Raw genomic sequence first — 144,179 nt, forward strand, 5'->3', positions numbered from 1 at the left:
AGTTAATGGTGTAACTGTAACTGGCCTGTTCGTGGCGTAGTAGCTGTTACGCTTACTGCGGGAAAACCAGCTTAATTCAATGGCATACTTCGTTACATGATTTTGAAAAATTACCAGAATTCTTACTGGTTGCCTTCAAAGCCTGAGGCGGTACATATGCAGGCTGTTCGCGCTGCTCTTTTAATGTTTAATGAAACAGAAGTCATTTGAAACATTGAGTAATGTGCGTTATCGATCTCAATGCTTCGCAATTTCGAGGAGCCTCACATTTACATTTCTCGCTTACACAAGGAAATCATGGGATCACCTCACAAAAAGTGCTTGATGACCTGACGTTGCAGATAAACCCGTCAACTTGTCACACAAGCCAGTGCTGCCGAAATCAGATTGATGTGGTTGAAGCGGTGTGGCAGCAAGTTTCATTTTATTTTTTGCCGCTCGTCTTCTTCAGCTGACGTTTAACGCTCCGTAAAAACAATACGCAACCTCCGCGAGATGAATTTCTTTGCTATTTAGTTTTACGAATGCGGTCTTCTCGTTCCCTTTCTAATTAAGAAAAATCTGACGATCACGGCGGAGCTTCAGGTCGGGAGTGCAAGTGTCATTGGAGTTCGCTACCTATCGCATGTGTCATTTGATAAACCCTACCTCTCTCTTCTCTGTTTCGTGATAGACGATTAAGTTACGTGTATTCAGATATGAAAAAACTCAAGCATGAGTCTTACTTTACAGCAGAGCAATCGTGAGTATTGAACAACGTGCGATTATCTACTGCCGAAAATATGTGAAAATCGTGGAAAATTTTTTTCTTGTTCTGAAATTTCATAACATGGTTGAAAGAGACAGTTTCTGCCGATTCAGCTATAATGCATGTTCGTCTTAAGTGTCAGAAAAAATTGTTGGACTAAAATTTAAAGTAAGCTACATTCATAAATGAGAAGCTACTCCAACATGGCAGCTGCTTTAAGAGGAAGCTTCTGATCGAGGGGCTACTCTTTAGTTACATGGTAAAGGAGCAACGCTTCTTGTCGGCACCCACTGCACCAAATTTGGTGAGGCTTGTTCTATATAAAAAAAGAGCTAAAACCAAGCGACTTTTACAAGCGGATTCTTGATTTAAGCCGTGGATTTATTTTTACAAAAATTGACAAAGAACTCAAATATCTGCAAAAGAAAACCATGAAATCTTCAACTCCGTGCCTCAGAAATAAATAACGATATAACAATTCTGTAGACAGCATCTAACAGTACATCTAAAGCGGACAACAAAATTTCTGTGTTGCACGCCATTCCGCAGTATACTGTTCGTACATGAGTAAGACTTCCGCAAAATCCTTGTAGACATTTAACAATGTAGATATCTAACAAATTCACGTATGCTGTAAGTTTATATATCAAATTTATGCGCTTTAGATGGTCTCAAGGGTGCAGTTTACAGAATCCCGATATCTTTTTGTGATGCAGAAGAACAAATCTGTTAGTTTCGGGCTTCCATGTCTTTAAACTGATTTTCTTTTTTAAAAAAATGAACCTTCCAAAAATGTTGATGAGCTTAATCAGGATTTCGCTTCCGACAGGCACTAACATTTAACATGCTCTCTAAATTGTAAAAAAATTTCATTAGTGTCGGCCAAGGGGTTATCTCAGAAACGCATCTCTCCTTTTTACATGTACTTGAAAGAGGAGCGGCATCGAAGTTGGGCCTTAGGTAAAGCTCCAGGTTCACGGGAAAGCAAACAAGGAAAGTTGGAACAAAATAATATATTTATTGAGCTTTGCGAAGTCTATTTTTGTTGTTATTATCTGCTGCCAGTCCAGCTTCCACCTATGGACAGGTGGAGGCGTAGAAAGTGGAGCCGTAGGCGTAACTGTATAGTAAACTCTGCAAATGGCCTTCGCAGCAACCATTGAGGACGTCGGTGCGTTGCGCCCGTGCTCTTCTTTACAGTAACTTCCCTGCATCTCACTTTTCTTGCTGTTCTGGTGGATGGGTTTGATGTGTAGGCAGGCCGAAGCTGTAAGAGCGCGACTGGTTGTGCACGAGATAGCATGTTGCGCTGCATGCTTAGGGTCATCACCAACGGCGGCACGCAAGGAATACGCACATAACTCTCACCTGACGAGAAATGTCCCTGACTTCAGTAGCCTTTTCTTCAGATTAAGTAACTAAGCGGCCAATAGTCTGTAAGTACTCAGTGGGCTATATGCGACCGAAGCACTTTCGTCATGCTACCTACTGTCAACAGCAAAGCCAAGAGGAAAGTGTGTTACACAACACCACTGTAACCCGAAACCTGGCACAATGCTTAGCGCGACAACTCCTCCCATGCTGTGAGTGCGACAAGCTGTTTCAACGGTGTCAGAATGCCGTTGCATCTGTGACATTGTCGCAAGGTAGACACAATGCCGGACTGATACGGCCAAATACAGAATCCACCTTGGGCTCTGCGGGAGAAGGTGCGAAGTTTCGCAGCGTGATGAAGCGGGCTAGACTGTGTACGTTGATTGTGAGTGCGTTAAGACTACAGCACACAAGAGCGGAGACACGAAAAATACCGACACGTCCCTCTTAGTCGGTGTGGTGAGGAGGACGAATGTGTCAGTTTGTGTTTTCTTTTCCTGGTAGGTGTTCGTTCAGTCCTAGTTAGTGCGTGTAGTGCATAGCGCAAGAGCAGTGAATGCGCGAAATTTCGCTCAAATGTAGTTGACGGTAGCTGATCAGGTGCAGAACGGATGAGCACAATCCGTAAGAACACAATACGTTCTTCCAAAGACGATTTGATGTGAGCTAAAGCAATGTTCTATACGTCTATTCACGAAAACCACAAATAATGTATGCGTCATTTTAAAGCCCAGTCAGTAATGTGGAGGGTTATTTTAAATAATGATGCGGACCACACGTGATGCTACTCGGGAAATAAGCGGCGTTTTTATCATGCTGAGTCATTCTCTCCTGCGCTCACAGAATGTTACCGCGTCAAAATGGAGTGGTATGTTGAAACTCGTTTGTCGTCGGGTGCCGCAAAATCAGTAAAACGAAGAGTTGGCTTTGTGAGCTCAGTAAACCTTGCATTAGCGACAGAAATTCCAACACCATCTTCTTTGACCCTCCTTTAGTTAGCCCACTTTGTATGCAAGAAAGACCCTAATAACCTTTCAAAAGAGGTCATAATGGTGATATTTTTACAGCAGCGTAGTTATTGCCTTGTAAACCTTGCTACGTAACTTTACTGCGTATTAGGCTCCCTGGTCAGGCTTATGATATAGTTGGGTTTACGATGCGAAACTTCACCGCTGTAAACTTAATTGAGTGACATGCGTGGAACGTACTCGAAGACGGAGCCTAAAAAGAACTGACCTCGCAAGATTATTGAGTTCATCATGACTGCACATGTAATGCGAACAGCAGTTATGAGCTAGGGAACGACGCGATACTGTTAGTTCGTTAGCGTGCTCGTTTGTTCGTCCCACTAGGTTCAGACACGGCCATGATAAGGCACGGCCATCTAGCAACGCAAGAGTCCACACGAGAATTATACAACTACGGGCTATGACTACGACTTAACGCAGTCGTTCATGCGTTTTGTCATCTACAACAAGGGTGGCGTGAAGATGAGGTTAAGGCCATGATGATGCCAACAATAGCGGCAGGACTGTGACTCAGTTCAATGGTCTTTGTAACAGAGATCGCCCATCATAACCTGAAGTTTGTTAGGACTGTGAATAGGGCGAACTCTTACCAATCTATCTTTTGCAGGACCACATTTAGACACGGACGGGCGAAATAACACTGGACATGTCGCCTTCCTTCACCTATTTGTGTCAGGGAGTGGTGTGTAAAAGATGAATATTCTCAAGGTTAGGAAGGGTTCCCCACGCTGTTGTTCGCAGTCATCTCGTTAAAAGACTGAGTTGCTGCGTCGTGGGGATTGTCCGTCAACCCATCATTCTTAGCTAGTACTCGTCACGGGAGTGACTTCTTGTATTTTCACGGCACCTAAAGCTCTCCTGCTGAGGCACGACTCCGCGGATAACAGAAAGCAATTCAAGGCGTTCCACAGTAAGAGGCCCGCAGACTAGCGCATGCTCAAAGTTAACTTCCAGAAGCTAGCGTACTGCGATAGAGGACAAAAACCTACTGTCGAGCTCACAATATGCGTGCTCTATGAGCGAATATGACAGACGTAGTTCCCGAAGTAAACCCTTCTGCAGTGCAGATGTACACGCTCTCCGTAGGTGCTTAGAAGGGCGAGATATTTTGTTAGCTCCTAAGGATATCTGCATATAGTATGGCATACGTGTCTGCGAAGATTAGTTAAGGTTATTCTGCAAGCCTATAGGTAAATCTATCTCGCTCTAGACTAAGAATGATTTCCAAATGTTGGAGGGTGTAACCCTCATGTAGCCACCGAGGTTACTGCTCATGTTTTAAAACCAGACCTATGAAGAGTAAGGGTCATTTTTCTGGAAGTTCTTTGGCAACCATAAAGACACTGAAGGAAGCAAAAAAAAAACGCGCTAAAGATGTCACATACTGTTGCAGGGGTGGTATAATGTGACGACAGAAAAATAAAAATGTACTCATCATCACCATCGACCCATTTTAGGTCCACTGCAGGTCGAAGGCCTCTTCCTCCGATCTCCAATTACCCCTGTGCTGTGCCAACCGATTTCATCTTGCGCCTGTAAATTTCTTAATTTCATCACACCACCTAGTTTTTCGCCGTCATCGACTGCGTTTCCCTTCTCTTCGCATCCATTCTTTAACCCTAACGGTCCCCCAGTTATCTAACCTACGCATTACATGACCTGTCCAGCCCCGTTTCTTTCCCTCATTGTCGATTAGAACATCAGCTATGCCCGTTTGCTCTCTGATCCGCACCGCTCTCTTCCTGTCTCTTAACGTTACGCTTATGATTCTTCATTCCATCTTTCTTTTTGCGATCATTGACTTGTTTTCGAGCTTCTTTATCAGTCTCCAAGTTTCTGCCCCATATGTTAGCACCGTTAGAAGTCAGCGGGCCGCTAGCTTTGATAGCGTCTGCCACGGGATGATCCACCTCGAAGAGTGAGACCAAAGAAAAGGGAAAAGCAGGGAGGTGAACCAGAAAGGAAAATTTGGTTAGCTACCAAACACTAAAACTCGGCGGAGGTGAAAGGTAAGAAAGTAGCGAGACAAGGAGCACAAACACTAGGGAACACCGAAGACAAAATGATAGTTTGCCAGAAGCACCTTGTTGAGAACAAAAGCCAAGGAAGAACTACTGCATACGCCTTTCTCGTGAAGAAATTAGCTTCCATTGGGGCGGTTACCAGTGCTGTTCAGGTAGCATTAGGTCCAGGAATCCATATCATAGATTTTCTAGCAGAAGGACCAGCTCCACATTCTAGACCAGGTTCTGAAACTTGAAACCCATCACTTGTGCTGGATGTACTAATCTCTGTTGCAAACTCACTTGCACTTTTTATGAAACATTCGAACCTTGTGATACGAACTATCGGGCGTGCTGCTTCAAAGAAAGCCCTTCTTCGCCTTGCCGCCATCAAGCAGTGCCCATCTTCAAAGCTCTGGTGGAGTTGCTTATGGCCGCCATTTTTCCTGACCACTTCGTGAGCAGCATTGCGGAGACATCCTGCAGTGTTCGTACCAAGGATTTGCCAATCGTGAATAGAAAATTGAAAGAGAAAGCTTTTAGTACTATTGATTATTCATGGTCTTTCCCAAAAACTAATGAATGATGCAGACCGTGCCTGAGTCGTAGTAGTTCTCGTAGCCAAGCGCACACTTTGATTGCTATGAAGGATTGTCAACAATGCTAGTTCACCCTGACAGTCCTGTGACAAGAGGCACTCAGAGTTACTCATTCCTTGCTAGACGCGCACGGCGTACGAAGCACCCCTGTCATGTGGCCGGCCATAAATCGGGCAAAGAGGACGTTTTGCCTACGACCATATATTGGAGCAAGCCATGCGTTGTGAGACAAAACAGTCAGTAATATGACTGTCCACTGTGCCAAGCGCGGGTTTTAAAGAAAGTTTTAATGCCCGCACGCACAAGGACTTATCTTAAGCAACGGGCACGTAAAATGTTCTACGCTTTTGCTATGCATTGCAGTGTGACATTTGCAGTGTCTCGTCTGTGGGGCTAGGCGATAGATAAATCGCGTATCTTTACGCTGTTTTTACGATGTTGCTTTTCTTGATGTTGTTCTTACTTTTCTTTCTTGTCACCCATCATAAACCACCTTTCACAAAATAAATATTTTAGTAGTTAGCGCACTGTCATATCTTCCTGCACTGTGCCTTTTTAGTGTTGTTTGCTTCCAAAGCCCATTCTTGGTTAATCCCCCAGAATGGGCGTCAAACTCTAACACAAAGGGTGCGAAGCCTTAAATGTGCTTAGATATGTGTCGCACTTCGTTATGCATATACCTCTGTCAAGGTTCTTCGCCAGACAAGCATCATACTTGGCTCTCGTACTGTCCATGAAGAGAGAAAACAGCTATAAACAAGGCATGCGCTTGTGTCATCCGCTAAACTCGCTAACTCAAACACGTATTCAATCACTTTTAACGCAACATTTCGTCGGATGAGTGTATTTTTATCAATGAAGCGAAGCGGTTACAAGTCGCGCATCCAAAAATTTCTGAGCAAAATTTGTGTAACGTCGATGTCATGTACTGCCGTTTTACTCCTCTTGCGTTGCCAGTCACACCAACTGCCTCCTGATTCGCTTTCATCTGTACCAAAAGCCAGGCTAGACAGTTCTCTTTCCACTTTTAACCACTCAGGTAAAGAGCCGATGCATGATTTGCCCTGAAATTGGGATGCCGGTCGCTTCACAGAGCTATATAAGCCAAAACGTTGGCGATTGGGCCAAGCCAGTGCCGTAGCGATCCCTAATAGTTACTTTGTATCGGTGGCTGCTGTGTGGCTGAATTATTACTGAGAACACAACGTTTGCAGCAAGAGGAACCTCTTCCTACCGACACCATGGTCGAACTCATGTCTTCGCATAAGCGACGATCTGTTTCTGTCTACCCTTTTATAACTCTTCTCAATGATATTACAGTTCCAGCCCAATGGGCAATACTGCCCACGTACGCACCCTTCTGAGCAGTTGAAATATGAATGCAATAGAGCAACAAAGAATAGAAACACGCGGAAGTCTTCGTGGCACGATGTCTAAGGTATCGAAATGAACAGAAATCAATGAAGAGATGAGTGAAGCGCGTCAGTTATTGCACTCAGGAATAATTGTGAATGTGCAGCAGTAGCGGTCAAAAAAGAAAAATAAACGAAAGCATATTTTAACGGTCTTCTCTATAGAAGCTGTTTTCCTTAATCCTATTCATAGATTAGGCTTTTCTGATGCGGCTAATGTGTAAGCGTCAAGTAAACTCTTCGGTGGTGCGAAAGGCAAAGGCAAAACTGTGCCGAATACTATTTCAATAAAAATGATATACATCCGCAATTCTTCAATATTCATTGTTATAAATTCTATTTCAGAAGAGACATTAACCCTCGCAGCAGAGCGAGCGGCCGGGAAATAAGTTGTGCTATGACTATTGAACATAGAAAACGTGTAAAAGAAACGAGAGAACTGCTTACCCGAAACTGAAATGGCATTCATGAGAATACGAGTTTGCTTAATTTGCACAAACTAACTTAGTTATTTACCTTCTACGTGTTTTTAAGATATTTACTGAAGTCTTCTTGAAAAATATACAAATTTCGCCCCCTTCACGAACGCGAAAGCCGTTATTTCTTATAGACATTTTTTCGTACATACTCAAAGTTAAGAAAATGACTAACCGACGCTCACCGTCGTTTTGTCTCAAGCAACGTGATTGCTACATTTCCTGCTTGAGGCCCAAAATATGCTTACTCAGTTTCCTGATTTTTCAGGCGCCTCTAAGTGTTTAAGAAGAAGGAAACATTGTTCGACGCTTATTCCTACCTTGAGGGTGTGAGGCCACGTCGAAAAAAAAGAACGAACAAAAGCTAGCACCATTCCGGAAAGCTTGCCCGTCAATGGAAAACGCGGCAATCCTTTCCCCTTTACCGCTCTCACAAAATGCATCTGCGGTTTCGCATACCACTTGGGGCAAACGTTGTTGGCGGTATCAGGTTCTGGTGCATGCTTCCCGGCGCACAATCCTTTGTGCGAGGCCTAATCATTGACCACGTGCAGTGCGAAATGTACAACATGGAACGTATTATTCATGATGGGCTTGAACGCAAAGTTTCATTTACCGTAATTTGCCTGGAAACTAAGTGAGCAGAATTCACTGCCCCTCGTGGCTTTCCGGCAACTACACAAAGACTTTTAGATCTAGTATCGTTCCAAGAGGACCCACAACATTTTTCAGAACACAAAAAGTCGCAATGTTCTTCGGCCTATCTTGTATTTCTGAAAACAATAAATACGGAATGCACCTTTAGCGTGCCAGTTTACTTCCCCACAAAGCTTAAATGGTGGGAACAACAACAGTTTCTGCAACCGCCAATTAAGCGTCTTTCATATCGGTCTAGGGGAATGCTTGCTGAAGTCACATGTAACAAAACTGTGTTATAATGTTCTCGCTTCTATCGTTGCAACCGTACTACCCACGCGGCCTACTTCGATATCATTGTGTAGAAGAAGGGAGTTATTATTCGATCATGAATATGTCGCGGGCGCCTATGGAAACGTAGTCGCGCGACGCCCGACGCAATCGGACTTAAATTTGTCCTCTGGTGGGACGTTCAGAGGGGCACACCTGGGCAGTACGCTTGCCGATCCCAGTAGGAGTGATCACGTTTAACAGCTCCCTGAAACACAGTACGTATCACCCACAAAACTCCAACCTCTGCTCATAAGCGATTATGACGTCTTATAGCCTGGATTTTTTTTTTTTTTTTTTTTTTTGCAGAAATTGCGTGCTTGCTCGGTTATGGTACGCCTGCGCTCGAGGCGTAGCGTCTTGAAATGGCATGAGGAACCTCGGGCCTCAAAACACAGGGATGCCAACTTGGGCCCACCGCCTTCGCCACGCGGCAAGCCCGCTAGGAAGAGAAAGTGAGTACGACTGCAATATCAGACTGTAGGACTCCCACTAGCTGTAACATATTTTAGGCGTATAAGCTACCATATTGCGCGAATAAATGTCATCTCCTCACTTTGGCACCGTTTTGCAGAGAAAGTGAGTCATTACGCGATCATTCATGCGTCGCGCGCACACTGGCACCATTATAGCACTACGCGTGACTCCATCGGAGGTGCATTTAGCCTCGCGCGCTGAGTTGAGAGAGCCGCACACGTTTGTCGATCCGAGCAGGTTGTGTTTGAGAGCAGCAACCTTGCCATACTCGATATAAGTCACCGTAGTGAAACCGACGCCCACCAGAAGTTAACAGCAGGTCTGCATGTGTGCAAACTGTTGCAAAACGTTTACGCTTGCTCAGCTGCGGCGTCCCTCGCTTTGACACGTAGGGTTCAGCAGTGGCGTGAAGAGACTCGGCCAGCAAGACAGAGGGATACCTAACAATTTGACCACGAGCGGATCATGTCTGTTTCCATAGGTAGCGCTAGCGCACAAGATTGATAGAAGCGCAGCAGCCCCAACTATTTACGAATACGTTGGGCTCGAGCGATGCAGGGCAGTTTCGGGAGTCGCCAGTAGGGGCCGGGTCCCTTCTAAGCCCTAGTGCCTGAACACTCTCTGCGAAACAAACAGGCGCGGTACGAATAGGGAGCGACCACGATCGCAAAACTGGCGCGTAAGACCTCCAACAGTCATAGCTTAACCCCGTATATTATATACGCTTTCTAACCCGTGAATGAATGTCAATTGGGCATTTGGTTGCGCCATTTCTGTACCTTATGGTGCCCATAAAGCTTCTGCCGCACGCACAAGACGTCTCGCAAATCCCACTTCGATTACATCCCTTATACAGCCGACCAAAATTTTTGTATAATGCGGGTCTTCACGAGGTGCAAATACTCAATAGCATTGAAATAACAAAATTAGCTCGTGCAAACAATGACCTCTTATAATAAATTAAGCTGATCGACTAACAATGTATAATATAAAGAACGGTGGATATTTATTTTTGAAATGAACCTCTTTCATCAACGGGGATGCGGTTTGGTGCAAATGATTAGGCAAACCCGCAACTTTAATTACTGATGTCCACTTTACAAAAGGTGATGTTTAAAACGACCACCGAACGACATGTCGCGCGTAAAGCGAACCTAAAGTGGCATGGCTGTGGGCAAGCTAGTCGTGCCAATGACACCATGGTCGTGCTGGATGAGAATAGCAGTTTCATGATCCGATGGAAAATTGTCTTTTGTATGGGCTTTTCTTCTCCGAAAAAGTATAGCAATACCGTCATAATGACTATTTCAGCTAGTTGGGGATAGGTGTCGAGCTTTGTTTGTTCTTGGCCTTTGCCATATTTGTTTAACTTGCACGTTTCTACCAAGCTATGCAGAACTTCTCCAAACCCTTGATCACACCGATTTAGTGTGTAGGATTGGTATGCAATAACAACTAGCACGTAATTTACTTCATAACTGGTTCAGGCAATATCATCTTAACAATGGCTAACGGTCATTCACTAGCAAACAAGCCACCAAAGAAAAACAAATTGTGCCAGAAGTTATCGAAGAGGATCGACAATGTCAGTGATAGCTTTGTGATGTAACCTGCTTTATATCATACCATCCACAAATCACGGAAGCTTATGAGCACATCAGCAGACACATGAAGTAGCAAGCTCACTGTCAACCACAACTCACAGTAATACCATGGCATAGTATATTCTGTAATGACAGCACCTCAGTTGAAACTCCCTAGTCAACCACCCCGCTGTTCTTGGAATCAAAACAAAGTGTTGCGTAGAAAAAAAAAAAAACGTTTCTGTTTTTGCCTCGGTGATAGATGTTGGTCTCGTTGCAGCTAGCCCTTACGATAGTTTGAACGATATGAGATTTCACTAGAGCAGTGCATAGAGATTACATTCTAGGCGGCCGAGGTTGAGAAGTAGGGCACACCTTGCAATTCGTCGAACACATAAACGTGGCTAAGATAAAGGGCGCCAAAGCAAGAAAGAAAACAAGCAAAATGGGTTTGATTTACGCAAGAATATTGCAAGTGAAGAACGCTCTCGATCATGGTTTTCTTCAGCAAAACATAATTAGACTGATAACGGTGTTTAAATAATGATCCTCCTATGTCAGACTTTTTCCGTACTTTACTCTGGGCAAGTTATTATGTTCACATACTACAGCTGTTGCGTCTTTCTCCCAACACTACCTAATTATTGGGCCTATACGTTCTTTGAGGTACTGAGCTAAATGTGCAATATACCATAATAAAGCAAAAAAAAAAAACAAAGAAAGGGCAGCAACTTCACGAATATTGCACTGCCGGTAACGACACATGCCGCTAAATCTCTTCCGTTATCTATAGGCCAAACTTCTGGGTCAGTTAGGGCGTGCACGCAGATTTATTGGTACAAAAGGCATGAAATATTTCTTAGCTTGCCTTATTTGTCCCTTCAGAAAGGACTGCGTTCTCGAAATTTGCTTGCGCTATATTATATCTAAACGGAATAAGCGCTGCCTGTACTTCGCAGCCATTTTTCAAATCATTCGTGTCTTACCAAGGCAGACAACCTACCAAAGGTTGTGTGCCAGATTTAGTGCTGCTTGCGTGCTCGGCACAATGTACTTTATTTAGCTGCTCCCTCATATAAAACTCCCCGCACCTTCGGTACAAACGTTAATGGCGAAACAGTGCAGTCATTACAGGTGTTTCGCTAATCGCCTATAACATCAAGGGTACACGAGTGCACGAAAGTACTTGGAACCTCCGCGTGCAGACGCAAATGAAGGGGCGACGCTTAACCTTCACACTTTAATCGATAGGCCTTCTACCGAACGACAGTCTTCGCGACGAGAGTGCTAAAATAAGTTCTGCGGACAGTCCCAACCGTCCCCTTAAGAGTCGGGAATTAAGCCGCTACGACCACGTATTGAGCGGCGGCGGTTGCCGCACTCTCTCCCTATAGATTCGCGCCGGCAAAACTGAAGGCCCCCTCCGCGGCGCCCGCGACGTCGCGCGACGGAAAGTCCTCCACGAGGGGGCATCTGAGCCCAACCGGCGGGCTGTGACGTCACGCGCCGCTCCTCGGCAGACCGCGTGTCCCCACGCGGACTCTCAAAAAGGAGCTGCGATCGACTCGCGAGCGCGAGTGAACGCCGCGCTGCGGTCGAAGATGCGTCGCTCAGCTTAGCGCTTGCTCCTGAACGGCAATTCGTCCGCTGCGACGATGAGACGACTGAGGGAACGGTCGTGCGCGGACGCTGCGATAGGGAAGTGGCTCCGCTGGCGCTGGGCTCTGGCGGCGTCGACATCGCCGCGAGTCTCATGAGCGGATTTTAGCTCGTGCTTAAAGAAACAAAAAAAAGTGCTTCGGTATACATCTGACAATCGCGCACGATTTGCGGCGGATACGTCACATGGCAGACGCGAGGTGGCACGTGAGGGGCTTCGGGACTTGGCAGCTGCCTTGACCCCATTTTCTCCAGCCGGGAGATACAGACGCAGCGCCTGCAAACCTTGCCGGGCGATGAAGTGCCATCCGTGTGCTCTCTTCCTGTTCATGCTGCTATCGCTGCCAGGTGAGTCGCCCATTCCCGATGCTTGTAATTTCTCGTGTCAACTACTGACCACATCCTTCAAAACTTGCATACGCTCACAGCCACTCTCGCTGTCATGCGGGCATGTGTGTCGCTCTACATGTGTACCGAAATATCGGCCCTCTATAAGCTGGTCTTATGTCTATTCAGTAATGCTCTGCACCCAGGCATCGCTACTGCGTTGCGAAGCCTGCAGCGCTGAAAAAGCGTAATAGTACTCGTGACCCTCACTTTGTAGTGCGTACACAAACATCGCTTGCGGAGCGCAAGCGACATTTTAGCGACAACCACAGACAATGTGTCTCGGAAGATGCGTGGCTTCAGGTGCATAAATTTTAATTTAGGACAGGGTTCGCGCTTTGTGGTAGCGCTTGCGACACTGCGTCCATTTGAAATTTGGCTTCTATGTGAGTGAACTCTCACTGCGACGTAGTGATGAATTCCTTCGCATTTTTTATGCTTTCGTAAGGACTGTATAGTATGTAGTGCTATTAGAAATCTCCCTAGCACCAAAGCAGTCCTCGTGAGAAAAATGTGCTCCAGGCTAATGTTGGGATTCGAGGCGCACTGAAGAGCACTTGCAAATTGACAAAAACTGTAACATGACACAGCATTATACTGAGACAATAATACAGGCGGCTCTTTCGAGATGGGCCGGAACGGAGAAAAAAGTGCTTGCCGTGCACGATAATTTTCGGACGTGCGCACAATTTCCATAAGAGCCCGCGAAAGACACAAGAACCGTTTGTGCACCCTTTTTTCGTGGCACGACCTCAAGTTACTGCATCTTAGGTATTTGAGTTTAACGACAGCGGTGTCTTGCTCGTATTGGGTCTTGAAGCGCAAGCGTAGCGGTGGTGATGTTCCAACCGCCAACTTCCCGCAACCGAGCCGTACCCTCTACCAATTGGGTGATGACTAAGAACTGTACCACGGCGTTGCATCTGTGGTTTTTGTTTGTCAGGACGCTATTTCACAGATGCACACAATAATTGCGGTATAAAATAGTAGGCTTCGGATTTATCATTTTAGTCCGCGTGCTCCGTTTGGAACAGAGCTTCTGTCGAAGTTTGGGCCTATTCAATGCGCTACACACCTCACTGGAATTTGCCGCATGCACCTACTTCATGAAGGCTGACTGTAATCATTCATTAAGCGATAATATGTGAATAGGAAACTGCGCCGTACAAAAAAATAAGGAAAAGCGATATCCCTAGAACAGCTGTAATCATGGCCTCAAGCTGAAAGCTGTACGCTTTCCGTTCCAGCAGCAAGCGCTCTACTAACGCCGAAGCGCTCTTTACAGACACTGACGCAGGGAGTGCATGACAAGAAAATATCGCCTCGGGAATACGCGACGATGTTGCCGTCAGTTTCGCTTTGTGGAAGCGATGCTGTTTTAAATGGCTATCCAATGAATACGGCATGTCGTGTGTGCGAAACTAGCTGCCGCCATAACAAAAATGAATAACATTTCAACAAAAGTGAAATATTCCACCATTTGGTCTGTGTGCTTTTTCTTCTTTAGCCATACAGGGTTTGAGGAAAGGCCTCACGCCCGCTATCTGTCGTCGCACTCCGCAGGTATATTACGTAGCGTAAGAGAAAGCTATTCCAGCTGTGATAAACGAAATTACCACGCGATTTTCTGAAAACCGAAGCAGCCATGCGTGAGAAACAGTTCAAAGTGTTTCCTGCGGAAGAAAGGCATCGATAGGCCGGGCAGCTATGAAAGAACATGCGGTAAATTCAAGCGCTTGCTCTACTTGAAGAAAGTGTGGGCATCACGGTCCATGCGGAAGTCACTGAACATGAAGCAAAGGCCAAAGGCTTGGCTTTGGCTAATGAAAAAGTAACTGAACGTAGGGTCATGTGTAAGTCAGCCTGATCACTGCCTTCTGGGCAGTACAAGCGACCGGCACTGGGATGCACGGTAATTTTGGAAAGAACATCGTGACCAGCTATTGAAGCTACCTGCAATAAAGGCAAATCTTCAGATGAATGCTAGAACGCATTCATTTTATTTGTTGCACACTTCGAGAATCACGGTGCATCCTTTCCGCATCGCAATTTTGGTGGTATCCTTGACATCCTGCTACATGGCTTACATTCATTGAAGAAATATTCCGAATACACCTATAAGTGCTTGCATTTATAGTGAGAACAACAAAAATTAGTTTCTCACCATTTGCTCTCCTACGGTGCTATTTGTGGGATAGCTGCCAAAAAATCTGGATGCGGTGCCTAGCATGAAATAATAAATTTACATCTGCAGGTTCTTTCACGATCGTTCATCGTTATTTGATTTGGAAATAGAAAAAGCAGCCATGGGTTTATACGAAATAGTAAATGATTCCATGCCAAATATATTACTGATATTTTGACATTGTCAAAATATTGACAATGACATTGACATATTGACATTGACACTGACATTGTATTGAAGAGAATTCTCCAGCCACGCAAGCTTGCTGAAGAATGCTCAGTCTATGCAAATTATTGCTTCTTTAAGTTAGAAATTGTCAAGTTGCCGACATTCTTTTTTTCCTTTTTTGGCAACACATACCACCGAAAGACCGCCTTTTGTACGCTGGAACATCTCGTTCCAGCGTTACCAAGCGTCAATGTCTCACTCATGCATTCTATGTCACACAGTGTACAGTCACAATTTGTAACAAAGTCAGGTGTCTTTTAAATGACATAGCAGTGCTCTCATATCGGCTCGCGCTGATGTTCGTGTCGGCCGGTTTCGATAATGATATGCGATGCCTTCGCAGGGTGCGTGAGAGCGCCCACAGAAACAGTTCTGTATTGTATGTTTGTGTGTGTATCGTGTGTTTTGTTTTCGTATTATTTTGCTCTCATCCATCTCATACCTTTCCCTCTCACGGTACAGGGTAGCCAACCGGAAATAATGGTTAATTCCCCTGTCTTTGCCTTTCTCTCGATCTCTCATTTCGGCACAGAATCTTGGTATCGCTGTATCGCTAAATCGCGGCGTTTGTATATCAAAGGTCAAGTTTAACATTTCTTGATTTGTTAGTGCAGCGTTTCTCGGGTTGATTGCTCCGACAGGTATGCCACATCTTATTAGCAACAGTTAGTGTGTTTTTGCTGACTTGCTTACACATAGGAAGAAATATCACAGAATTACATCTCTTGACACCGTTTTGTTTACTTCGGGAGTGGGTGTTTCTATGTAGGTTTCCTAATACATGTTACTTAAATTACGCATGTGATAGGGTTTACTCAAGATGCAGAGTGGTCTGAAAACACTGTCCGTGTCTGCCATATTGGGAACAGCTTAGGCCGCCAGGGGGCATCATGTTGAGTGGTTCGGCTATCTTTGCCGTACCTCTATTCAGGTCTGTAAAGTGCAATAATCGCCCTGATCGTCCAACGGATTAAGAAAGCCTAATCTCTCTGTTCTGATATAAATCAATAAAGCCACGCCAGCAGTTATTTGCACCATTGGGGCGCCATAACGTAAAGCTATTCCAAACTTTTCTATTCCAAATCTGCAATCAGCCCTCTGGCATTGGTCAAAAACTTTTTCGAACCACCCCCACTTCGCCTGTCTGTCACACGACGTCACGAAAACCGCGATAGCGCCTGTTGGAATCGCACCGCTGGCACGAGTTGTTGGGGTCTCGGTGCTGACGCCCGTTATTGCCAATGGGTCGCAAGCCCCAAGGGTAGCGTTGGCCTGGCGGCCTGGGGCACTGGAAGCATCCGAAGGTCCCGGCAAAGCAAGAGAAGACTGGTAACAGAAAAACTTGTTTATTCTAACATAGCAAAAGAGCGGCCGGTCAGGTCGACCGAAGTGGAGAGACGGGAGAGCACGTAACTCAACAGTACAAATCGGAGCCTCTCTCCTGGCGTCCGGGGGCAGCTGCTCTTATACCCTCGGCGTCGCGGTCCAAAAGAGAAGGTCACGGGATGAAGGTCACGGGATGAAGGTCACGGGACGGCGGAGCATGACCCCACGACGGCGCGAACTGTCGAACCGAGAGACCTCCTGAACCGAGTGTAGTGACGCATCGCCAACCTTCACTTGGGGGAGCTCCGCTCCCCGGCTGCCGCGCTTTGACAAGCGTGGGCACACACACACACACGCACACACGTAGACACGTGGCACTGAAACACGCCTGGACACGCTTGGCGGGCAGGCGTTGCGGCGGCGTTGAACGGGCCAAAATGTCCGCCGCTTTGAACAAAGCCCCGGCGTCCGTTGCATCCGCGCCGGCATTACCGCGCGTTGTAGGCGAAACGTAACAGACCGCCCCGCCGGGGGAAGGAGATCCCGATGGTCAGGGGACTGCATCCGCTGTCCGGAGGGATGTCGCTCGATGAAGCTCATAACCGAAGTCGGGCGTCCTTTGGCGTTTCTTGAGCGCAGCGCACAGAGAAGGCCTCGTTCTCACGTTCAGGTGCACACAGGACACTGCAAAGTGACTTCGGGAGAGTTGACATTTTTGTTCTCGTTTCCGGCAAGCGTTAGAACCACGCCTGAAAGTCAACCGCTCAGTCAGCAAGCACGGCACAAACCTCACTAAGCCCTGCCAGGCTCTTTCCCCTTTTATACTGCTGCCTAGTTCCTTACAGTAGTTTAGCAGCACTCAGAACGCGTCCACAAATCGGAAAAATTGCACTAAAAAGCACATCATCACTTTGAAACACTACACAAAAGCAATAGGTTAAAAATCCTGCCTCAGGAAGAAAACATCAGTAACAAGCAATTTTGAGGCTGATTCTCACGTTAGGGGCTTCGACTTAAGCCATCGGCGTTACCGTTGAGACTCCCCTTTTTGTAACGCACCTCAAAGGAATATTGTTGCAAAGCGAGGCTCCAGCGCAGGAGGCGGCCATTTTTGGGAGAGATGGTCTGCAGCCATTGGAGAGGGCAGTGATCCGTTTCAATGATAAACCTCGAGCCGGCTAGGTAACATGACAATTTCTGAACGGCCCACACGATACACGCACACTCTTTCTCGGTGGCGCTATACGCCTGCTCACGACTGGTCAGCTTACGACTAGCATACAGGACGGGGTGTTCTACTTCTCCATTTTCCCGTTGGCACAGTACAACGCCCATGCCTCGCTCACTAGCATCACACTGAACAACGAACCCTTTTGTGTAGTCGGGCGATCGTAGCACAGGCTGGCTTGTTAGGGCGCTCTTTAGGGCGCTAAAAGCTCTTTCCTTCGTCTCATCCCAGACGACTGTTTGCGGCTCTGTCTTTCTTAGAGCATCCGTCAAGGGAGCCGCGATATCAGAGTACCTGGGGATGTACCTCTGATAGTAGCCGGCGACACCCAAGAACGACCGAATATCGGTCTTCGTACGCGGTTGGGGAAGTCTCGCACAGCGGCCACCTTTATTTCAGAGGGGCGGCGACAACCCCGACCAATCACGTGTCCGAGGTAGACAACCTCGGCCTGTGCTAACTGGCACTTGGGAGCCTTGACTGTCAAGCCCGCATCGCGCAAGCGGGTTAGCACTGCCCGCAAGTGCGCCATATGCTCAGGCCAGGATGCGGAGAATATCGCTACGTCGTCTAGATACGGTAAAGCGAATTCTTGCTGTCCCCGCAACACTTTATCCATGAGGCTTGAAAAGCAGTATGGCGCGTTCTTCAAACCAAAACTCAAAACTTTAGGACGGAATGTCCCCATTGGTGAAATGAACGCCGCATACCTACTAGCCTCTTCTGTAAGTGGAACCTGCCAATAACCCCTGACAAGATCTAGGGTGGAAATAAACTGAGCGCTACTCACTCTCTCAAGGCGCTCCTCGATGTTAGGGATCGGATAAATTTGATCCTTAGTGATGGAAATAAGCCTGCGGTAGTCGACGCAAGGACGAGGTTCCTTGCCCGGTACCTCAACTAAAATCAAAGGGGAGGTATAATCACTCTCACCCGCTTCAATAACACCGAGCTGTAGCATTTTCTTTACCTCAGCCTCCATAATATCGCTCTGGCGGGGTGACACCCGGTACGCCTTGGATCGTACTGGCTCTGGGGAGGTAAGTTCTATGTCATGAGTAAGGACAGAAGTCCTACCAGGCCTCTCAGAGAACAGACCTTGAAACTCTTGTAAGAGCTGGTGTAGTTCGGTTTTCTGCTCAGGCGACAGCGATGCTTTACTTATTAAGTCACTAATGACTTGATCGGTGTCTTTCCTGTTTGTCACTGAGCCTAGTCCCGGAAGCTCGACCGGAAGCTCTTCTAACTTTCCCGCATCGGAAATTTCCTCTCCAGTATCTGGTGCCTTTAACGCTACAGGCTCAATTTTATCCCGTTCGGGCGTGCTCTGAATACCAGCTTGCTGCGCCTCTGACCCTTTCTCATCGTTCAACAACGTCGGCCCCGCATCTACCGCCTTTGCAGCGAGCTCCCGAACCTTCGATCTGGTTAAGGCCTGAACGCTAGCCTCACCAAACAAAAGCCCCTTCTCGCGCAGGAGGTGATCGGACCTGTTTGAAAATAAGTACGGGTACTGGGGGGGCAGCATAGATGACACTGCGGCCTCCGTCTCAAGTGCTCCGAAAGGTCCTTCAATAAGCACTTTTGCTACCGGCAGACACACGCTATGAGCTTCCACTGCTTGCTTGATCCATGCGCACTCGCCCGTGAACATATCGGGTTCTACGTAAGAGGGGTGAACTACATCCATTGTAGCTGCGGAATCGCGAAGCACTCGGCACTCTTTCCCGTTCACGAGGAGGTCTCGCATGTAAGGCTCGAGAAGCTTCATGTTCTCGTCAGTGCTGCATATAGACAAAAACACGACTTGTGTTTTTGTTTCTGGGCACTGCGCCGAAAAGTGACCCGGCTTCTGGCACGTATAACACAGGCGCGCTTGCCTCGCCTCGAACCGCTTTCTGCGTTCGGCTTCGGCTGCCGCCGTCTCCTTACGTTCGGTCGGACACTGCGCCGAAAAGTGACCCGGCTTCTGGCACGTATAACAAACGCGCGCTTGCCTCATCTCGAACCGCTTTCTGCGTTCGGCTTCGGTTGCCGCCGTCTCCTTACGTTCGGTCGGACTGCTTTCACTCGCATCCGAACTACGTGTGTCCCCCTTTGCTCTCATGGGCGTGAACTTTGGCCTCTCATACTTGGAGCCAAATTCACCCTTTTGACCGTCCTTAGCTCCACGAGCCCGACGCGTCACAAACTCCTCGGCTAACTCAGCGGCTCTAGCCACCGTACTAACGTCTGGCCTATCCAAGACCCAGTACCGCACGTTCTCAGGTAACCGACTATAAAACTGTTCTAGCCCGAAACACTGCAGAACTTTCTCGTGGTCACCAAACGCTTTCTCTTCTTTGAGCCACTCCTGCATGTTTGACATAAGCCTGTACGCAAACTCTGTATATGACTCACTTCTGCCTTTCTCATTTTCCCGAAACTTCCGACGGAACGCCTCCGCTGACAGCCGGTACTTTTTTAGCAGACTCGATTTCACTTTGTCGAAATCCTCTGCCTCCTCTCTCTCCAAGCGAGCGACTACGTCGGCCGCCTCGCCGGGTAGCAAAGTGAGCAAGCGCTGTGGCCACGTTTCCCGAGAGAACCCCTGCTTCTCGCACGTTCGCTCAAAGTTAACCAGGAACAAACCAATGTCCTCTCCAAGCTTAAACGGCCGCATCAGGTCAGTCATTTTGAACAATACTCGTTCTCCTGCACCGTGTGCCTGACTTCCATTACGAGCGCGTTCCATCTCTAACTCGAGACGCTTCATTTCCAACGCGTGTTGACGGTCGCGCTCTTCTTTTTCTTTCTCTTTTTGTTCTTTAAGTTCGCGCTCCTGTCTTTTTGCCCGCTCCTCAATGGTCTCAAGGCAATCCGACAGCTCGTCATCCTCAGCTTCTAACTCAAGAATAGCCCTTAGCAGTTCTGGTTTTCTGAGTTTGTCTGAGACATCCAGACCCAACTCTCTTGCAAGCTCCAGCAATTTCGGTTTGCGCAACGACTTCAAATCCATGGCTGCTCTGAATGCTGCTTTCTCTACTGCCTACTATTGTCTTGCCGCAAACTAACCCGGCAGCAACGACAACCACAATTACCAGCTCTGTTTCTAACACTAACAAAAGCCTGGCAAAACTCAGAAGAAGAAAGTCCCGCACTCACCAAACCTCGCAGCCAAGACTTCAGCGCAGTCGTTCCGCTGCAGGCAACCAGTCATCACACAGGGCTCGTTGCACTGCTCCCGGATGGTCGTTGTGCTGCTCAGCATACAGTCAACCGCATCTCTTCGCTGCTGGCCTCCGTTGTCGCGATCCCACCGCTGCCACCAGATGTTGGAATCGCACCGCTGGCACGAGTTGTTGGGGTCTCGGTGCTGACGCCCGTTATTGCCAATGGGTCGCAAGCCCCAAGGGTAGCGTTGGCCTGGCGGCCTGGGGCACTGGAAGCATCCGAAGGTCCCGGCAAAGCAAGAGAAGACTGGTAACAGAAAAACTTGTTTATTCTAACATAGCAAAAGAGCGGCCGGTCAGGTCGACCGAAGTGGAGAGACGGGAGAGCACGTAACTCAACAGTACAAATCGGAGCCTCTCTCCTGGCGTCCGGGGGCAGCTGCTCTTATACCCTCGGCGTCGCGGTCCAAAAGAGAAGGTCACGGGATGAAGGTCACGGGATGAAGGTCACGGGACGGCGGAGCATGACCCCACGACGGCGCGAACTGTCGAACCGAGAGACCTGCTGAACCGAGTGTAGTGACGCATCGCCAACCTTCACTTGGGGGAGCTCCGCTCCCCGGCTGCCGCGCTTTGACAAGCGTGGGCACACACACACACACGCACACACGTAGACACGTGGCACTGAAACACGCCTGGACACGCTTGGCGGGCAGGCGTTGCGGCGGCGTTGAACGGGCCAAAATGTCCGCCGCTTTGAACAAAGCCCCGGCGTCCGTTGCATCCGCGCCGGCATTACCGCGCGTTGTAGGCGAAACGTAACACGCCCCATCTGATATGACGCCAACACACTGATTATGCATGATTGGAAAGAAAAAAAAATGCTTGTTTATCATTCGACGCCTTTTCGCCATTAGCGATCCGCTATTGGTCAAAAGTTTTCGGGCGACACACACTTCACCTGCCTGCCACGCGACGTTACAAAACCGCGAGAACTCACACGTCATAGTGACGGGCACGCGTCAAAGATGCATTAATATGCCGAACAAAACTGAGTTTTCTTCAGGATCGGCACAGGCTGCCCAGTTCCGAAAGGGAGAAAAGATGGCTGCCGCCGATGGCTCAGGCACTGGCTACTCGCACCTACCGGCGAGCATTGGTTTATTTACATGCAATAAAGCTTTCTGTGCGGCTGTGTGACGTTTTCGAGCAATTTCGGCATATTTACGATCTCGTTTGCCAACTATTCCTTGCTGAGGATCGGTTTTAGCGGCATTCTTAACCTTCCGCTGCATGCCGCCGCGATTTTCAACCAGCCACCGCAATATAAGTAAGGGAAAGCGGACCAATAGCAGACGCCGCCACCACCCTCTTCATCCGGTTATCAATTTTCATTACACTGGCTCAACCCCATCGAATCTTTCTCCAGTTGAGCGTGCTCCTCGCCTCTTGTCAGCCAATTAGATAAGACAAGCCGCTAAGTGTAGGCAATGTTATTCGTTTTTAAAGCAAACAAAAGTGACCTCCTATAAACGAGGAGAGCGTTTTATTGGACTACTGAGACAACCCTGCTGGTCACCGCCCGATGCTTGCGTGTGCGGCTACGCAAATTTGACGTCAGGAGATTGGAATAAAAACATGTTGGAATAGGTTTACGCTATAGGGCCCTTGGATATCCTTTCGGACGGCATTGGGAAGAAGGTTACTGCTTTGAAAACAAAACCTGCGCCGAGCCTCTCTTGCAGCGACATGCGCTAGAAACTTGAAGAAATTACTGGATAATTCTCCAATTTGCCGCATCAAACCTCCAGAACCACTTTGCATCGCAAATAAATGTCCCGGTTTCGTTTCCGCTGCATGTGAAAAACCAATGATTCGTTACCAAGCGCTGTTCATCGAAGCTGATTAATAAGGCTCCTTGCACGCAACTAATGAGAACTGCGGGCCGCTCTGTTCACGTTGTCGGCGCGCGTCGGGTGTGCGAGCTTAAACTGCGCAAGTTAAGTCACACAAGCGTGGCCCGTGAAAACGAGGGACAAACGTGTTCCGCAAGCTGAACGTCAGGACTTGGTTCCGTGCGTCGCTTTCATTGCTTCGCCGCAGCCCGTGGTAAGTTCCCGCACGATAGGGCATTGCGCGTGTTTTTCTCTCACTCGAGCTCTGTGTGCATATAAATTCTCGCACTGCTTTTGTGCCTGTAGTTTGAGGACTTTACTGTTCACACACTTTTTGGCTGGAAGCATAGCGCAATAAAATAATAACGGGCAACCTTGCGAGCGCACTGCCTCTCAATGCAAAGACCTAGAGCGCAAAAAATGAAAAACACACACACAAGGTGGTTTAATGTTAAATGAAACAACGGCAAACAAACGTCCATACAATGCAATAGCATCCTGCTTGGTAAAGCAGCGAAAGCTTGGAAATTTAGGGCTAACTGAAATACAACTTTTGCGTCCATCACGCTGTGGTCAGGGAAGTTGTTCATTTTCACTCAGTCGGGTAAAAATCTAATGGAAACTGTATACCGCAACCTTCCGCGCATTCTTTCTTACTCGAATAGCGTAACGTATGTAGCTGCTAAATTGTACAAATTTTCAAAGTGCGTTGTTATAAAAGAGCATTGCTTGTTCGCTTCCGCGCATACACATACACGCTCCTTTAAGAAAGTTGCGTGAACGTTAGCGTTGCTTTTGGGTGCAAACTTCAACAAAGCTTGAGGTGCTGAAAAGTATTACACAAATAATTTTTTTCTAGATCTCTCGGAAGGGGTTGCGCGAGGTATACTTGCAGCAACGACTCAATAAACGGAGATAATATTAATTGCTAGTCTTACCAGCTAACAGCAGCACTGTGTCGCAACGGTGACTGCGGCGGCTTACCACTAGTGAGCTCGCAGATTACATTTTACTGGCTGATTTTGTTTTGCCCACAACTACAAACAAATAACCCTAGATTTCTTTCGGCATTGCCGCTGATAGTGCGCTTCGCTTTTAACAGCCAACAGTGGTGGTTCACAGAACACGGATGAAGTGGACGCTGTGCGTGCAGCTATTCTGTCAAGCCAGCAGTTTCATTTTGCTGTGCCGTCTCCAAAAGGGCGGATGGCGCTTAGCGGCAAGGCTTGACATTTTGAATGTCATCATCACCATCATCATCATCATCAAGATCAGCCTGGTTAAGCCCACTGTAGGGCAAAGGCCTCTCCCATACTTCTCCAACTACCCCGGTCATGTACTAATTGTGGCCATGTTGTCCCTGCAAACTTCTTAATCTCATCCGCCCATCTAACTTTCTGCCGCCCCCTGCTACGCTTCCCTTCCCTTGGAATCCAGTCCGTTACCCTTAACGACCATCGGTTATCTTCCCTCCTCATTACATGTCCTGCCCATGCCCATTTCTTTTTCTTGATTTCAACTAAGATGTCATTAACTCGCGTTTGTTCCCTCACCCAATCTGCTTTTTTCTTATCCCTTAATGTTACACCTATTATTCTTCTTTCCATAGCCCATTGCGTTGTCCTCAATTTAAGTAGAACCCTTTTCGTAAGCCTCCAGGTTTCTACCCCGTACGTGAGTACTGGTAAGACACAGCTGTTAATATAGGTTGGTAATATAGCTAATATAGGTTAATGTAGGTATAGGTTAATAGGTAAGACACAGTGTTTGAATATCGCCCATGCACAAATGGAAGCGTTCTCCACACCCTTCTTCATCAATATGACCTTGTAAGTGCCACGCCGAGCCACGAATGAGTCATCATGGGCATTACGCGTCCTCTAAATTAACAACTTCGCTGCTCATTCCTTATTGGTATGGCTCACACCCCCACGTGCAGCCCATGCAAATGTAACGAGACAGGATTCGCAAAATGGGGGAAGTTGGGAAGAGCATTTTTATCTCTAATGTTCCCGAGAAACATCCCAATATATCGAACGACCATCACATTTAAAAACTACTCGCAAGCATTCCATCTGCCATTGTTCAACACTAGTAGACTACGAGTGTAGCCGACGCGCTCCCAGGAAAGGATTACCTCGCGAAATATGACTCGCTGAGTCAACTACCTATTTGTGAGCATGAATAAAACAAAGCAAAGTGACTGCTTAGCACTCAATTATCCGAAAGCATCGGATCGCGTTCCTTGTCGTCGCCTAATTGCTATGCTGTCATCGCCAAACCTCGACACTGAGACCTGGCGGCTGCGCCTTATGGGCGAACTGCGAAGTGCCGGCGAACAGCTCTGCCCCGCCAACCCTTAATGACCGTAGTCGTGTGGAGCGATTAATTATGCAAAAAAAAAAAAAGATTCGTTGGAACAAAAACTCAAGTACCGCTGTCAGAGACGATTAATCATCCACCTTTGGGAGCACTCAATCGATGTACCTAATGACAGTGTTCGGGACCCCTTCATAGCTGAAAAAATGATCTGCATTCTAACAACGTGTACCATAAAATTTTGCTGGATGATTTCATTTTCCATCATAAATACACCGACTTGCTGCCTGAGATACTGTTGAGTTAAGCCCTATGTATGTGCGTAAGAGCTGTTATCGGAACACGAATCGGGTTGTTATTGACAGGTTCTCACATTTATTAGTGTGGAATGAAAGCTACTGACTTATGCGTCAATTGATTCGGCTCCATGTATACATACTCGCTTAACAGCCCTGTTATCAAAGAAATACTACAACGTACTCAACCTATACTAAAACAACCTTTTGAAAAAAAATCCGGCCACTGCTTCATGACGTAATCGCTACATAATAAGTAATTTTCATGCGTTATCTCTTCTGCAAATAAGTTAGCACGCGAAAGCGTTGTTCGCGTTGAACTCTTGTTTGCGCCATTCATGCGAGAAGGTAGTTGAATAGATAGTGCTTATAATCTAACCACTCATGCCATGCCGCGAAGTTACTCGCTTCACTGCTAACAATTATTGCGGCAATTCTGCTATAAACTGTATAAAACAATTTTGTCACTCTCACCGCTGAAATATCTAAGAGTCGACCTCAAAACAGATCTTTGACACTTTTAAACCCATTTCGTACTTTGCTTGTATGACACAATCATTGTCGACTTTCGCACATCTTCGCCCATTCAGATGCATTCCATTAGTCAGCTGTAGCGGCTTTACCAATTATCTTCCCGAAAATGTTAAGGATAATTCGTGACCCAGAAAGCATTTGGGACTGAATTCACAATTTTTTTTCGTTAGTGAGTGTTCTTGCTCGTTGGCCGGCCACCACCGCTCACCACCGCTCATCAGCATCAGGATTGGCTGGAATTTCCTCTTACTTATGATTGCAACGAGATGGATTTTTTTCTGAATAGAAGTTTATTCGACGTGTCACCTTCTTATGTATGAATCATGCAAAATGTGTTTCCTTTTAATAGCTCATAGAAAAGCATTAATCTTCCTATGTTTTCTTCCTACCTGTACTATTTCGTAAAGCCGTTTAAGCGTAAATACCACGCACGCACGCACACACGCACACAAGCACGCACACACACACGCACACACGCACGCACGCACACACGCACACAAGCACGCACACACACACACACACACACACACACACACACACACACCCGCGGACGACTGGGTATCACGAGCGCAGTACTAACAACATAGGCAGTTCCGCTGATTGACACACCCATGTTATCTTAACAACATCGGTAGTCATCTTCTAACTGCTTAAAAAACAATGCTTACATTTTAGCATTACCACGTTAAAAGAAATTCACCATTTTCTCCACTGTAATCTTGCAAAGCCGACAGAATTCCGTCGGCAAAATTCACAAAACTGTTCGTGAACCAGTGCTCTTTGTCCCTGGCTAGTCCTTTTTGGTGAGGATATATCCGGCATAAGGATGGGCTGACGACTGTTCTCAAGAAAAGTTCAACAGAAAAGATAATTTTTCGAATGCGGTCTAAGCCTGGGCCGCCATAAAAGCTACTTCGTACTTCATATCAGGAAAATACGTCTGTCTGTGGAAGCGAGATTCGTTTATTTCGCTTTTTATTTTCTGTTAAACCTGCATGCGTGCTCATTATTTTGAACCATTCTTTTTTATCTGGCCGGCTAAGGGGACTGCAGTAAATCAGTTGGCAGTGTTGCGGCCGTGGTGTCTTGCCATTTGTTCTTTGTGTCTGCTTTACTTGCGGTACAATGGCGTGCCCAAGTATCAGCCTGCTTGTTTCTCAGGCACCTTATCCCTATTTATAACATTTGTACCATTGCCAAGCACAAGGGATATCGAGCTTTATGTTATTGTGCTCACCTATTTTATCATGAATTTGAAACAGCGTTTTCATTATTATGTTAAATATCTCTTGCTAAGCAGAGAGAGAGAGAGAGAGAAAGGAGGAGGAGGAGGAATAAAATTATTTGTAGAAATCAGCTGACGGTGGAATCGTAGGAGGTGGGCGAAGTCCCTAGTAAGAGAGAAAAACTTTTTGATGGTGCACGGAGAGGGGTGGATGCCCTTGGTGGGTGGAGTTATCAGTCCGGGGAACCAGCGGCGGTGGCAAAACTTTCGGCTAGGACGATCAGCTTGCGCTGATCCTCCACTGCTGAGCTGGTCACCAGAGCTGAAGTGACGGCACGGTGGCAACTCTAGACCAACACCTATTCTCACCTCACTCTCCTTCGCGTGTTGTAACCCACCCTTTATCAACCCCTTTGTCATTTATGCACAGACCGACCTACCCTATAACGTACCACATGGGCCTGCTAAAACATTCTAATAACTCCCCCTCCCAATGGAAACGCAACGGACCACCCATGAGAGATAGTGTGTTGCTAAGTAGAGATTGAGGTAAAGTGTACCGCGGCTACTGCACTTCTCCATGTTAGACAGCCAAAAAATAAAGGAGTAAATTGTGATACCAACCAAAATATATTAATAAGCTATAACAACAAAATGAAGATAATAAAGTATAAAGATAATAACGACTTTTTCCTGTTTATTCAGCTAACTCCATAACTCCATAACTCCGTATTAAGCATATACGGGATAAACACGGTCCTTAGCCCTCATCTATCGGTGCACAACAACCCTCAGCGTAGCAGACGTTTTGTAGGTGTAAACGGACACCCCTGGTGAAGTTGCGTCCGCAGTGTGAAGCATAAGCGCGCCACTTAATAAATAACTGCACAGGACTAATTATACATAAAAGCTGATCAAGCCATGAGTCCACCAAAGTCTGTCAGAAATATCTTCGCTTCTTACTGACTTACTGAACACGGTTCAGTTATTTTTTTTTATTGTAGCAGCGTGATTCTCCAAACTTCATAATCTTTTTCGTTAGCATTCTTCTATGCACAGCATATTGTTAGCACTCAAGATGAACGTGGCAGATGTCCTCAATTTCTTGGCTATAGCAGTGCTCAGGAGAAGTGGAACACCTTATCCTGTAGCAAAAAACAACAATTTTCATATGCCATTTTACAACCAACGCCAGTGAATTAATAATTCCCCGTGTCGTGGGGAATCTGCTGCAATGTAAATTTCATTAATGCCAATGATTTATTTTCCTTATCACCATAGGTCGAAATCCTTGTGCTGTGTCTCTAAGTTGGACACCGGGAATAATAAAGGTCTCTACCCGCGGTTCTGCGGAGAAGTGGCTCGAGATTTATACGAGTATTTGTCATGATTAAATATTCTGTTTTTGAAGCCGTGTTTCAACTACACGTATAAAACCACTATGACCATCCTCAACTTTAGCAATACTTCTACTGGAGCTTCCAAGGTGGCAGAGATATCCAAATAAATCAACAACGATAAAAAACAAGCTGTCAGCTCGGTTCTGTGACATATGCAGCGTTTACAAAGATACTGACTTAAATATAGGGCCGACAATTCAATGTTAGTCAAATATTCCTACTTTATGAGAGCTTCTCAATTATTCCAAACAAATAAAATGGCCCATAAACAGCAGCTTTATCTGATCCCGTTGGTATGTGACTGACGCAGCGTACAGCGTATGTTTCGAAACACTTTTAGTGATATATGTGCTACTGCTATATGTATGTTTTACTGCTACATGTCACAATGCCTAAGTGAAGCTCCGCGCATAAGCGCACACTTTGGGCTTAGGAATAAAACTGCACTTGAACTTGTTTTTAAATGCATGACAATGCGTTGTACGGTACCTGCCTGCGGAACGTAACTGCAGTGAGCCTAATATGTCTGAATGCACGATGCGATACGCAGGCACCTTGAAATAAATAGCAGACAGAAGAGTCATGCAATGTTGATCGCTAGCGTTCGGCCTCATGGTGCTTTAATCTCCAACTTGGGTGCCGTTACGTTTTGACCAGGTCTCAAGTTTGCATAAACTGCGTGACAGAAAGGCATGTGGACAGAAAAGTTCAAAAAATGTTGCATACAGTGAGAATAAAATTTAAACTCTTGAGAAGCAGCGCTGCTGTATGATATATACAAAATAAAAAAGCATCGGACTCTAACCCATGGCGCTTTGCCACTTCAGAAGTCGCATTCGTCGTTCGCACTACGCTTCCATGTAAGTGGGTATTCGATCTTTTTTTAGTATCGGCGCCCTAAGTCGTTGCTCGAATAATTGTGATTGTATATCGAAGGTGTAGACTCGATAATTGGCAATCACGCTCAATTCGAATTCCTGTAACCGGATCTCGTGAATAATGTAAAGAATTCTTTCTGTTCCATTTGGCCACGGAGTAGCGCTGCCAAGGTTTCCAAGCAAAAAGGCCATGTTGAAGCAATGAGACATTAGTTAACCTTTAGGATTCCGCATTTGTAGAAAGTTGCTAACCTAAGAGCGCTTTTTCATTAGTTGGCATCAGGCCTTACGCTACTTATCGTATTGAAAGGATGGCAAGGGCAATTAACGATTGCGGATGGTACTCACGAAGGCTTTTCTTTTCAACTTCGGGCTTATTAGCAAAACCGCTTAGTGAAAAACACAGCTGATCTTTAAAAACAGTAAGTCGAATGTGGTAGAACCACAGAGAGGCAGAGATAGGAGGGTTAATAGAAGGGCAAGAGGGTTAACCAGGCTCAGCCCAGTTGGCTACCCTGCACTGAGAAATGCGAACAATCTCGCCGTGCCCCATATAGAAGACCTTTGCAATGCAGAAGGCATTTGGCTGTCTATGCACAAGCATAAGTGCCATTGCTGTAAACGCTACGTCGCCTTCCCGCATGCCACCTTGCCCAAGAGTCACTGTTTGGGGCATTTGTTAAATTTCCGATTTTCAGAAACTGCGAAAACACTTAAGTAGACGCAGCACTGAAAACCTACTTGCATTTAGGTGCATATAGAATAAACAAGCCTACTTTGGTGAACAGCTGATCCAAGAGCTGCAGTATAATTTTTGGCGCTCATGATCAAGAATGCCGCTATCAGCCATCTGTCCTGCGACTGCCATAGCCTTCACTCTCTTAGTTTCTTATGTCCCACTCTCCTTCCCCAGAGTGCTGAGTGCTGCTCCCCAATGGGAGGCATCAAAGCTTTCTTTTTTTTCCTTTTTACAATCCCCCGCTCTCATTCACATTTGTTGTTGGAATGGTGCGCGAAACGCTATGACCATGCCTGTGACGAAAGTTCTTCATACAACAGTTGGACCAGGCTAAAGAGGAGGCCTGCTCAAAAACAAAAAAGAAAGTTTGATCTGTACCTCTTCCAAAAAAAAAAAAAAAAGCTATAAGTGAGCTACGCTGAGTATGTAAGCTTGATATAGTGTTAAAATCTCATTTGTACTACATAGTGCGCAAACGTCTTTTTGAAGGAGCTTACTTTGCGAATGTTTTTGTTTTTCTTCCAAAAATGACGGCCCTTCGCAACAACTCAAACACGCATTTTTCTTTGCTTTTTTACCGGTCGCTGCCGTTGTTTGCTTCACACTGTCTGCAGCTGTGTGCGCTGCGCTAATATCGAATTGGAGGCAGCGTCGTCGTGACACAGAGGTGTAAACAGAAGGAACCGCTGGGAAATCTTGGTTTGTTTCCACATGGCGTGTCGGGTTGTTTGAACAGCCTAAGTTTTGTTTCGGGATAGACAGCCCCATCTTATTCGCAAGAACACGGGTGAAGTAAATAGCGTGCCGGATGCCTGCGTACTGAGTTATTTATTTGCTCCCGTTTGCTAGCTATATTCCACCTAGATACGAGAAGCTATATTTCACCAGTCGAAGAACAAAATAAGAAAAATGGAAAAAAAGATGACTCTGAAGCGCAAGCATGAAGGTACATAGCTGACTAGGCTACCAGACTACTACGTTGTCCGTTCATCGTGCGGGAACGCTGCTTCTGAGAACATATATACGCTTGGATACATAATAAAGTAATATGAGATGTACAAATTAACGTACACAAAATTAACAAAATACTGATATTCTTAGGTTGATAGACGCTACTTGCACTTTATCATAGATCATGATAAATACTCTTTTGAGGCTGCAGATTCGGTTATATCTTTAGAGCTCGAGCTGTTGTTATTTCATTATGAGGAAAAATGTAACTGCCTTTCTGTAATGAACTTTGAAAGTCCATTATCAACGTCATCTTCTTTATCCTTACTCTAACTTTATGTCCACTGCACGAAATAGGCGTCTCCAAGCGATCTTTACGTGCCCCTGTCTTTCGCCCGCTTACACTATCCTATGCCTTGTACACAATCAAAAGGGCAGTATAATGTTAGGGCGGCTCGGATCAGTTACAAGACTATTATAACACTTTTTATATGTCACAACCCAACGCCTTATTTACTACCCTTATCAAGATTTTGAGAAAATTAGAAGTAAAGTGAATTGTCAGGTGAGTGACTACTCATACCAGTACGATTCGCCGCTGCAGTTTTAAACGCAAGATCATTCTTGTTCGGTGATTACCGAAATTATGTGACACTTTCGGGAACGCCACCGCTTTCGGTTAATAAATTATTGTGATTAGTTTTTTTTTTTTTTTTTTGCTGTCATGCTTCTGTTTGAGAAAGACAGTAAGGTTGTAGGAATGCTCCAACTGTTGCTGTGATTATCCAAACCATTGCTCTGACACAAATTGTCACCTGCTGAATCTGTGAGTCTCGCATATGTAAAGAAAGCGGCACTTTATCAAGAAGAAGAATACGTGCGACCTCATCGATTGTGAGCGCTCATAATAAGACGAGAACAGGTAAGTGAGGAGGTTTACTAGATTCATGTTGTCAATGACACAATGTGAAAAGCGGATACGGACGTGCCTTTGATGCGCATGCTGTTTGAATAGTTGCCTTTAGGGTAGCTAACTCGATGCCAAGTGGTCAACCCTTCTTTTTAACTTCTGCATCTATTGATTTTTACTTTTTTTATTTCGCTGGCAATTGCGACACTTCCGCATCACGCGACAGACTTCCACCCAAATGTGTGCGCCCGCTGCTATGTCTTCTGCTAAGTGTCCTATCTTCAAAAGGTACCTCAAGGTATTGATGCTCAAGGATTATATGCCCGGTTACGCGAAAATCCGGCGTTGTCGGCGGCGGCGTGACCGAAATATGGTACCACAAATGGCCGACAGCGCAACGAATAAAAACACATGAAGAATGCTCGGATTGACGTCAAATTTGTCAGGCAGGTTTTACAGTCTGTAAAAAAAGTTCATAAATGGAACGAAAAGAAAATGAGTTAAGTTTCGGTCTGGGTGGGAATGGAAAGCGGGCCTTCGAGCGCGAGACGAGCACGCCTCTCCGACGTCGCAGTGGCTCCAAGGTTGTGGTTGACTATAGTTGCGCCTAGTGCATACGTCATTGCACAAGCCGCGTCTTTGCCTCTGGCACTGCTCCCACGTGTCACTTGCGCTTCGGATTTCATCGGCGCTGTGTCCACTGCGATGCACACTCGACGCGAAATCATGAATGTATAAAATAAGGCGCGCCTATTGCGCGCGTCATTGCTCACGTGACATCGCTGCCTCACGCGCTTGCTCTTCGGATTTCATCGCTGCTGTATCTACTGGGATGCACTTTGAAGTGTCTACCTCAGCGGCACCTGTGAAACGTGGTCGCCCACGGAAGCACGCCGCACAAGACGAAGCAAGGGAACACAAAAAGGAATGCCGTGCAAGTTTACAATGTGCACGACGACATACGGATGAATATATCCTAAGCGAAAACATTTTCCCAAGGTGACTACAATGCTTTCGCATTCCCACAGGTAAGCAGTCTTAAGTGTCTCTCCCGAACTTTAGCATTTGTTCGCTTGAGTCATTTCGTTTTTTCTCAGTGTCGTTCGGCGATACAGGGTCAAATAGGCAAGAAATACTGTATGCCAGTTATACAAGGGAACGCCAGTGCTTGAGCAACGTTGAACATGCAAGGGTCAGCAATAGAGACATTGGATGCCGGAAAGTGGTCCCTGACGTCGCTTCTTCTTGGCCCTAAAGTAGTGGAATAGCAATTGGTTGCGCAAAGAAGCACGGAGACCTTAAATAAGTAATCGATGAGAAGCTAGACGAAACTTCAAGGACTGAAAATAAGGTGTCGACGCCATCATTCCTGTGGTATACCTTGAGAAATGTGCACAAGCGTTGAACACGTTGCCAAAATTTACAATCAGCATGGTCCAATGATTTCTTTTCCTTAGAAGCACTAGCAAGGCGACAGTATAGCTAGACGGGGTGAAGCGTGCGAATGGTTCTGGATGGACTCAAGGCTCAGCGCAACGGAGTTAATATGAGGGTACAAAACAGTGCGTTGAATGCACAGGAAACTTGTATAGTGATAATTTCAGTCGGTCGGCGTAAACAGACAAGTTACAATGAAGCAAGCCGATTGTATTGTAGGGGTAGCGATTTTAGTTATCGACATGTATGTTTCAGGAAAGATTATTAGTAATCCTTACTCATGGGCATATACAGGGTGTCCAAACTATCGTCCACCAAGATTTAACAATATGGAAATGCCACCTAGCTGGACAGAAACAAAGTAATGTTCATTGCGGCCGCTTGGCGATACTCTCGGATAATTTTTTGCATTCCGCCTAATTACATGATATGTATTCATTACTCATTCAACTTCTCAAATGTTATAATGAGATTAAAAGTATCAATGAAAAAAAACTGCAGAGCAACATGAAAGACTCCCGATACAGCTTTCTGTTGCTGAATAAGTGCTGCATAAAAGCGTTTTTCTGAGCGTGAAGGAAGCCCGCGAATACACGCAATATTGCAGCGTGACTGGCTGATCGAGGCATTTTGCGTGTAATCGCGTGTAATCGGGTAAACCCTCGACATTTGGTGTTAATTAGAGTGCCGTTAATTAAGTCACAGTTAAGGTAGAGATAATTAAGTCACGCAAACCCACGACCTAATGTAGAAGGAAGCAAATAATAGGAAGTAATAGTGCACTTGAATGGGAATGTCAAGTAATTTAATGAATGTCGCTTGAGAGCGCAGACTTTCGCTTTCATTCTCTTTAGCGTATGCTAAAGTGACTGCCAACTTTATTCCAATCTCCTGACGTCAAATTGACGCAACCACTGAGGCAAGCATCGGGCTGTAATCAGCAGCTTCGTTTGAAGAGCCCAATCAAACGTCCTCCGCGTTTATAGGAGTTCACTAATGTTTGCTTTCAAATCGAATGGCATTGCCTACATTGAGCGGTTTTTCTTATCTAAGTGGCTTAAACGATGCCAAAAGCAGACTCAAATGGATAGGGATTTGTAGGGGCCTAGCGAGCGCAGTGAAAGTAGGTAAATGGATGCTGAAGGTGCCGGCATCTCCGACTGGACCACTCTCCATTAGTTAGCTTGCGGTGGCTGGTCAAAAATTGTGGCGGCATGCGACGGAAAGTTAACAGTGCCGCTAAAATGGATCCTCAGCAAGAAAAAGTACGCATAGCAATGTCGTATACGTGCCAAAAGGTCTCCATAACGTTATACTGCCGCGCAAAAACAAAACTGAAAATAAATATACGCAAATACATCCATGCTTTTCGGCAGCTCCGAATAGCCAGTTCCAGAGAGATCAGCGGGCCGCCATCTCCTATTCCTTTCAAAACGGGGCAGATTCTGGCTTTCCGAAAAAAAGAAAGACAAATTTTTACAGCATAATTACGCATCCTTAAAGCGTACACGTCCCTATCACGTGGCGAGTTATCGAGGTCCTGCGACGTCGTGTGGCAGGCAGGCGAGGTGGGCGCTGCCCGAAATCTTTTGAGAAATAACAGAGGGCTAATGGCAAAAAAAAAAAAGAAGAACGCGTCGAATCAGAAGCAATTATTTTTCTTTTGCTCGGTCTACTCACGCATAATCAGTGTGTACACTTTATATCAGATGGGACGGAGTTCTCGCCGTTTTCCTGACGTCGCGTGACAGACAGGCGAAGTGGGGGGTGGCCCTAACGTTGTTCGAGCCATCGGGGAAAGCTGGTCGCAGACTTTCAACGGAAACAGTTTGGAATACCTTTACGTTACAGTGCCCCGGATGCCGTGCTTTTCTTTTGTCACTTCATTGAAGCCGACAAAACGTAGCGTCTTTCCAGACGCAATGAAAAACACCAGATAATTAACTGACTTCTACCATTTTATTTCTACACAAAACAAAGCAGCAGGCTATAACTAGACTCTCTTCCTCTAGTTGTGGCGACCAAAAGCCTTGCTATAATTCACCATAAATTTCGTCCTTTTTCGACTCAGGCGGGAGCCATTCGAAATTCTTTTTCTCGCGGTATTGATTCTTGCTTCGCTGCTCCCTCCTGTGTCGAGATATCCCTTGCGTATTGTCGGCATTTTACACCGTTCATCGTGTTTCGATAATGTCTGTGCTCCGAAAAGAGACTGGGTCGTTTTTCTTCCCCGGCTCGCATAAATAAATCGTCCCTAAATGGCCTGCGATCCTGGTTTTTGTTGTCGCTGTTTGATTTGTGTTCGTCCTTCTAGAGCCTCGATCGCGATCCTGCATGCAAGAATTACGATAGTTCCTTTGTCACAACAATAAACAAAGAACACACTTCCGCAGCCTGGCGGCGATTCTCACATGCTTTCACTTCGTCGATATTTTGTTTTGAAGGCAAGAACGCCGGACGTGCTTTCAAATTGAGAATATTTACGCGAAGAGCGCTTTATCGTGCCTGTTCATATGTGTCGAAACAAAAGCTCAGGAGATTGCAGTACTTGCAGCGTTCATTGCAATCCCCTGGATAGGCTATGGAGCTGGAAAGAACGAAATGAATCCTACGAAAGAAGAGATTTTTCATTCTTATGATACAAGAAAACCTGCGAGACAATGTATCAGGTAAGCTACAAGTAATGTGTCAGCGTGTTCGTCATGAAAATGCACACCTAAATAGTAAGGCATGAACGCGGGAATTGCAGAAATAGAGCTCTCTTTATATTTATTAACCCGATAGTGCCACATGTGTTAAGCATGATAGGATGGGACTGATGACTCACAGTTGGGAGTGAAGCAGGAAAAGGTGAGCGCATAGCCTATAATAGCGCTTCTGATACATTGGAGCTGGTTTTGAGTTGGGATTGTTCAGCAAACCATTTATTAATTAATTAGTATGCTCAGTAGGTTCGTGTTACCCCAATATTTCGTTCTCTTCTTGTTTGTGCGAATCTACTCTCCATGGCCTCGAATAACGGGGAACAAGTTGTTTTATCTTCTTTGATATGGACTGCGCATCACCATCACAGAGTTAATGTTTTATCTCAACCTGAATTTCTACCATTGCGCTCTTCTCGTCCGTTGTCATTTTTAATTATTAACATGTCATTATGGGAAAGGATAGCGCATTCATGTTGCGCAGGCTACACGCCGTGGCAGGACAAAAAAGTGGAAACAACAAAAAAGCACTGACGCGCATGTGAATGCAGTAGGTTAATTGACCAAACTAGTGTGCGATGTGCTTATTGGCACTAAATTACAAATTTCTGCGCCTGTTTAGCGCTGAACACACGCGTTCTCACAAGATATCTGAAGGCACTTCATTCCTTCGAACACATTTTCATTTGCCGTCCGCTCTAATTGTTATAAAATGAAGTCATTGTCACCAAAAAAAATATTGCGTTAATGTTTCATCTAAGGTTGTCCAACATGCACCAGCTCATCGGGAACACACAGGACATTGCACGGCATTCGAAACCCCAATATCTACACAATCATAACGATGTGTAATGTACGGACGTTCAAATAAATATCATCTGAAGCAATCTAAAGTGAAGAAGCTAACTTGTAGCTTGAAAATGGACACTTGGACAAGTGTCTCGTCATACACTTTCCTTGTGAAGGGCTCCCAGAAGTCTTCTCATTCCACAGCCATGCTCTGAGGCCCAATGTTGATTTATCGAAACCTGCTGGGTAGGGATGTGTTATGCAAAACTTATGCTGCGGCTTTGCTCAAAGTAGAATTATACATCACTTGTCGCATTAGCAGTTAGAGTAGTCTATCACGGAGTACGACGCGCACTTTTGGAATTATCCAAAAGAAAATTCGTTTTGCGTAAACAGAACTGTCAACACCGGAACAACCAATATTTGTGTACGCAGCGAGTAAGTAGCTAGAAGGAAAATGGGGTCAGGCTTACCAAATTAGCAATCGTAAATTCAATTCCTGCGCCTTTTTCCTGAAAAATTGCGTATATCTTGTAGTTATTCGTGTTATTTCTCATAGAAATATATTCATCTGTAGCCTGTCAACACGAATTGTGACCACGAAAGAATAGTTTACAGTAGAGCACAATAAACATAGTGTGCTACAACTCAATTTTGTCCATTAATTTCACTGCGCAATGAAATAAATAAATGGAACGACCACAGTATTTTTTAACACACAGCAGGGATATTTAGCATAATTATGCGCTATTATCTAATAGATCAAATACTCCATTTATTTCGTGCTGCTTTTACGTTGCTCTGCCAAACAGTCTTTTGTTTTTTTCTTGCCTATACGGTATACCATGTCCTGGTTTCTACAAGCCATTCGTTATATCTTGCAGCGTTTGAGAGAGATTGCTTTTCGAGATTTCTCTAATAGCCGCTTGAAGCTCGCAATCATTCTCTTCATATTAGTATTAAAAGCACCTTTTTTCTTATTCTTGTTTGCCTTTATCTAATATAAAGGCAGGATTAATAGAGCATACGTAACTTCCTCGTTTAGTTTAATGGAGGCAATACGCGATGAGACGCCCGGTACAACGTGACTTTATTTCCACTTAAGTGCACAGCACCTAAGCCCAAATCACCCAAATATGGTTTGGTTGTGAACGAACTTAATGTCGTAAAGACTCCTCTCTTCGTTGTCAGCATTTAGTCGCAGGCACTTCCTATGTTCTAAAAATGAAGTAAACATTCTACGAATGCTCTGCAGCCGCGTACGGTCTCGTTCACCGCTTGGAAATATTAGTGGTAAGATTGTTCTGGTAACAGACGCTGTTCTACGATGTACCGAGGTAAGGATGTGTTGGGCCTTTAGGTGAGCCCATTTACCGTGCTGGCGAAAAATATTCAACAAAAAGAACGACAATAGAAGCTCAAGAATCAGCGTGGAGCACTGAGAAAAGCGCTGCACGTTGTCGAAAAAAAAAATATCATGCGCTTTTTAAGCCGATGTCTGGGTCATGCGAATGGCGGCCTAAACGAACAACTCTGGCAGCAAAACTTGTTGCCGTATGTGCAGACGTGGCCAGTACTAATAACGAGGGCGACGCATACAAGGCTGAGATGCTGAAAAGAAAGCACCACAGCACGCACATTTAGTGCTCGAAAGGCTATCTCTCTTTTCGGAGGCAAAGTTATAAGAACGCTCCATTCCTTATCAAGCCACAGCCTAGTGCAGCAAAGCGAGGCCAACTATAGGTCCACTTGAATTTTTCACTGTGGTGCTTCAGGTTGAGCGCGCCTCGAATGTTTACCGAACGAGAAATACGTACCGCTAGAAAACTAGGTGCTTACTGAAGGAACTTTTGGGCATTGTATTTGGTCGTTGTAGATATGTGCGCGTAAGCATCGAATATAGTGCGCTTGAATCGGCTGATTTGGCACCCTGCTCATGAAATGGCGCAAGATCTTTGCCCAGTTCCTGCAAGAATATCAGAAACCTAAGTACTGCTTTGTCTTCCCCATTTCTAAATGAAAGTTTTGAGAACCACAATGAAACCGTGCTGCCAACAATGGGCAGAGGCGATTCTGTTTTTATATTCCATGCATATGACGAATTTGGAATGTACCGCTTTGCGCTGTCGCATGTAATAGTATGCATGTGACAAGCACTATGTCCCTTCCTTTAGGCTGCAAACGAATGGAAAAATCTTTAAAGGAGAAAAGACAGCTGTCGGCACCAGCGCCTCTTAAACATATAATATTCTCAATGCCAGTGCTACCACATTTCTGATCTTTTCAGTGACAGCCGAAAAGTCCGCCGAGTTGTCTTTTTTAGTGGTACTAAGCCTAGACACATTCGGCGCCGGCTTCACTTCGTTCGCCATTTAAAAAGCAGGCACTGGCGTTTTATTTCCCGACAGACCGTAGGTCTCGTGGCCTTGCATTAAAACCTCCCCTCCCTACCCCTGCTTTTTCTTTCTGCTTTTTTGTTTTTAGATAGCGGCTTTTTTTTTGTTATTGTGAATCGCGAATGGCTGAAAGTCTGTGCTCTTCTAGTGCCGGTCGGTTTCCTGAGCCGATAACCATGACGCCTGTCGCAAATGTTCGCCATTATGATGGAGACTCCTTTACCAAGCTGGCGGCGCCTCCGAGACGACCCAGACGACCCTCACCCCCCTAAAGCGAATAACTTTCGTTAGCTTATTCAGCCATTTTCATGGTTTGTCAGTTGTAGGTGGGTCGGTGGTGGTAGGTCGATGGACGTTGGTCGGAGTCGGCAAGGAGAACGTTCTTTCGTTCGCTCTCTCTGGCTCTCCTCTTCGCTCACTCTCAAGCTCACTCTCTCTCTTTTCCTCGCACTTTCGATCGCTTGGTCGTTAGACCTACTCGCATACATTAACAATAATGATCGATAGTTTTCGATGTTTTTCATTATTAAACAGTGTCCCTTGCCAAAGTTATTTGGAAGGGATTTGAAAAAGGTACGGAAATGTTTCACAGGTACAGTGCGCGTGTGAGAAAAAGCTAATCGTTCTACTGAATGGTTTTTGCGATAAGGCAAATGAGTATTTATTTCAATTGCGATTGCCGTCTTACGCTGATGATATGTGCAAATAGGTTATAACGGTGGCGGTATTACGCAGTAAACTTTGCCAGCAAGAAAGAACTTAGTTACGTTTGAGCGGCAGCAAAGGCGTTCTAGCCACAGATGTGCAAGCCCTTGATGAACTGTGATGAGCACGTGATGAGCTGCTCAACTACTACACTGAGTCTTCGCAGAACGGCGCCGTTCCTAAACAATGGAAATCGAGCCGCTTGATCCCCATTCTGAAACCTGGAAAGTCGCCGCTTCAGATCTCATCATATCGTCCGATTGCGCTTTCGAGCTGCGTCGGCAAAGTGATGGAAAGAATGATTCTTGCTCGCTTGGAATGGTACCTGGAACGATTCAATATCTATCCGGACGCCATGACAGGCTTTCGTCGAGGTCGCACGTCCATCGACAACGTCATCGACATCGTAACATGGGTCCAAAATCAAAAAAGCCTCAAGCGCCTATCTGCGGCACTTTTTCTGGATATAAAAGGAGCATACGACAACGTCGCCCATGAGGCCACACTGAACTCACTTGAGGCTGTTGGAGTTGGTGGCCGGATATATAAATGGATTCGGGACTATTTGACTGAGAGGTGCTTTTTCTTGCAGACCGAAGGCGGCCCAACTTCAGACCATTACATCTGCCGTGGTGTGCCGCAGGGTGGAGTGTTGAGCCCTATTTTGTTCAACCTCGTCCCGGTAGGACTAGCGGATTACCTACCGCAGACAGTACATGTCTCAATATACGCCGACGACATTTGCATCTGGGCCTCTGCGGTGACTCGCCCTCAGCTAAGAGCCAGGCTTCAACGGGCGGCAATCATGACGGCGCCTTATCTCCGAGAACAAGGCCTCAGTGTGTCTACTGAAAGGTGCGCATTACTTGGTTTTGCGCGCAAACAAATGTCATCGTATCCTGTTACCATCAATGGTCAAGCTATATCCTATGTTAAGACACATCGCTTTCTGGACGTCATCATCGACCGCAACCTCTCGTGGAGCCCTCACTCCGTCTATCTGAAGAAGAAGTTAGTTGCCATTGCTCAGGTCTTCAAATTCTTATGCGGGAAAAACTGGGGCACACCAGTGCATCCTATGTTGCAGCTGTACAGGGTTTTGTTTCTCGGACCCCTACGTTACAGCCTACCAGTGTTGTCAAATGCATGCAAGACGAACTTTCGCGCCTTGGAGAGCATACAAGGTCAAGCCCTACGCACGTGTTTAGGGCTGCCTCGGTGCACCTCAACAGAAGCAACAATCGCCATCGCAGGAGACCATATAATCGAAACACATGTAGCTGTCGACTCTCTCAGAGCGCACATTCGCCATCTGCTAAGGATCCCCGACCGTCATTTGGCCTCCCTACCAGCCGAGAGACCTCAAGCGACCTTTTTACGAGTGATTAGCGCTCATCAAGAGTGCATACCGGCATCTTTTACACCGGCGGCGAAGCCTTCCTCTCCCCTGTGGTGCCTGCGACAGCCTCAAGTGAATTTTTATATTCCTGGAATTACGAAAAAGTCCAATCATCCATCGCCGGCTCTGAAGCAACTTACGCTCCTATTACTATACCAGACGTATCATGACCGCATGCATATATATACCGATGGTTCGACCTCACCTACCAGCTCAACTGCCGCATTCGTCGTTCCAGCCAAGAACGTTACAGTTAAATTCAAATTGTCGCACACGACTACATCTACATCGGCGGAACTCGCAGCTCTCCATGCCGTTATGATGTACATCACCGAAGAGCCAACAGAGAAATGGGTCGTAATTTGTGACTCTAAGGCAGCCCTTCACAGCATCAAGTCCGCATCACGTCACAGAACATACGAGCAGATGACATCTGACGTCAGAGAACTACACCACCATGCTCTGGAAAGAGGACACCACATTATATTTCAATGAATTCCTGCTCACTGTGGCATCGTCGGCAACAACCTAGCTCATAAGGCTGCCCGGTGTGCCCACGAAGATACCAAGACGCGTCCAACACCTTTGGCGAGGTCGGACGCTGCCAGAGAACTTCGCCTACTTGCGCGCAAGAAGTCACAAGAACACTGGATTTCAAGTGCCTTCAATTGCAGATTACGTAAACTGGACCCCACGCTACGGCTGCAACTGCCATCTAGCCTTTCCCGCGGCGAAACAACCTTGTTGTGTCGCTTGTGGCTGGGAGTGGCGTTCACGAACGCATACTCCTACCGTATGGGAATGGCCGAGAGCCCAATGTGCGACTCCTGTGGGTGCGAGGAGACCATCCAGCACCTATTGTGTACCTGCCCTCGCTACGATGTCCAACGCCTCTCTCCGCGGGCAACTTTACGCCGACTGGACTCGAGACCGTTCACCGAGTCAAAGGTACTCGGACCGTGGCCACACCCGTCACTGGCTCGAAAAGCGATTCGTGCACTAGTGCAGTACTTGAAGCGCACGGGCTTAAGAGACCGTTTATAGTGTCCTTGTGTATGGTGTCCCTCCCACATGTACTCAGTGCTTACTCTCTCCCTTCCTTCCTCTTTCTATTCCCCTTTCCCCCACCCCCAGTGTAGGGTAGAAAACCGGACGCTGTTCTGGTTGACCTCCCTGCCTTTCCTACCCTTGTTTTCTCTCTCTCTCTCTCTCTCAAGCCCTTCGCGAGTCAACATTGGACAAAATATTGATTACACTTAGTGACGCTGTTTGGCTGAAATCTGAGAATTTTCGAATATATTTTCCTATAACGTTCACTGCAAGCAACAGAAACCACGCGAAAATAAATCCCACAGATATTTCTATAAAAGCACGTCGAGACGAAAAATAAGGACTTATGGGGCCCTATAGCATAAACCTATTCCAATATGTTTTTATTCCAATCTCCTGACGTCAAATTTGCGTAACCGCCGACGCAAGCGTCGGGTGGTCACCCGCAGGGTTGTCTGAACAGACCAATCAAACGCTCTCCTCGTTCATAGGAGGTCATTTTTGCTTGCTTGGAAAACGAATAACATTGCCTACATTGAGCGGCTTGTCTTATCTAATTGGCTGACAAGAGGCGAGGAGCACGCTCAAGTGGAGAGGGATTCGATGGGGCCGAGTAACTGCACTGAAAATCGATAACCGGTTGAAGAGGGTGGTGCCGGCGTCTGCGATTGGTGCGCTTTCCCTTACTTAGCTTGGCATGGCTCGTCGACAATCGCGGTGGCATGCAACGAAAGCTTAAGAATGACGCTAAAACTTATCCTCATCGAGGAAGAGTTGGCAGAACGAGATCGTAAACCTGCCGAAAGTGCTTGAAAACGTTACACGGCCACGCAAAAAAGTTTTATTACACCCAAATAAAGCCATGCTCTCCGGCAGGTGCGAGTAGCCAGTGCCTGAGCGATCGGCGGCAGCCATCTTTTATTCCTTTCGGAACGGGGCAGCCTGCGGCTATTCAGAAGAAAATTCAGTTTTGTTCGGCATATTAGTGCGTCTTTAAGAGGAAGCTTTAGCTCGGGTGCTCCTATCTAAATACATGTAAAAGGAGAATTCGTTTTTCTCGGCAACCACTGCACCAAATTTGACGGGGTTTGCTGCATTTAAAAGAAAAGCTTAAAATCTAGTGACTGTTGGTTTCGAATTTTCGATTTAGGTCGTCAAATTTGTATAAAAATTTGGCAAAATCGCAAATTTCCAGAAAACGAAACTATCAAGTTTACAACTCCGTAACTCAGCAAGAAAAAATGATATCGCAATTCTGTGAATTGTACCTGATAGCACATCTAAAGCGGACAAAATTGATATGTTACACATGAACCTCAAAAAATGGAGTAATGTGTAATTACAACTTTTGCAGAACCTTTGTAAACAACGTAACAAATTCACTTAAGATGTAAACTGACATATCAAATTTGTCCGCTTTGAATGGTCTAATGGATGCTGTTTACAGAATCGCGATATCTGTTTTTTATGCAGAGCTATTAGTTTGTAAACATCGTGCTTCTATATTTTTCAAACTTCTGAATTTTTGAAAATCTTTTTAACAAAATTCAAGCCCTAAATCAAAATTCTGCTTCCAACAGTCACTAGAATTTAACTTTCTCTCTCAAATGCAACAAATTTCATTATAATCGGTCCAGGGGTTATCTCAGAAAAACGTTTTTGCGTTTTTACATGTATTTGAATAGGCCGCGTCGGAGTTGGGCCCGAGCTAAAGCTTCCTCTTAACGCGTACATGTCATTTTGACGCGGTGAGTTATTGTGGTTTTGTGACGTCGCGTGAGAGGCAGGCGAAGTAGGTGCAGCTCGAAAACTTTTGACCAGTAGCTAAAAGTTAATGATGAAAAGGCGTCGAATCAGAAATACCCATTTTTCTTTTGTTCGGTCAAATCAAGCATAATCCGTGTGTACACGTCATATCAGATGGGGAACTATCGTGGTTTTCGTGACGTCGCGTGGCACACAGGTAAAGTGGGGGTGGTGCAAAAAAGTTTTTGACCAATCGCAGAAGACTGATTGCAAAATTGGAATAGGAAAGTTTGGAATAATTTTACGTTATAGCGCCCTTGGAATGAGGTATGCATTATTCTACCCTATATGATGCAGAGAAAAGGCAGCGTAATCGTAAAGACGCTGTTGTGTTTCAAAAATGCCGTAACACGCAACCTAAGTAGTTTGTATCGTGAAGCATATCCTACGTGCGAATTGACGCACGCGTGTTCATTTCGGGAACCTGGGCCGCGTGGAGTACGTCGTAGCCGACGACGTCATGTCGTCTTCAGAATATCGGATTTTCTTATGTCCCTTGTACACAGCGGTTGCGCCGTTCGAAGAATTTACAAAAAATTTTCACGCACCCCCTCATGACGTGCAAATTATTACTGGTTTTGCTTTCTACACGTAACTCAAATCGATAAAGAAGCGCCCGAGATGTGCGACTCACATCGACTAAACGTCTGTGGTTACCTGCGCGATAAAACAGAGTGACAGTCTTTTCAATGAATGTTCGTTTCTGCTTTCTTAAATAAGTATCCGACGCACGAGTTTGTTCGAGCTTTTGAGGACCTTTCTCTTTTATTTTTGCTTGCTCGTTTAAGTTACTCTCACTTCAATAAACGCTGGTCTCGATTGTGTGCGTGTAACCTTCCTCGTTTTCACTACGGTAGAACTTTCGACGCTTCAACTTCCTCAGCTCCCCCTAGCCACTTTGACGCAGTAAACAGGACAGGCTTCAGTCCTTTTGAAACCAACTTTCGCGACCTCATTTCGGCGGCAGTCACTACTACATAACATACCGTTTGAAGACTCAGCGGAAAGAAAGAATGTACTGCAGGGGCACAATCCTCTCAAAAAGAAAAAAAAGAAATGGAAAGGCAGATGCCGACATTTCCCATCTAAATTCCTAATGAAATGTCTCTAACGTCGGGGACCCATTTTCTTAAGTCCATTTGCAGCTATCTCTTGGAAGCAGCGCGCCTGTGCGTGGCATTACTCCTGCTAAAAAAGCTCTTAATGCCCGCATTAAAAAAAAAAAAGAAAGCAACGCATCTAAAAGAGCGTCCCGATGAGCTGGAGGCCTTGCGGCACTTCATCTTACTGAGCAAAGGGCAACAAGACGAAGACACATAAGAAGCCGCTCGTTCAAATGGGTCTCTTATTGAATATCTGGAACCTGCAGGAACTTTTTGCGTGTCGGCCTACTTTTTTCGTGAGCTTGACGATGGTGGTGCATAATGCGGAGTCCTTTAAAAAATCTTTGCTTCTCTCGCAGTAGAGGGAACAGTACGAAAGCGACAATTATTGCTCTTTGTAGATTGCTGCGGGCACTTTTAGATCTATGTTCTTTGCGCAGGAACAGTATCAAAAATACAGAAATGTGCCTCTCGCCTAAGAACGTTATCCATTATTTTGTCTGTTGGATATGTTTAGAAATTATAATTTATTTTGATTTTTCCAAGGGAATCGCCCCCGGGGGGGAAATCAGAAGCAGTCTTGGTATTTACTGGGTCAAACTGTGGGAATATTCTCCACATTCGGGTGCTCCTTTTTTTTTTTTTCGTAGCACAAAACGACATCGTATGTTATAGAAAATCTCTCGCGCCATCTCTACACACGCACGGTTCATTTCAAAATATAACTTACAACTATCCAGATGACCGAGAAAAAAAAAAAAAAACTCTTACCAATCGTGCGCACACAAGACACACATAGTATAGCCATAAATTGTTCTTCAATGACCATACGGAAAGTCCTGGACGAAAACACATATTCCTGCTTCTGTTTACCCAGCTAACATTTTCAGCCAGAAGGTTCCACTGGCCGGTACGGTGCCGCCGCGAGTCGTGTATAATTTGTCGCCAATGACAAATGCAGAGGCTTCGACGAGTTAATACTGTATGGTGAGGAGTAAGTAGTGCAAAAAATTACAAAAGATATGCAGACAAGAATACCTGTAGCCATCGGCCACGCACAAAAAAGAAAACACTATGTATCAAAGATAATTTTTAATACGCATGAACTTTGCAGCACTATATCAGGGTCGCCAGCGGCTGACTAGCGCATTGAAATACCAGGCTTTCAGGAATAGCGTACATCTGAGAATTCTGAGTGCTCTGTGCTGAAACGCGTTGAGTATGTGCTAGTGACCCTGCATAATGGTGCGACGTTCACGGAAATAAGCAAACAAAAACAGCCGACCGAACGAATGCTTTGTAATCACCGTTGAGCGAAGCTTCCTTGAAAGCTTTAAATTGGGTGCCAACAAAGGGGCACTGGGTGCATGCAATTTCATTTTATGTCTAAAGGTGCACTTTGGCTCTACATTCTTCGGCACGAAATTATTCGTCAGACAGCTTCTGCCGTGATTTTTATATCCTCAGCCTTAGTGTTGCCCACGTTCTCGTTACCCACGCGCACGCTCTGCTTGAAAGCTGTCCTTTACAGCAAGTTGAAAGCTAGTGCTCTATTCTTAACTATCTTTTGTCGGAGTTTTTCGGGTGCCACCTAGACCAAATAGCCGTTTGATTAAACCAATAAAGTGGGGTTGCGTCCATGTAAAGGCTAGCGGGTAGGGCTGAGCAAACGTCGAAGCGAGTTCTGTTAACCTACCGGCATGGTGTGGGTTGACTGGCATTACGTGCGTGGCAAGATGCATGTAAACCAGGGCTTGTTGTACTGGTCAACTCTGAGCTGGCACCTCCCACTGGCCGTCAAGTTCCTAAAAACAAAGCTGAAATCATTCACGTTTTGCTTCGATTTCTGGATTCCTTATTCAGAAGTTCCCGCGGTTGCTAGTCTTGGGGTACAGTCTAAAAATAGTTTATATCTATAGTACGCGCCTTTCCTTTCGTAAATATTGTGGGCCTCGCACTTACAAGTCACCAATCACATGCGAGTTATCAGCTTGGCATAGAGTTTTTGACAGCAGTGTCGAGAGTGCCGACTTTTCAAGAAAGGAAATGTAAGTAATACAAATGACACTTATCGTCGTTCGACAAGGACATGGTACATAGAGTGTACAATATATTAAAGGTGTTGTCCTTAAATGAATCGCTGTTAGCTTTCTTCCTTTCCTTCTGCTAAGCGTCCTCTCAGCCACAGGCTTCATACACACCTGTAGCGATGTTTGCAATCAGCAATCTTTAGTTTGGTTCCTCGCATCGGTCATCGTGAAATCGGCCTTCAGCACTGTTGGTTTCCACAGTGCACACCAAGTACTTCACTTAAATAACGAAGGCAAGCGTCTAGATTGTCAATACAACATCTTTTCCGAGCTTCTACGTGAAGAACTATCCGTCGTAAACGCAGCCTCAGTGACGACTTTCCTTCACAGGCTAATTACAAGCCCCACCGTTAACCAATAACAAAAACAGAACAAGGAAATTGGGATGGCATCTGCAGAGTCACCAGGTTCAGCTTGAGGTGGAAAATATATATTTGAAATTTGATCGTCTGTGCTTAGTCTTTAGTGAGAGATATATTTTTAAAGACAATAAAAACATGTTGCATAAGTACCTAACATTCGTCTATCTCTGCTTCAGTGTACTGATACTCTTCTGCGTGCCTCCTTTACACAGCGTGGTACTGAAAATAGGCGCGAAAATATAGCGCTCCTCCTTATGTAACATTGTCGATGTCAGCTGTTATCCCCTTCCAAGGGCTTTCCTCGTTGGGTCACATGTTCGTTCAGCATTAAAGATTAATTTTATAATGCATAACACGCACGCAGGAGGGCAAACGACGAAAAGCTGTCCTGATTAAATAATGTGGGGCTTAGATAGAAAGCCCTTCGCCTCGTTTGGATCGATGACTTCGCTTCACTTAGATTCGAGCGCGGCGAAGAACACGAACGATCAAGCTATGGAGAGATGAATATGTTGTTTCTTTTGTCCCTTGCAAGGAGAGCTCAAGTGTCCCTCTCGCCTCGTCTTTCTGCATGTCCGCGCCGAAGAGAGCGCCAAAACAGCATTTTCTTGGAAGTAAGCCCTATTTAGCGTTTTTCGCCGTGAGCTGGAATCAAGGCTGTCTATACTACGTTTCGTACACCAGGTGTGCAACGCTGCGGAAGCTACGCAAGAAGCACGTTCGCCAAAATTGATCTCTCCGGGCGCTCCCTCCATGCTTCGCTGCGAGCCAGCGGCATTTCCTCGCGCAAACGTGCACGTGAGGTTGCCGCGACGGGCTGCGAATAAAGAAAAAAAAACAAGGAAAAGCAAATTGGTCTAGAACAAAGTGTTAGTGCAGTCTGAGTACATGGTTTGGTTGTGTCTAAGGGTAAATTATTTTTTTTTATTCAGAATTAAGCTGATATTAAAAACATTTTCACAAAAGTTAATCCCGAAACACCGAACTATTTCTCAATGCGAACGCGGCCACTGCAAAAAGCATCTCTAGCCATCACGGCGTTGCACCTGGTGTATGTAACGGAGTATTGTGTTGGTTCAACTTTAGTGTGACAGTCTTCATCTCAAGGTAAAACAAAGTAAACGCTTTGTTGTTACGCTCGAACATTATCTTACCAAAATGTAGTAAATGCTGTGAAAGGGGGCGCGATATTATGCTGGAATATAATATGCGAGATGTCTCTTGCCTGCATTAATACACAAAAAAGGTTCTTTTTTTGCAGTTGTTGTTTACAGCTGTACTTGAATATTTTTCATAATGAATGGATGTGCACTTCTTTTTTATGGGGTTTTACGTGCGACAACCACGATCCGTATATGAGGCACGCCGTAGTTAGGGACTCCTGACTAATTTTGACCACCTGGGGTTCTTTAACTAGCACCTAAATCTAAGTACACGTGTGCTTTTTTTCATTTCGCACTCATGGAAATGCCACCGCCGTGGTCGGGACTTGATCCCGCGTCCTCGGGCTTAGGATGCATAGTACGTGGGGCCGAAAATACACATGTTACTCGTATACACATATTTTATTCAAGATATCACAGGTAAATAAAGACAAAATTATAAAAGACGCAGCAGCCAACGTTTGCGGTTTTACTATTAATTGGCCGGCACGCACCGCAGCACTTTCGGCAATGAATGGTTTTCTGTTATTTTGTCACTTGTACGCAAGGTTGCTGGAATGCTTTGCAGTCTTGCTTGGGCTAGTTATCGCGGAGCTGTGAATTTTTCGAGTAGGCCTACTGTCAGCACCGGCTCCTTAGGCTGGCACTGGCTCCTTAGTTTAAGGTAAACATTCAGCGGCCTATTAAGAAAGTACTAATCTTATTTCTGCTTTCACACCGTATGTTACAAAATAAAGAAAATTCTATCGCTTCAGAACATTTAAATATTCCCGTACATTAAATAACCAGCTCTATAAATAAACAAAAAAAATATTAGGGCAAGACGAAAGCATCAAAGTTAGCTTATTCGAGGAAAAACGTGTTCGTTTTAGGCGTTGAGGGTGACGGGAAGAAATGGAAGGTCGCATGAACTGTGGTAATCAAAATTATGCGAGGTATTTTAATACACAATCTGCGGTCGGCTTAATTTAGTTCGATATCGACGCTCTTGTGAAAATTTTTGTTAGCACTGATTGCGTGTGTACGCAGCCACTCGTCGACGCCCCGAGTCTGGCAGGCTGTTTCTGCCGACACTCTCTCTCTCTCTACGTTTTGTCGTTGTTCAATAAAGGATAGACAGTGGTTAAATAGGCTGCCTAAGAGCCGCCGCCGATCCGAATCATCAAAGGTACCTCCAGCCATCAAGGAGTGCGCCACTACGTAATTTATTGTTATGCATCGTGTCACTGATTGCCCGCGACATGACCTGTAGCAAGATATATTTTGCAGTCGTCTCAACACTTTTGATGGACGCTTTTGTGCTTATGCACTAGTCAAGTCGCCTCCCCCCCCCCCTTTCCCCATGAAAGAGGACGAAAACCGAAACAGACATTAGTATACTGCTGTGCAAGATTTTCTCGCGGAAAGTGGCTTGATCAATTCGGATTTAACGGTCACCTGCGCGATTTCAACTCCGCGAAGTTCAGTGTATCATTTTAGAGCGCAGCTCTAAGGTGCCCGTTCCTGCGTTTCGCTTCGCCGTGTTCCCTCGGCGTAACCGAGCGAACGAGCACAGCGCAGGATGAAAGAACGAACGCGCAGCGCAGCGGGCGATGAAAAACGGCGATAGCGAAGCGAGCGCAAGGACGGAAGCGGAGGAGGAGAGTGCAGTAGAAACATGAAGCGCAAGGAGGAGGAGGACGGGACGACCAAATCGAGAAAAGAAAAGCGTAGTGTCGCGCAAGACGGCCTTTGTGGCGACGATAGCTACGAGATGGAGCCAGGGTAGCGCTCCATCGTCTGTTCACTGATGTCATGCGTGTACGCGTCGTGCCGATACCATATATGGAAACAAAGCGCTGCATGAGCGGAGGTCTGTCTGCGGTGGCTGCTGTGAATCGAGCTCACGCGCAATCCACGCGCTGCTTCTTACAATCTCCCAATTAGCGTGGTTCTCGCGCAAGACTTAGCTCAGTTTACAATGTGCCGCACGGGATGGATTGTCAACGCCAGCCAATATATCGTGAAATGAAAGCACCTACACGGCTGTGCTCAAATTTCGCATTAGAGAGTACCATAATATTCGGAGAATTTCTTTTGGCTGCGTGGTTTAACACTTCAAAATTCTGGTTCCAGCTACGGAAACATTGCGCAATGCCCCAAGTAGCATTCTTTAGCGCTGGAGTAACGCTTCACTTCTGTGTAATTGATCAATTTAATTATTAATTACATAATTATTTCAAGCATATTTAATGTTCCTCTATAGTAACATTCATTGGTTTTTCTTTTCTGCAAATGTACTTCCTGTTGCCCAAAATCAACGTGAGAATATTGAAGTTAGTGCTTTATGTCGACAGGTTGTAGGCGCAAGATCGTTTTCTTGGGCGAGTAGATGCTTGCTGAACTACGGCATATTGAAGCGCAAGAATACTGGAAAGGAAAGATTGGCAGCGACAGGAAGAACTGAGGTTTGTTGGGCGCTGCGGGATCAACTTACCCTATGTTTCCGCAGAATTTTCGGGCTTGAGTTGTTTTGTTTTCGCGAAACCTTTATGTTTCTCGCTCTATTTCTGTGTTGTTCTCATTGATTCGCGCTCTTGTTTCTACGGCTTTTTCTTACTTGATTATAAACTTGCTTCGACAGCGTTTCTTTTTTATTTTCGGTTCGCGTTTTTTTTTTCTCGTGGTCTCTCGTTGCTGAGGTTTTGGAATAGCCGTCCTTCACAGCGTCCAAACTCATCGTATATGGCAGCTAATAAACAACGGTGAATAGCAAGAAGAAGACCTCGCCCACGATAGACGTGACACGTACGACCTGATGCCAAGCGCTTCGGTCGATATTCCGAGCTGCACTTCGGCTCTCGCCTGAAGTTTTTTTATATTTCGTCCTGTGGCCTCCACATCCGGAGAGGAGCCCCGCGAGGGTCGAAACTCTGTCCTTCCACGGAACGAACTCTCAATTTTGCATGACGCAAAGAAAAAAAGAAAACAAAATAAATGCACAACAGGGAAATCGGGTCGCAGGAGGCGACCGCCGTACAAGTCAAACGTGCCCGCCATCAGGAAGGAGGCCGGAAGCCAGAAACCTTTCTGCGGTGTTTCTTCTTTTCATACACGCGGTTTGCTTCGCTCTTGCCTACGGGCCGGTATTTGTTCTAGCCCGTGGCGTTTTACGTGACTGGCGCTGTCGGACCTAAGTGATTATTCCCGCTGCGTCGCAGTGCGTCGCGTGCACGTGTCCGCTTCAGGGCGTGCCCCAATTCTTGGTTTGGAAGTAATATCTTATTTGTTGTTTATAAGGCAGGAAATAGTTGTAACCCTTATTTGTCGAATTAAACATTGTTTCTTTTTAAACAAACAATAAATAAAGCAGAGAGAAAACACACTACGTGAAACTCAGCGGGCTTGAATCGGGCATTATGGCCGATGACAAACTGTAGGGGGAGTCCTTGACGAAGAGTGTACGTGTCAAGGTGTTTATTCAACGTCATATTTCAACGCATAGCATCAAGTTCTGCAAGACGGTTTGTTTTGTGAGGCGAAGTCTGGATTCGCATTTGTTATAGGTGAAAATTACCTCGTATTATTTTTTTAAAGACTGTCATTGCAATGGGGACAACAATGCATATTGAAATATTCTTCTCCAGAGAGAGAAATAGAGAAATGTAACAGAGGAAAGGCAGGGAGGTTAATCAGATGCACGTCCGGCTTACTACCCTGCACTTGGGAGAAGAGATACAGACACGAATAGAGAGAGAGATAGAGAGAGATTGTTAGGTAAAGAAAGACGCTGTGCTCAGACCAGCGAATATGCCTGACACTAATCAGCGCGCAGGAAAAGCAGAACGTAAATGAACAATGTAAAATTGTGCTGCGTAGTGGCGTTCACTACTAACGACCACAAAGACACCGAATGTTTCAATGTGAGAAAAAGGAAACGCCATTGCAAACAGGCATAGCACAACTCGTTTAGAGCACACGCACGCACTTGTAATAGTGTCAAGCTATGCTCGGTCACGGAGCTTGAATATATAGCGAACATAAAAGCGAAGCCTCTTTACTGGTATGGTGTAGCTGAAGAGTGCGTGCCGAGGCAGTTTGTGACATTTCACAGTGGTTTTTGAATACTCTTCCCTTTTTTACTTCACAATTATCTCTGTCGATTTCGTTTTTTCTTCAGGAAGTTTTCGCCCGTCGACTCCCTCACAAATTTTGCGGAACACATTGGACACGTGCTGAGTACCCCACATGCGCGATGCTTTATATTACAATGCGATACTTCAACCACAGTAATACGCAGCTTTTCATTCTTTTTTGGTTTTTTTCTCTTTTTGGTTTTTTTCTCTATGCTACCCCCATCGCAGGTTGTAGCATAATTTCGAAGACCTGGGACTCGTTGACAGGTCGACTAAGTCTATGCCACCTCATTTTTTTCCTTTACATAACACTCTTGGTTTTACATTTCGCATCCATTGAAGTATGCCGGTAAAGCCACGACTTCATGCTCAGAAGCACACTACTGTATTTAGCCATGTTTTGCCTCGAGGTCCCTGTAGTTGCAAAAGGTTTCACAGCGACAGAAGAGCGCTTGTGTCCGTCCACATGCTCCATCCGGGTCCTCTCACAAAAACCTTACCAAGAAGGGCAGAGTTGTGCCTTTACCTCCAGTTCTGTATTTACTTGATTGCAAATGACACTGCTGCCCGTGAAGGGATCCTGAGGCTTCAAGTCACGAAAAAAGGAACGCTCAAAGGTAACGTGATTGATAAACTAGAAGCCGCTGACTTCACGCCCGCACAGAGGTCGCGCTAGCGGTTGCGCAAACATTCGAATAAGCAGACTCTCAAACCTGTCCAGCCGAAATATCTTTCGAAACCATGAAGTAGGGGAACTACAGCTAGGCGTGTGTGTACTGAGAGCGCCTGAGTGCTGCAGATATTACCGCGGCGGTGGTGGAGGCAGCGGACACTGAAATATTAGTTAAAGGACGACCGCGGGCTATTTTCCTAATTCCGGAGGAGACTGGCAGGCCGCGACATTTTATTGATGGTGTACTGCGAAACACTATCACCGTGCAGCAGCCCCTAGGCATGAGCATTCCCCAGGCGCCCGCCATTGCTAGGTGCGGCGCATAGAAGCAAAGGACACGAAGAGCGCGAACGGATTGTGACATTCGCTTCTCGTTATTTGCGTTTACAAGGACAGACCACAATGGTAAGGACGCGAGTAGAGTTGTCATCCTATGGTCAAGTCACGGTGAAGTGGTTCTCTCCAAGTGCACCTCCTCCTCCCCCCCACCCCCCCTGCGGCATTCGCGCGCCTTCTCGCTCGAGAAATGCGTGACGCTTCGCAACATGGGAGCGGGCGAAGCTAACGGGTGGAAGCGATGGCTGACCTGCGGAGCGCTGACGGTCGCTTTGCGCGCAGCAAGCCCAACGAACGAGCCCGGCAGAGCGGATATTGAATGGCCTCCGGTGTGTCGAGGAACGCGACCGTGTCGTGTCGAGCGGTTTGTCTTTGTCGACGCTGTCGTGGCTTTTTCTTTTTTTGCCGAAAGAGCGTCAAATATTGGGTCACGCTAGAGCAAGAGCAAAAAGAAAGGGAATTTATGGTGGTTCGGCTTATGCGCGCGCGCCGTAGGGTGACTCCGGCATGTCGCCGGTCGCAATCCCTCGTATAGCATCCCAAAACTGTCGCACACTGCGAGGCTATGTGAAAAGTATAAAAAGAAAATATTTCACGCAGGAATAGAAAAAAAAAAAAGACTCGAAGCTTACATGGCCGCGCAATTGCAGTGATTACATTCACTGTACAGAGCAAACAAAAACAGACAAGGGTAGCTTACATTTAATAATTTTTCAGTCCAAAGTAGCAGCGACCCTGGTGCTTGTGATGTCTATTTTTGTCGAGTGCATGCAAACGGTAAAGAAATTTGAGCAACATACATAATGTACTTTGAACTAGCACGAAGAGAGAACAAAGCCGGACCAGTACTAGCATAAGTTGAATTAAAGTGGTTCATATATCCGGAGTGGCGTTCTTTCCTCTTTTCTGCCGTAAACTTACAATATGGCGTAATGTCACGCGCACGTTTATGAGAACGCCAGATGTGCCGTTGTTTCAGGCATGAAAGAAAGTGTATGTGGTTAATTACGCAGCCTGGGACACTGGTGTAATATCTCATTGTGTACTCAAAGCACGCAATACGTTAGCGCTCGTTATATCTTGCCTTAGTATTCACAAATTGGAATTTATGGTTCCATGAAGCCGACTATGCGATTTCACCAGTATAATAATTATGTAGTCGACTAGTCTTCTCTTTGTCTGATCACTAAAACTTCAACTCTTCTTTTATTACGCCGTAAAAAGGAATATCCGTCGTCATTATAAGGTGAATACACCTCTCTATATTTATTTGAATTAGAACATAGTTACGAAAAACAAATGCTTAATGGCGCAATTTGATAAAATTTTGAGGAGCTGAGTATTACATAATATTTCTCTTTAAATCAAGCACAATAAATTGAGAAGTGAAGTTTAACTGGCTGGTTATATCAGCTAATGTTCGCTGGATATGTTGTCTATATCTGTGATAATGGAATTTCGGACTGTAACGGGTGTTTTAGAAATGTTCCACAGCTGTGCTGAAGTCGTCTTGGTTTGTTTTTTTTTCTTTTGTTCCTTTATGCGCTCTCTAGAACCAGAAAAAGGAGAAAGTGCGTTTCCCACTGCGAGTTCTATGTTTCAGAACCTACGCTGGTCATTCGGCAATTGTCAGGCACCGTAGCATAGCTTGCTTATCAAGGCACAGTGACTAAAGTATTAGACTCATGAGCTTGGCTAAATTCGTGGTGGCTTTGATTCAATGTTTTCTTTTACTTTTGTTTGTGTTTTACGCGGCGCAGAAGCCGTTTACAGCCAGTGAACTCACCCGCCGTGGTTGCTCAGTGGCTATGGTGTTGGGCTGCTGAGCACGAGGTCGCGGGATCGAATCCCGGCCACGGCGGCCGCATTTCGATGGGGGCGAAATGCGAAAACACCCATGTACTTAGATTTAGGTGCACGTTAAAGAACCCCAGGTGGTCAAAATTTCCGGAGTCCTCCACTACGGCGTGCCTCATAATCAGAAAGTGGTTTTGGCACGTAAAACCCCATAATCCAATCTAATCTAGCCAGTGAACTCCAAAAAAACGGCATAACGCGCGTAACAGCACAAAAGACTCGTTACTGTAGCTCCCGATCCGCTGTTTGCATCTGTTGAATCTTTTATCAACATATTCGTCATTGCCCTTTTCATATTTCTACATTATCTGCGTCGTTCCCCGGAACGGCTTCTCCAGTAGCTGTATAGAGTCACATCACTTGGCACGCGATTTCCGTTTCCTCTTATTAACATTCCTCTATCTCTACTGAACACCAAAAGCATACAGTACGCGTCGCTGCAACGTCGTCACCCCGGGTAAACCGATGTTCCTCGCTATCGAAGCATTGTGCTTTGAACATCGGGGCGAACCTGCCTTGTACAGCAGTTTAAGTCTCTCAGAACTTGCAAGTTGTGACGAACCACTTACTCTGGGAAAACGCAGTCTGCGCTCGAGTAAACTTCAGGAATTGCGTCTTTGCAGCGCTTCAAGTTCAGCGGACTAATGACGCAAGTGTGGCCTCAACCTTTACTCTACACGACGAACTACACTGATTCATCAAAGCAAAACTTAGCGCAGTTCCGCTAGAAGATTATAGATGTTCTATTGAACGTTCTGCTTAATAAAAAAAATAAAGCCATGCAAATGTGATGTGCCTCTGATGGGCAAGCAGAATATATTTTTTGCAGTCACTGTCCATGAAAAGGTAGTGGTTCAGTGCCTCTAGCCAGCTTGTGGCTTCGACAAAACAAATCGCGATGTGAAGAATTCTTACAGCTGTTCGCGTGCTGACGTAATTTCTAATCACAAATCGTGTGTAGCAACGGCAAACGTTATATTTTTTTCTGGGCCGTTCCGTTGTGCGTATGAGCTGCACTTTCAGTGGCCCGTATCCTAATAATGCGCTGAGTTGAAGTGTATTGCGTGGCTCAACTAATTTGCGTCTACTACAATCACTAGGCGGCGTAATTTACTTACAATTTTTTTGACAATGTGGCGTACGTCTGTGGGGTCATGGTTGAGCTTGCCTGGAGTCTTCACTACCATAACACAACTCACAAGCGCGCCATGTTTGCTCTGCCTAACCGTGCGCAGGTTTCTGCCGTGCGGTGACCATACGACGCCTCATCGTACCGCGTTGGGTGCGCAACGGAACCGACACGCCTGCCGTGCTAGACTGTGAATACGTCTACAACGAGAACGACCTGAAGCTGGTGGTGAAGTGGTTTTTCAACGACGGACCCGAGCCGGTGTACCAGTGGATACCCGAGATGCGTGTCCGCGAGGCGTTCGGCGTTCTACAGGGACGCCTGGACGACACGTTTTCCGTCAGCTCGCGCGACGTGTACTCACAATACCGTGCCATCCGCATCCTGAGGCCCACCTGGGAGCTGAGTGGCAAGTACACCTGCGTGGTGACTTCGCTTGCTGGCCAGGACGCCAGGCACCAGGATATGACCGTGTTCGGTGAGCACGCTCTCTCTCTCTCGTGTCTGTAACGCAACTGAAGACGCATCTTCTGAACCGATACTGAGAGCAGCCTGAATGCTCACCATCGTTCATCCGATACCTTCAAGAATCCAGCTAGCACGAGAGGACAGCTAAGGAAGTGAAAGCGTAATTATTGGATGCATACTTTTTTTCAACTTGCTAATCGTGAACATGCACACCTTAATATATACCACAAATTGATAAAACTTTTTGCGTCATTACAATATAAAAAGAAGTCGTACTTAATTAAAAATAGATGCGGTGGACATTATAGCGTTTAGATCTGAGCAGCTTAACTTTTTTTATAAAATTGGGTCCCCGCTTCCTTATATAAAAAATATCGATTATTTATGGAAAAAAAGGAAAGCTCTATGGTGACGTAGAACGAAAATTCATGCAGCAGCGGGGATTTCAACCAGAAATTTGCACTCGCAAAGCATCCGTCGTAACCACTCCAGCATGACCGTGCCATTTTAGTGGAAGAATTGTTAGGTATTGTTTGCTCCGCTAGATTTTTAACACCTGGTGCAGTTTTATACTGTGCGGAAGTGGTTAAGCAAGACACTATATTCTGAGTATGTTGGAGCAGGAAGTTGCCATTGAACACTTCTGACCTAATTATGAGACCAAGTCGACAAGTAAACCTATGAGGAAGCCATCGAGTGCATGGTCGAAAGGCAAAAAAAAAAAAAGAGACGGAACGCGAAAATTGCACGGTTGGCATAAGCAAGCGAAAACGCTTGGTACTGACAACCTGGTAATCAGAGTTTGGATCACTGAAATGGCGGAGACACGAGTTTGAGACTTGAATACTGTGAAGGCGTTATTTCTGTTCAGCGCTATATTCAACATGATTGGCACGTGCTCTCTCTTGGCTCTTCTTATTTACTCACCAAACACTGACTTTAATATGCTAACATAGGGGACTGCCTTACGCAGCTCTCCGATCTATGTACATTGAGCCAAAATCACCGCGAGGAAGTACGTTGCCGTCTTTCGCATCCGTTTTCATTATGGTCAAACTGAGAGTCGCACCAGCATCGGAAAAAAAAATAAAGATTGGCATAATTTAACACCGTGCATATTTTGAGGGCTGACTGGCATACGAAAGGGAGATCTGAAGATTGTGATATACGTTCGATCGCTGGATCCCTGTTGTAGTTTGAGGCCTAAGACGCACTGAACCGCAGACAAGTGGAGCTGGACTGAAAAAAAGGACGTTTCGTCTGGTCATGTCAGCAAGTTCCGAGGACGTCGATCGCCATGTCTCCAGCCTGAAACATATGAAGACTTCATGTCTGTATACCTTGAAAATGGGGATGCTCTAGCGCACAAGTGATGATAATGGTGGTGCTGCTACAGCAAATTCGTAACTTGAGAATTCTTCCATGCCGCTGAGCAAGGAAAGACCCAGAAACTCTCGGCATCTTCTTACAGGCAGCTTGCACCGTCCGAAGGGTGCCTACGACGTTTTCGTTTATCACTCTAATGTCGCCAACGGCGGCTGCTAGGGAGGGGAATAAAATAAGACCAATTCAAGCGATGGCAACTTATGCGTCGGTGGTAATCTGAGTGTTACTCACCACGCTCTGCACCGAACTCAAACTCATTAGTCTTCGCGCTTCGGTTCACAGTCACGAACATACGCAAATCATTCGCACAGTATGCGCACTTCGACGTTTCCACATCACGGATACAGTTTCCTCATGATTAGCGACAGAAAATTTCACGGCAAATATTTATCACGATCGTCCCGTTTTGCTTCCACCAGTAACCATAGCTGTGTTCTGGGGTAACGCTCAGCTCTGGACAGCTTTAGACGAAGGTTGGCCTATTCCTGCATAACAGTGCGGGGTATCGCAATTTCACTGCTGCGCTTACCGGTCACTTCTGCTAATGATTTACCAATGCCAATGTAAGACTCTGTTCTTCTGCGGAACGTGATAAAGGGAAGCAAAGATTGGCATGATGCTGTGATGCCCATCAGGCCCTTTTTTTTTTTTTTGCTTGCGGCTCTCAGAGAAGAGTAGTTAGAGAGTTACGCCCACTTGCATGACTTTCCCGGTGGTCCACTATCCCTACGCACGCAGCAGCTCTCTGGCCGTATCAAAGTTGCGTGCTTCGCCATAATTTAGCGAGATCGGTACGAAGAGGGGCAGGTACGTCGCGCTTGTAGATCGCGTCTCATTGCCGAAACTACGCCTGAGTTTCTTTTCGCCTGTTCCTAGGAGCCACAATGTTGCCTCATTTAGGTACGACACTTATTTCAGAGGCTTTGAAAGATTCGCTCGGCCTCAGCGCAAAAAGGCAACGTCACGCAACACCCCTGCTGCTCACGTAAAAAAAAAAATGCCAGCGTAGAAAACAGTGCATTCGGCTTCACTTTCCTTGTTTTTCACAGTTAATTCGATTATGCTGATTATAACAGACGCGAAACAAAGATAGATCAAGAAATGGCGTTCGTATAACTTCTACGTTTGTATAACTTGTGCAAAACGAAACAGAAAACCGATGACCCTGCGTCCCTTGGAGCAAACCAAATATCAATCTATTTCTTACTTCTCATGTCATATGCAGTAGCACATAAAGGGGCATCGAATAGGTGTATATATATATATATATATTGTGCATAATTTGTCTGTCTGTGTGTGTGTGTGTGTGTGTGTGTGTGTGTGTGTGTGTGTGTGTGTGTGTGTGTGTGTGTGTGTGTGTGTGTGTGTGTGTGTGTGTGTGTGTGTGTGTGTGTGTGTGTGTGTGTGTGTGTGCGTACGGCAAAAACTGTGAACAGCATTAAGAAGCCAAGCAGGTTGTTACGCTATCAATAAATATTTTCTGAGGATATCCGATTTCAGGAGGGTTCTGGTGAAGAATTCATGCTTTCTACTACATTCGCCATAATTTAATTTCTGCTCGCGTTACTTCGCTGGTGCGATCTCCGAAAGCTGGGATTTCTGGAATATTGGGACCTAATTATCGCGCTATTGGCACGCAGGTGTTCGCCGGAGTACGGTTTCGCAAATCGCAATTAGAGAACCAAATCACGTTTCAAACGTCCAGCGCTTGTTTCTTTCACGGTGACTCAAAGCAAAACTGCTTTTCTCAATATGTGTTATGGTGCAGCCACTCATGAGGATCGTTTTAGTCCACCTCCCTTTAGAAATTTAACATTTAGAAACAGTCCCACTTCAGGCTAATCTCCACATGGAAAGTTCGTTCGTTGTTTGTGTAGCTTCATAATATATCTAGGCACGTTTTCGACAGGTTGAAAAAGAAGCGGCCCCCCTCTTCAAGCAGTTACTTTTTTAAAAATTTGTATGGTAGGATACACCTACCACAGTGAAGGTGAACGTGAACTTAAAATTGCTGAAGTGCAGATTCCTTAACCTATGTAGAGCGTGCGAACAACCGCCCAGTATATCTTTGAGACGCAAACTTTCGTCATTTGAGTGAACAATAGATGGCGTGTCGCCACATTTCTTGAATGATACTCGAATGATCGCTGACAGTCATCGTGAGATTGGTATTGCCGGGATAGTTTTGTTGTACCTTTTTTATAATATAAATAATGACGTGATAACTGGTCCGCTACGTTAAAACAGCAGATGCAGAAAGAAGTTTATATCTGCGAAATATTCAGCAAAACCCTATATATATATATATATATATATATATATATATATATATATAGCAAGTGCTATAGTAGGCCATATCGCCCTTCAAGCGTTTAGCTGGCGTTTCAGTAAATGCACTCGCGTGAGGAATGCTGCATCGGAGGTTATTGCGGTTCTATCCAAAATTAAATCAGGTGGAGCTGTTTTACTATCAAAAAAGCTGGCGTGAAGAGACATATGGGGCGTTGTACTTAGAAAGCATATAGCCACCCGCTCTAACGAGAGTCTGAAACGCGCACGCCTTCTCTCCTTACCGCTTCGCAGTTCCAGTCTTGGCCTCTTATCAACAGTGGTACGGTACTTACAGTGCAAAAAAAAAAAGATAAAGTGCAAGTAGCCTTGCTAACGTGAACAGGAAGCACAAATTATGTGACCTTGTGACGCTTTGTCTAACCATGATGCCTTGGACACGACTTCGCGTTTCATTGGCTTATTGTCGAAAAAGCTACCAAAATAGATAACGTGATGAAGACTGCCGGCAATTTACATCAGTAGCAAAGTAAAATACTACTGTATACTGCAATAATACCTATGTGTTTGTCTCGTTCAACTCTGCGGCACCTGGCGTGACCATCAACCCGACCACTCGCCTGAATAAATCAAGCAGGCTAGGTGACTGTTTCACACTGCCCCGCTTTAACGGCTATGCCACTAGATCACCATAATCATCACGTTTTGGCTACCAGCAATCTGGCGATTCGCAAACGGTAAGGAAGTTTGCGACAAAGTGAAACACTCTATCATGGAAACTAGTTCTTGAAGCTTAGGTTCCGCCGCCCCCGTGTACCTATCGCAATCAACTTTAGTGCTAGATTATTCCAAAACTGTATACAAGTTGCACCTGTACAGGGTGTCGCAGCGAGCTTTAGCCAGGCTTTAAATATATGCGAATGCCGCCACGTAGCTGGACAGAACAAAGGTAATCTTGTTTACCGTCGCTTGGAGATACTCAAATTATTCTTTTCATTCCGCCTAATTAGATAATCAATCTTAATTAATTAATCAACTTCCTTAAATGGTATTATTTGACGAAAAAGTGTCGATGAGAAAATTGTAGAGTGACGTGCAAAACTCCCTATACAGCTTTCTGCTGCTCAATACGTGGTACATAAAACGGCTTTCGAGCGTGAAAGAAGCCCGCTAATACACGCAAACTCCCGCGATCGGCCAGTTACGCTCCAATTTATCGTGAATTCGCGGGCTTCTGTCACGCTTAGAGAAACACATTTATCTTGCCCGAATTCAGCAACAGAAATCCGTGTTCGGATTTTTTCATTTCATTCTACACTTTTCTCATTGACAGTTTTCATCTAATTATAATATTCGATAAGTGGCATAATTATTCAGACTAATTATCTACGTAGGGGGAAAGAAACAAATAATTTGAGTATGTCCAAGCGACGGCAAACAAGATAACCTTGTTTCTGCTCACCTACGTGGCATTCGCATATTTTTAATTTCGCGGTAAATTTGGCAGGGACACCTAGTATAAGCACAAACTGCGTGCTCTAGAGGTTGACCAAAACTGGTCGTGTTCAGCTTGTAGAGCTTCGCCTACGGTATGAGGAAAAGGCAATATTAGCCAAACTGAAAGTCTCTGTCAATTCTGTAGTTCTGATTACCAGTTTTCTTCACGGAAGTGAGAAAAATGCAATCCGATAACACATTGCTAAGGGGACAGTAAGATTAGCGCACTATTTTTAGAGATTCAGTAACTTATCGTACCTTTAAATGTACACACAAATGCAATTGCTTCCAATTAGCGCCCCAGTGTATTACAGAACAGTAGGTTTTGAGGCCACGCGTATCGTTTGCTGACAACTGGATGTTTTACGTTTATTTTTAATTGCGACGAATCATAATTTTCAACAGACTCCAGATAAATCTGTCATAGGCAGTGTCAAAGTAAGAATAGCTAATACAATTCTCAGAGCAACACTATTTCTCTAAAATGAAAATGCTCTTGAGACGCTAAGAAAAGAGCGATACCTAAAGAATTCATGCAAGCAAGGTATTCATCGGATTAATCAACACAAGTACATTATTCTTTAGCAGAACTGGGTAGATGTGTTTAGACTACATATATTGCTTTTTTTCTGAGAGCAGAATTCCGGGAAAGTTGATAATCCATTACTCAAGTAATATTGCGCAACAAAAAAATATAGGGTGATAAGTGTGTTAGTGTCCCGTCACTGGCTCTCACAGAAAAAGAACAAAGTTTCTTGTAGGCGGCATCACATGACTCTTAACTACGTTGCACAAATGTGCAATTCGTTTTCATGTAAGCGCATGCGCAGTCTACACTGCTACGCATGTATAAAACCGATTCAGTGGTACGATAAACTTAGTTGAAAGCTTCCGCTTGGTGCGTTTTCTTCTCTTACGTCCGTGTCGTTTTTTGTTGCGCAACATTACTTGAGTAGTGCTTTTTTCTGGCATTAGAATGTGCAGCAAGCAAACAGCGAAACCTCGACGAAATTGGGTTTTCAAATGCAGCATCATTCTACAGATTGCGTTGACTCATAACTAACAGTAATAAAGCTTACTCTCAAGGTTATTGCCAGTGAATCTTATGGCGAGTTTTGTTTATGGTCTTTGAGACGGCCAAGTACCTTCGCGCACTTACATTACTAACATGTCACGTATCTGCTGGTTGTGTAAATTCTTCGCTTAGTGATGAAGCTAATTGGTCAAATACTCATTTCAATTTTTCTTTATTGGTGCCCACACACTTGCATGCTGCCTGCAGATTGTGGAGTATTCACCTATTGACTTCCATTCACTTAGTTTTGACGATTACTGTAATGCAACCTGCGTGGAAAAAGTATTTTTCATGGTTCATTTATCTTTCACCTTCACCTGCTGGGCCAAACTTTGCAGTGCCTGCCAAGTCATTCACCTTCAACTACAGCAGCTCGACGGCAGCCTTAGACGAACAGTTCCGATCACGCTCGGCGGAAAGTGCCGTGAGACTGCTGTGCATGGCTCGGGGCACGTACCCAAGGCCAGAACTCAAGCTTTTCCTGATCAAGGGAGGAGCTAGGAGAGCAGCAGGTGACGCGGGTCTCCGAACTTACGCTACGGCTACAATAGAGGACGGGCTCTTCAACGTAGCTCTTCACGCCGACATGAACGAAGGCCAGCTATCCACGTTGGCCGATCTCTTCGAGTGCGTGTTGGAAATCCCGTACAGCAGTTATGTGACGACGCGAAGGATGAGCCTCGCGCACGGTGAGCTGGCATTCGACGTATTCTTGATTCATTTATTGGTTAGGGTCAACGACCCAGCGTTGCATGGTGATTATGAGAGATGCTGTTATAGTGTAATAGCAGTCTCCGCATTCAGTAACAGCCAGCGCGATTGCACGCTCACGTAACTCCGCACTGTGCATTGAATTCACATTGTCATTACCTTAAATGTGACAAAGTTGTCGGATCCGCAGTGTTTAAATGACCAGGAGTTACTTTAAATTAACAATATGCCAGCGCAAGTCCATCATTTCCATCATCAATCCATCAAATCCAAGTCCATAATATCCATCATCATCCGCCGAGGTGCCATCGACCCTAAATGTTAAGTTGCGCACAAGCACGTTTATTGAGTTATCGTGTTCACTTCCAACTACGCAGCAACAGTTCCAGGAAGCAATTATTTTGAATAAAGTGAATTCGCTTTACGGGCATGTGTTTCCGTTTAGAAAATCATGTTGGATGCTTTTGGCACCTAACATACCACACATGTTTACGCTCTATTTTGGCGAATCTTAACGTTGTCGAATTTCACGTAGATTCCGTGTTGTGCCGTGTGGTATATTTTGTTCTTTTGCAAGCTGAAATTACTCGCAACATGCAGAGACCTTACTGCAGTGTACGTTTTGTTTCTTACAGAACTCACCTGGGGAGCTTATGGTAAGTTACTACTTCTTGGTAATGGTACAGCTGCGCATTCTCGCCGTACTGAGACCGCCTAGGCAAAGCTGGTCATACAATGTGTTTTTCATTATCATTGTCAACGCTCAGACGTGTATGCTATTGATGCACAGTCTCAATATTCAGATCCTTATTTTAATTCGCTCGTTGCTATACCTTCCAAAGCCGTTCTCAGCATGGCAATGCCTCAGCAACGTGAACCGAAAACCTGGTACTATATGTGGCCAAAATCAAGAGTGACATTTGAAAAGATATTGAATGTGTTATTGAACACAATGCAACCTAGGCTGATGAAAGCCGCGGTTAATTCTTCTCTCAGATTCTTCTCATCACTACTTCTCCTACTGCTGTGTTTTCTTTTGCTTTGCGGATTTCTGGGTCCATGCTGTTCTTAAGATATAAATTAAAGGTAGGTTCCTCACAAGATCTTAGCATTATTACACCTGGCGACTGGCGATGACGCCCAACTATGAGAACAGGCGTTATTGAAAACACCAAAAATCAAATGCGCAATGGCTGACTGGCTTTTGTCAGACGTTTGGCAGAGGCACCTGGAATTGAAAGCATTTCGCGAACTCGTGTCTTGCCGGCCGAAGTGCGCAGCACGCGTACATATCACGACGGGTTTTGTTTTTGACGGGCGGTCGCCGAACCTATCCGTCTTTGCTGTCCTTGCTGCAGAATTTCTAACAAAAAGTGTGCTCTACTTAGTTCCAGCGAAAATCTGCCCGATGCATGTACGTCACGCATACTCACCAACACACTAAAACATCTATATACATCCACTGAATACTAATTATTCATGATTATAGCATCGACGTTACCTTTCGTGCAACCCACACAGACAGACAAGACCTTTGAGTGGCTTTTAGCCAATAATTTGGAATACATTAAGACGAAAGTCTAAGTAGCCCGTTGCAATGGCTCATACCCAAAAAAAAGCTGCGTCTAGTCCAGTGACGCAAAAAATCAGTGATGTGAAAAATATCATCATCAAGAATGGCTCATACCCACGTAAGCAAGCAAAGATGCAATGGCTCAACAGGAATGAAGAAGCGAAAGAAAGAATAACAGAAAGAAATAAAGAAAGACGGAAAGAAAGAGAGAACGAAAGACAGAAAGAAAGAGGTAGTGCATTACGTGCTCGCATGTGTAGTTGAGGAGGTCGACCCACAGTTTACTTCACACTGCGGCTCGTTATGTCTTCTAAGAAGACTGAACCCTGCGATCGTGTAACTCAGTAGATTACCACGTGTGAAGCCGGCTTTCGCCTAGTCGTGTTACAGGAGCGTACCATGCTGCCAAACTTTTTTTTTTCTCATGTCATGTTCTACCGGCTATACATTGGCGGGCAGCTATGGGTTTATACAGCCGCGACAATGGAAGCTAATGTTGTCATCCAGCAAAGGCGCCAGCGCAGAAACTCCGAAGCGGCCGCATGAACAATATGTCGATCAGAACGCGAATGCGGTGTCAGCGAGGAATGTTCTCCAAAAACAGCCACTATTAAGACGCAATTTGGCCACATACGAACTTACCCTTACGTCGCATATGTCTATGACGCCATGCAGCTTCGCAGTGTTGCGTACGCAGTGCAGCAGCTACGGCCCGCGTGGATACTATCGCTGTCATTGTTTCACCCTTCGAGTCAACCTGCAATTAATAAAGAACTGCACATTTATGGACTTGTATTTGTGAATGTGCGACAAAGCTACTGCTGCTGCTGCTGCTGCTTCTTAGAATACACATTTCCCTTGCATCTTATCCCCAATTGCTCTGAAACAGGAACCGAACAGTTTTTTTTAGATACTCTTAGTGCTCCTGTTTCCAAACAGAGAAACGCCACTTTTTTCCCTAGTCTCCTCTTATGGTGTTGGAAGAGAAAGCATCTACAGGACAGTAAACTGCCAGAACGTAAGGACTATCACGTATCGTAATGAAATAGTTTCTGGCGCACTATACCTTTGATTGTTATGTAATAAATGTGTTGCTGTCTTTGCAGGCTCTTCCGCCGCCTCCTCCGTGCCGATCCTGTCATTTTATTCCATTGCACTGAGCTTAAGCATCTATATTGTTACTACGTTACAGAGCAATGGTGAGTCATGTCATACCCAAATGAATTGACCGTAATGTCCGAAAGTGACATGACGGTCAATTTCGGACGCTCAGGTTAGCTGTAATTTCTACACATCATAATATAGCTCCCCTTGAGGCTACATTGTGGCTCTGTTCTTTCTATACATACAAGTTAGCGTTAATTTCTCGTAGTCTGAATACAGACACGTCTAGTTATTTATCCTTTTCTGGAAGATTGCATTTCAGCCACGAACAACTTGAAGTTATCATTCAGCACAAGACGCGCCCACACCATTACAACTTACTCGAATGTTATCGATAGTTCTATTCGTTGTCTCTTGTCACCTACTCTCGTGTAATATGATTGTATACACGATGCGAATGGCGTAGAGCTTTCCTGGAGATACGCGGACACCAGCAATTACTATGAAACCTTCGATCGATGACTGATGTATAAAAGCTGACGCGCTTGACCAGATCAAATTTTCACGATCGCCGATTGTGTTCGCCACTTTCGTTGTGCTTTGAGTGTAGCCTGTTTTTGTGGGCAGAGGTTGACCCACTAAAACTTACTTTTGTCATTCACAGTTTTGCTACTGTATGTTCTTTGCCGTCATTACTACGTGACAACATGATTGAACTATCCGGATTTAATCTGTACTACAGGTGACACATACATGTGAAATACGTCATATTTATGTATATAGCCTGTTTTTCGGCGTTCCTTACGTTAACGCCAAAGAAGAAAATATTAACCTGGAGTATTCGACTTCTTCAGCGAGTGGCACTATCGAAAGCCCGCATCGACGTAAGATTGTTTTAGAAGGTCTGATTGCAAAAAAATTTGTTCGGACAAATTACTGCACGTGTCAGGACATCTAGGAGGGACATCGATACTTTAAAAAGGAAATGGTGCTGTATCTATGCCATCCATTTTACTTTTGGCAAACACACGCATGACGCTGTGTTTTTCCTATGCTGCCGAACGAAAGTGATGCTTTCGCTCTTACGCATTCTTTTCCCACCGCTTGTAGATAAAGAAATGCAAACACACTTAAAATAAAAGGAAGTTTTCCTGGCAAGTGCAGTTGAAAAGCACATCTTCGACTTTAAAGCATACCAAGGGGCGGTTTATTTCCCTAATAAAGCATAAATACACCAATGAGGGGCATAATCTGGCACTGTACACTTCTCTCAACCTAACAATCAATCTTACGCCGTAATTAAAAAAAAATTCTGCTCATAACAAAAGTGAAAGAGGCAAACAAAAGCGCTTTTTTATAGATTCTAATGAGGCAACCCAGTCCCAAGGAATGCTTCAGCTGTGCAATTTTACCGTATTCACGTTAATATATGTGCCAATGTGGCCTGGAGAGCAAAATGACACCCCAATTGTGGGGCTTTACGTTGCGAATCTTCAGGGATAAATTGATTGTCGGTGGTATATTGATTGATTCTCATTTCGTGCGTTTGTGCAGGTGGCGATGATGGAAGGCGCAACATATTCAAAAGCTTCCCGAAGAAACAAGAGGACACGTAGCGCTGCTACGAAAGGACGGTCCGTGGTTTTGTGGCTGTTTTAGTGAACTGCGCGATTCGTGAACGTGGTGCCAGTTTCATCAGAACCAAATCATTTCCAGAGTGGTGTGACAATGCGTGGAGGCGTCTAACTGTGTAAACAACGCACGTGAACACCGCTGTACGCCTGGGATGCCGCAACTACAGCGCGTCGGCGCTTTCAGTGGATGAAGGAGCACCTCACCCAACAAACTTTCAACATCGTCCAAGGTCATTTGCGCACTTATGGTGGAACGTCTGCGACACAGATGGAGCCAAGTGCCAGAAATTGGTTTTACGTTCTTGTGTGGAAGGTTATTGTTGGCTTTTAAAATGTAGCAGTTGATTCGCTGCGTTTCTTACATTCGCGCATTTGCTCTAACCTTTACACGTGGCCTCGAATTGGTTTCGAGGCTCACAGAACGCGCACTGTGGCACTCCCAGGAGTTCTCACAGAAATATGTCAGGTTGTTCAAAGGCAACCTTTATTGGACAATTTGGGCTCCGCGCCTTGCAAATAAAAGAATGCTGCTGTACAGACCAGTTTCATTGGCAGATTGTTAGTGAAGTATGTTTTTGCTTTGCTTTAACCTAGTGAAGTGTATGAGTAATGGCTTTCAAGTCCATGCAACGCTACACGCCGTTGAGAGAATGATTCCTGCACTGACAGTGAACGGTTTACTGAAGTTTCCAAAAGGTGAGTTTCGTTTTCGTTGCGCTAAGGTTTAACAGATACCTGCCTACAGAAACTGCTTTGAAATGAGTAGACATCTTTAAATTCAAGCATCAAGCTTAAAGCTTCATGCAGTAAATGAAGGAGAAAATAGAGTTGCACGTGATTTGTTTCCCATCTTCTTTTTTTCTTGTACGCTCGGCCTCTGAATCCAATTGACATCATTTATATGAAACAAATATATTACGGCAAAAGAAAGCAGTGCAGTTTAGCGATCACTCGCGCTCTGAACTCCTTTATAACACCAAGAGAATCACAGAATGGGAACCGCCATCTTCTCAAGAAGATCATTGTCGCACGCGCAACGATAGCGTTGTCCGACGCAGCATCGCTGTCTTGGTCTCCGAAACGCACGCACAAACTCTTCCACCCTCGCAGTCTGTGCAACACACAAAACTACAAATAAGTAACAATGACGCACTGATTATCACATATATGCAGCGTCCAAATTAATGGCGTTAGTGTAACCCTCAGTGTTGATGGCGAACAAAAATTTTTGTTTCCTTCGCGCTTGGGCGAGGGTAAAGTGGCGAAGAGTTGAGAGAGGAGGTAGCCTTACGATGATTTGGAGGTGGCTAGTCCTGGTCGGCCTAACCAACAGCAAAGCCGATTCCAAACTGGATTTGCGGTGCCAGTACTTTGCTGTGCCAGTATACCTGTATATATAAGAGACTGAAAATTAGTTCATCTTTTCCGACTCTTTCCTCGCGCCAGCCAATGACGTGACTAATATTGCCAACACGGATTTGTACCATAAACGGACGCGACACACCTCCGACGGTGCATAATCGAACCCGACAAAGTGCTCCTGCAAATGCGTCGCAGAACGAACAATTTGATAATAACTCAACTACAGCAGCGATGGCGGACTATAGCGTGGTGTGCTAAGTCTGGGAAGACGTGAGGCAGAAATAAAATCGAGGCTTTTATCATGACATTTTGTAGTTTCCATCACAAACGTATGCGGCACACAAGTTCACACGTCATGTTCCATGCACGTTCACTTCTTTTGAAAAATTATGTGTCAAGCTGTAATTGTGGGTACAAAGAGGAGGGGTGTTTCGTACGCGCACATCATGTGGCTATGTGTTTAATACCGCTGCTGGCATCATTACATAGGCCACTGACTGAGTGTGTATGCACGGGACTTGCTGCACACGTGCTTATTTGTTTCAGCTGTTAGATTGGCCTCGATTGAAACGCCACCCGAGACGCAACATAGCAAGGCAAAAGAAAAAAAAAGATAGAAGACCACGCAACAGCGAAAACATAGGCTTGTCGATCAAGAAAGAACTGAGATCTGGGCGAGCTCAAGAACAAGAGTCGGATTGTTATAATATTTATTTATTTATTTATTTATTGAAATAACTGACAGGCTCCTTCACATGGGAGCATTGTGTGAGTGGGATAATATACATGATAATTGCAAAAATCATAGGAGCACATACATCGACTGAAGTAAAACGTTGTGCATTTGTTAGCGACAAACACCAGACATTATATTTTTAAAATCAAAGGAAGCAGTTTTACAAATTTTAGGTTTTAGAAATGTAGCTATATAAAAACGGAACAGAACTTGGAACAGAACTAAAGAAGAGCGCAGTTTCATACATGTAATACAACATTAGAAAATATTTAGTTTTGGTTGAATTTTTTTCGACACTTCGTGCTGTGAGATTTTGTACAAACGTTCACTGCTGTTTGGTTTCTGAGTTAGACAGGCAACAACATAAGCTAAGACTGCCAATCACTGCAGAAAGAATGAAAGTCATCGCCCGAGAAATGCGCAATTAGCCCTCGGTTGTTCAATAGTAAGTCTACGCTGCCAGCGCAACTCATCGAATTTATTTTTATTTTCGAGTCACATACTCCTGACACTTCATCTGGTGGTAATACCGAACTCAGTCCGCTGAATTCAGTGCCGTTGATGCGACGATTTCTTACGAAGGACCATGGAGCGATGTCGTGAAACACGGCTTAACCAGAGAAAAGACGGGGAATGCGGGAGATGGAAATTCAAGACGATGAGCAAAACGTGTTCCTCACCTTGTTCACCTTGTTCACCTCATTCACCTTGTTCACGTTACGGCTTAACCAGGTGACTTCCTAGGGCTTCGATATAGGAAATGGAAACAAAACCTGTAAGGTTTCTCCAGCTTCCACGTGATCAGGACCCATCGTCAAGGGAGTCGAGGTTCAGGGTTCGAGAAGGATGTACAGGAGTATTCCGACGTGTCCTTGCGTTAACTAATGAGCATGACTGAGCGTTTTATTCGTGCCGAGACGCAAGCTTCCGCGAGCCTTGTTTGCCAGATTTCTCACGCACACAATGCATCGGCTTCTTTAGGCGTTTTCCAATAATTTTTGCGACTTGCGTTTGTTAGTAGATACCTGTAGTGTGTACAATGGCGCGTCAATATTTTACATCGTGGCGTGTAGTATAGCTCAGCATTTTGATGTCTTTGTGCATTTCTGTTTGTTATTGAGTGTTTGAACCGTTTCAAGATACAAGGTACCACGAACGAAGAGGAGCGTACCTCGCATGAAGCCACGCCAATCCGAGCCAGTGACACTGGACGCCGATTATTTGTTACTATGATCTAGGCGTTCAGGCCTGTACATTGAGAAAAAATTTCCAGAAGATCGTCGAGAAAACCCCTGTAGTTTTCCTGCCGCCATCCAATGAAGGGTAGCGTAAGTCAATAATATCGTTGACTTCCCGTGAAGGGAGCAATTTAGTAAGAAATGACCAGCGGCTGGGCTTGAAGCGGGCAGCTTTACGTCGCCATTTTGGCCGATGAAATGGCTTTCGTGATAGCTTAAAGAGAACCGTGATATTTGGCCTACTAAATGGTATTTATGTTTTGTGCTGGAAAAGCGAAACGGAAGGCATGAACTAACATTCATCTTGACACATTTTTAACTTATTTGATATGGACAAGTTGAACAAGGGAATGCTCACTTCTATCAAACAACACGCTTGCACCCGTCCCACTTTATTCACTATTTCTAATGAAACTGCTGACCTTTGCATTGCGTTAAAGTTTGCATAATGATGCTTTCGACGCTGCTTTGTTTTCAAAACCGTCTTTTGAAAACAAAGCAAAGGTTTTCAAAACCGACTTTAGTTACAGTGACGTTTTTCAGTGGGAAGGATGAGGAGGAAAGAAAAAGAGAACGCAGGTATGTTAATCAGAAATGCGTCTGTTTGGTTACCCTGCAAAGGGGGACCGGAAAGGGGGAATGTCAAAATGAGATACAGAGAAGGGGACTAAGGAAATGCGTGGTGAGTTCGCGCACGTACGCGGACGTCTTTGAAAATTTGTGAAATTCTTTCGACGTAGCACTGTACCTGATCAATGCCACTTATGCGACGTGCCCGGTCATATGTTGGTGGGAGGAGGAATAAGAGAAAGAATCACAGGGAGGTTAGCCAGTGTAAGTATCAAGCTGCCTGCCCTGTGCTGGGGAAAGGAATTAGCGGGTCCAGCAGTAAAGTCCGTTGCAAAACTGATATTTTATGAAAGATAGGCCGCATGGATTCACACCTAGTGGTTTTCACTGAAGCACCTTGCATGTCTCAAATAATTTAGCTGGCGTCCTGCATGTCGAAGTGACTCGTTACCACCGTGTACGCGCCTTTCTGCACGCGAGGACAGAGCAGTGCAGAAAGCAGGGCTCTCCTTCCAACGTGGCTTCTTTCTATGCTCTTCCGATGCTCTAAAAAATAAAAGCATAATCTTTAGCGTTTTTATCCGCCAGTGGAGCTGTAGTTATAGGCGGACCACTTCTTGCAAAGACATCCCGGAAGCTAACCCCCTTCCCCGGCTTAGAAATGTCTCAAATAGTATTCTTCAAAACTTCCGCCTTGCTCGATTTATTCCTAAAGCGGTCTTGGACCCAAGCATTGCATGACATCAAAGGACGAGACGCCCAACTGAAAGAGAGTTTAGAAGAGGCGCATTCAGCTTGAATAGCACCGAAAAGGAAAGCATTTATATGCACGCTACATGCCCAGATTATCTTATTCCTCTGCGAATACAGCGCCAAGTAGGTTTGTATAAAAGACTGTATGCCGTACTTGTTATTGCTTATTTCTCGCTTGGCGTGGCTGTACCCTAGTTTATTCTTTTACTTTATTTGGTTTGCTGACTAGTTCATTTGAAGACACCGTGTCCATCCTTCGACAGGAGCCCTTTGCTTTCTTTGTTGATAGGATGCTTTTTTTTTTACTGCGAATGTACACTTTGTAGTTCGTCGATCTATTAGGCTGCTTTATTTAGATGTCGTCGTACTTAAGTTAGCAGGGCAACTGAATGTGTCGCCTATATACGATATCGCTAGCAACGCCTTTAGACATCTCTTCTTTTATTATTTTCGCTGAGTCTCAGAGCTTTCCCAAACACCCTATTGCATCTTCTGTAATAATATGACAAAATAATGAACTCCGTTTCCTGTCACGTGACCAGAAAACTAGATACTGTGACATCAGTAATGCATTAATAAGACAAACGAAAAAAAAAACCACACGCGGAAACTCTCCTGGGAGTTGTCTAATTATGCGCAAGCATTGCGATCCTTGCTTTATCCATGCCGTCCGATATAATTATCAATGTTTGTGTGTTTGTATCGGTACGTTTCGTGCCGTGCTGTTAAAAACGTCATTTTCTGGAAGAGTCACTTATAGCAATATGCTACCCTTGATTCAAGCGCTATACTATTCCTTTTGTCGCTTACACTGAGTGGTCTGTCGTGTTAAGATTACAGTCACTAAGATCGGCAACTGAGTCGTGGCTGACCACACAGGAAATGAGAAGCAAGGAGCAGGATGTCAAACAAAAAATACATAGTTGTTTTCGAAACCGGTTTCCCCACAGGCAAGGTACTCTAAGGCTAATGGTACTCTAACCATTAACCCAGAGACGCTTCTTCTTTATTGCCTGCCATTCAAGTCACACAATACCGAAAACATCCATGCAAATTAAAGACATGCTTCAATCATTTGCAATTGTAAGAATGCCACCCGATATGGCTGGCAAATATTTAGTAATATTTATGCATGCGCAACAGCCCTTCCACTGTTGGTATCCAGGCTATTGCGTATAACTGCAATTTGTGCACTTGTAGGAACCGTGACAAGGATTCCACAAAGTATTCCCGCGCAGACCATGCTTCAGTATCAGCATGTATAACAGCCATGAGAGAGCGCCAGATGCAGGCCCAGCAACATTGTGGCGGCCGATGTCACCCCATGCTCATTTTCTTCTGAGAGGTACCGAATATGGTGAGACTTGGAAGAAAGTTTTGCCACCAAGCGCACCGTAAGACATCCCAGAAAATTATAACACCAGCGCATCCCCCAATTCCAAGAACTTAGAGCAACATCCTTGATTATTCTCTATTTTCTGCAGAAAAATCACTGTGAGGCGCACTGAAGCAACAGACCTTCCAACTATGTTTTAATTGTCAGTCCGCCAATATGCAAAATTAAGAAAGAGCTTTTCACGCCTGCTGGTACAATTACTTTTTACAAGCTTTAAAATGCTTTGGCCTGAGCCTGCACAGCAATATCGTGTCAACGATACCATGGTTCAGTTCTTTTACGTGACACACTACGTATATACTGCACTGTAAACAGGCGCAATATGAAAAAGAAAAGATGGGACAATTTTCTAAGAGCGACCGGGAACGGCTCCATGACTGGTTACAGAATAACGAACAAGCTCGACCATAACCATGCCAAACCTCACTTCAAGGATATTTCTATAAAAAGCGTTGTTGGCATCACCGAGATACAAGAATGGATCGAAAACAAGTGTTCCGAGGAAATGAGCTAGTCCAAGCCCATCGTGTACAGGTCTCGAAAGATTGGTCGACTCCTGATTTCCCAGGGGGAAGAGCCTGAAGTGAAAATTCCCATTATTCTAGGCAATTCTGCATATTTGTACAGCTCCAATGTATAACTTGTAGTTTGGTCGACAATCTGCTTAAAAAGAAAACAGAAACAAGTAATAGTGCGTACGTTGTAGCATGAGCAGACATGTCTGCAACTTTCCGTCCTTCAGCTTTCTCACGCAAAGGTATCATTTCTGTCTAGCTGTGTTACTCACTATCGCTGAAATATTCAGGGTGATGCCCCCGCATTTCACTGGAGTAATTGGGCATTGCATATTCATAAACGCCTTCGGCGTACCATCGCACTCTATATGCCAAGAACCCAGACATTTGCTCCAAGTGACTATATTGCCACTTGCTTGCCAAAAATCTTTAACCATATCAACTGCTTGCCGCACACACTGACACTCAGTACTGACGCTGACATTAACACGCAGAAAAAAAAACTGTGGCAGAACCCACCTCACGATGACTGTCGCCGGCAATCACTGTAGTGACACAACGTACTGCCACCGTCGCAATGAGTTACGCATTAGGCGCGTGCTCCAGCGGGACCCCTCTTTCGCGTTTTGCTAAGAACGATGGGCCCGATCTAGCAGCGCGCCACGTAGCCAGGGGTGGCATGAGAAATGCATGGCGTACCAGTGCGTACGAACGCTGAGGAACGCGTCATGCTACAACGGGGCCCCTATCTCGCGCTTATTTCTGACGCGCTGCGCTACCTATAGTGACACTACTGAGAAGTCCGAGACGACGAGTGTGGCGCGCCGATGCCTGTGGATGCTGGGAATTCTTGCCTCGCTTGCCGCGCACTCAGCGGCGCGTACTCAGTGAGCCAAGTTGGCGACAGGTTAATGGAAGAGCGGCACACACACAATGCCTTCGCGTCTTTTTCGTGATTGTAGAGCTTCCCGTTCCCGGTGGCGCATACCTAAGTTACCAAAGCTGACGCCACAGACGTTAATTCAAGAGCGGCGCAAATTCGTGATCTATGATTTTAAGGCAACAGCAACAGCCTACTCGCACGTTCACGCTGACAGAAGCTGGCATGAAGGAGGTTCATTCAAAAGCAGCACAGACCGATTGACAGATACGTGGAGCCGCAAGTCGGCATCGGGGACTTCCTTGCAAAAGTGTTGACTATGCAGTACCGTGTGTACGGTGACCCACGTCGGCGTGAAAGAATCTAGTTGAAGAGAGGCACTTATCTATATATTGGCATCTGCACAGTGCCCCAAGTTGATTCCGCACTTCATCTTGAACTCTGTTACGTCAATACAGCGTCGCGATCCGAACATTGGCTACCCAGTGAGCCAGGTACGCGGGAAAACGGCTATATAAAGACATATATACATAGAACAGACACATATATACATACAAACGCATAAAGATAGCCCCCGGAAAGTGCGTGAAGTACTCTAAGAGTTCTAACCCCTAAATAGGGGACGGAAGCTGAGAAAGGAAGGGCGCGATCGGAGAGAAGCGACTGCAGAGGATCAAGCTTAATAGAGGTAAAGTTTATTGGCCCCTTACTCCAACTTTGCTGGTGGTAACTGCTGGCGGCTGTCTTGCATGATTGGCCACTACAGTGCAAATCGGCACCGGATATAATGCAAACCCGGGGGCGACACGCGATCGATGCAAGCTCCGATTTGATTTATAACACTCTACGCCATTGTCATCACGCCATCGTCGACATTTCATCATCTTCCTTCCATTGTGATCCTGCTTTCGTTGTCCCGCCATGGCTGTCGTTACGCTCCTTTCACTCTTTGTAGAAGTCACTGCTTTGTCACTTCATCATCGTCAGGTCACCATCGCCATGCCGTCATCAATGAACAGACACCCTTCCTCCGTGGAGTATTCTGTCGTCACCATTGTGTTGCTTTCATGCCGTCGTAATTATGTAGTCGTAATCAGGACGACGTCATTCCGCCGTCATCATACGGTTATCTACATATCCTCGCCATTTTTTCATCAGCGTCATGTTGTACTCATCATGCAACCCTCGTCATACAGTGGTCATCATCGCATTTTCCTACTGCTGTAGTCGTCATACGGTTAGAATCATTCCAGCATCGCCATTCTATTGTCGTCATGATTTGATGTTCGTTCTCTAATAAAATATGAATAGGGGATAAAATAGAACACCGAAGTGCCAGCTATGCCAATGATAAAAATAAACTACAACCAAGGACTAGCCTATGCAATAAACAAAACAAATAAAGAAGTAAAAAACTAACAAAAGTAAGCAAAGAAAAATGGCGAAATAATGGTTTATCGTTCAATCAGCGAAGACTTCAACGTAATATACCGTATGCCGCATTTAAAGCTAGCCAAGCGTTTCCGAAAAAAATAAATTTTAAAGCATCGTATAGCATGATACGATTGCATTACCTATGGTGCTCGGTCGTCACAGATGTGATGACATAACACCGTAGGTCTTAAAATTAGATCTTGCACTGTGTTTTTAAAACATATTTTTTACCTCAACGGCTTGGCCAACGTTACATGGGAAAGCCTATAGAGCGTGCTGACGCGGCAACGCACAAGCGTCCAATCACAATAAGTGTCACAACAAGGAGATAATCAGCCGCAATTGTCGCGGGCACCGCTGTCCGCATGATCCTGCGTGCTCCAGCCCCATAATTAGGTAGATAATAGTGAAATCTCCGTCTACTATGTCATTTTAAAAGCTGCGATGTCTCTCCTCTTAGGTAAAAAAAAATAAGGAGTAAAGAACTGGTGCGGAATACCATGCTCCTTGAAATTTCGAAAACAGGAAACCTACCTCCACTAGTCACCTAAAGGGAAGCTGAAAGGTTTTCCAGAAAAAATGAGTGACCATCTGTACATAATGGTTTTCAACCCTCCGAATTCGAATATCGTATCGAAATTGAGCGAAAGAAAGCGCAAATATATTTTATTTCGATGAAAAGTGCAGCAGCGGACACGCCCAGCTCGCGCGTCTCGTTTCCGCCTGTGATTGGTCGGGCGCCTCGTGACGTCAACACTAGTAACCGACCGCTGCCGCTACACATGAAGCGCGGTGCCAGGTAGTTTGGTGCTGTTTTTCTGAGGCGGTAATGGAAAATTTTGAGAGACTGCGTTTTTCTGAGGAGTTCGGCGTTACTCCCTACATGTACGAGCCGATTGCGAAGAGCCGGCCTCTCGAAGAAGCAAACGATGCTGGTGCGAGCAGTCCTTTCGACGCGAATGAAAGCAAAGTCTTGGGATCTCCTCGTGTTGGAAATGTTCTTTGGTGAGTATGTTTTTCGCAAAGCGATCTAGTGATCTCGCCGATCTTTCGCCGATCTAGTGAGCTCGTTTCAGGTCAAACAACTGTCGTGTTGTGTTCCTGCATGCCTCCTCGTGGAACGTAAGCGGGGATGCGATCGTCGGCATTTGTGCGCTGTCCAAAGCTGTCGGCAATCTACAAAGACGGTTTAAACGCGTGAAAAGCTTCCCGGTTCATGCAGTACGTGTAGTGACCTTCATCCGTTGACTACCACGTTGACTACCACTCACGTTGATTACCACTCACGTTGACTACCACGCACGTTGACTACCACTCTACATACACGCAGACGCACCAACAAAGGAATGCAGGGTCGATCGAAGCAGATTACGATGGCACGCACGCAGAAACAAGCGCGGTCAGGCACGGTCGCGGGCGCTGCGAAGGAACGAAACACTAGAGTTGACGTCACAACACCGCGGTTTCCGGTCTCCGCTCGCATCGTCAGCGTCAGCAGCAGCGCGCGGGATTCGACGGGGGGCGGAGCTAAAGCGCAATTTTAACCGACGATTACGTCGCTCCTAATTGAAAAAAAAAATTTTACCTACATGGTTTATAAGGTTCCCGCATCCGTATATGAGCGTCTTATTGAATTCGACAGACTCTTCAGCTTCCCTTTAATGTACGGCAGTACCTCTGGGAAGCGCAAAGTGCTAGAGATCTAGAGAAGACCGGTTAGCCGACCGCCCCTACTAATGAATCCAGTCATGCGCACATGCCGCTTGGTTACTATAAGCGCCCGTGTCTAAACGTACCATCAAAGAAAGTTGTAATTAAACATTTCTTTTCATGAGTAAAAGGCTAAGCAACTTTTTTTTACTATTTCAATGGGCTGACACAACGCTGAAGCAATTAAGGAAGACATATTATATACATTGTTACATAATTTAACGAAAGGTAAAGATCATTGTTAGACGGCGCGCTTAGCATACTACTCCAAATGAAGCGAGTGATATATCAAATGATGCATTCTTGTATAATCCACAAGCACAAATTGCGCATAGGGGCGCACAGTAACCACTAAAACGATTGGCTAAAAGGGAAGTTTAACTGAACAGCTTCTATCTAAATGTATGCTAAATTAGGAAACGTTTTCCTCGGTAGCGACAGCGCGAATTTTGATTATATTTGTCGCATTAAAAATGAAGTTAAAATGTAGGTACCTTTTCAAGCAAATATTTTATTTGGGCCGTCAAATGTTTTATAAAATTGTTAGAAATGAGAGAAATATTCTGTAAACAAAACTATTATGTTTACAAGTCCGAAACTCAACAATGCGAGATGATATCACCATTATGTCAACTGCATTTAGTACTACATGTAAAGCGCACGAAATTGGTGTGTTATACGTGGCTACTTATACGCCGCTAATAAATGAGTAAAATTTCTGGAATGCTCTCGTATGGCATTGTAACAAATTTCCGTCAGATATAACATTTTATATCAAATTTGTCCGCTTTGCATAGCCTAACGCATGTAGTTTACAGAACTCTAATATTTGTTATCGGGGAGGAGATACCAGTTTGTGAACCACGTGCTTCTTCTTTCTTTCTTTTTTCTTTTTGAGGCTCACAGATTTTTATCATTCTTTGCATAAAATTAAGCCCCTAAATCAAAATTCCCATTCCAGCGATCCCCTTAACATGACTTTCTCTCTCAAATGCAAGAAGAATAATTAAATTGGGCAGGGGGCTTATCTCAGAAAAAGCCTTCCTGCGTTTTACGTGTGTTTTAATAGGCGGCCTAGGAGTTGGTTCCGAGCTGAAGCTTCCTCTTAAGGCCGCTGTTTCCATAAATGGCTACGAGCGCCTTCGTTGCACTGGACACAGTGTTGGTACTGCTCTAACATCCATGTGTAAAAAGAGAATAATAATCTTGGTGTTCTGTCAGAATAATTATGTTATTACGAGGCACGTCGTACTACGACCTGCCTCACAATTCGGAAGAGTTCCAGAATAATTTTCACCACCGGGTATTTCTATAACGTGAACCTAAAAGTGGCGTACACGGGCGTTCTTGCTTTGTCATTCCGCCCCCATAGGAATCTGGTCGCCGTGGTGGGAACGAACCCGCGACCGCTAGCTCAGCAGCATAATGCTGCATCCACTGGGTTACCAAGCTCGTCTGCCCAAGTGTCCTCTGGTAGTGATCGGTGATTTTCTGTTTTTCAACGATAGCATAGTTGGCTTACCCCTGCATTTACGTGTATGCTCTATCTTAATTGCGTATCATGACCAAATTGTCCTTCGGGTGTCGTCGCAATAGCGAAATTCTTAAATCAAATTCAATACGAGTAGTAGATAAAAAAAATCACCGCGAATTTCCATTCGGTTACCCACCGTATTGGTACTATTATTTTTTTAATGGCTATAATGCGAGTCACATCTGAATGTTCTGTCAACTGGAGAGCCTGTAAGTATTGAGCAACTGGTGTCGGTTAGCGCCTTTACCGTGACAACGACAGCAATAAAAAAAAAAAAAAAAACACGTCTACGAGAGGCACGTATAGCCCTCGGTTTGCCACAGCACCGCACGCATTTTTTTTTTTTTCAATGGGACGGGAAAATTTTGAGACTCACGAAACAAATAATGCGCTGGTACCGAATCTGCAAAGCTTTTTGTTCCCTAAGGATTATTTGCCATTGGTCAGGTGCCTCCGCTTATATGCGCAGAATTATAATAGGCTAGAATTTTCTCTTGCGAGCAATGTTGTCGCAACAACTTTTTGCGTGAATACGAACCCTGGTGCTTATCTGCAGAAACCGCGGCTCTACAGCAGGATAATCATTTAGTTTTCCCCACTTCCCTTGGTCTGTCTCCCCCGAGACTTTCATGAAAGGGCCTTACATTCAAGGCAACACGAATATTCGACAATCTGAAATATAAGCTTTCCAATCTAATACGAGTCCAATGCAAAGAACTACTCGATGCGTTTTCGATAATACTCAGAGAATACTGATTTGCACACGTCCGTTTCGCAAGTACAGCTACTCAGCCTCGTAAAATCAGGCGATTGTGCATCACAGCTCCAGCGGCACCCTGAGAATGCCGCTATGGGCAAAAGTATTTAAAAGCGCCATATTATGTAACTAACCAACTTGTTCGTGAAGTGAAAGCGAATGACCATTACAATCGCGCTCGGTCGGTCTACGATAACAATGCCACGAGAAAAAATATAAAGAAAAGGGTCACATAACGCGGGGACGGTGAGATTATCAGCTGGATTGCAAAGCTTATTCATAAATGTCCGACGTGCCAGCCGCTAGGCCAATGTTTTCGGAGTCAGACTAGAAACGTCATTGTTGTCTTACGGCCCAGAGACCCAATTCATGCGCGTCAGGCCAGTCGCTTACCGTGGGGGCACGTTTGAGATCAAAGGCCACGTAATGTATGCACGGAACTGCACTCCTATGCAGACGACAGCCACAGTATTAGCGTAAGCGGCCCGATAAAAGCAACGTACTTGCGCATTGAGCTTGCTGGTTAAGTGAGGGCACGCTCGCCGCGAATGCAGGTTTAACTGTGTGTAGTCTTGCACTGTGACAGTGGACGATCATGTTTTCTTCTTTTTTTTTTTTTCAGAGAAGGGGAATTTAGTGAGAACCGAAAGAACAAGGAAGTGGGGATTGTTCAGACTCGGGCCTCACCATTCACGTGGGTGTACTGCTTGTTAGCCATGTCGAAACTGTAATGCGCCTATGGATTCGCTAGCTCTAACAAACGAACGACGAGAGGCTTAAGCTTAAGCGTAGTCACAGGCACCCTGTTGAAAAGTGTCGTCAACCAGGCGTTCCCGCTCAAATTAACGAGTTTTCGCCGGAACGTTTCCAGGCGCTATGCAGCTGCCTGTAATTTTATAATTACCATAAGTCCAAAGAGAATCTAGCGCGGTGCTTGTGTGCTCGACAGAGCGCACACCAACTTACGCGCTCTTGCCGACGCCCTAAAGTTAAAATAATAGTAAAAGAATGCTAAATTGGAAATCAATATAGACGCATTCGCGTAACTGGAACACGCACGTTTGTGTGCGTGCGTGCGTGTGTGCGTCTGTGTGCGTGTGTGCCTGTGTGTCTGTGTGTGTGCGCGTGTGTGCGTGCGTGTTTTTGTGTGTGTGTTTGTGTGTGTGTGTGTGTGCGTGTGTGCGTGTGTGCGTGCGTGTGTGTGTGCGTGTGTGTGTGTGCGTGTGTGCGTGCGTGCGTGTGTGTGTGTGTGCGTGTGTATGCGTGCGTGCGTGCGTGCGTGTGTGTGTGTGTGTGTGTGCGCGCGCGTGTGTGTGTGTGTGTGTGTGTGTGTGTGTGTGCGCGTGCGTGTGTGTGTGTGCGTGTGTGCGTGCGTGCGTGTGTGTGTGTGTGTGTGTGTGTGTGTGTGTGTGTGTGTGTGTGTGTGTGTGTGTGTGTGTGTGTGTGTGTGTGTGTGTGTGTGTGTGTGTGTGTGTGTGTGTGTGTGTGTGTGTGTGTGTGTTTGTGTGTGCGCGCGCGTGTGGGCGCGCACGTGTGTGCGCATGCATACATGTGTGTGTGAGCATGTCTTAATTTTGCAATGAAGGAAACATATGACAAATTGAACACTCAATATTTGCGCAAGAATTACGCGACATAATACTTTGGTGGTCTGTAGATAAATCTAAAAACTTACTCCACATTGGGAGCGCGCTATTGCAACAGAAGAGAGAAATACAGTCTTTCATGACACGCTGGAGATCTTAGTCCGGCTGCTCATGGGCTGTTGCAATAAGAGCCATTTTAATGTTTAGCTTTTCTTGCCTCTTGTCTACGGCTTGGCGCGGGTGGTTGGTTTCTCGCCGGATATGTTTGTGGACACAAGTACGCAGCCTATATGTGCTCTCAGTGCAAAACGGGAAACACGGGCGAATATATAAACCCGTTAGCTGACAGCCAAAATAGTGCGAGCAAGTAAACCTCTTTTGCGCGTGCGTTCAAATAAAGTCGGAACAACCGCTCCTAAGGTACAATTCGGCTATGTACGTCATGTTATTTATACTCTTAATTTATATGAATATGCAACGAGATTATAATGCGATTCTCTTCTATATGGTTCTTATTTATGCACACTTTGTTCTTTAATTATGCTATTAAGAAGAAGCTTTAGCTCCTATGCTCCTATCTGAATACATGTAAAAGGAGAATTCGCTTTTCTCGGCAACCACTGCACAAAGTTTGGCGATATTTATTGCATTTAAAAGAAGTACTTACAATCTAGTGACTGTTGGTTTTGAATTCTTTATTTACGTAGTCAAGTTTTATTAAAAATTCGTAAACATCGAAAGTTTTCAGAAGACGAAATTATCAAGTTTACAACTCTGTAACTCAGCAATGATAAATGATACCACAATTATGTGAATTGTACCTAATAGTACATCTAAAGCAGACAATATTGATATGTTACACATGAATCTCGAAAAATTGAGTAATATGAAGATACAGCTTTGCAGAACCCTTGTACACAACGTAACGAATGCATGTAAGATATAAAATGGCCTATCAAATTTGTACGCTATCAATGATCTAATGGATGCCGTTTACAGAACCGAGGTATCTGTATTTGATGCAGAGCTACTCATTTGTAAACTTCGTGCCTATATTCTTCTTTTTTTCAAACTTTCGAATTTTTCAAAATTCTTGTAACAACATTCATGCCCTAAATCGAAATTCCGCTTCCAACAGATATTAGAATTTAACTTTCTTTCTCAAATGCAACAAGTTTCGTAAAAATAAGTGCGGGGGTTATCTCAGAAACACGTTTCAGCGTTTTACATGTATTTCAATGTGCCGCGTCGGAGTTGGGCCCGAGCTAAAGCTCGCTCTTAAAAGCGAAACTTTTCTCCGAGAATCTCTCCCGGTTTCGCGACCGCCGGTGCCACGGCCTGGCAGCTTTTTCTTTTTTTGCCAAATAGGCCACCCAAATAGGCAGTGGCTGCGCCAGCCGTGCGGGAGAAAAAACAATAAAAAGAACCAGAAAGCTCCCCTTCGTGCATCTGCCGGCAGCGGCGGCGGCGTTACATACATTAGCCTCTCAACAATGCCTGAACAAAGCCTTCCGGGTCACTTTGTGCGGACATTCAATAAACACAAACTCGTATTTCGAAGCTCTATGCGCTCACACGAAGTTTCGATGTATACGGATTCCAACTGGCTAGATCCGGGGCATTTCTTTATACTAAAAACCTGTAATTGTTCCTTTGTCACGATTTCTTTCAACTGCTGTAATCTATGCTTTATTGTGTTTAGTTTGGACAGTAGGTGCCATTGCAGTCTTTGACTGCGGTTCCTCCTTCGGTATATTAACATCCTGTAACCTTTCTAATCATCACAATAAAACCGATTCAGGGGCCCTCTAGCGTAAAACAATTCCAGTCTCCTTTCATTCCCATCTCCTGGCGTCAAATTTGCAGAACTTCCGACGCAAGCGTCGGGCGGTGACTCGCAGCGTTATTTGAGCAGGCCAATGAAACGCTCTCCTCATTTATAGTAGATCACTTTCGTTTACTTCCAAAACGAATAGCTGACTGTTTGCATTAAAAGCTCATTAATTGGCTGACCTTAGACTAGAAGCATGCAGAAGTGGAGAGGGTTTCAGTGGGGCCCGGGCTAGCGCAGTGGAAGCAGATAAACTGATGTGGAGGGTTGCGATTGGCCCGCTTCTTCTTGCTCAGGTTTAGGTGTCTGGTGGATAATCGCGGCGGCGCGCAATGGGAGGGTAAAAATGTAGCTTAAACAGGTCCTCAGCGAAGGGAATTTGGCGAAGCGATGTCGTCTACGTGCTGAAAGGGCTCTACGCTGCCAGACTGCCGCGCAAACGTTTTTACTATACGCGAATAAATTCATTCGCCCCGGCAGCTCCGAGGAGCTAGGGCCATAGCAAATGGTGGGCAACCATCATGTATTCGTTTCGGAGCGGGCAGCCTGCGGCTGTTCTGAAAGGGAATTCATTTTCGTTCGGCACATTCATGCATCCTTAATGCGTACGCGTCACTTTGTCGCGATGAGTTTTGGTCGATTCGGGACTTCGCGTGACAGACAGGCGAAATGTGCGCAGCCCCAAAAGCTTTTGACCCATTGTGGACGGTTGATGGTGAAAAATGCGTGTGATCGGAAATAATTCTTTTTCTTTAGTTCTGTGTAATCATGCATATTCAGTGTTCACACGTTATATCAGATGAGGACCTGCCTCTGTTTTCGTGACATCACGTGACAAAGAAGCAAAGCTCGGGTTGCCCGAATAAAAGAATCTTGACCGATCGCGGGGAGCTTACTGCAAAAGTGAAGTAGAAAAGTTTGGAATAGCTTCACGCTATAGGGCGCCCTGATTCTGATTCAACTATCGCGAAACGTTTCGAATATACTGCAGTTCTTTTGAACATATTCCTAATCAAAACCATTGTTACTTGGTTATGTCTGATTCATAAGTGGGTTATATCTGAAAATTCCATCTTATTAAAAAGTTCTTTACTAATACTGCAGCATGTTTCTGATACTTTGAGTTTCACATGAGTATGATACATCTGGGCACAAAAGCCAACTTAACGGCATCAGGTTGACAAGGAAAAAATAGATATCGCGAACAAGCTGGAGGCTTTCGGAACGAAGTATTTCGGTAGCACTTATTCTCATCGCCCATTGCTCTCATTAAAGAAATGTTCAACAAGCCTTGCTCTAAAGACACATGTATAAGTAGTGCGCATAATTAGGACTGGCAAGGAGATGAAAATGTTCCCCTAATTAGAGAAAATAAAATCTCTATAGGCCCTCATGTGTGCTTCCTGTACAGACGACCCCGCAACACGATCTCCAGTCTGCATGTTTTTCCCTAAAGGAAGCCTTCTTTCTTGCGCAAGCATGACAGTGCACCGTCTGTAGAAGAGAAGGACAGTAAAAGTAAATAGAAGCGGCGACGCTAATTAGGGTAGGCTGCTGCAATTAAAAAATCGGCCCTGCCATTTCCTCGCGCTGGGTCTTAAGATAAACGAACATTGCTTCCTTATTGTCAAGGAGATTGGAGGAAGAAAAAAAACTAGAACAAAAAGGAAAAATGGGATAATGAGTGGAACTGCACTCACAAAGATGTCGGACCAATGGATGGTGGTATGAGACGGGAAAGAAAATGCATGCAAATAGTATTATGGCGCAGACTAAAACAGGCACCTAAGACATGAAAGTTGGGAAGTTGTAGGTGTTTTCACAGTGTAAAAAAAAAGCGAGGAGGCCATCGGGATGAGCATGAACCCTGAACAACATACCAACCAGCGGGAAATAAGAAATGAGAACGAGGATCTTCTGATGATGCGCATAAAAGAAGTTGAATGGTACAGCATGTAGACATCCATCTAACCTACGGGTTTATTCTTAACCTCGCGCCTTATGTTAATCTCAAACTGGTCCACTGCGCCGCATACACTCATATATATATATATATATATATATATATATATATATATATAATTTGTGTGTGTGTGTGTGCGTGTGTGTGCGTGTGCGTGTTTTACATATTACAATTTACAAATTGTAGCTAGTCAGAGTGCGAGGCATATCCACTTGAAGATAATTCTGTGGACGTCGTCATTTTCGCTATGCGCACCATCGATTTTGCTGCAAAACTGTACTGTCGTTGCACGTATTGTTTTTTTAACAAAAGGCATTTTTAAGCATTGAAGCACAAAAGTAACTGAGCCGCCAACGCATTTCTTCGCAAATTTCGAGAACTTGTATCTAGAAGCCGGTCTCATTCTGAGAATTCGTCCCAACTGATCTAGCTTGCGAACACCCCAGCTACAGTCCGTAAATTGCAATATGCGCTGCAATGTAATTAGCTAAAAGCATAGTTAGTGCGTTTTTATTGATTATTCATTAATGCATTTCGATTTCTCGCCCAGATAATGTCCACCTTCTCGGTCAATCCAGTTCAAAGATTATAATTGCGCTATCTGGCACATATGATTTTTTTTAAATATTACTAAAGGACTTCGCCCAAACACCCCCCAGTTTATCTGCAGGTAGAAAGAGCAGAGGTGCAGGTAGTAAGTAAAGAAGTGGAGTCGCAGGTAGGAAAACAAGCATTTGATTCGATTTATCAGCTGGAGTCCCTGCTTTATTTCCCCAGACGTCTCCAGATGACACGAGATGGCATGAGATTGCACGTGATGGCACGAGATGGCACGGGAGCCTGTGGTCGATACCTAATGAGGACGTCGGTGTAGCAAAGAGGCACAACTGCCGGGAGCATCTGAGCGTGCACATGCAAGACGACAGCCATTTCTTGCTTGATTTAATCACCTATCGCGGGCGCTAGATGTGAAGCAGGCTGCAGCAACTCCGCTGGTTGAGCGAACCGCATTATCCAGAGCTAACGCGCAGGCTTCGGGCTTCTCAAACTCCGTCACGACCTGTGCCGGAGTTTGAGACACTTCCCCTAACATCGATCTGACATGTGCAAAGGTCCTAGCCACAAACACACACACAAAAAGACGTTACCACCTCCACATTTTTGTTTTCACGCTCGCACTAACACATAAAAATATATTTTTTCCCTATCACAATGGAACACCTGAATGATCTTTCTGGTACTACTCGTTCTTTCTCCTTCGAGAAATCTATGGACGATTTTAAGTGCTCCCCCTAACCGACTTTATTATACATGTTTTGTATTTCAATGACGTTTACAGTTTCTGTTATTTCTACTATTGTATGTGCATGCTTTTGTTCTTCCAATCTTGCGACAGCCCTATTATTTGTTCTAGTACTTAAAACATACAAATAAACTAAGCTAAAAGTTACGAGACCCCCATTTTCTGCCCGCTTTCAGGCATTATTTGAAACGCTTACAAGTTTTATCCAGTTCCCTGAAAGGACTAAAAACGGTACAAAATTCATATCTGGAGGAAATGGGTGTCACTCTATAGGTGGCGTGCTCCAAAAGTTTGACGTATGTAGGGTAACTAACGGATCTGCATAAATAAAACGCGCGCTTTATTTTTTTCTGATTTTCTCCTTTTGAAATTTTCGGCCACAGAACGTGCCTCGCGTTATATTCGGGCTCGTAACACTAATAAAACGGTTTTTTATTCACGCAGATCGGGACGCTATCGCTAATTTGTTTGCGAAGTTAAATGCATGTGAACCTTATACAGAATTTGCAAAAACAAGTTAATTAACAAGTGCTATAAAGCGTCATGCAGCCATTTTAGGCTTTGTCCCAGTGTTGCGACAGAACCCTACGTTATACAAAGTCAATATTTCATAAAAATGAGGCGCAGGTTATAATATACTCGTAGGAAAAGTGAAAGTGGTTGGAGTTATTACGGCCTGTGGAATAAATTGCGCGTTCATGCTCTTCAATGTGTCACAAGTTAGTTTTACGAGTGGGGCTAAATGTAGCACACAGACATGGCTTAACTACAAGTGCTACCAAGAACATGCTCAGGGAAAATGGGGAATGCTATATCGGTATATAAAGTTGAATCCTTATAGATCGGATACAACTATCGCAATTCTTTTTTTCGAGAAGCTTTTGAGAGTGTCACTAATTCATTATCAGATATGTTTCTCAATGTCCCAAGGAAACTGTGCGTTACATGAGACTTATATTTAGTTTAACTAAGGGGCGTGTCAAGTATAATGTGTCGCGAAGGTTGACGTTTGTGGCTGAATTATCAGCATTAGAAACGATTGTCAACCTTCGTTTTTTTTGGTACTCTTAGAAGGTTTTCCCTGTAACTGACCAAGGTACCTTGTTTATATTTGTTTAAAGTAAGCGGCATGTCTTGGGTAAAATGTAGGCGCGAAGTTTGTAGTTTGTTAAACAATTACAGCCTTGGCAATTAATTACATGTGCAAGTGATACGAAGCCTTATAACTTGGTTTTCACGAACATTCTTGTTTTCTCGCGGCCCTCGTTGTACTATAACCACAATCGAGGTCAGATTTAGTGAAAAAAAATCGTTGAAGGAATATTATTACTAATGTTCTGGGGAAGTAAAACATGTGTAGTTAGATTACTGCCTTTAAAAAATTGGCACTCTCGCCCGAGGGGCGAGGGAATGCGATTGCAAGGTCTAGCGTTGCTTTTGAACTCCTCGGACGGTGTTCTAACTATACGCGGGCCCGCTTAACGCGCCGGCGACATACGTGGGTGCGCCAATATTTATGAGACCCCTAAAAGCCTTAACGCGCCTCGTAGGAGCCGTAATGACATCACACAGGTGCCACTCCGCTGCCCATAAGAAGCAGCGCCAGTAAAACTGTACCACATTCAGGTTGGAGCACTGATATTGTTTTGCACTTCTAAAATTTCACACTTTCAGAAGATTAAAGATAACTGGCATGCACTGTGAACGTTTTGTTTCATGAAATTTATATGTGGGCGGCCATTCTCGAAATTCCGTTGAATAATTTAATCGAGGACGTAAGTCCTGGTGTCAACTACATTAGCTATTGAATATTGTAGCAACATAACCAGCATGTAGACAATGCATCATTGTGTAGCATGCGTATAACTAAATATATGCGGGGCCCCGCGGGGACGCCGATAGTGAGGACGACGGCGAAAATTTACTTGGAGCGTCCATCTAATTGCTACTGCAATAAGAATGATTTGTCGTGCGCTCTGAATTGTTGTATGTGAAAAAGTTTTGAAACGGACATGCCTTGCGGGAAGGGTTTTAAAGTATGCGATTTAAGTATTGGTAACTGATACTCTCATTGCATCTGCTCGAAGGACTGGTAGAGAGAAAACAAGGCGAGAAAAGGCAGGGATGTCAACTAGATGAGCGTTCGGTTGGCTGCGCTACACTGACGGTAAGGGAAAGGGAAAACAGAAAGAGGAAAGGGAGAGAGAGAGAGAAACTGAACACTGTGTGCGCGCTGGATGACTCGGGAATATAAATTGTCACCAGGGCTGGTGCAGTTCAGGAACTACACCAGTGGAAGGATAACATTTAGCGCCGGTGACCAAAGCGTCCACGGTTCGACTACCTTTCAACCGGTACATGGTCTCGGGTACATGCAATTTAAATTTCTGTGCAGATAGAGGCGTTGGACGTAGTAGCGAATACGCTTGCACAACAGGTACACAATGGATTCCACGCACCCACAGGTGCGTGGAAGTTACAATACGGCAAGTTAAAAAGGACTGGCCTCCAATGGGGTCGAATATGCGTTTGGATCGCTGATCATTCTACATCTGCTTTTAAGGTAAAAAAAATGCCGCATGTACCTTTAAGCCCACGCGACGGTTGCACTCATCGGAGAAATTTGTGGTCGAAAGCTTGTTCAAATAAGAGATATAAAAATTAAATGCCCGTTATCATCAATAACTTAAGAGCCACGTATGTGTCTCGTTTTTTGTGGTCACCGGACATCCTGCATTCAAATCTCTCCAGCCCTCAACCTAATGGTCTGCAACTGAAGAGGCGCAATAAATGTCACCTTATGAGATTGCGTACACTAGAGTGCGGGACATGTTTAATGCGTCGTGGCTTTTGTGACGCAGACATTCTGGAGGGAAAAATAAAACACAAAGTAAAGGAAGGAACATAAAAAACGACAGGCGCTACATTCATCCAAGAAGTTATTCTAAGACAAGATTTTTTGTTGCTTTGTGTGCCTTGCTGGGCGAGCGAAGTGCTCACAGAGACGGGCTACGTTTTACTTTATTTTGCAAGGTATCTTCATAAACAACTAAGTGAATACAGACCCTATGTTTTACAGGATGTTGTCTGTTCGCATTCCATCGACATTGCTGAAAAAATAGTTTATCCTTTCTCGCAGTCACTCCCGCAACTAATTAACTCGTTAAAGTAATTCCAGACGGTGATTTAATTTATTTTTCGAGGAGAAAGCTATGTGACTAAACTTCACCCTAAATCGAGATCTAGTATCTTCCTAATTACGAGCATTTATTAGACAATGCACAAACAATCGTGCTGTCGTATTAAATATTTTCGAGCAGAATCTTGTAAGCGTTATAATAAAATTGTGTAGCTTAAGCAAATATAGTCCTTTAGTATTCGCATAGATATATAGTCAGTGACTATTCGTGGCTGAAGTAGATATCGTTCATTTGCTTCATTTCTTAATTAACGATTTGCCTAACTCGGTGGATAGTATAATGTCTAAACCCGCGCGCTACACGAAGCGCTGGGCATCGTTGGCCATCAGCGACATGGCCTTCCAGTTCTAACGCTTCTAATCACTAATTTAAAGAAACACTCGAGGAAGAAAACCCGGTACGCGCGGGTCGTTATCACTCGCGCAATTTACAACCCTATCGAAACGTAAAGGCGCTAGAACTTTTCTTTCCTCGCAGCCGGCCCCGTGCAGCCACATGGGCGCAGGGCACAGGCATTGCCCGGGGCTGACGCCGCGGCTACAAGCCCGTAGCCTAGGAACGGGAAGCAGCGACGGTAAAGGCGTACTCGTTGGAATGACCGGAATGCGCGCGCAAGAGGGCCAAACCAGCTGGGCGGAGAGCTGGCTGTTCAGCCGGCGAAGTCTTCTAGCGCTCAATAACGCATTCCACCGTCTGCAAGAAAGTTTTGCGGGGGAAGAAAGGAGAGCTGCTTCGCTCAAGAACGCGCCTGTATACGTGAGTAGGATATGCATACGTATACGGCGAGGAACGTCTCGTGGTGCTCGCATGCCAGAAGAAAAACGCGTTACAGCGACAAGGTGTCGGCTTCCTATTTCGCTGCCGGAACTTGCGCTTCTATTGCCTTTACGATGCCTTTCTGTTTTGCTGTACCGCCCTGACTTCGCGTAGCAACAAGTATTAAGCTATATCGTGGTTAGGAATTCTCATTTGAGCGAATACGTGCTCAGTTTCACGGAGTGAAAGGTGAATAAGGCGCGCTTAGACCAAACAGAATTCAAGAAGCAGAAGAAGGTGGATTTTAAACGTGGGAAAGGAGTGAGGGTGTTTTATAAGAAAGCTTTAGGTTATGTCTGGTTTCGGGCCAGAAAGGTTTTAAAAAAAGTTATAGAGAATATTTTACTCGTTATGTATAGCGCCAACTTTCTTTGGGCTTCGCAATAAATTTTTATATTTCCGGAGAATCGAGCCATCGGAAACACGAACTTTTCATTTTTATGTTGCCTTCAAAAGTGCTAACCTGTTTTTCTTGTCCCACTTCATAATCATTTGTTGTAAGAAACGATAATACACATGCTTTGTAAACCAAATTAAATATTTAACGTACTAACGACATGCCGCTTGAAGTATTGAAAGTATTGAAGTATTCTTTGGGCGTCGTGGAATACTAAATTCAACATGCACGTCAGCACCTACTTGAGTGTAATCAACCATGTCGCTTTATAATTCCGTTGCCTACGTGCACTATGTCGGCATCTGAAAGCGCATGGACAAACATTGATTATTATTTTATTTCAGCTACACCATTCCTAAGAGCGAAGCTCAGTTTTAAATAGATAAAAACATCAAATTATGCAGGTGTATTTTAGCCTCATATCCATTACACAGGAAAAATTTCAGCGTCATTTTATCTCAGCTCATGACAAATTACTACTGTATAATTTTATACAGGCATGCTCTGGTTGGTTTTTCTTCGATAGCGCGTGAAATAAGAGCCGTAGCAGGACTCCATTACCTCGTAGCGTTCGCACTGAATTACTCGTTCAAATTTAGTAACTGAGGATTTGGAAGAGTCAACGGAACTTACAGACGCGTATTCTTCGTCAGTAAAAGTTAGAAAAATAAGGCTGCAGCTTCGCCAGAAAGGCGACGCAGCAATTGCGATAACAAATCTATACGAAGACAGTTATACTATGTAAGGACAGTAGCTTTATCGACCTTATCTACTTGTAAACATCCGCTTACCAAACAAATCCACAAGCATAGCGTTTACCGCGCACAATCCAACGTGAACACGCCTCGCTCGATGACCGCGGAAACTCGCTTTCAAAACGCTCGGGTGCGGAATTACGGCAGCATCAGCGATTGAAGGGACCTTCGTGCTGTCCCTCGCTTCAATGCGAATTAAGCGGCGAAAACACGGCGCACAGGAAGCTATGAGCCATTAGCACACCTAGACTCGGTACCCATCCCAGATTGCCTTCAAGACAGGGCGTGCGCCATACGCAGCAGCAGCCGTCGTCGCTTCACCCTCGCACGCTTTCACTCTCCCTTAGATCATACGGTGCGCGGCGACGATGTTATCGCCCTTGGACTTTATACGCAACAACACGGCGACGCCGACGGTGATGGCAGAAATGCGCCTAGAGTGTCCATAGAATTGGTATTGCAATAAAACTGTGAAATAAGCCTTGCATACCAAGCCTAAGGATTAGAATAGCGCATGACACGAGGCAATTATCCTGCAGCGAAGCTGTCTAAGGCTACCATCCCGGGATATCTTCGTGGCGTAACGTAGAGAGAAAACTACCATCATCTATTTTTAGTGCCCCCAAAGCAATCGTACATACCCTCATAATGCAGAGGTTGCAGAGAGAAATTTATTTACAGAAAGGCAGAGACGCTAGCCCTGAGCTATAGCTTGCTCGTGCCTGATGCTCTACATTGGGGAAAGGGACGGGGAGGGAAACGGCTGATGAATGATGACGATGACATGAGGGGGAGCTGCGTATATACAAGTTCACAACGTCATGCCATCTATAAAGCCGTGCCTTGAGTCTAGTTACTTGTAGAAAGGTTATATCAGCACTGGTTATCAGTGCTGCACTGTCTGCATTAAGCCTAAGACCTAAAGGAAACTCGTCTGATAGCTGCCTCTTATCGACGTTTGCAATGGAAGAGAACAGTTTCTGTCGTTCTTGCGCTTACGCGGGACAAACGCAAAATATGTGATAAAGTGTTTCTGGTAGTACCTGACAGTATTCACAGTCTGGGCTAGAATCACTGCCACCTATCAAATGTCTGACCCGCTTAGCGAATGCGACACCAAGGTGAATGCACTGCGTTATTCTTCTTTGGCTCTATTTGAGCTGGTGAGGCTTTCGAAAAATAGATTCGAAAACACAGAAAGCTCGAAGCTGAGGCTGCTCTCTACGGTCACTTCTTCCTTCTGCAGAGGCTACAAGCAATCAGCAAAGTGGAGCGAAGAGTGGATACATGCTATGTTATCACGCACATAACATACAGAACAGCACAAATTTCAACGAAGAACAATCTATCTATCTATCTATCTATCTATCTATCTATCTATCTATCTATCTATCTATCTATCTATCTATCTATCTATCTATCTATCTATCTATCTATCTATCTATCTATCTATCTATCTATCTATCTATCTATCTATCTATCTATCTATCTATCTATCTATCTATCTATCTATCTATCTATCTATCTATCTATCTATCTATCTATCCCGACACAGTGGCCCAAGTTATCTGCCAGCTTGGGGCACAAGAGAGGCAGCAACACGACCGCACCTACATCGCACTCCCACGCTACCAGGGAAATATTGCCTCGTCGAGTCTGTTAATGCAAACAAAATGCAAAGCGGTGATTCGCGTACAGAAATATGGCTAAAACAAACACGCGATACACGACAACCGCTTACCTCGACGAACTAAGCGTGGCGTGCCCTACAAGCTCGACACTCTGACCTTTTAGCCACAGAAAATCATTGCCCGGAGCGAATTAAAAAACAAACCAGAAAAGAAGGTTCGCGCTGACAACCCTGACAATGATTGTATGCAGTGCGGGTGCCGTAGACAGAAGACGAAGTAAGGGAGGGGGGTCACGCGTTTAATTTGCGAAGTGGCTAGGAACCTCCCACGTACATGGCCAACATGAGACGTGCACGGCTTGAGCTGTGTGCAGCAGTTGCCAGTAATGCCGTAGTGGGGCGTTGCAGGGCTGACAAGGCCCCTTTGGGTAGGTATTCCAATGGTAGTTTGCGAAAGCAGAAATACGTGCAAAGTTATGTACAGAAACAAGAATAAGAGCGGATTTTGCTGTTTTTATGTTCACCCACAATCAACATACGAATAACAATTTTCACCTCTCAGAAGCTTCTCAGTCGAGAAAGAAGCCTAACAACCAGTAAATTAATGTTTAGTTTTAAACATATACCGTGTGCAGTTCCCTCGACAGCCGTTTCGCCTTGGCAGTTGTCCGCCCTTAAGTTTTATTTGAACGATACATTTCATGTGCAATATGTATATGACTTCTACCTAGTGTTAATTTTGTTTCGGCACGCTGCGTTGGTTGCATTGGAGCAACAGGCACAGAATAAATATATATGTTTTTTAGGCATTTTTATTGAACCAGTAGATCTTTTTCTTGTGGGAGGGGGGGAGGGGAGGAGGTCTACCTAACGAAGTTTTGAAATTTGAAACTTGTCCTATGTTTCAACATCGATATAGAAACGCACGGAAACAGCATGACTCACCTTCTGGAGCAGAGAACGACAGTATTCCATGCCCGAAAGATTTAATGAAGGTTCAATTACATACTCCTCTTCCATCCTCCTGATATGGAATGCCTCGATAATCTTACGCCCCATGAATATTCTCACTTATAGAACTACTTCCTGAAGGTAACTATATAAGGTTTTGCTTTTTCAGTAAACTTTTTAGAGGGCAGCTCGTAGTCGCCCGTTCATGTGGCGAGAGTCAGTGACGTCGGCGTAACCAAGGAAACGAGGGCCGCGAAGAATGTAAGCGAACGCGAAGCGCAGCGGGAGACAAACACCGATAGTGAAGAGAAATTAAGGAGGAAGGTGCAGCGTAACAATGGGGCGGAAAGGGGAGAAGCAGCGGAGGGCAGACGGCCTGCGCATGCGCTGAGTTGCCGACGGCCACGGCATCCGCATACGCCTGGGCAAACTCATCTGCGCTTCCGAAGGGGGGCCAGGGTGGCATGAGGTGGGCAGGCCTACGCTCGTCCGTGGCGTCTGCTGCTGAGGCCAGTCGGCAGTACCACCGTGTGTGACGAGGATCGCTGCTCCTGCAAGGAGTGATGGCGAGCGGCAACGAGCAGGGCTCGATGTAACGCACCCTTAGGTGTTGTCGGCGCTCACTATGGCACGACCTCTCCTCGACGATGGGCCGCTATCGTCGTGGATGGAACGAAAGCGTGAAAACAAAAGCTCAGTGCCACGCAAGACGGGCGGTGTGGCGACGATGGCTACAATATAGCGCCAGAGTAGCGCGCGTCGTCTGTGTGGAAACAAAGCGCTGCATGAGCGGAGGTCTGCGAGCGGCGGCTGCTGCGAATCGCACCTGCGCGTCACTTACGCGCGGCCTTTCGCGGCCTCTTGATTAGCGATGCAGACGCGCTACACTTTGTTCCATTGGGAACTAGCCGCACGAGACAGATTCGCACCAGTCAATCTATCGCGAAATTTTTTACCTTGTTTTCCGTGTTGTTACTAAGTTTGTACTAAAGCAACATATTATTACGATATTATCCACGAGATGCCCAAGAGACAAGCCGCCGCGAGAACAACGAAGTGGGTCTGTGCCTTGGGCGCAAGCGAGTGTCGGCCTGGCTCTCTGGCTCCGCTGTGAATTCTCTGTATCACAGCTGCTTCATTTCGCCGACGAGCAACGTCGTGACGCCTACATCAGAGCACTCATCGACCGTTTTAAACACTCTCAGGCCGATGCTACTCTACGCCTCTTCGTCCTCCGCGACGGTACTCTGTACCGTCGTAACCTTCATCCGGACGGCTCTGAGTTCCTACTTGTAATAGCTAAACAGCTCCACTACACCGTTCTAGAAGAGCTTCACGACGCACCAACGGCAGGTCACCTCGGCATATCTCGAACCTATGAACGTGTACGTCGCCGTTTTTCCTGGCTGGGTCTTGCCCGCTCCGTACGACGTTACGTCGCTGCTTGTGAACTTTGCCAACGCCGCGAGAAGCCTTCCCAGCTCCCCGCTGGTTACATACAGCCGCTCGACATCCCTGCCGAGCCCTTCCATCGTGTTGGCTTGGACCTTTTCGGCCCATTTCCGGAATCTACATCAGGAAACAAGTGGGTTGCTGTCGCGGCGGACTACGCGACTCGCTACGCCGTAACCTGCGCTCTCCCGACCAACTGTGCAACTGATGTTGCGGACTTAATCCTGCTTGATATCATTTTGATGCATCGTTCTCCGCGTCAATTGCTAACAAATCGTGGCCGTACGTTTTTGGCCAAAGTTATTGACGACATCATGTGTGCCTGCTCAATACAACATAGATTTACCACCTGCAACCACCCTCAAAAGAACGGCCTCACTGAGCGTTTGATCCGAACCCATACAGACATGCTATCCAAATGAGTTTCAGACGACCCCCGTGACTGGGACCTGGCTCTACCGTACATTACTTTTGCGTAGAAATCTTCCCGTCTCAAAACGGCTGGCTTTTCCCCGTTTTACCTCTTGTATGGCCGACAACCGACGCTACCACTGGACACTGTGCTTCCGTCCACGTCATCAACTACCGGTTATGCCCGTGATGCGATAGCCCATGCTGACCATGCTCGTCAACTTGCGCGTGCTCGTCTACAAGTGTCTCAAAACAAACAGAAGCAACGCTACGAGCTCCGTCACCATGATGTCCATTTTGCGCCCGGCAGCCTCGTGTTGCTTTGGTCACCATCACGTAAAGTTGGCCTTTGTGAAAAACTGCTTTCCTGTTAGACAGGCCGTATCGCGTACTCCGCCAAGTGACTGATGTCACCTATGAAATCGTTCTAGCCACGCCCACTACGTCCTCCGCTGTGACAACCAGTGCCATTGTCCACGTCACCCGACTCAAGCCCTACACCTCTCCACGCGCCTTGGATATTTAACAGCACCGTGACGGCGCTTTTGCCGCCGGAGGTGGGGGGGTGGAGGGGTAGTATTACGATATTATCCGCGAGATGCCCAAGAGACGAGCCGCCGCGAAAACGACGAAGTGGGTCTGTGCCCTCTGGGCGAGCGAGTGTCGGCCTGGCTCTCTGGCTCTGCTGTAAATAGCCTGTAAATAGCGGCTTTCGTCTGTGTCTTTCCACACGTAACAATATCAAAGACTTCCTTATCTAGGCGTTCTCTAATGAGTGAGAGCTCACGGACTTGACTCTCGGCCACCACGTCCACATATACATGTAGCTCAGCTAAAGTGCCCGCTAGTTAACACTTTGGATCATGTGGTTTCTCTGAAAACCCTTCACCTTCTAAGCAGGGGTTTTGTACTACGTGTATATTAAAATTGGCCAGCTTATGGACTTACAATTCGAATATAGCTACTTTCGGAACTGCTAGGCAGTTTACCGGTTGAGCGCCGAATGCGTTAAACTAAGTATATCCATTTTATCCCCTTGTAGACATTATTCCTCGACAAGCTGCGTACACACGGCTTGACGCACATCCTTTTTTTGTTCATTGAAAAAAACCGTCTAACAACAAAGTGACGAAAGTCCCAAACAGCTTCACAAAGTAATTCGTCACTATTGAAGTTTCACGCCGTCAGAGAAGCTTGAAGCCGAACTAAATGGCATACGGCTTTCTTCTCCCGTATTTTAATTTTGTGTGTACGTTTTTTTTTTTTTCTGAATGTTGCCTTTCTTTTCTTGAACCTCGCCTTGGGCCTTATGGGCAAGAAAGCAAGATGTTTTTGTTGTAGTTGCTTTCAGGAGAAGCTTTCTGGGGGCAGCCCATTTAATATATCTCACATTCCGTAACTAGGACAATCTTTTACGCTAGCACTTGACATTTCTGTGATACCCATTTCAAGGCAAGTTGACTGATCCTCGTAAATGCATTTCGGAGTGAACAGTTTTGAGACTGTATAGATGTTAAGCGCCTTCACAATCATGAATGTGCACCATTGCATAGAGACAGAACCAGTAAAAATGCCTTAATCAGGGTAGGGTATTGCTGGCGAGGACTTCGGAACAGGAATTTGCCGAATGCCTTCGCGAAAGGCTACCCGCCGTGGTTGCTCAGTGGCTATGGTAATGGGCTGCTGACCACGAGGTCGCGGGATCGAATCCCGGCCATAGCGGCTGCATTTCGATGGGGGCGAAATGCGAAAACACCCGTGTGCTTAGGTTTAGGTGCACGTTAAAGAACCCCAGGTGGTCGAAATTTCCGGAGTCCTCCACTATGGCGTGCCTCATAATCAGAAAGTGGTTTTGGCACGTAAAACCCCATAATTTTTTTCGCGAAAGGTAGGGCACGGTAACGGTCGTGGACAGACCTCGAATGTTGGAAAGCTGCTGAATCATGGAGCCCACGTGACGAGTGTACAGGTGTGCACAATCGTTGTGACAAAGGACGGCTAAGAATTCAGTGTCGCGAACTTGGCGGGAAAAAAAAGAAAAAAGTCGGGAGGAAGCATTACGGCCCGCACGCAGCGTTCGCAAGCCGATTCTCAGCGAAGCCAACCCTTTCCTCTGTTTCTTTCTCGGAAAGTCGGCCCAACTAGTTACCCTTCGCTCAGCGGGCTCAGCCCAGCGTGATTCGTTTCCGGTAGGTCTTAATCGACGCATACTTGTTCGGACCCTTTGATAATCGCGCTGTGCCCGTTTCCTCTCGATCCGCTTGTGCAGCGTCAGTCGTTCATTGCAACTGATGCACTTATCGCCTCCCTGCCAATGTGCGAGTACCGCCGCTGCATGTTGCGTTTGAGAAGAGCGTGCGCTGAAGGTCGCTAGGAAGGCGGTGGTAGGTATACTAGGGATTATCGTGCCATGATCAGGTGCTAGGCGATGTTCTTCAAGCGAAGCTTTTTCAGCTTATTTTCGCGAGTTTGCCACTGCTACTGCTGCTGTCTTGCACGCCACATGGGAGGGGGCTGTTGACAGCGTGTGTAGCCTACACGGCAGGACCGTGGTAAGGGGAGTGGCGGCGTCAGACAGCATGTCTCGAGTGAGGATAATTGCTTCTTTTGAAGAGGAGCTCCCTGGGCTTTGTCACTGTGCCATCTTGAGCTCCCTGTGTGTCACCGCAATGCCCTTTCAGCGCAAGCAGTACAGAAAGCTTCTCTTACACCAATCCCCACTGTGCGGGGGAACGGCATGTCTTTTTTTCTGGCTTTAATTTTATGCCATGACACTTTTTTCTAGCACTTTCTTTATTCTGTGGTCGCCAATATGTGACCCTGTCGCTGCGAAGAGCACCATCATTCTTTCTGCAGGGCCTTACCCTTCTTTCATGCAGGCCCAGGGCCGTTGCTAATATATATATATATATATATATATATATATATATATATAGACACCTCGCTCTTCATTATTATTCTAGCGGCCATCGTCATCTTCCTCGGCCGCTTTTTACAAATGGCGCGCTCCCGCGCATGAGCCACATTCGTCGTGCTGCGAGCTGCGCGGTTACAAAAAAAAAAAAAAATAACAAGAATAAAAGAGAGCTTCCCCCTCCCATTTTGGTCCTGCTATATTTGTACAAACCAAACCAAAGTTGCTATAAGTCTGAACGTTTCTCAGGTCTTTCGCTCACCTACTGAATCACTGTGGTAGTGGACCTAATATCGGTCCCTATTGCATGGCGAGCGGACGTGATCCTATGGCGAGTACAACATCATGAACAAGACCACGAACGAGAGAGACCGACGACCAGCGCAGAGGGTTTCGCCATGATGCAGATACCCCTATCCTCACTTTGGCCACAATATCCTGCAGGCTGGCTTACTCATGTTGAGGCCTTCTAAGCAAACCCGCAATGTTTTTCTTGGCTGTCCACGACATTGAGTTCCTCGGACACAGTGTGACTCCTGAAGGAATCGTTCTGTTGGAAAAGAAAGTTCAAAGCCTGCGTGCGTTTCCTCGCCAAGCGGCACTGCCAAAGCTCTCTGTTCCTTGGGCTACTCAACCCTTACCGCCGTTTCACGGATTTTTTCAAGGCCACTAAAGCTCCGTCCGATCCACTGTCCTGGACGTCCGACGCTGAAGAATCATTTCAAGCTGCCAAAACTGCATTGGCAAATGCCACCCACCCTGTTGATGTATCGCCTACATGTTGCACCAATGCCTACTGCCACCGATGCATCCAGTGTAGCTGTCGGCGCCGTTTCCCAACACTTCCAGCGCAACTCATGGTGCCCACCCAGGTTTTTCGCCACGAAGCTGAAGGCTGCAGAAACGTGCTACAGCCCGTTCAGTCGCGAGCTGCTTGCAGTATACTTGCACGATGAGCATTTCAGGCACCTGCTCGAAGGAACCAGCTTTCACATCCTCACGTATCAAAGCATTCGCGTTCACTCTTCGCGGTAATCACAGCACTTATACCGCACGAGAGATGCAGCACCTCAATTTCATCTCCGACTTCGCCGTCGACATACAGTACATTGAATGCGCAGTCAACGCAGCCGTAGATTCCTTCTCGCGTATCGATGCAATATCCACAACCACAGTGGACATTATGGCAATTTTCATGGCGCAGCGTTCAGACGGCGAGCTCCGGTCCTCTGTTACGTCATAAGCGCTGTCCGATGTGCCCCTTCCATTTTCTTCACGCACTATCAACTTGCGACGTGTCAAGGGGTCGAACACTCCCATTTGTTCCATTCCGACTCCGCCATGGAGTATTTGGGAAGCTAGATGGCGCAAGTGATCTCGGAGCTCGTGCCACCCAGCGTCAAATTAGTTCCCAATTTGTGTGGCTGAGTGTGAGCTCTGACTTGCGCCGTTGGGCTCGCGAATGCCCTCGCTGTCAATGCTCCAAGATAACACGACGCACGAAGTCGCCAATTCGCTCCTTTCGTCCACCTGACGCCCGGTTCGATCACACTGCCATCGACAACGTTGGCCCGCTGCCACCATACCGAGGTGCGCGCTACATACTCACTTGTGTAGATCGTTATACCCGCTGGCCTGACGTCTTTCCTCTCACTGGCATAACGGCACTTACGGTAACTTCCGCGTTTATCAGGGGCTGGGTCTCGTGCTTCGGACGCCACAGCTTTGGTACGACAGATCAAGGCCGACAGTTCGAATGTGATCTCTTGCAGGAACTCGCGTGCCGTCTTGGCGTCCGCCATATTCATACTACCGCGCATCGCTCGTCGACAGATTGAATGGTTGAACGCCTTCACCGTCAACTTAGAGCTGCCTTCATGGTCCGCCAGGCTCGTTCTTCTTGGGCTAAACTTCCTCTCTTGCTGCTATAGGAAGGAGGGAAAGAGATAAGTAGAAGGCAGGGAGGTTAACCAGAGTAACGTCCGGTTGGCTACCCTACACCGGGGGAATGGGAAAGGGGCAACAAAGATAACAGAGAGAGAGAGGAGGGAAGGAAAGAAGGAAATTGCGGTGAATTCGCTGACGTGTGTGGTCCAACAGAAATTGCATTAAAAGTCACATATGGTCCCACACGCCCGTCGTCCTTAGGAAGCACAAAAGCGCCTTCACCGCTTTATGGGCCGACGGGCGATGGGGGCGGTGTTCCAGCAGCACCGCTACTATAGGCGTGCACTCCCCTTCCAATGAAGACCTCGGCTGCACAGCTGCGGAGCAGGTCTATGGCACAACGTTGTGGTTGCCCGGTGAATTTTTCGCACCAGCTACTGTTACCACGCCCGATCCAGATAATTACGTAAATAGGCTCCGCTTCCTGCTTGCACGCTTGTGTCCTTGCCCTAGTGGAGTTGTATCCTCTAGTAATGTTTTTGGTCAACAAAGGTATGCCTACAGCGAGCCACATTTTCGTATGGCGTGAGTGCATCCGGCCATCTCTTAGGCCTGTCTATGACGGCTCTTTCAAGGTACTCAAGCAGACAGAAAATACGTTACCATCGACCTCAACGAACGTGAAGAAGTCGTAGCGATAGACAGCGCGAAACGAGCCTGCCTAGTGATCTCGCCGTCAATATCCGCTTTCAACGACTTTGCAGACACTGAAACGACGGATCCACCCGATCACCCAGCATCAAAGACGGTTTCCTGGGCACTGCTGCACTGCTGCTCTTTTTCTAAAAGCGCGGCAGCTCTCTAGTCGGCATCGTCGTCTTCCTCGGCCAATATTAATGGAACGCGCCCTCCGGCGCGACTCTCTCGTGCCTTTTTCTGTGAGCTGCGAGAGAGAAGAAAAAAAGGAAGAAGAAAAAAATTGCCGTCCCTTGCAGTCCATGAAGATGGTCGAACAGCGAAACTGTGTTAGTTAAACCGAGTGTTACACCATGCAACTCAAAGAGAGAGAGAGAGAGAAGGGAAGAAGGAATTGCATGGAGGTTAACCAGACTGATTCCAGTTTGCTACCCTACAAGTGGGGAGGGGAATGGGAAGTGAAATAGGGAGAAAGAAAACATGAGTCTATACCGCACTTTCAAATACACTAAGTAAGGTGCAGGATGTCTATAGTCGCGCACTCAAGTCTGTTGTCTTCAGGTAGTGAAGAAGCGCTCCAACTGCTTTCTGGGCTAATGAACTGTGAGGCCAGGCTCCCAAGATCTTTGCTTATGTAAATGGCCTGTCGTGCAGTCTATTCAAGGCACACTGGAGAGTCCGACGTCGGTGATCAAAGCGAGAACAGTAGCACAAAAGATTGCTGATGGTTTCTTCACACTTGCACTTAGCGCACATTGGTGAGTCCGCCATTCCAATACGATAGCTCTAGGAGTTAGTGAATGCTACTCCTACCCACAACTGACAGAGCAGTGTTGCGTCACGTCGTGAAAGGTTTGGTGGTAATTTAAGTTTCTGTGATGGGTCGAGGCTGTATAAACGGCACTTAGAGTTCTCTGGTGTATGCCAGTAACTTAACGTGATGGTACACGCGAGACTGCGAAACTCTCTTGCAGCGTCTACTCTGGATAAAGGTATAAAGAGTGTCGGTGCGCCAGCCTGCGCACGTCGGGAAGCGTCATCGGCGAGGTCGTTACCAACGATACCGCAATGTCCCGGCAGCCACTGACCGGAAAATGTATGCGGGGAGCGCCACCTGCTTTGCATTGTTATCAGGAGTATCTCATCATCAATTATGTGGTTCTGATCCTTCTTTTGTGCTTGTTCTTTATTCAAACGTATGCTGTTCGGTTGTATGTTGTATGCGCGATTTCAAAGAATGTATGCACAGTTCGCTTCACTTTGCTGAGTCCTTGAACGTTCTGCCTTGCGGGGGTTCGAGCCACTGCTCCCGGCGGCTGCACTACCGCCGGGATCGGCCCACGTTTTTGTTATAGACGTGCTTGTGAAAAATTCCGACCAAATAGGGGCTAACAGCTCCACTGTGAAATAGTACAATACGCTATAAAGCCTCTAAAACGATTATATATGTATAACCATTTGTAATAGACAATTATAATCATATTTAATATTTAGAGTACTATTAAACACTTATTATAAAGCCAGCATAGCTTCCCAGAGGCTACGACGTTACGATGATAAGCTAGATGTCACAGGTTCAATACCCGGCCACGGCAACCACATCTTGATGGAAGCAAAATATAAAAACGCTCGTGTACTTATATTCGCGTGCACGTTCCAGAATCTCTGACTGTCAGAATTATTCCGGAGTTCCCTAATATTAATTTATTTTATTGATTTATAGGTACTGCGATATTATACGAGATCTTAGCAGTGTGGTACACGAGTAAGTGCACAATAAATACAAAACAATGGGGGACCTGCGCTGAAATTTCTTCACACAAGCGCTAAAAAAAAAATCAACAAGAAACAAAAAATGTCCAGCAACGTAGTTCAGCAATTTTCGAATCGCACAGTCAAACAGTGACATCAAAGCTCTCACGAAGCGCAGAATGCTTTTCATAAAAGATATCTCTCTAACAGTGGTAATGGGTCCTGCGTTACAGTCTTATTGGCGAGGTTATTGCAGTCTAGTACGGTTTCAGGAAAAAATGAATACTTGAAGCAGTTGACACGTGTATAAGAAGGAGTTACAGCTAGCGAGTGTCTGTGTCTGGTAGCGTAACCTGTCGTATAGATGAGGAGTTGAGGCGTGTCGTGTTTGTAGTGACAATTTATAAGCTGGAAAAGGAATTTTAAACGACCTACAAGATTTCTATCAGTCATAAAAGGCAAGCCGCTGCGAAATAAGAGACTAGTAATACAAGTACACCCATATGTATTGTAGATGAATCAAACTGCATTCTTTTTGCAATCTTTGCGGCTTTCCAATATCGCTTTTAGTGATCCGGTCCCATATAATTACAGCGTATTCTAAAGCAGGGCGGACTACTGTTTTGTAAGCCAATAGAGGTACGGTTGGTGTAGGGGATTTTAATACGCGTCTTAGGAAAAACAGCTTGCGGCGGCAGTTTGCTGTTATTGTGTCAAGGTGCTTTGACCTGGAAAGATCATTTGTTATGTACAAGTCCAGGTATTTGTATTGCGTTACCTCTGCCAAAAAAGCGTTTTTCTGCGCCATAGCGATAGAGTAATGGCTTTTTTTTTATGTTATCTTCATATATACTGTCTTTTCAAAATTAATGCACATTTGCCATTGTTTACACAATTAAATTACCTTATTAAGGTCCCTGTTTAACCTGAGTTGATCTTCTTCACTTGTTATTTCATCGTACATCACGCAGTCGTCAGCGTAAAGCCTGATTTTAACGGAGATGTTAATGATGATATCATTTATATATAACAAAAAAAAGGGGCGGGGGGACAAGGACGGATCCTTCTGGGACGCCAGATTTGACGGCAGCTATATCAGAGGTTGCTTTATTTACAGTAACAAACTGATGGTGGTTTGTAAGGTAGGCTTTATTCTATGCATTTTTTTTTATTTTTAGACACTGCATCTAGATTATTAAGCAATTAACAATGAGACACCTTATCAAACGCCTTGCTGAAATCCATGAATATCGCGTCTGTTTGTTTCCCTTTCTTTATAGTGCTGGCAAAGTCATATATGATTTCAACTAGTTAAGTGGTCGTTGAAAGGCGACTGACGAAATCATGCTGCATGTTTGCTAAAACGGCATCTTCATCATTCATCTATGGCATGCCTCACAATCATATTTTGGTTTTGGCAGTTAAAAATCCAGAAGTTAATTTATTGGAGTCCTTTTTGTGTCAATACAAAATTTAACTGCGCCCGTGTGTAGACACTGTCGAAATCTATGATGTCACGGTGGCTTTCTGCGGAAACTACTTAGCATCATCGTCAGCCGACTTTAACTGTTGCCGATCTTCTAGTTTCCCAAACGTCATCTCAAAGTATGCGAGTGGCCTCCTAATTTCCTAAGGCAGACTCGGGATTGAAGCTTAATGATTAACGTGACATTTATATTTGCCATCTTGTTAAGGTCTAGATTTACGATTCCAGAAGGGTGCCGTTTCTAAATTCTTTTCGTGCAAAGCGATCTTCGTGTTACAGCGCCATAAGCTTCTGCCGATAACGCGTTATTTTCTCTTCAAGGAGACTATATTGTGGAAATGGCTACTGAATGTGGGCCTGTTTTTGTATTCTTAGCATTTGTTGCAGCTGTCTTGACATAGGTCTAAACTGCACCTAGCCATGAGATTACGGATTCATTGCCTACCCGTGTCAGGTGGGATGAACGATTCTAATAGGAAGCTCAATCACCTGAATTGGCAAGTCTCAGGTGGGCAGATTGATCGGAAACATTGTGGTCCGGTTCAGAAAGCGCTCATAAGCACTACGCCGCTAGACGGCGCCTACTCATGATCGGCGTCATCAGAATAACGGCGCCTACTCATGATCCCTCTTTTTCTGATACGAAACTTCTAAATGGTAGATTCGCATGAGCCCCCCAAAGACGGGTCGAGGCAGTTTTCCGGGCTCAAAACAAGCCGGTTGCCAGATTCATGTCATGTTAGCAAATCGGGTCAAGCGAAAGCCGACGTGAGGTCTGTCGAACCACCTGCAAGGGCTGATCGACCAACAAGATGCATGCATGAAAGCGAAGTTGTGTTGACTCAACCCGACTGCGTTTGCTCGACCCAGCGTGACCACCTTGAAGTCAGCGGGTCTTACACGAACAACTCGCGTCACGTTCATGTATACGCGGCTAATTTCGATTTACTTCTCTTTCTTCTATTCTCAAGGTATGGCCGAGATGGATAGGCCGCGATTGCATAAAGCCAAGTTTTCTCATGGGGTACTGCTCTGAAAATCAGTGTAATCGCTTTCCATGCTTTCTGTTTGACAAAGCACAAGCAGTTTTTGCTTGCTTTCGAACGCTGTCGTCCGTTTCTCGTGACGTGTGGAACAGCGTAGTGTTGAAAACAAAGCCATTATTAACTTTCCCTTTTAGGTTCTGCACGTTGGAAGCTTTCTAGTCGCATGGGATATATACCGTGTTTATTAAAGCAACGAGATGCGAATGGGACGTGAAAGACGTTTATTGCTAGAAAATGTACGCTGAAAGCGCAGATTCACGCAAGTAGTTATTAAAACACGATGACAAAAGAAAGAAACAATGTGCGAAGGCGGGATTAGACATGCGTAAAATATAGCAGGGACATTTATTCGCGTATTTTCTTTGAAAGAGTTGTCGCCGCGTGGTTTTACATACGTAATAGACCACTCATGTGTAAGGGCGGTACGTGCGGGATCAAAGTTTCCGACTTTTTTTTTTTATTCACGTGTGTCCTAGGCTAAGCTATTTAATAAAAGAAGCCCAGTGGGCTCTGTAACACGGCCGAGCGATACAAAGCAACGTATTTGTTAAGATCAATATGTAACTATTCTATCTTAAATTCATACTATGAAGCGCCTGCACTGAAGCCCTGATAAGGTGCATAATTTGACCATGTTAGAGAAGAAAAGTTACTTCGTGGTACGAAAAGGCAGACAGAAAACAACGGGGACGCAGCAAGAACAAAGTGTAAGACGGATCTCGGAGTGGGAGTTGAAGTCGACAAAGCCTGCAGAGTGAAATGAAGCGGCGAAGGAAAGAAAAAGCGTAATGTCGTTAGGAAGAAAACGGCATAATTTGAAAGGTTATACAAATAAAACTAAATGCAAAAAAGTTACTGAGACACATATAACAAAATTAGTAGCATATGCGCATGCCTTGATAACTAGCATTAGTGCATGCCTTGATAAAATGTATAAGAATTTCCTAACTTATTAGTTACAAGCGCATCAGTGTGTGAGCGGCGCGCACTCCCATGTCAGGCAGCGCGCTCCACCGCCGCAATCCCGTAGATCACGAGACGCACGAGAGACGCGGCCGAGGAAGGCAGGAGAGACGCACGAGCGACGCGGCCGAGGAAGGCAGCGGGGACGCACGAGCGACGCGGCCGAGAAAGGCAGCGGGGACGCACGAGAGGCGCGGCGGAGGAAGGCAGCAACACGCTTCACGCCGACGCTCTGCAGAGAATAAACAGTTTTTCATTTAAGCAAGAACCCAGCCTTATTCATTTTCGCTGACATGGCGCAGCCGACAGGATCTGCAGATGCGTCTTTCCCGAACGAAGAACGAGCGGCCACCACGGAGCCCAGCAGAACGCCATCGGTGAGCTCGGAGTCGACATTCATCTATTCACCGGTGAAATCAACTGTCCGCGAAGTTCTGAGCGCCCTGAAAAAGCAACAGCTGACCGACGAGCTGAGAATGCGTGGACTTCCGTGCAGCGGCCGCAAGGACGATCTCGTGACCCGTCTCCAAGACGACAACACTCGCCTCCAGACCGAAGCTGACGGCGACGACCACGAAGAGGCGGACTCCCAGGCGCCGGCTACGATCGAGAGTCTGCGTGCCGAGGTTGACCAACTGCGACGGCTTCTAACCCAGCAACGCGGGTCACACGCTACGAGTGACACAACGGCGGCACCGAAGCCAACGCAGGCGCAAGCTGGGGACGAAACGGGCTCCCAACGTTTCGACGGGATCCAAGCCCCCGCTACGGCAGCGAACCAACGGCCGGCAGAAGTCAACCGTGGCGCACCTCCACAGCCCTCGCCGGAGAACACCGCCGCCACAGCTCCAGAAGGTACGCCAAGCATGACTGAAATCGTGGCCATGTTCGCACGCGCGCAGCTGCAGATGACGGAAGCGTTGTCGAGAATGTCCGCGCCAGCTCCGCCCGTGCTGATCCAGTCTACGAGCGATACTGCGTCCGCCATCCCCGAGTACGACGGTGATGTAAAACGAAATGTCCAAACGTGGATCACGCAGGTGGAACGCATTGCTACGCTGGCCCACTGGTCCCCATCACTGACGCTCGCAACGGCAGCAACCCGGCTGCAAGGTGCCGCAAAGGACTGGCACAGCTCTTACGGTATGGCATGTGAAACGTGGGACCTTTGGAAGGAAGCACTTGCCTCTCGTTTCGACCGGAAGCTAACAATGCAGGAGTTCTTGGACCTGCAAGCTTCACGAAAACTGCGCGATTCGGAGACCCTAGTGGAGTACATGTACTCTAAAAATGCTCTACTGGACAAGTCTCCGTACCCGCTGGCGAATGCAGAGAGAATTTCGCTGATACTCAGCGGGATCGAAGACGACACCTGGGCGAATCCTCTGGCTGCACAGCCCTGCAGCAGCGTCATTGATTTGGTAGACCGCGCAGCGCTGCTCGACACCAGGCGGCGTAAAGCAATAACGACGCAAACAGCGCAGTTCCGACAATCTCAAGCTGGACAACAGAGCCAACGAAACCAAACGAGGAACAGCTACGAGAACAGAGCGGCAGCTGACGACAGACGCCCGGGGCCGAGCGCTCAGTCAATGCGGCGCGAACACCGAGAACCAGTTCGAGCTGCGCGAGCACGAGCCTGCTTTAACTGCGGCAATATCGGACATTTGTCGAGGGAGTGCACGAGACCCAAGACGGAGGCCACAATCCACGCGGAACGACGCCGAGAAGCCAGATATGACGCAGGCAACGCCGGCACAACTTCCAGGCAAGCCAACTGCTTCCTGCAATCGACGGGCGGCACCCTACCCATCGTGAAGGGCTTCGTTGAGGGCTGACCGGTCAGAGTCTGCATAGACAGCGGCTCCAACGTCTCCGTCCTCGGCGAGAGCTCCGTGGGCCCTGAGGTTCATCCCCGACCTTGGACGTCTCCCGAAACGATAGAAGTTCTCGACCGGAGCATCAGACCGGCGAGAGTGGCGACTCTGAACGTGACCATCGGAACATCAACCGTGCGGCTCGAGGAGGTGGTGATCGCGCCCTTGCCAGGTGCCATAGACCTGATTCTTGGTTCGGACTGGCGCCGCGCTGCGAACGTTGACTCACGTTCCACCCCACTAACGACGTCACCCTCGTTCCCGTTCAGCCATCGGTGAGTGAGCCATCGGGTCACGCACCAAGCGCACACAGTGCGCATCGCGTCGGAGAGACCCTAATAACAGCCTTTAGCAATCGCAGGGTCCTAGACGAACTACCGGAGAGCGAAATCGGCTTCGTACAGCTAAAGACGAAGGACTCCGGTCCTGACGAAGATTATACCAATCAGGTTGAAGAGGCAGTATCCAAAATGTCCCGCGACGCAAGCGCCGACGAACGAGATGAGCTGCGCTCAGTTCTTCATCGTCACCATAAGGCGTTCACCACGAGGAAGGACGCGCTGGGGCTCTGCGCTCACGCTGAGCACAGCATCGATCTCAGGGACGATATTCCCGTCGCGTCAAGGCCATACAGATCCTGCCCTGCGGACCGCCAGTTTATGAGAGAACAGGTCAGTGACTACTTAGCTAAGGGGATCATCCGACCGAGCCAGAGCCAGTACAGCGCGCCTACCATTGTAGTGGATCAACCACCTCACCCCACCACGCCCAGACGAATGGTCCACGACTACAGAAAACTGAACGAGAAAACCATCAATCCGCCTTACCCGATGCCAATCATGAAAGATGTAATTGACGACATCATGAGGGACGGTTCGAAGTACTTCACTGTCTTGGATGTAAAGTCGGCCTTTCTCACGGTGCGAGTGAAACCTGACGACATTCACAAGACCGCGTTCGTGACGCCAGACGGAAAATACGAATACCTACGAATGGCCTTTGGATTTTGCAAAGCTCCGCAGACCATGCAGCAAATAATGCGCAACACGTTTGAGGGCTTGAAGAGAACATCCACTTATATGGACGACGTCGGCCAGGGAGCAGCTACGGTCACTGAAGCGCTGTCATTACTCGACGAGGCGTTGAGTAGGGTCATCATCAACGGTTTGAAGATGGACATCAGGAAGTGCCAGCTTGTCCGAGACCGAGTCTCATTTCTGGGCTACGTTATATCCGCAGACGGTCGAACCTTAAACGAGGCGAGAGTCGCAGCCGTGGACAAGTTTGAGCCTGAGAGAAGCGCAAAGAAGTTGTATTCGTTTCTGCAATTTGCTAACCATTACCGCAAGTTCATACCAGAGTTTTCGAAACACACACACCCACTGCGTCAACTGGTCTCGAAGGATGTGCCATTCATCTGGACGGGAGCACACCAGGAAATAGTGAACGAAATCAAGAGAGCGCTTAAGAATCCTCCGCTACTGGCAAACTTCTGTTCAGACTGCCCAACGCAAGTACACGTCGACGCATCACAAACCGGACTCGGAGCGATACTGACCCAAACGCAAGAAGGAAGAGAACGGGTCATCGAATACGCGAGTCGATCTCTGAGCAAGCATGACAGAGGTCTGCACTCGAACATGCTGGAATGTATGGCTCTACACTGGGCCGTCACGGAGAAATTCTCCATCTACCTGCGTGGTGGCCCACGATTCACCGTCTACACGGACAACTTCAGTCTGTCCTACCTGGTTGAAAAGGGGGCGACGAACCGGCGATTCGCGAGATGGACACTCGATCTCGCGGAATACAGCTTCGTTGTCAAGCACAGGCCGGGACGGCAGAACGCTGCTGCCGATGCTCTCTCGAGACTGGCAGCGGATCCAGAACCCAACGAAGACGAATTGGCTACCAACGACCTAACTTGCCTCGCCGTGATAGTGAGCAAACACAGTCGCATTCGCGAGTTTCAAGAGACCGATCCCGAATGCCAAAAGTTCCGGGCGGAAGCGGGAACTGTTAACTCCTCCTATGAAGTGGAAGACGACATCATGGTGAGAAGATCGATCGAGGGAGGCCGAGCTTGCAAAAGGGTGGTGGTGCCTGCGGCGCTCCGAAGCAGCGTAATGGCAGTCTTTCATGACAACAACGGACACCTCGGAAGCGAGAAAACGAAAGCCTTGGTCCAGCGAAAGTACTGGTGGCCATCTATAGTAAGGGACATCCGCCGCTACATCGAGTCATGCCACACGTGCCAAATGATTAACTCACGAACGACACGAGCCGAAGGGTGCCTCAGCCCCAGAGAAGTTCCAAACGAGCCCAATGTTGTCATCTCTCTCGATCACATGGGTCCCCTGGATGGAGGTGAAGGTTATATCCTCGTATGCATCGACCACGCTACAAGGTACATGGACGCGGTAGCAGTGCCAAGCACATCTTCCAAGTACTACCTGGAATTTCTTACGAACCGGTGGATCCCACGATTCGGCGTCCCAAACATCATCCTCACGGATCAAGCGAAGGGCTTTGTGAACAAACGAACAGCGCAAGTTCACAACAGGCTTGGAATCCACCACATAAACTCTCCTCCGTACTGGCCGCAGTCGAATGGACTAATCGAAAGAATGGTGGGAACCCTGAAACAGGTATTGCGAAAGGTCATAAGCAAGTCTGAAAACTGGAAAAGGGAACTACCTAAGGCCATATTTGCCATCAACGTCTCAAAGCACCGACACGGCAACCTAAGTCCCTTCTGGCTCATGCACGGCTACGATCCGAGGGTACCGGGAGAACTAAATATTGGAACAATCGGAGAAGAAATGGAAGCCGCACAAAGGCTCCATGAAATGGCCAAGGGGCGCCAGGACATGATAAGCTGTCTTAAGAAAAGCCAAGAGGAAACGACCAGCCGGTACAACGAGAAACGCCGGACACCGCATTTTCAGTGTGGTGATCTCGTTCTTCTGGAGCTCGGCGCAAGGTCTCCATTAGATGCCAGATACGAAGGGCCGTTCGAAATAACGGCACTGACAGGTCCCAACATGGCTGTTATAAGCAGGGCTACCCCCATCCCCGGAAGGTCAAACGAAAAAACTGTAAACGTCGAACAGCTCAGGAAGTACAAAGAACGCGCCTTGGACACCGAGGAATTGACATCGACGGACGCGTGCGCCTGAGGACAGTCGCAAATTTTGGGTGGGCCGTGTGAGCGGCGCGCACTCCCATGTCAGGCAGCGCGCTCCACCGCCGCAATCCCGTAGATCACGAGACGCACGAGAGACGCGGCCGAGGAAGGCAGGAGAGACGCACGAGCGACGCGGCCGAGGAAGGCAGCGGGGACGCACGAGCGACGCGGCCGAGAAAGGCAGCGGAGACGCACGAGAGGCGCGGCGGAGGAAGGCAGCAACACGCTTCACGCCGACGCTCTGCAGAGAATAAACAGTTTTTCATTTAAGCAAGAACCCAGCCTTATTCATTTTCGCTGACAAGTGTTAGTGATGCGTAGTCACTTTAGAGAAATCGCTGCTATATATGCTCGTGTATGTATGTATGTATGTATGTATGTATGTATGTATGTATGTATGTATGTATGTATGTATGTATGTATGTATGTATGTATGTATGTATGTATGTATGTATGTATGTATGTATGTATGTATGAGTTGCAAATTATTTTTTTTAGTCAGTCATTCGCTAATCTCTATTCATTGCTACAAAACGCTACATGCGAAACCTGTGTATTTTGTCGGGGATGCCATAAACCTGTCGGCTATTCTTGAATTAGAGTTGATTCATACTTATGGGGCACTCAGCATCTCCAAATTTCAATATGAGTCTCGCAAGCCTCTGCTCACGTATACCGAAATAGAAACATATATATATAGCCCAGCATGTATGCGCCCAACGCACGGCAGCCGCCAAGCAAGCGTCCATCACTTCTTTCGATGACCAGCTGATAGCAGTCACTCGCATTTTTGTCACAAGTTACATAAACCAGTACACTCGATTTAATGGCGCAGCCCAAGGCAACAAACGCTCTTTCGCATGGCAGTTCAAAGTTACAACGAAGCGAAGCTAGGGGACGACCTCTCAATAGCGTGTCTACTGCTTGCTTTGGTGATAAGGCTTTCGGCCCGCGGGCTTTTAACTTTCTATTTGAAAGGAAGCCCACAAAAAAAGGAAAAAAAAGGCTGCCTGACTTTGTAGACTCACTAGTCGTACTGTGCAGTGGTGAGCATTTCATGTGCATTCGTGTCATCTTCCTTTTAGCGCCATTTAATCAAGGTTAGCCACATGTGTAGGCGCTAGACACGAAAACATTAAAAATTAATTTCCTTTCACACGCTATGTACCGTTGGGTGCGCACGCACGCACGCACACACACACATACACACACACACACACACACACACACACACTGCACTCGAGCACTCGAACTTGGGTCAGGTGACATGTAGATGTCTTTTCGTTCGCATGAGAATGGGCCTCGCAAGGAAAACCCTATTGCGAATAACTCGCTGGAATGCATAATTTGACGTTCATTTATTACGGTGCCGTCCTGGCTGACGCAGTTTCAGCCACGGGCTGTTAAGAAAACAAGCTGGCACGCCGTAGTCGAATAGGCAGCGCAGCGCATAAATAACGTTCCTAAAGCTCTCTTTTGTTCTTTTTGTTGTTGTATTAGATTTTTTTTCTTCTATTTTTCGAGGGGTTAAAACACCGGATTTCCACGCTGTCGAAAACTGAAACTAAAGTAAAGTAATCGGAAGAGCTGAATCTTAAGCGGATGCATTCAGTTGTCGCGAGAAGTTAGCAGAAATTCGGAAGTAGAACTGAATAACCAAATGCAGATGTTTCATTCCTAATGAAAAGTAGAAAAAGAAGAAGCGCGTAAAGATTTGCTGGTCGCACATCGCCCGAGCTCTTTGAATATCGTGCGGAAAGTGCCGCCGCTACAACGATTTGGACTATCCTTCTTTGCGCTACAGAAAAGGAAGTATGCGGGGAATATACCCGTTTATAGTGGGAAATGTATAGCCGGAAAAAGTATGCACCGGAAGCACATGCGCGGTTGGATAAAGTGCGAAGGTGACATAGCATTTTCAGAAGACTAGCACCAAAACTTAATTTTCGTCTCTTCTCTACGTCCATCTCTATTCAGCAAGCATGGTGGCAGTTCGCACCACTGGCTGCTCCGCTCGATTTTACATGCGAGTACAAAAGGGAACTAGAAATATTGAAATTCAACTTACATTTGTTTATCAATACTTTTTAGCCGTCCTCTTTCAATTTTGGGGCGAGTACATAGTGGAACCGCTGGTAACCAATATAGGGGCGGTGGATTGTTGGGAGTGTATGTGTGTGTGTGTGTGTATCGGGGCTGGGGGGGGGGGGGGAGTATAGACACAACGGTAGTAAAATATTTGCGTTATCCTGATCAAAAAAGTTTAACATAGAATGAAAGCCTCTGCCAGCTTCATGATTAACATGCGTCTTTGAAAATGGACGTTGCGCAGCGCATTGAAGAGCACGAGGATGAATGGAAAGCATGCGATGCTGCTTTTCATACGGTTGCGTCTAATAACTGGAATAGCGTGGCAATTTGTTCATCAACTCAAGAGCCCGCTATTGGATAAAAATGAAACAAAAAAATCAAGCTCTCTGAGAAAACAAGATCGAAAACAATATGTAGTGAAAGCTTTTACGATCATTTAGACTAAAATAAACACTTTACTTGCTCGAAAATTTACATGCTAGAAACGCATGTTGTGCATAATGCAGCGCCAATGTGTCCCAGGAAATCGTTTGGAAGAAACTTTTTCACCTCCAATACAACCCCGCAGCCCCTTTTGCCTGTGACGTCACCAGACGGCTGCGGCAACGAGTCTGCCAGCGACACCCACTCCTCATTGCATTCCCCATTAAGTGGCGACGGTAGCCCTAGCGAAACTTCGTTCGTTTTTATCATTTATTTTGTGTTTTGCGGAACTTTCAGCGACTATTTTTATAACATAAGCAAACCAGGTGCTTTTTTTTGTTGCTCTTCAGTTTAGAAACACTGCGTATTGGTCAGTTCCTCTGGAATATGTATTGGTTACGCAAGCAGCAGATCAAGTGTCGGTGAATTTCTTTTAGGTTTATGGTACTTACTATCTGTAGGCATCGTGTTTTTTTTATTCGCTGGCGTATTTAACACAACGAGAAGCATTTCTGGATTCGAAACTCGTTTGGCACGCCGGTAACTCAGAAGCATGTAGAAGCACTGTACTTCGATACATTACATTGGGCACTCTGCAAAGGCTCAGCTACTCTCACAAAAAAAATTGTTTCGACACAATAAAGGACAGCTTTCTTCGAAAGGAACGTTCTTAGCTGGAGGCGGACCTAACCTAAATCTAACCTAACCTAACATTCCCTACCGAGCGCCACTTATCAAGAGCGGTAAGTCTGTAGTGCACCACTGCATTACAGGGGAGATATATGGCAAGGACGGATCGAAACCGGCGCGCAAAAAGCTCCGCACCAGCCCGTTTCAGTGAGCCCTGCATGCCACCCACACAGGTCGCTATTCCTGCTAAGCACGAGGTCGCGGAACCGAATCCGGCCACGGCAGCCGCATTTCGATGGAGGCGAACTGCGAATACACCCGTGTACTTAGATTTAGGTACACAATAAAGAACCCCAGGTCGTCCAAACTACGGCGTGCCTCATAATAAGATCGTGGTTTTCGCACGTAAAACCACATAATTTGTTTTTTTTAGCTCCCTATTCCCACGCCAGCGATCTCTGTATATACGTATATGCATATATATCTTGCAGGAATTTCAAGAAAAATGCAAGAATCAGTCGTCCAAATATCCTTTGGCTTCGTGGGAACCGAATCACTTACGCTTGCGTGCGCGGACATGTTGAACTTGACTTAATCGGACACTTTACTTACTCTGTTAAATTCATGACACAAATGATGCTCCATATCACCGAGTGCTTTATAATAAAGTGCCCACATGACGGCGGCACGCGTTCGTTTTTTGCCTAAGAACCATACAGCTCGGTTCTCTCAGAGCTCTTCGCGTGACCGCCGTAGCTATTCTTCATTTCTTTTCTATATCGTCTTGTTTAGTTTGTAGCCAACAGGCAGAGAGGAAGAGATATAGAAACGAACGGCATGGATGTTAAGCATATGAAAGCTTTCAGTTTGCTACCCCGCAATGGAGCAGGAGGACTAAGAGTTGGAAAGGGGGTGAGAGAAAGCGAGATTAAAATGCGAACAGGAAGGACATATTCTTAGAGGCTTTCACATAGGCCAGTGGACCACAAGAAGCACAGCGACGCTTGCGCAGCCTCCCGGTACGACGATAAGTCCCATCCAAGTTTTAGGAGCCATTCTCCCGATAGGGACAGCTTGTGTTACCCGTATGTGCAAGACGATGAGCAAAACGAGAACAAGGTGAAAGGAGGAGCCAACGTCCGTTGTACGTTGGTTCTTGCTTTCCCCTTGTTTTTGTATTGCTCATCGTCTTCAATTTCCATCTCCCGCCTTCCCCCTGTTTTCCCTGTATGAACAAGTTCCAATAAAGGGCACGAACAACAATCGACAGCGACCAATCGTCAATGAACCCAGTCGTCACTGGAACGTAGCCGCGTGGCTTGTGGTGTTTTACGATTGCCAGCAATGGTCCCTGCGTGGTAACCTAGAAACAACACGTGACAGACCAGTGGGGAATAAAGAGCGGAAAGATATCACACAGTCCAGTGGCATCTTCTTCAAGCCCTCTAAGAGGTACAACACATTTAGGGTCATGCACTTTCTAGCTGACCGTGAGCTCTCATGTCTTCAGAGAGGAAGTCATGATTCTCAGGTCAGAGTTCCTGAAATACAGACTCAGTTGTGTAGTTTCATACAATTACAGCACGGCAAAATGCTCGGCAAGCTGTAGAACGCATATAACCGCACCCTTGCAGAGAAATTGACCATATTTCTAGAAATACTGCCGACCAGCAGGCCCAAGCAGGAGGGGCAATACAAAGCACGACAAAATAATAAGCAACAATAATAAATATGGTACAGGTTAAAGCGGGAGGGTATTCCACGCATGGTCAGCTCGTCCATATTGAACATCTCTCGTCGGACCGAAGCCGACTTCATATGTCGCGCATTATTTATTAACCAAGCTATCCCCCAAGAACAACGAAAAAAAAAGAAGAATGAAAAAGACGCGAATGGCACTTCTCGAGGCAGTTCCTGCAGCTCAGATTCGAGAGGGCGTGTCTTCCCTCCTCCCTCCCCCTCATTCACCATAGAATATTCTTCAATCCTATCCAATTTAGTGTAGAGACGTGACATGAACGCAGTTTGAGGGAACTTTTTTTCCGCCCCGGCACCGCAATTCATTTACGTCGGAGAGAAAAGCAGTGCTGGGGCCCGGGTACGCGCTCGAGGCGAATGGCAACCGTGATGAGTGGCGTCTCAGGGATGGTGCGGGAGCATGGGCTTCTTAAGATTCTTAGGAAAAGGTGCGCTTCGCGGGGAAAAAGAGAGAGCGCGCGCGCGTGCTCAAAGACGGAGACGTGATAGCGAGCAGTCGGGCGCGTACACGACGAAGTGGTGCTCTTACAGGAGCAATACGTGGGCGAGCGTCAAAGCGCGAAGGACTCTGGTGCGACGAAAGCGCCGGGAGCTTGTACAAATGGACAACAAGAAGCAATAACAAGTGGCTGCTTGCTCTTCTAACCACATCAGGCGATCAATAATGACAAGGGTCTTTGTTAGTGGCGTCACGACGTTTTGGTAATGAAACTTTGATATCGATTTCACGCGCACTTTGATGGTGCAATCTAGAGTGCCAGCTAAAGCACTGTGTTTATCTGTTAAGATGCTTTATTTTTGAAGGCATAATTGGCACGTTTCAACGAAGTGTTTGCTCATGCTCCGTTGAAGATTTACACGTTCTTTCTGTACCACTGCAGCCCGCTATGTAGAGCAGCAACACAAGAGAATGAATAAAAAAAAACAGCAACTTAAATTCGAAGAGCCACTGAACGCCCTCGGGAGAAATGTAGGTAACGGATAACTAGATAAGTAAAACTTAGTTCAGCTGTAATATTTAATCACCATTCCACAATGACAAGGAGACAGCATAAATGCTTTTCTGGGGGTTGAAACTCCGTCTAATTGGGTACAATAGGGAGGGAAATAGAGCAAAGGGAGGCCCTCTACCCTGCAAAATTGTTTACACCCTTAAGAGTGTTTTCTTGTCGCACTAGTAACCCTTACCGTTAGGACAGTTAGGGCCGTTAGGGCCTTACGAAATTTGTACACTCCGACAACGGAACTCTAACTATAGACGTACGATGAAAAAAGACGTATTTGAAAACTATGTAATCATTCTAAAAGTGTTTGGTGCATGCAAATATCCTTCAAGAGAATTGCACAGGGAGAGATATAATACTATCCTGTTGGATATTTCTGTGTGCCCAAGGCTGTCAGTATGATTACATAGTTTTCGACCACATATTTGTAAGGTACTAACCGTAAGGATGTTGCTAGTGCGACAAGAAAACGCGGTGTAAACATTTTTAAAGTGTAATTGGTAGAAGATGTTTCGTAAGTCACAAAAAGAAACGAAAAAAAAAATGAAAGAAGGATGGAGACGCCGCGTTGGCGTTCCCGTGGAAGCCCAACGTGACGTAATGAATTTTGATGGCCTAGGCTAAGTTAATTGTTTGTAAACACTTGCTGCGTTTTATTTGAAAAGATTCAAACGCTCAATAATATACTTTTTTCGTAGAAGCCACAACAGCAGAAAAAGGAAAGGGCACGCAGAGCACAGGCCCTACAGTTCTTCATTTTTTCCTATTTGCTCTTTCCATTCGCTGCTTCTTTATTTCCTTTTATAATTTCCGAGCTACGAAAAGCATGTCATATCGCAAACACTAACTCTCCCAAGAAGTTGCTTCGCAGTTCACAGGCTGAACTTCATGCCAACTGCGTTGCCGGATACCAGCATCAACTTTCACTGCCACAGCCGTACCAACTGGTATCCAAGGCAGGGCCGGTAAAACAAGACGTGTCAAACAAAAATTACAAATTTCTGGCTAAACCAGCCTACATGTTCATATTTACATTCATAATGTTACATGGCGCCAGCGCATCAACGCGATAATGCTGTCTTAAACACGAAGAAGGCGAGGGGGCGAAGACACTCTGCTCAAGCCGGTAGTCGGCTTTGCTGCTCTATACCACTGTGTTATATGTTATGTAAATACAAATTCTTGGCATTCCTTAATTTACGCGTTATCCCCATATCAGTTTGGTCGAAGTACAGGGTTCCATACGCCGTACCACAGAGCTACGCAGCGCTCGTCACATCGGTGTGCCCATGACAGCGGACAAGTCGGCAAGCCCACCATCAGCAGCACGGGCAACATCAACGGCACTCGCAACGTCAATGTCGCCGTTCCCTTTCACATCATCGCGACCAGGAAATGAATGAGCAGGAAATGAATATTCTACGCTATGGATGACGTTGACGTTGAAGTTTCGTTCGACGATTACGAACATGCGAGTCAGCACAACCACTTATATCGGATGCTTAGGCTCGCGAACTTGCTATTCTATATAAAAAAAAATGACAAATGTATTGCCTAACAACCACGAAGAAAAACAGCGACGCCTGCAAGGGAAAGAAACTACCGAATCCTTCAAGAGGGCCGTCTAGAGTGAGCCTTCCGTTTTCAGGTACTCGGCGAATAATACATATATAATATCAGGGCGTGTTCGCGCTGTGTCGGATACTGACATGCCCGAGTCCGACTAGGTTGGACACGTCTTGAAGGGTACAGCGGACGGTGCGTTCAATCCCCTGATGTGGAGAAATCGCACGACCATCAAATGTATCATTGAGGAATGCCGGCGTTCTGAGCAGGCCAAGAGGCACCGTATTGAGAACCTATTCATCCTGTTACCGAACTCCGCACGACGTCCTCGTGCGAAGAGGGCCCTCGCCTTTCGCCTCCGCCTTCGCCTGACCTTGGGCAGACGGTGCGCCGAGAGTCTGAGGCGATGTCGCCTCCTGTTCTCTACAAAGGCATCGGCGATTCCCCTGCTCATTCAATTCCTTTCGTTCAGGCCATCGTGTGGCAGCAGCCGCTCGCCATTGCCGCTAGGTCGCCCGTCCCACTCAACGTCCCGCCCATCGTCTCCTTTCCCTTAACGATGACGCCCAGCCTCGCTGCTCAACTTCGGAAAGGAAAACTAGGTGATCCAGCTCCGAGAGATGATCCCGCATTGTTGACTTCTGCTGCAGATCCTCTGCTTACACTGCCTACAAGATGAAGCTTGATTGAAGTGGACCTTGTAACTGCGCCTGCACTTACCGACACTGGCGCGCAAATATCCGCAATGAGTGCTCACCTTCAGTGCCTCCTGAAAAATGTACTGACGCCTGCCTCTTCCAATTTTATTCGTTTCGCTGGCGGACGAAGTCCCTTCAATCTTGGAGATGTGCACAGCTCGTGTCACCATTGCCGGTTACCATACTGCTTTTGCCTTCTGCCGTCCTCGAGTAATGCCCCGATGAGGCCGTTCTTTGTTTACATTTATTGGCTGTCATCGACTGCGCTACTGGCGTACTTCAACTTGACCGTTCTCGTCTTGCCAATGTTTCAGCTGTAACGCTGCTTCACTTGCACTCAGAGAATTGTGTGTGGTTGGAACCACAAGCCACCACGTGTGTCGTCCTGCCTACATAATCATCCATTCCCGACTGCGACTACATAGTGCCTCCGCTTGTTGACGCTCTACTCCCACGAAATGTTGCCGTTCCACATACTCTCGCGACCATCACCGGCAACCTTGCACAGCTGCCTCTACTCAAGTTCTGCTTTTCACTTAAGTTCCCCCGCAAGGCATTTCAGTGACAAGGCTGTGTGCGCATGACGCATGTGACATATCCGTACTATCCATCAGCCTGTATACACGTTGACACTCAATCAACGTTTGCCGCGCCTAGCAACTCTAGTTCGCTGCCCAACGGATTTACGAGTACGATTGCTGCAGATCGTCTTCCCGATCAAGCTGCTAAGCTTCCCAGTGTTCTAGGCACTCACTGAGGCATCGTTGACTTCGACGGCCGTCCATTAGGTCAAACATCCCTGGTTACTCACAGCATTGATACCGGTCCTGCTAGTCCTATCATCATCTTCAACATCATCATCATCATCAGCAGCAGCAGCAGCAGCAGCAGCCTGGCTACGGCCACTGCAGGGAAAGGCCTCTCCCATACTTCTCCAACTACCCCCGTCATGTGCTAATTGTGGCCATGTTGTCCCTGCAAACTTCTTAATCTCATCCGCCCCATGAAGGATGTAAGGTTGAGGGATAAGAAAAGAGCAGATTGGGTGAGGGAATAAACGCGAGTTAATGACATCTTAGTTGAAATCAAGCAAAAGAAATAGGCATGGACAGGATATGTAATGAGGAAGGAAGATTTTTCCGTTCAGGAATAAGGATCAAAGCTGGAGACTTTGATCCTTCAGCAGCAGGAGACTATCTTTTCTTTGAACAATATAGCACACTGGGACGTATATCCGCCGCCGCGTACTGATGACTCCCTTGACTTCCATCATGCCGCCAAATACTTCTAACCCATAGATCTACGCTCTTGGCAGATTTCTGTTGACGATATGGACCACAAGAACACAGCATGTATCACAACTATAGCGGCTCATTCGTCTTCTGCAGTTGCTACCCCACTTGGCCACGCTCCTGCGCCATTCTCAGGCTCCTCGAGACAGGCGCTCGGGATAATTAAAAATCAGTTCTTTCTTGTTTTCTATTCTAAACGTTCGCCTACGTGTCGGTCTAGCCCACGGCATGTTCCATGGGCTACAGGGCCTCATTTCGATCCGTGTACACTTGACGGGCTATATCATTCTCAATTTATGCCTTTTGGACTCTGTAATGCTCCAGCTACTTCTGAACGGATGACGGAATCTTTACTAAGAGGCTATAAATGGTGAATCTGCCCTTGTTACCTCGACGACATCATTGTGTTTTCCCCAACATTCGAGGGTCCCCTTCTCCATCTATCAACAATTCTAGCTGTCTTTCTTCGAGCTGGGCTTAAACTGGACTCCGCCAAGTCATTTAGGCAGACAACCAATAACATTACTAGGCCAGCTTGTAAATTGGCACCGGCAGCCAGCCTGTCCCTGACAATCTTGTAAAATCTTCCCACTGCCGTTTTGGGTTAAATATGTTCGGAGTTTCATAAGAGTATATTCGTACTTTCGGCGTTTTGTACGAAATTTTACCAACATCGCTCCTCCCCTAACGGATCTTCTAAACAAGAATGCGCATTTCTGATGGGGCCGCAAACACGCCGCTGCGTGCTTCGTACTAATCAATTTGCTGATCTCACCACCTATACTGGCCCACTTTGACCCATTTGCACCTAGTGAAGTTCGCACCTACGCCAGCGAAGCTGCGTAGGCGCTGTGCTCACGCAGCATCATCACGGCCGGAAACAGGTCATTGCATACGCCAGCAGCTTTACTACTGTGGAACGGAACTTCTCGATCATCGAACGAGCATGCCTAGCCTTCGTCTGTGCTGTCACGAAATTCCCCCGTACTTGTATGTCCCTATATTCCCCTGTAATTACCGACCACCACACCCTTTCCAGGGTGTAGACTGTAGAATCAGGGTGTAGATGAGCCGTATGTAAAACTACTGAAAGATATCTATAGCGGCTCCACAGCCACCGTAGACCTCCATACAAAAAGCAACAAAATCTCAATAAAGAAAGGCGTCAGGCAGGGAGATACGATCTCTCCAATGCTATTCACAGCGTGTCTACAGGTAGTATTCAGAGACCTGGATTGAGAAGAATTGGGGATAAAAATTAATGGAGACTACCTTAGTAACTTGCGATTCCCTGATGATATTGCCTTGCTTAGTAACTCAGGGGACCAATTGCAATGCATGCTCACTGACCTGGAGAGGCAAACTAGAAGGGTGGGTCTAAAAATTAATCTCCAGAAAACAAAATTTATGTTTAACAGTCTCGAGGAAGAGAACAGCCGTTTACGATATGTAGCGAGGCACTGGAAGTGGTAAGAGAATACAGCTACTTAGGACAGGTAGTGACCGCAGATCCGGATCATGAGACTGATATAATCAAAACAGTAAGACTGAACTGAGGTGCGTTTGGCAGGCATTCTCAGATCATGAACAGCAGGATGCCATTATCCCTAAAGAGAAAAGTGTATAACAGCTGTGTCTTACCAGTACTCACGTACGGGGCAGAAACCTGGAGGCTTACGAAAAGGGTTCTACTTAAATTGAGAACAAGGCAACGAGCTATGCAAAGAAGAATGATAGGTGTAACGTTAAGGGATAAGAAAAGAGCAGATTGGGTGAGGGAACAAACGCGGGTAAATGACATCTTAGTTGAAATCAAGAAAAAGAAATGGGCATGGGCCGGACATGTAATGAGGAGGGAAGATAACCGATGGTCATTAAGGGTTACGGACTGGATTCCAAGGGAAAGGAAGCTTAAGCAGGGGACGGCAAAACGTTAGGTGGGCGGATGAGATGAAGAAGTTTGCAGGGACAACATGGCCACATTTAGCGCATGACCGGGGTAGTTGGAGAAGTATGGAAGAGGCCTGTGCCCTGCAGTGGGCGTAACCAGGCTGATGATGATAATGATGATGATGATGATGATGATGATGATGATACCCTTTCCTGGCCGATGTCTCAAGGACGCGAGCGGACGTCTTTGTCGTTGGGCTTTCCGGATCTAAGAATATTCGTTTGTTGTCAAATACAAGTCCGGAAGATTGCATCACGATGCAGACTCCCTATCGATTCACCCGAATGACAGTGCTGGCTCTCCTGTCCATGATGTCGACGCTTTCGCACTGGCCATCTCCGATTTGATCAATGTCGGCGCCGAACAGCGCTGCCACATTCTTCGCAGTTACTCTACGACGCATAAACTGGCGACTGCGTACCATCCCCAAGGCCTTACCGAAGGGCTCTACAGAACACTAACGGATACGCTGGCCATGTATGTCTCTGTTGATCATCGTGATTGGGCTACAAGCCTACCTCATGTTAAATTTGCATAACATTCATCTCGTCAGGCCACCGCTGGCTACCCCGCGTTCTTTTTGTACGGCCATCACCCGGATGTTGCCATTCGACATATGACTACCTAGGGTTCCTTGCTTTTCCACTGCATATGCCGGCGACATCCTTGAGCGATCCTAAATGGCTCGTGAGTTCGCTCAGTCACGGCTCTGTGCTTCGGAAGTGTCACAGAAAGGCAACAGGTAACGCGCCTTCGACTATCCTCATGAAATTCTGGTTCTACTCTAGACAAGCGGCCTGCGCGAGAAGCTCCTCAACCGCTACACGGTAACATAGAAGGCTGTTTCCAAGATCAACGACGTCAACTACGTGATTGGCACACTCTATCCTCGAACATCATCTCCTACTTCACTTGCGAGTGACGTAGTGGGTGTGTTGCGGCTAAAGCCTTACCACTCCGCCAAGTGCACCGCAAACTGAGCAGAAGCCGAAACAGTGCTTAGTCGGCCGGGAAGTGATGTTGCCCGGCGCTTGCGCACGAACGCTACAGCACTTCCTTAAGCGCGAAGAAGACGAGGTGATGAAGAAGCGCTGCACGAGCTGGCAGTCGACTTTGTTGCTATATCCCATTTCATATATTGTGTAAATGCACACTCTTGCTTTTGCTTAACGCGTAATCCCCATATCAATATTCATACAGGAAAATTCATGCGCCCCTATAGGGCATTATTGTTGTGAGAGTACATTTCGAACAATGCAACTGCGTGTTGTCAGAAGAGGAGGGAAAGCATAAAACACGTGCGAGGTAAATTAGAACTGCATAAACGTGAATCAGGCACGATGTGGAAGGTATATCAGTTTCAATAACATTCCTTGCCGTGACCGTGAATCATAAAGGTTTAATGTGGCATTTCGGTAGCGTGGCGTACGACATATCCAATTCGGTGACTGCGGCGTGGGGAAAGTTGTACAACTGAAATATTGCGCGCTGGAGAAAGGAAGAATGTAATCTGTTATAACTCTACTCAAAGCAACTTTACTCTTATAATCACTTATTTCAAAGGAAATTCGACGCCCCGATCCACGTTGCACTGCCTTTACGCCTCAGATCCCTATGTCACACGCTCGCATCGCTGCATTCCGTTGTGAAACACTTCCTCCAACACCACTGTGGCACTTCTGTGATTTTTTTTTAAATATAAGACACACCTTTCGAAATTATTAGGCTCACATTAAAGTAGGCTATAATTTTCCCGATATAGTTCCGTACGGTGACATAGCGCTTTCGTTTCAAAGACGCCTCAAATGGAAAGGTGGCTATGAGTTTCCCCCCTTCTATGGATACCCGAACATGGATAATTACTTCAGTCCCTTTATCCTCTGAACACCATTAATTTTTCAAACCGGCAGCTGCTCCTGACGCAACGAGCCCCGCGCGAACTCTCCCTTCGCTGGTCGGTGAACGACGGGTCGATGCTCATAAGGAGCTTTTGGTAGGGCTCGATATTGCACTTTGCCCCCATCTATTAGGTTGCCATGCCTCGAATTGAACATATAGATATTACATGTAGTGTCCGTTCGATGCGTCCATCAATCTGGCTTTGCGGCTTTGAGATGTCAGTCTGATTCGGGGTGTGCGCCGGCTCCCAGAGAGACAGGAGTACACGCCCCCTCAACGATCGTGCCGGCGTGTGTCTGTCGACAACGTTGGAGGAATAGCCGCCGACGTAGCAGCCACACTGTGTGCGAGACTGGACAGAGAACTAGGCACATAAAAGTAAGTCCGTGTTAATTAAGGCTTCTTCTGTAACCAATATGTTACTCGTCCGGCTAGCATGAAAATCTCTTCGACGTAACGTACGAACAGTAAGATGTATCTGGCACTTCAAAGACCATTTACCAGCAGGCCATAAATTTGAATGACAGAAAAAAATGCCTTCCAGCCTGTTTTCTTGTACATCTTAAGTATTCCGAAGGAGTTACAGCTTACAGGAAAGAAGGAAACTGCTTTGTTATCGTTTCCGAAACTTCACGCTGCTTAGAGTCCCTAAATTGCGGTATAAATTTCCCACATGGATTTGTTATTGAAGGGGTGAGCTAAAGAAAAGGCACTGGGTGCTGGACTAAGCGACATCAGGTGGTGACCTGAATGTCATACAAGAACACAGAAAGCAACTATATGAACGGCGACCGAAACGATTCCATAAAATTTAGGTTCTTTGTCAAGATAAAATGAAAAGGGCAACGATGCATATTCTGATACACGTTCACACAACTTATCAAAGCACAGGCAACTTCAGGTAGTAATCGATCTTTATTGATGCAATATAGGGCCTTGAAAGACGTAATGGTTGGAGTCACGTGATTAATTTGGACATGCGCTCATGAATCTTTTGGAACGCAGCCACCCCAATTAGGAATCGTATCATGCCGCGTGTCATCAGCGTCATGCTGCGACCGGACTCCTCTCCTGCAGCTCTTTCTGGACTCGCTGTGCTGCCTAATGGAACTGCTGAGAAGGCCACGCCTGGTCTCCGAGATTAGAGACACGACGAGTGCTCAGCAAGATTGGTAGCACGAGTTGCAGCGTTACATAGCACGTCGTAATGCTGCGCGCGTTCGCAAGCGTTTTACGGTTGGGTCAGTAGAAGGTGCACACGTATGCCCTGATTTTGCTTCGCCTACCTAAAATAGTGGATGCTGTATAGGTGGCCTTCTGGGGAAGGGTGATCGGCCGGTAGCGAGGGGCAAACGTGATCGACGACACCCTTACCCTAACTAACTTCGATGATAATCAGTGTCAACGAGGCTGAGGGCTCGCTTTTCTTACAAAACGTGCAGTGGATGTTTGCGTTCAATACGTTATAGATAACGTACGTAAAGAAGATAATAACTGGCATTTAGAAACGCCTAATTCTGCGGAAATTTATCGTCAGAAATCGCAACACTTTGCAGTCAGCGGGTAATATTAAAAGAACAGAAACCCTCGCAAGTCTGTCGTATTGCTGGCATTGCTGCAATATCTTCTATTCCTACGCCGTGTAACTGGTTTGGATATCAATTCACTAAATGCTTTGTTCCTAGTTCTTTATTCTGTCCTTGCCTGCGACACTTCGCCTGACGTGGCGATAGTCTTTTGGCAACTTAGATTTGAGAAGCGAAGACCACACGAAATATTGGAGCACCACTGCTGCAGAACGGTCACATGCGTCACACCGTCGGGCCATGCGTTTAAACAAGTTTCTTGTGCCGTTGATACATGCGCTACACAGCTCATGTAAAAACAGCGTAATAAAGGTATTGCAGAAGCAGCGCAATAAGCGTACCTATGACCCGATGATATACTAGGTCTGGCTATCGAGGGGCCGCGAGGACGCGTTGCTTGCTGTCATTTGCCGTTTTAAAATCTGAGTGTAAAAAATGTCACGTCAAAGGCACTGTTAGTAAAAGAAAATTGAGGAAAAGAAACGATAAAATGGGCACATTGGGAAGATGAATCGAACCTTCCCTATTGCAAAACCCAGTGCCACTGGGACTCAGTGTGCCGGATTATGGGCCCAGTGCAGCGCGCTGGATGCACGGGCGCTGGGCAGGCGCGGCGTACTGGGAGGCGCTGGCAGCTGGTGCGAAAAACAGCTCTAGCGCGTTAAATATGCGGTGCCTGGACACCGTATCTATTTTTTTGAATACAGAAAGAAACAAAGAGCGTTTTAGCGCAATAAAAAAAAGAAAAACAAACGTAAAAATAAACGCACTCAGACCAGAATTCGATCGTCCGACCTACAGATCCCAACCCCAGTACTTCATCCCTACGCGAAGTCAACTTTTTATTTTTCTTTAATGCATGGAATTATCAGTAGTGTCAAACCAATACTGTTACATTACATATCAACATACATGAGAAACAAATTCACACATAGTATGCAGTCCAATGACAGTTCAAAATTCTGGCAAACAAACACAAGCGTCCAGACTCGAAATCCATTCAGGTACGGGATCATATGTAGCCACCACACTACGGACTTGAGCAGTCTCTTCTCGGAAGATAGACCTTGTCGAGCGAGGTGGCTCGGCATGTCTGTCCATCATTCGACTTCTCCATAATGAATACAGTCCTAATAATATAAACAAATCATATGGTGTATTACTGGGTGTCTTTTTAAAAGGAAGGAACCGGATACCATAATATGTGAGAGGAAAGTCTTTTTTGATAGTTTTTTTTGTAAAATGTCCCAAAAATGAAATGCGTCACGACAAAGTATAAAGCAATGTTCTATTGTCTCGGGTTGACTGCAAAGTCTACAATTTGTATTCCAGGGTACATACAGTCCTTTTTCCTGAAGCCATGTTTTAACTGGCAGCCTGCAGGTGTGCAGCTTAAAGAAAAACGTTTTCACTGCTGGCGCAATGCACATTCTACGGACACGGCAAAGAACATCTTGACCAAATAGAGACAGATACGGCTTTCGGTACAGAGGCTCAGGGAGAAGGTCGTCTATAGTTGCTACATTTAGCGACGTGCGATTAACGGTAAACAAATATTAAAGGGTGAATCTGGCTTTTAAGAATGAAATACTGTCGACAAGTTCCTTTAGGAAGCCCCATAACGGTAGTTCTTGAGCAAAGTTTGTCGTGACAAAAAGAAAAGGGAGGTGTGTCGCAAGACGTGCCTGATTAACTGCGCGAAGGAATGGATGACAGACATTTTTTAAGTAAAATAAGCACATGACCAATTGTCGCACAAACAAATGCAGAAGACCCAGGCCTCCCTTTTCAAGCGCAAGAAACAGGTTGTCCCTTCTCATGGCCTCCCATGATGAATGCCAAATAAAACAGGCAAATATTTTATGACATGCTCGGATATGGACACGTGAGCACTGCACGACCTGCAGAACATAAAGAAGCTTAGAAGCGAGAAATGTATTGCAAGTCTTAGCTCTCGCAAAAATGGAGAGATCACGTCCCTGCCAGGTTGTCCCCTTTCGACGGATAGTGGTTATCGTGGACATCCAATGAGGTCCACTACTACGGAAGTTATCGAGAGGCACACCAAGATATCGCAAAGGAGACGGATTCCAATGAATATTCGTGAATACAGAAGGAGTGAGCGCCCACATGCATAGCCAAAACCCTCTACGTTTGTCAAAATTTACACTAGCTCCAGATGAACAAAAACGGATAATTTGCCATGTTAAAATCGAGAAGCAGTTTTAGTTTCGCAAAGGTACGTCTCGCACAGACATGGTAGATGCGCTATTGCCTAGGAATTGAAACTCACGCCTGTATTACAAAGAAAAATTTGCTGTCCGTACTCAGTAGCATACTCGGAAGTGCCACAACATCGATTTTCACTTGCGATTGGTATTTTAACTCCGAAGAAGTCCTAAATGAACCGTCGACCCGGGACGCTGTATGGGCTGTTACTACCGATTTCGATAGCTGTTTCTTGTTCTTCACGCGAGGGATATGCAACCTTTTCTTAGTTCAGTGATGACTTTCAGTCAACACGTCTCTCTAGTGATATATCTTCGTCAGAGAAGCGCAGGATATAGTGCTGGGAGCCTTCGGCGACAGCACATATACCTGTGTTTATGACGCGTCACATCGGCGGTCATCGCTTCTTATGCTGGCACTGTAGACATGAAAAAATGGTTTATTTAAGAACATCGATGCGAAAGCTGAAATATAGAGTGATTTATCCTTGTTAGACTTCTTTATTCCTGAGCCTAGACGTACCGATAGCGTGCAGACTGACTCGGCGGAAACGCTAGGCCTAAGCTTCGGTGGGGACCGATCTCGGCACGAGTAGCTGGCGAAAGCTAAAATGTGTGTATTTGAGCCTCAGAACATTTTTTAGTACAATAGGGAAAGAGGAAGCGCACGAATTACCTCAATTTTATTATCGGTGCAATAATATCAGCCAGTGGTAGGCTTCGAACTCGGGGTCAGTTCGAGCGCGTCTGAACGGCTTTTGGATTTCACATCCAATGCACAACATTGCGACAACGGCGACAACTCCCAGTCACATGCTACGTGCGAACTACTAAAAAACGCGGCGACCTCTGCGTTTGCGTGGTTTCGTTCAAGAATTTACCTATCCGCCCAGTCAAAAGAGAAAATGAAAAAAAAAAACGAAAGTGATCTTCAGTGTCAAATGTGCATGAATGGACAGGGCAGCTCACGCACATTTATTGCAAGCTGCGACATGAAATAGAGTTTTATCACCCCAATATATAGCGTTATTAAGGACAAGAGACCCGTATCAAGCGATGAAATTGCATAAAGCATTTATTATTCAGCAGCGGTCGTCCTTGCGTACTGGAACCAGCGCGGCACAAACACAACCAGCGCAGTTTCTAGTGCCAACCAGCGTCCTGCAGCGAGAACCAGCGCCTGTACAGCATTAACCATTGCGCCCCAGTGACATGACCGTGGAACCAGCGTCTTTTCCAGTGTGAGCCAGCTCTTATCCAGCATTCTCACTGGTGTGCCAGTGAGTCCTAGCGAGCGAGCGCCAGCATACCCAGTGCGATCCAGTGCCAAAAAACGCGCTGGTTTCACACTGGAAGGCATTGGGAGACGCTGGTTTTTACAAGAGGGTTGGACCGCAGCATACCAGGCAGACCCGTTATCTCAACGCCACCGCTGAATCTTTCCAAAAGGCTTTTCTAGCTGCCATATTAACCACTGTCCCATAATTGTTAGAGAGTTTGGTTCGTACGCAGCACGTATACAGGTTTCTACGCAATTTTGTTCCTATGCAGGTTACTAGCTGGCGCGTATGATGACGGGATAGGGTGCGCGTATGAGCGTATATTTACGTATTTTAACCTGCGGTTGCTGAAAGTAGTGGGGAGCTTCGCGGAATGCGGTTGCGGAAGAACATTTTCCTGGCGGATCCGCTATTGCGCCGTATTTTTTACGGCGGAATAGCACTCCTCGATCCCTTAACAAGATAGATCCTGAACACTCACAGTCGTGCCCCAAATGTGGTCATGACTCATGCCCTTTTGACCACATGCTCTGGCTGTGCCCAGACCTTAACGCCTCTCCACCCATCACGAAAGAACAACGGCAGGAATCTCTCAAGAGCAGCTATCTCCACATTCAACTCCAGGCTGTCCTAGGGCCCACGACATTGCGGCGGGACTTGATCTCCCGGTCCCATCGTGGGCGGAGCCATCGACTCGATCTTCAGGAGCCTTCGGTTTTGGCTCCCCAAGATCTCAGTCCCTCAGGACTCAAATAAAGTTCTTGTCATGTCATGTCACAAACTGAATTGTTCACGTGAACGTCCAACGTAGCTTTAGACACTTCGCTTTGAAAAATCCGCTCCCATTCCACCCTGTGAAAGTTGATGTACAGCGAAGCTGGTGCGAACGTTAGACAAGTACCGCCGTCCCGGCTTCTGTTAGACGACGTTGGACAAGCGGCACCACCACGAGCGACCTACGTCACGCGCGCACGCATGCATACAGAAGTGCAGCATACATCCTCATTTTTCTAGGCCATCCGCCAAGCCCAAGTGCCTCGTTGATCTTCAAAAATTAGGGTTTAAAAGTAGATTGCCTCATAAAATGCGTAAATTACGACTGCAGACAAGCTGTAGACAGAAGCTCAAGAGATGATAGCTTCGCACTGTTATTCGAATATACGAGAAACCTGTTTCACGAAAACTGAAAGACAAAGCCCTTTACCAGCTACCGACTCATATCTGTCTGAGTGGTCGCGGCTCCTAAGTGGCGGTACCATCAGCACAGCGTACATCCGCATTCTTGTAGTCTTTCCGCCTAGAGAAAGTGCGTTATTGAAGTAATCGAATTTCTCAAAGTAAAATGTGTCCGAAAAGTCGTAACGCATGACTTACGCACAAACTGCAGACATGATAGGATCGGATTGTAATTCGAGTATGCGAGAAAACACAATTCTTTTACGCCGAACCTGAAACACAAACACCTTTTCCAGCTGCTGATTTTTGGGTGACCATGCAACGAAGAATACCAACCGACTATAGGCTTACAGCTTCACTGTAAAACATGTTTTTCTGCACAAGCACAAGTGCAACTAATCCATATAGTTTGGGAGCTTTAATAAACTGTAAGACGAATCATCGTAGTCTAGACGCCGAAGGAGTTGTGCGAGGGAGTGAATTATGTTCGTTTGGGGTTTAGACTGTGAAACTTTATCGAGCCGCCTCCGGTATGTACTATCGCTGACAAATAAGACGCGATGAAACTATGGTTAGCTAGAAGCCGATTTATTTTTCAGGTTTCAGCAATATGTGTAATGATAGCATAATTTTGGCTGTTCCTGTGTGCTTCGCACTTAGGCTTACGCTCCTTTAGCGTGGCAAACAACCCGAACTTTCCATCTAATCCAGCTGCCCGTCTTCCTATTGCCAATTTTGGCATGCCTGCTCAGCTCATCTTTCGAAGCACTTCTGGAGGCCCGAACAAGACGCAGAATGTTGCTTAAGAAAGAACTTCTATTCAATACATTATGTTTTCGGTTAACTTGTCTATGATAGCGGATATGTTTAGACATACAAAAATTCAATGCAATCTTACCACTGTGCATGCCTTAAGTAATATTACACTGCTAAAAGTAATTGATTTGGGATTATTGAAACGAATATAGATATGTGAAAGGCCAGCTGGTTTTTCATCGGTCAAGTTGCGCTGGAGATTTGCTAAACAGTGAAAATGCGGTTGACACAGTCATGACAACGTGAAATGCTGCAGCTCTCACCGAAAGCCACGAACGGCATAACCAGCCTGTATATTTCTAAATATCCCCTTTCTAGCGCTAGCAAGTATTCGTTTCGCTCGGTTACAGTGGGCCTGGCATCTGAGAATTGTACAACGTCGTCAATAAAAAAACAGAAGAGTGTGCGTAAATTACGATATCGTTGAGGTTTAGCAGCTAAATTGACGGAGGGGCATGCAGTCAGTGACTTCAATCAAATTCAAGGTCTTATTGGTACCGCTTCATTACTTCGTAGGACGAAAATAGATGACTGATCTTCACCATCGCTTACTCATCTTCTGATTGCCATCGGTTCCTCATAATTGATTCGCTTGGTTAACCTCAGATTTGTGGGACATGTGGCGCGTCGTACACGCACCACCTCCATAAAAGTCGCAGTAACGGGCGAACAGACCAGAGAAGTGAAGCATAGTCAGTATGTTCCATCTATTTCCATTCGCTGGCCACTCGCAGAAGAACACAGAATCCTTTTCTTTACAGAATTGTCTGCATAATTCAGCGTCTTGATGATTTACTATCCTGTATACAATGCAGGGAAGGTATAGTCACATGTCTTCCCTCGAGAAGTGCTCGAAAGTAGAACAGCTGATCTCGCCGCGTCCAGAGTTCTCGAAAGCATTCTGAATTTCGAGCAGGATTTGCGTGACATAAACCCTCATGGGCGAGGTCTCATATCCAGGTGGGGTGAAGCACGCTAGTGCCCTTTTGCGAAGGCCTATCCAACGTATGCCGCATGCTCCATCTTAGCCGGTAATGAATTTTCGTGGCGCCTTCTAATATAACTATCGATCACTGCCTACAGTGCCTAGTTGGTTTTTTCATTCCTGGCAGGACTTGGAAGGAAAAGAGCGCCCGTGTAAGCAGTAGTGTCTCCTTTGAATAAATTTTCCAACAAAGCCGATAGATATTCAGAGGAAGGCGGTGACTTGAAGTGATTAATAGTGGTTCAACAACGGATGGCACCTGAAGCGAGCATTTCGAGCAATTAGACTTGTCGTCTTTGTCAGAATAATAACTACTTTCTTTAATAGCATATGTGTAAGCCTTGCCCACTATCCCGCTCTCTCTATGGCAAAGAAGGAGTATCAATTGCTGCGTTCAGAATAGGCTGAGAAAAGCGGAAGTATTCGATAAATAAAAGGGAGACTGGGAGGAGGACGGTGTGCTGTGTAGAGATAGTGGGGAAACAGATATGGGTATCGTTGGCAGGTCACCCCAGAAATAGAGGCGACAAAAAATGCTACAAATGTGTAAATAGGCATTGTTAATGTGGTACGCCTTCTTTTTTCTCCCGAACTCCTGAAAACAGTAACGCACTGCCTCTTGTGACTTGAGTGGCAGAATAGCGCGAGCTATGCGTGTGCATTTTCCACCAGAAAAAGCAGTTGCTGCCCCGACGAATGCATGTCGCCCTCTCGCCACAGTGACTCCAGCGTTCCTTGTTCAACATCTCTTGTTGAACAAGTGGCCAAATTGTGATAAGCAGGTGCAGCCTTCTTAAGATTACCGCGATTGGCACAATATTGCAGCAAGTGCAGGCTAATGCTAGCGCCCACTGAGAAAAATTAAATAAGCGATGCGGAGCCCGTGGATATCACAACTTGAAATTGGTGGTTAGAAGTAAGGTGTGACTCGAGAGCGCCGCAGGCTGATCGTCAATGCTCTGTCTCGACTGGGGTGACATAAGAGTTTGTTCCTCGTATTTATTTCATTATGTCACACAAAGCATGCACGCTCTCTCAGGATTGCCGCTACGCTCGCATCAACAGCACCCCTTCTCGCATGTTCTCGGAGGTCGTCTAAGAAGAGAAAATTTCTTTTGTTATGTGTGTGTAAAACCTGTGAGCGACCGCAGCTTCCGTATGCCACATTTAGCTGCATTTCCGAGAAGTTGCAAAAGGAAGGGCACTGCTAAGCAACAACTCATAATAGCGGTAATATGGTAGATTAGATCGACAGCGACACCTACAAAAGCAAAGTCGGATAACAGGACCATTACGGGCTTCACAAACAAACAAAAAATATCTGAGAGACGCAGGATCTCGTATGCCCAAAATTTAAAACAAGGCGATTTATAATAAAAGATTGTGGTGAGTTCTTATTCCAACGAGAAAGCGAGAAAACCAGTAGCCCTTGCTTATTTCGTGACTGCATAACTCTAAACCAACGAGAGCCAGCGCCAACTTTTGCGGAGCCGTACGGGTCGCAATTCAGCAAGAAAAGCCGCAGGTTTTGCTTTGAGAAAAGTAGTACCTTTGATGCCATCACATTTGTGGCAGTAATCAGCACGTCTGTAAATGCGACGACCATCATTGAAGAGAAAAGGTTATTCTTGTGCAGAGTCGTAAAACGTCTGCTCACAGACGTAGGTGCTTCCGAAGAGAGACGCTATAGTTTCACGGCCCCTTCTAAAACCGAAAGCGGGGTGCTTCCAATGCGTACCTGTTAACTCTAGTGTATAAAGCATGTCGATGAGCTCTAGAGAAATAAAGTAAAGTAGAGCTCTAGAGGAATGAAGAGTAAAGTAGAGTCGATATTTAGGAGTAGCCATAAAAATAATTCGTGAAACAGGTGCTTGCGGGGTTCGGTATACTCGATTAAATTGAGACTTTGCTGGAACTGTGTCCAAACGTTCTATACATGTTCATAAGATTCAGTGCGATGTCGCGGGATCGAATCCCGGACACAGCGGCCGCACTTCAATGGGAGCGAAATGCGAAAACACCCGTGTACTTAGATTTAGGTGCACGTTAAAGATCCCCAGGTGGTTGAAATTTCCGGAGTCCTCCACTACGGCGTGCCTCATAATCAGAAAGTGGTTTCGGCATGCAAAAACCCCATCATTTAATTAATGAATTAAGATTCACTGTACCGCATTCTTCCTCGCTTGTAAGTATGGTTATTTTCGAATTTAAAGAAGTGTTGTGTGCCGCTTGACATTAAGAAAGAATCACCTACCATTGCAGTACTTTGTTGCAACACGCGCAAGAACGCCGCGGCTAACGCCATTACAATGGACAAGTTGCAACCAAGGCATTCCAATGCTTAGGATGATATTTACGCTAAACGCACGTAAAAACGCTGGTGCGCCAATTTTTAGTGATGCGCTTGATAACGTGCTTATTATTCGTAGCCAATGTTGCTGTTTCCCAATAACCATCCCGCACTCACTCACAATGCGTGGGCCTTGTCAGCAAATATTTGCAAAGATTGAAAAGTGGCAAAGTACCACGCAAAAAAAATATCGGCTCGCGAGCGCGGACATGTGCAGCCGATATTCAATGGACGCATAATTTGGAGGAACGAGGGTTTTATTCTAATATATAGACGCTGCGCGAGTAGTGTTGTTTACGTTTAGTTGTAAAAGAAAGGAAGTCACTCTATCATTACATTTATTTATTTGCTGTATTCTGCTTGACGTCACTAAGAATTTGCTCGCTTGTACCGGTTGTGTTTACTCATGAAGCTGTTCTTGTCTCATATAGACACGCACTGATCGCGGCCCCAGCTCTACCTAGGGGCTCAATGTGGCCGTGATTCGGTCAAAATGGGGTCACAGGTTGCACGTTGTGCAGCCCCGAAAGATATGCTCATGAATACCGTCTCTTTTAAAGGGTGCTTTCCCACATGACCTAGCTAATGTTCTCTATTTTGTTTGATCGTTTTACTTCTTAAGGGAGAAATACGGGAGCGCAAAGGAGCAACATTAGGGTAATATTTTTTTTGTTATAACGTGCTAGTAAAAGCCAAGAATACACGTCAGGACTTGCAAGCTTGTTAAAAGTTTTGAAAATTTAGTATGGTGTGGTCAGGAGAAGCAACGTTTTAAAGCACTAGAATTTCTTGTATCTGTTCAATGCGTATTTGCCGGATTGCTGCCTTGCAGTAGGACCCCAAATAAGGTCGTGGCTATTGATAACAGAAAACATTGTTTCATGGCCATTTAGCATCACGGAAAAATGTAAGAGAGTCGATAAAAATGAAAAAGAGGAGGAAGTCCACTGTTAACGCGTTCTGCGGGAGAATCAGACGATAGGTTTTCTTGAAAGGATTACGTCAAGGCTTTTCAACACAGAAGCAAGCTCAATGTCTAATACACTTACGATAACAATTATCCTAAGGTGAAGATTTTCCTACATTGAAGTAAAACTACTTTTCCTTTTTCCCATGCCTTATTAACCAGTTAAGTTTCTCTATTTACTTTTCAATGCAAAAGCATAATTTTCATTCACAACTGTAAATTGGTTCAGTATGCTCGCCTTTTCTTGTATAAGCCAGATCGAGCTTTCTATGCCAAATATATGGGTGCGAGGCTAGTGATCAATTCGCCCGGATAATCGGGTCGACAGTAGCAATCTTAGAGGCAAAATAGTCTGCCCTCTAGTTTAGGTTTAACTTCTTAGTGAGAGCAAATGTGTGTGTCATGTAACACAGATAACCAGCGGAGAGTGAGAGCTGTGTCACGGAACTGTGTTCTTAGATTTGTTTTTTTTTTAACACGTGATATCTGAGAATGACCCAGCATGATGTAATGCAAAAAATACGCGCAACATGTTCCAATACCTGGGGGCAAATTCACAACGTTTCAATTCGCAATTGGTTTTGGCCATTGGGCTACCACCTACGCTAATGAATTGTCCAGCACCAAGATTGGCAGAAACGTTTTCTTGTGAACAATTCTAGCGAAGTAGGTGCTTTTTGTAAACAGCTGCGCTGGGCAGTATGCACCGTCAGTGCGAATTCTACGAATGACAGACAACGTTTCCTGTGGCTTTGGGTTTTTCCGGAGGCACAGGGTTTTCGAATACGTGCCTCACCCATGCCCACCCATGCCACACCCCATGATCCGTGGCACGGTACGTTGCTGTTGATGATGATGATAATTATGGGTTGTTGACATCCCCTTCGAAACGGGGTGGTGACAAATAGTCACCTAGCCTGCTTGAGTTAACCAGGTCCAACTACATGCAGAATGCAACTGCGACATGTCGGGGCACGTGGAAGGCTATAACGGAACTCAAATGCAAAGTTTATACATATCCACGCTAAGCGGCGAGCATGTCACATCGCGTGTCAAATGGCATGATACGATGCTAATGATGATGATTTGAACTCAAATCAACTCAAATGCAAAGTTTATACATATCCACGCTAGGCGGCGAGCATGTCACATCGCGTGTCAAATGGCACGATACGATGCTAATGATGATGATTTAATGGCATTTCCTTTGAAAGACGACGGTGACAGAAAGTCACTTAGCTTGCTTCAATTAATCACGTATACAATACATGTTTTTCACTACATCAATATTAGTGAGATAACGTTAAGTGACACGAGTCGCAAAAAATCCGATATTGGTGTAGCACGTTGCTTGGCAAAAAGCTCACTCTGAACCACAACCACATAGGCCTTCAACGTGGCGCAGAGGAGTTACTGAACTAATTGAATTCCTCAGAGTAAAATGCCTCAAAAAATCGTAAAGTACAACCTAAACACAACCTACAGGCACGACAGCGTCTGAGTTTAATTGGAATACAACAGAAAACATAATTCTGTTACACGGATGCTCAAAGAAAAGCCCCTTTTCCGAGCGGCGCGATTCGTTCGGTTCCTTGCGACGACACCATCGCGCTCGCCTCCGGACATGCGCAAGGAAACTGCGCTTGCCGGGAAGCGTGGCAAGCAATCAGCCATCTTTGAAATCTATCGTATTGCAATCTTAAAGGCAAAGTTTAAGCATCCTCCCAATTTCTTGTGCATCTAGATAACCTTCTTTTTCTTCAAAACTTCTGTATCTACGTTGTACCGCTGCCTATGCAACTGCGTCGACGTGCGGGCAATCCAGCAAAGTAATTGTTTACATCCGCACAGAACTGACTTACATTCTCCACTCGGTGCAGCCTCATGATGGAAACCAATACGTGTGTCTCCGCATTACAAAGAATAAAGTGGCCTTCAACCTTATTGGCACCTACATATCCCCATATAGTCTGTTCGACGGCGACCGATTGCGAGACATCCTGACGGCGACTACTGGACCCTGGATTATCACGGGAGACTTTAATGCTCATCACTTGGCTTGGGGAAGCTCCAGAATAGATTCCAGGGGCCGGAAACTTGTGGAATTTGCTTCCGACCATGAACTTAGCATTATGAGCGATGGCAGTCCGACGTACTTGCGTGGTTCGAACTATAGCAGTCGGTTAGACTTGACCTTGGTGTCACGGCAACTTGGTCAAGCTGTTCGATGGTTCTCTGACATCGTGACTCAGGGCAGTGACCATATTCCCACCTACTTAAGTATCACTGGATTTGGAAGCTTCTCCTTTTGTACTTCCCGGCAAGTATATATAAGGTGGTCAACGTATAAGACAAAGGTGAAAGAGGCATGCAAAGAAGGACTTACCGGCACCATTGAGAACCTTATTACAAGTGTACAAGAATCGTCTAAGTACACATTTACATCCGCTAAAAAACGTACAGATTTTGACATGGAACGTGAGTGACTTCGAACGATTCGCAGAAGAGCCGAGAGGCGATACAGGCGCACGAAGTCAATTCATGACCTTAGAGTCGCTCGACGTATACAGAAGAAAAGCCGACGTCGTATCGACAGGCTGGAGGAACAACGGTGGAAGACGTTCTGCGAATCACTTGACCCCCGCAAGCCACTGTCTATCATATGGAGGACGGTGCGCGGCCTTGGCTCGTCTCCACATCAACGACACCCATTCTCAGCCCTAGCCCTCCATCAAGGCCGCTCACAGGTCGATATAGCCGAAGATTTCTGTGTGAAGATTGCGGGCAGTGTGGTCACCATCAATAGAGAAATTCTGGGTGAGGTTCCTGCGACACGCTTCCCAGAATTGAATGTGTCCTTCTCACTTGAGGAATTGGACGCTGCTCTGGCCACATGCAGGCGCTCATCGTCGCCAGGACCAGACGGCATCACCTACGCTGCTTTATGCCACCTAGGTGAAGATGGCCGAAGCAGACTTCTGGAATGTTATAACCAGTCATGGAATGATGGCGTCGTTCCTGAGCGGTGGAAGTCCAGCCGCTTGATACCACTCCTGAAGCCTGGAAAGTCGCCACTTGACCTAGCGTCCTACCGACCCATTGCGCTGTCCAGCTGTGTTGGGAAGGCCATGGAAAGAATGATTCTCACCCGCCTAAAATGGTATCTTGAGCGCCACAACGTATACCCCGAGGCCATGGCTGGTTTTAGAAGAGGCCGTTCCTCTATTGATAACGTTATCGACCTAGTCACGTCTGTACAACAACAAAAACACCACAAGCGTATATCGGTTGCACTATTCCTCGACGTGAACAGCGCCTATGATAATGTAACGCATGAAGCCATCCTTGATGCCCTGGAAAATAATGGAATTGGTGGACGCATGTTTCGGTGGATTCGGAGCTATCTATTCAAAAGATCCTTCTTTGTACACGGTGCACATGGCCGAACTGCTGACCATTACACTTGCCGTGGCGTCCCTCAGGGTGGGGTTCTTAGTCCCACTTTGTTCAATCTTGCAATCCTTGGACTTGCCGACGTTCTACCACATACAGTAAACCTTTCCATATATGCTGACGACATATGCATATGGGCCTCGGCAGTTACACGTCTCCAGGTGCGTGCACGGCTCCAAAAAGCAGTGACCCTAACATCATCGTACCTGCGTGCGCAAGGCCTCAGCATTTCGACCGAGAAGTGCTCCTTAGTCGCTTTTACCCACAAGCCCATGACCTGGTACCCCATTTCTATTGACCACCAACCAATTTCCTACGCAAAAACTCACCGATTCCTAGGCGTTATTACAGACAGAGACCTTTCGTGGAGCCCCCACATATCATACTTGAAGAAGAGGCTTACTTCTATCTCCCATATACTAACGTTTCTTGCCGGTAAAACGTGGGGCACATCCGTGGCATCTATGCTTCAACTATACAGGACGCTCTTCCTAGGATACTTGCGATACAGCACACCAGTGCTGTCCAATGCTAACAACACTAACATATATGTCCTACAGAGCATTCAAGGCCCATAACTTCGAACATGTCTGGGGCTACCTCGAAATGCTTTAACCGTGGCAACAATTGCCACCGCGAGAGACCACCCAATAAGGACCTATATAGATATCTACGCACTCCGGGTGCATGTTCGCCATATATCCAGAGTCCCTGACCACCAACTCGCTCGCTTGCCTGAGAAAGGACCCAAGGCCACGTTCTCCAGATCAATTGCGGCTAACCGGCACTCTTTGTCTTTTAGGCACTCACCCGCAACAAGAACGCCATCCCCTATGTGGTGCTTGAAGAAGCCTCCTGTGTACCTTGCTTTTCCAGGAATAGTGAAGAAAGCTAGCCTGACCACCGCGGCTATCAAGCAGATCACATTGGAACTTCTGCATTGTTCATACGTTAACCGAATTCATATTTACACGGATGGTTCCGTCTCGGAAAATTCTACGGGCGCCGTTGTTCTACCATCTCAATCGGTCGTCATCAAGTTTAAGACTTCACACGTAACGACATCTACAGGTTCCGAACTGGCCGCTCTTCGCGCTGCTGTCGAATACATTGAAAAAGAACCGCCCAACAAATGGGCAATATTTTGTGACTCGAAAGCAGCCCTCCAGAGCTTGCGAAGTTTACGACGTGGCAATTATGAACAGCTGGTGTCACAAATCAACGAAACCTGCCATTGCGCTTCTGAACGAGGACATGATATCATATTTCAGTGGCTGCCGGGACATTGTGGCATCGTTGGTAATCACCTCGCCGATGACGCTGCCCGACGTGCCCAGGCTGGCTCACCGACACTCCTTATACCTTTATACAGAGTCGACGCTGCAAGAGAGCTTCGCAGTCTCGCTCGTACCATCACGTTCGCTTGCTGGCATACACTACAGAACTCTAAGTGTCGTTTATGCAGCCTCGACCCATCACTGAAACTGAAATTACCAGCGAACCTTCCACGACGTGACGCAACACTGCTGTGTCGGCTGTGGGTAGGAGTAGCATTCACCAACTCCTACAGCTATCGTATTGGAATGGCGGATTCACCAATGTGCGCTAAGTGCAAGTGTGAAGAGACCATCAGTCACCTTCTGTGCCACTGTTCTCGCTTCGATAATCAACGTGAGACTCTCCAGTGTGCCTTAAATAGATCGGATGACAGGCCATTTACGGAAGCGCCGATCTTGGGAGCCTGGCCTCACAGTTCATTGGCCCAGAAAGCAGTTCGAGCGCTTTTTCGCTACCTGAAGGCAACAGACTTGAGTGCCCGACTATAGACATCCTACACCTAAGTTTTCTCTCTCTCTCTTTCACTCCCCATTCCCCTCCCCACGTGTAGGGTAGCAAACTGGAGTCAGTCTGGTTAACCTCCCTGCCTTTCCTTCTTCCCTTCTCTCTCTCTCTCTCCTACATGGCGTGCCGCATAGTGCAATAATATGCAACTGCAATGCAAAGGGCGCAGGTATTGACGCTACGTGGCGCGCATCTCACATCGCAAGGCAAGTGGCACGATACGACGTTAATCATCATCATCATTATTATTATAATTATAATTATTATTATTATTATTATTATTATTATTATTGGCAACCTCTTTGAAACGCAGCGATGACATAGACACCTAGCCAGCTTGATTTATTCAGGCACACAGTATCATTCTTG

The 144,179-nt window shown here is 46.0% G+C and overlaps 1 protein-coding gene across 2 annotated transcripts; it reads left to right on the forward strand.

The window, feature by feature from the left end:
- The first annotated feature begins 12,228 nt into the window (after nucleotides 1–12,228).
- Nucleotides 12,229–69,381, forward strand: LOC126530696 (uncharacterized). 2 transcript variants are annotated; one of them, XM_050177962.3, is made up of 6 exons: nucleotides 12,231–12,673; nucleotides 57,197–57,568; nucleotides 64,144–64,494; nucleotides 65,152–65,172; nucleotides 67,196–67,288; nucleotides 68,748–69,381. In XM_050177962.3, the coding sequence occupies exons 1-6, from the start codon at nucleotides 12,622–12,624 to the stop codon at nucleotides 68,807–68,809; spliced, it is 951 nt and encodes a 316-aa protein (XP_050033919.1). In that variant the 5' UTR covers nucleotides 12,231–12,621; the 3' UTR covers nucleotides 68,810–69,381. The 2 variants fall into 2 exon arrangements, with proteins under 2 accessions (XP_054926711.1, XP_050033919.1); XM_055070736.2 differs by lacking the exon at nucleotides 67,196–67,288 and having other exon boundaries at nucleotides 12,229–12,673.
- Nucleotides 69,382–144,179: the final 74,798 nt, after the last annotated feature.

Source organism: Dermacentor andersoni, chromosome 5 (genome assembly GCF_023375885.2).
Source record: "Dermacentor andersoni chromosome 5, qqDerAnde1_hic_scaffold, whole genome shotgun sequence".
NCBI classification, from domain to species: Eukaryota; Metazoa; Arthropoda; class Arachnida; order Ixodida; family Ixodidae; genus Dermacentor; species Dermacentor andersoni.

Bases quoted from the DNA above. Each gene is read 5' to 3' on its own strand.
- LOC126530696 (XM_050177962.3), top strand. From the start codon at position 12,622: ATGAAGTGCCATCCGTGTGCTCTCTTCCTGTTCATGCTGCTATCGCTG. The intron at 64,495-65,151 runs GTGAGCTGGCAT...TGTTTCTTACAG, and splicing joins AAGGATGAGCCTCGCGCACG to AACTCACCTGGGGAGCTTAT. The intron at 65,173-67,195 runs GTAAGTTACTAC...CTGTCTTTGCAG, and splicing joins ACTCACCTGGGGAGCTTATG to GCTCTTCCGCCGCCTCCTCC.